General features: G+C 32.8%; 6 protein-coding genes across 6 annotated transcripts; 2 read left to right on the forward strand and 4 right to left on the reverse strand.

Annotated features, from left to right (window-relative positions):
- Nucleotides 1-9,221: 9,221 nt before the first annotated feature.
- CABS01_11764 (uncharacterized protein) lies at nucleotides 9,222-10,372 on the reverse strand (the record flags this gene model as incomplete). The annotated part of the gene is made up of 5 exons (XM_060545118.1): nucleotides 9,222-9,410; nucleotides 9,473-9,576; nucleotides 9,697-9,978; nucleotides 10,053-10,122; nucleotides 10,289-10,372. The coding sequence occupies 5 exons, from the start codon at nucleotides 10,370-10,372 to the stop codon at nucleotides 9,222-9,224; spliced, it is 729 nt and encodes a 242-aa protein (XP_060397235.1).
- Nucleotides 10,373-12,726: 2,354 nt separating this feature from the next.
- CABS01_11765 (uncharacterized protein) lies at nucleotides 12,727-17,265 on the reverse strand (the record flags this gene model as incomplete). Its single annotated transcript, XM_060545119.1, has 12 exons — nucleotides 12,727-13,063; nucleotides 13,500-13,829; nucleotides 13,931-14,201; nucleotides 14,380-14,443; nucleotides 14,503-14,592; nucleotides 15,126-15,214; nucleotides 15,716-15,931; nucleotides 16,017-16,062; nucleotides 16,291-16,389; nucleotides 16,484-16,581; nucleotides 16,876-17,046; nucleotides 17,127-17,265. 12 exons carry the CDS (start codon nucleotides 17,263-17,265, stop codon nucleotides 12,727-12,729), a joined length of 1,950 nt encoding a protein of 649 aa, XP_060397236.1.
- An 18,711-nt stretch (nucleotides 17,266-35,976) lies between these two features.
- Nucleotides 35,977-36,388, reverse strand: CABS01_11766 (uncharacterized protein; the record flags this gene model as incomplete). Its single annotated transcript, XM_060545120.1, has 2 exons — nucleotides 35,977-36,241; nucleotides 36,285-36,388. The coding sequence occupies 2 exons, from the start codon at nucleotides 36,386-36,388 to the stop codon at nucleotides 35,977-35,979; spliced, it is 369 nt and encodes a 122-aa protein (XP_060397237.1).
- An 8,330-nt stretch (nucleotides 36,389-44,718) lies between these two features.
- CABS01_11767 (KH domain-containing protein) lies at nucleotides 44,719-46,648 on the forward strand (the record flags this gene model as incomplete). Its single annotated transcript, XM_060545121.1, has 7 exons — nucleotides 44,719-44,729; nucleotides 44,897-45,077; nucleotides 45,301-45,581; nucleotides 45,663-45,799; nucleotides 45,918-46,028; nucleotides 46,244-46,326; nucleotides 46,412-46,648. 7 exons carry the CDS (start codon nucleotides 44,719-44,721, stop codon nucleotides 46,646-46,648), a joined length of 1,041 nt encoding a protein of 346 aa, XP_060397238.1.
- Nucleotides 46,649-47,077: 429 nt separating this feature from the next.
- CABS01_11768 (barren protein) lies at nucleotides 47,078-66,288 on the reverse strand (the record flags this gene model as incomplete). The annotated part of the gene is made up of 3 exons (XM_060545122.1): nucleotides 47,078-47,169; nucleotides 56,808-56,814; nucleotides 65,821-66,288. The coding sequence occupies 3 exons, from the start codon at nucleotides 66,286-66,288 to the stop codon at nucleotides 47,078-47,080; spliced, it is 567 nt and encodes a 188-aa protein (XP_060397239.1).
- A 34,008-nt stretch (nucleotides 66,289-100,296) lies between these two features.
- Nucleotides 100,297-100,446, forward strand: CABS01_11769 (uncharacterized protein; the record flags this gene model as incomplete). The annotated part of the gene is made up of 1 exon (XM_060545123.1): nucleotides 100,297-100,446. A coding segment is annotated over one exon (150 nt), but the record flags the coding sequence as incomplete, so codon positions are not given.
- Nucleotides 100,447-111,156: the final 10,710 nt, after the last annotated feature.

Consider the following 111,156-nt stretch of genomic DNA (forward strand, 5'->3'; position numbering starts at 1 on the left):
TATCGTTTTTTATGAATAACCGAGCCGGGTTACTTAATTTTAAATAGTTAAGAAGGTCGTAGCGGTATAATAGGCCTTATTAACTTAAAAAGGTACTAGTATAAAGAGGTAAGCGCTTTATATAAAACTAGTTATAAAAAACCTTATTAATAATACGTAATTAATACTAGATTTAATTAAGTACTTAGAAAGAGATTATTAATAAAAGATTCTTTATTATAAGTATATTATTATAACTTACTTTAATATAATATTTTTATTTACTTACTTCTTTTTTAAATTGTACTTCTTTTATATAGACTATTTTAATAATAATAAGTTAAAGACCGTAAAAGTTAGAGAGCTAATTATATTATAAAAAAAAACTCGAGGTAGGTTAGAACGCTACTATATTAACCTAATTAACTAAAGACTTAACGTAAAAAGGAAAAAAATAAAATAATAAATAGAAGCTAGCGAGCTAGCCCTTTAGGCCTAGCGGTCTAGCTCGTTATATAACTACTAAGGGCTTAGCTTCGTAGCCTAAGGCTAAGCTACGGGGCCTATAGGGGCCCTAATACTTATTATTATAATATTACCCCCCCCTCTATACTAAAGGGCGCTATCCGTAGTACTAAAAAATAAACCTCCTAATTACCCCTTATTTAGTAAATCTATAGTTATAATTACTACTATTATATTATTATTATCCCTTAATAATAATAAATTACTAACTATAGTAGCTTTTATTTATATATTTAAGTTCCGTAGTAAACTTTTAGTAATTAGGTATTAATAATAGAACGTTTATAATATTATTAATATATACCTAAAGCTCTTTACGTCGTACTACGTTAGATCTATATTATATCTTTTTTAGTTTACTTAATACTAAAGCTTTCTCCTATATAAGTATAACTTAACTATTTTAAAAACCTCGTACTCTAACTCGCTATTATTATTAATAATTAATAATAATAGCTCTTAGTTCTACCTAAGTAATAAGTCGTTAGCGGCCTTTTTTAGCTTATTTAAATAAAAGACCGGGTATATTTAGCTACTTATTAATAATTTTATAACCTATATACCCCCCTATTTAGTACTAACGATAGGCTATAAGCCGGCTTATAGTTATTATAGTTTATTTACGTTAGTAAACTTTTAATACGAGGTATTAATAAAAACCTAGTCTCTTATCTTTAGGTTATTTAAGTACTAATAATAGTTAGTATACTTTTTATATTGTACTTAAGTAACCTTTATATTACCCCTAGCGATTTCCTAAGCCTCGTATATTCTCTAAACTATATATTACGTATTAATACGGTTTAGTTTTTTTTTTATAAAACTAAATTAGTAAGTTCGCTTAGATTAGTAAAAAAAAAGTCGTAGCTAGCAACCGAATTTTACTTCGTATAATAATAATCCTATAATTTTATTAAACTAAGTAATATAAATAAAATCGACTATAAGTAATATATTACTCTAGTTATCTTAGTATTAGTTAACTAGTAATCTTAATTACTATAAGATATATTAGTTTAGTACCTCTATTTAGCTATTTATTTATAAGTAATTCGCTATTAATAATTATAGCTTAATTTTATAAATTTTATAAAGCTCCCCCTAGAAATCGGAAATAAATTAGGGGCCTCGGTTTAATATAATAGTTTTTAATAAGCCGAAGATAGGTAGTACTTACTTATAGAATATTTAGCTTATATCTTTTATTATAATAGTCTTATAATAAGGAATAGATATTACCTTTTTATTTAAGTAGTTTATTATTACTTACATATTATTAAATCCTTTTTAATTAGTAAGAATAGTTATAAAGTTAATAAAAATGTACTATTATAAGTAGTTAGGTACTAGTAGCGGTCTTAGCTCCCCTAGGGGTTTATTACGCAGCTTTTATAATTAATAATAAATATAATAGTTTTAAACGTATTAATAAGTATTTATTATTAAGCCCGGTTAGTAATACTATTATTTAATTATTTTTATAACCTTATTATACCCTAAATAGGCGAGGAGTTTTTATTTATAAACTTTATAAATAACTATAGTATAGAAGTTCTCTTTTTTAGGTACTATAAGTTTTTTATTTATTATTAATAATCCGTTATTTTAAATAAACTAATACTTACGTCCTTTAGTTACTAGTACTTATATAAGCGCGAGAAACGCTATAATAAGGTCCTTATTAAGTTTTAGAATTTTTTTTATTAATAAGTACCCCTAGAGCTCGTTTTTTAATAAAAATAAGCTAATTATAAGCTATAATTAGCTAATAGTAGTATTTAATAATACCCGTAGCTTTATTATAATATTAAAAAATAGTAGTCTTAGTAATAAGAGGACTTATATCCTATTAGCCTTTTTTAATACTTACTAAGTACGGATATTTTCTATTTTTTATAAAAGGGTATTAGTTAGTACGTTTTCCTTCCCTAAGTAGTAATAGATTTAAAAATTAAAATCTACTAGTATACTAACTTAGTGGGCTTATTATAAGTTAAATAAGCGCTTAGTTATAAAATATAGTAATAGTTAATAGTTTATAATAATATCGAACTTATATTTATAATTTATAAGCTTTGCGCGCTATTTTTTTAAGTATAATATTATTATTAATATTTTTTTATTATAAATAGCGTAATTAAGCTCTACGCCGCTTATTATTTTTAAATAAAAAGTTATTAAGTACTATAACTTATTATCTTCTTATTATTATAATAGCGCCCTAGCGTATACTAAGTTAGAAACGTTTATTTTTAACTATATTAATAACTCTAGCTTAAAATAGTAAAGTATAAGTACTAATATTAGTACTAGTTTTATAACTTTAAAAGCCGTCTTATAATCGGTATTAAAGTTAAAAAGAACTCCTTTATTTATTAGCTTTGTAAAGGGCCTAGCTAAGTAGCTATAATTTTTTATAAACTTCTTATAAAAGTTATAAAACCTAAAAAAAGACTAAATACCCTTAAGTAATATAAATAGTTTTTAGTTTTTAATTATAAAAACTTTCTCTTTATTTAGCTATATATTTTTTATTAAAACTACGAAGCTTACGTATTTTATAAAAGTAATACTAAATTCGTACTTTTTAATATCCGCTTATAAGCCTATTTTTTATAAGCGGTTTAGTATTTTAGTAACGTATTCTTAGTACTAGAGGGGGTTATTAAAAAAGATTAGGATATTATTTATATATATTATATAAAAATTATCTAAGTATTTTATTAACATTTTATTTATATATTATCAATACGTAATAGGCCTATTATAAAGCTTAAAAAGTACTACCTTATACTTATATACCCCGTAATAAGTTTTAAACGTTATTAAATCCTTAGAAGCTAGGTCGAGTTAAATATAGTAAAAGGCCTATTTAATATTTAACTTAGTAAATACTTTTATTTTACTTAGCTATATAAGGGTCTTATTAATAAATAATAATAAGTAGCGGTTTTTTTTTATAACCTTATTAAGCTTATAAAAGTTAATATAAAAGCGCAAGCTACTATTATACTTTTTTATAAATAGCGTTAGTAATATAAAAAGAGTATTATTTAGTTTAATAAATCCTTTTTATAAGTATTTTAATAAATAAGCCCTTATAGCCTCTAGCTTAGGTACTAACTACTTATATAGAGGGTAACAAATTAGCTTCTTTTTATTACCCTTTAAGAGCTCGATCTTATAGTTATATAGCTTATAAAGCGTTAATATATTATTAATAGCCTTATTAAAAACGTTAATCTAGGGCCGTAAATACTCTAATAAGTTCGTTATTATAAAGTTATAAATAACCTAGTTATTATTATATAAGGGGTCTATTTCCTCCTTTTTATCCTTTATAATATAGTTAAGTTTATAGAGTAATATAGAGCCTATTTTAATATTATTCTACCTTAGGTTTTTTTTAAAAGTAGGAGCGCTAATAAAAGTAATATTTATTTATATTATTACTAAATATAGTTTTTATTACTTAGCCCATTTTATAGGGGTAATATTAATATTATTAAGGGCGCGTTCTATTTTTTTTATATTTTTAGCTTTATTTAATTATTATATTTAACGAGCTATTATTTTTAATAAGTATAGTAATATTCTAATTAGTATACCCTTTACCCGCTATTACTAAAGCTTTTAATTATAGCGGGTTATATTTATTTTAAATAGGTCTTGTTAATAGTTAGCGTTAATTTAGTATTATATATTAATAACTTCTAGGGTATATAGGTCCTCGATATCCCTAATAATAATAAAAGGCGTCTCTTATAATAATAGGTCCTTAGGCTATATTAAATACTAATAATAAATATTAGAGTTTATTTTATAATATTTAAACTACTTTTACCCTAAGATTAGGTCGTAACGGCCTATATTAAGCTAAAAAAGGGGTATTTTTAAAAAAACCTATTAATTAATATATAAGTTAGCGGTTTATATTACGCTAGTATTATTTAATTACTTTTTATTAAATTTAGTAATAGGGATTAGGTATTATAATTTATAAAATAGGGCTATATAGAACTATTATAATAAAGGGGTTATATAGTTATTTATAAATCCGTACTTATTAGCTCCCGTATTAAGTAAGGTTTTTAAGTAAATTTTATATTTATTAAATACTAATATAAGCTCTATTTTAAGGGGCTAGCCCCTTATAAAATTTTATAAATTTATTAAATTAATTACTAATTTTTTCTCCTTTTTATACGTATCCTCTAGCTAAGAATTTATTTTTACTAAGGGTTTTAGTTTTTTAAACCCGACTCTATTTTAATAGGGCCCTTAGTAATATTAATAGCGGCTATAGTAGTTTTTAGCTTTTTAAAGTAGTTTTTAGAGATATATTTAGTATTATTATAAATAAAGTAAGTATTACTATTTTTAAGCTTTTAATATAAGGCTTTAGGGATCGTTTTATAGGTAGAGGTATAACTTCGGTCTTATTTAGTACTTTTAATATTTTTATTATTTTTATTATTTTTATTACTTTTATTTAAAGTTTAGCGAGTCTAATTAAAAGCTTTAACTAGGTAGTCTTTTATAAAAAGGGGCTATATTATATTAATTAGCTAAGTAACGTACTTAGTATATTTCTAAAAAATAGCTATATTATTTAAGTATTTTAATATAGCCTAGTTATGAAAATATATAAATAGCTTATGATAAAAACGGCGCTTTTATTAAAACTTTAAAAACTTATTAATACGCGCGAGCTTAGTAAATATAAAGCGCTTTTAATAAATATTTTTAAGTATAATTATAAGTACGTTTAGTTTATAACTAGCGTTATTTATAGTAATTAGGCTAGTATAAGCTAATTTAAGCTCGTAAAGTAGCTACTTAGCTATAATAATCTCGTTAGAGGTTAATATTAAGTATATAAACTCCGTAGTACTACTTCTAATTTTATTAATAATATATTTTAAGTAGTACTTATTTATATTATAATTAGTATTTTTTAAATATTTTATAATATATTAAAGCTAGTAATTAAACTTAAAGTTAGTATTATTATTTATAAAAATAGGTATATTAAGTATTTTTTAAAAATTATAAATAACGGGATAGGACGAGGCTAAAGTAGTCTCGTAGTTACCTTACGTTTTTAAATATACTAGCCGTTATTTTAGCGCGCTAAGAGTAATAATATTTTAAATAAAGCTAGCTTAAGAGCCGTTCTTTAATTACTTTAGCTTTTTAGTTATAGCTATATTATTAATATAAGCTTAAGTAAGGGCTTTTTTTATAATACGGAGCTTTATAATAATAATATATATAAAGTCGAGGTTTTTATAAGTTATTATATATAAGTACTTAGTATTATTACTTAGCTAGTTAATAATAAAAGCTAGGACCTACTTTAATTAGTACTAAGTAATATATATTTTTAATTATTATTCGATTTATTTAAGTAAGGTTTTTTTATTATTTTTAAAATATAGTTTTTAAATAAGGTCGAGGTTAATATATTACTTAGTATTTTTTTTAAAAAAGATATTATTATAAATATAAATAGGTAAAGTAAGCTAGTTAGTTATATTATTAAAGTACGTTAAGTAATTAGCCTAAGTAATAGAGGGTAAGAAGCGCTTTATTAACTAGTTAAATAGTACGACTTTAAGGTTAATAACTAAAAACTTAGTACCTTTATTAGGGCTTATAATACTCTATTAGGATTCGTAAAAGTAGTAGTTTTACTAAAAGCCGTTAGTATAAAAAAAACCTAGCCTCTTTAGCTATATTTTCTAATTATTATATTTAATAAAGGGGGTATATATTTAAAAAATATTAATTACGCTACTTATATACGATTAATTTAGTTAGCTATTACTTAGCTCTTTTATATACTTTTTAATAAGGGTAGCTAGTTAGTATAATAAGTAGTTAATTAATTAAAATATTATCGTTCTATTTCTAAAAAATAGTTAATTAAGTAACGTTAAGTAATATTATAAAAAGAAACTTAAAGTAAGTTAGAACGTTATTATATTAACTTAATTAACTAAAGACTTAATATAAAAAAGGAAGAAATAGAATAATAAGTAAAAGTTAGCGAGCTAGCCCTTTAAGCCTAGCGGTTTAGCTCGTTACGTAATTATTAGGGGCTTAGCCTCGTAGCCTAAAGCTAAGCTACGGGGCCTATAGGGGCCCTAATGCCCACTATTATAATAATTATATAAATATAACTTTAATTCGTAATAAGTAAACTCTATATATAACGTAACTTTAAAACCGTAATTCTATAAATAACTAATATAATAAGTATAAAATTACTTATAAAAAGGTAAGTAAATAGCCTTGAGGTACGAGACTATTCGTAGCTACGTAAAATTAAAAATTTTATAAAATATAGCCTAATAGTAGTTAAAATCTTCTTTAGTCCTAGTATAAACGTATGCGTACTAAGTTTTAAAAATTCTATTAGGTGTTTATTTATATAAATTTAATAATAAAATTAGTATAATTAAGAGCCGTAGAGGTAATAAAATTAATAAATTAATTAAGGGTAAATAATTATTATTAACGGGCTACGTTAATTAAAGTAATTTATAAGTTAAAAATTAACTTAACGGGCTAGTTATAAGATTCTTATTTTTTATAATCTCTACTTAGTTAATTAACTCTTAAAAATTTACTAAATTTACGTTAGTAAAATTAAGCTAATTAGAGCTCTTTAATTACTCTAGTACCCTATTTTAAAAAGTAATTTTAATACTAAGTAATAGATTTTTTAATACTAATACGCAAAGTTAGAAAGTAGCCTCGTAAGAATTCTAAGTAGCTACGGATTCCTCCTTATATATACTATCCTACTTCTACTTAATATTTAATACTATATTTTTAAAAATATACTAGAGGTAGATTTATTATAGTATATTTAAAAATACCGCCCTTACTACTTTTTTTAATATATTATTAAAATCCGTAATAATTACTTTTAGTTACGGAATTTCTCTTTTTTTATATACTAATTTTAACTAGCTTAGTACCTATTTAAAAGTTTTCGTATTTTTACTTAATATAAAGTAAAAGGCTACGTTAAATATAATATAAATAAAAGTCGTATTATTAACTTAAAAAAGTAGTATATTAAAGCGGTTAACCTACTCTCTTAATAAGTCTTAATAATTTCTAACTATATAATTACTAACCTTATAAATATTATCTATTATAAATAATTTAGGGTTCCTTTTTTATATCTTAAGGTACTATATATACGTCTAAAATATATTATTAATCCTACCCGTTATAGGGCTACGGTAAATTATTAAAAATACTATATTATTATTATTATTAAGCGATTATAAAAAGATCTATATTAAAAAGAGCGGGCCGTACTTATCCCGCTATAGCTTTTATTAAGTATTCTTAACGTTATGCTATTTAATAAGTATACTTATAGAATCGTAGATTTAAATAGTAATATAAGTAGAGGTAAGTCTTTTAATTATTAATAATAACTTTACTATAACCCTAACCGTCTTTTTACTAAGCTCTTATTAACTTAGCTTATAAAAAACCTAGCTCGATAAATATAATTCCGTTATTAATAATTTATAATTATACTTATTATATATTATACTTACCCTATACTTATCCTATAGATTAAAGTATTAATATATATAAGCCCTCTATAAGTAGCCCGTTTTTAATATTATCGTTTACTACTACTTAATTATTAATTATTATAATTAATTACTATACTTATATATAAAATTTAAGTAAAATAAGGAGCTATTTTATTACTTCCTTAACTTTAGCTTATTTACTCTATAACCGAGGTCTTATTAATATAGCTAAACCCTTATAAAAAGGTTATTAATTAAATTATTTATTAAATTTATTAGAAAAAGCTTAAGGAAAATATTAAAAAATAGGAATTAAGTAATTAAATTAATATAAAAATATCCTAATATAGTTAATAAAAAAGTACTATAATAATTATATAATCGTATTACCTAGGCTAATATATAGGTAACTTAGCCGCTAGAATTAGCTAGAGCTACTTAGTATAGCTACTACCTAATTCTACTTACTATTTCCCCGAGCGGGCCTAGTATGGGTGCGGGATAGCCTTCGTGTGGGTGCGGAATAGCCGTACTCGCTGTTGATACGGAGAGCAGTCCATACATCGAATATTTGAGCCTCCCTGCTATTTGGTCGGAAAGGGTGGTCGTTGGTCGACGCCTGTTGTACGATGTCAACGAGCAGGCTTTGGCTGAAGGCCTGCCAACCGTACAACTGGCAACCTCTGCCTTGACATTCGGTAACAGATGCCCCTCCTACCTAGCCACAATCCGCTTTGTCATCTTCCAAAACTGCGACGCGTAGACTAAAGACCGCGCCAGGTGGAGTCGCGTTGTGACGCGAAGATGCATCTTGTACCTGCGTACTGTGTCAAGTTACCCAGATGTACCGGTCGAGTAACTTCGCACCCGGCCACCACGAAATTGACAGCTATGCTGCTCTTCATCATTGACCCCTGCAATGCCATCGGCCACAACTTCGACAGCTCCGTGTCTCCACGGCCTTGTGGCACTTCCCTGATCAGCGTGCCTTGTCCACCATTCTCGGACTGGCATGCACGCGTTGAGCAACGGATGGCGACCTCGTTTCCACCTCGTTCGAGAGAGAACCACTAGATACAGCTTCTTTGGATAACCCTCCCTACTCCCGCCATAACACTATGTGTTTGCGCTGCAACACGCACACCACGGTCAATCGACCCACGTTACTCTCATTCCGTTGCATGGCCTAACATCACCAGAAGCCGTACTTCGGCTGCCCACCAGGGTCCGTCCTGACCGGGGGCTCAGGTCAATTGGCCACAGATGCTGCGTCTCAGCCTCGCGTTTAACTGTGCTGTTCTCTCCTCGACAGGCGGCTTCGGGCGAAGGGGATATGTACTGTTGTGGACATGAAACATCAGCTCATGGCTGCCCTGCAATACCATTAGGCGGCGTCACACCTCCTTCGTAGCCGTGCAATTCTCGACCTTGATTTGGTATTGTGAAGTCTTCATCGACTCGACTTTGGGGACCTCGGGAGACCCAAGAGATGATATCTCATCAACTGCGGAATGGCGTCAGTACATACGTTCTCCAGCTTTCTCCATTTCTGCTCTTACATGAACCTTTTGATTGAAGGAAATAAGGGAAATAGGGTCGGTCCAAGTACGTACAGTGTACTGACGCCATTCCGCAATTGATGGGACCGGCATAACGTTGTGCATGCCAGCGTCTTCACTCATGCCACATCCATCCACGGCCGTAGATGCTGTGAAGGCTGAGGAAACCTTGCATACGATACCATCTCTAGCCGCATGCCTGGCCGAGTATGGTTTGGAGAGGCTCCTCGGTGCTAGACAGTATGAGGTCATTGAGTGACGAAGTACCCCGATGAGACGTTTGCTCTGGTCTCGGACGTTGGCGTCCATGATTGAGTCCTTGCATCGATTGAAGCTGAGGTTGAGGCCTGTCACACCGTCACGAGGATGGCGTGTCGTCCTGCCGTCTCGGGGCACCGTTCCTTCCGGGCAACCGAATTACTAATCATGCCCACTCGAACGTCAGCGATGTTTCCCATGTTAGCCACCTGCCTCTGATATTCATAGTCTCCCTGTCATGAGTTCCACAACTCTGTTGGCTTGTCTAGTAACACTCCATGCTAGAGCCTTGTATGCTCGATGGATCTTGGCTACAGCCATGTGGAGGATGAAGTGTTGTTCGAGGTCGTAAGCAAGACATGTCAACGTGCAACACGTCTTTCACTGATATGCGCTGACCACCTCGATGCCGATAGTTGTGACAGGGGGCCAGCGGGATGGCGGCCACTGGGCGGTTTCGTCTGGGCGACTGGCGAATCTCATGCGTCGGGAGTGGGTGATAGTGGCGCCAATCCGGCGGCGTTCGCGCCTCTGCTACTAGTGGGGGGTTGTCTCTGACTCCTATCGGTTGAGGCTCACGGCGACGGATTAGCCTAGGAGAGTCCACTGAGGCGCAAGTCGAAGACATCCATCGTAATGCTGTCCGGTGCCCTTTTGACTTCACCAGGCTTGAGTCCTGGCGTTGCTGGAGGGCGCAATCTGTGACGTCTGTCATCTTCGGGATTGTGTTCTGAATGCTGAAACTCGCGTTAGCCGACGTCTTGGGAAATGAGGGAATGACTGACTGGCGACTCGAGGCATTTTTGCATGTGAAGAGTACCTTCCTACCCCTACAGAGTCAAAGTGCATGTCCTGAAGATGACCGTTTCTGATCTCAGGCCACTGACCTTTTGCTCGTTCTGCCGCGGATGCCTTGCTTGACTTTGCAAGGCAGCATGCCTCCGAAGCTCATTGCGCTGCATCCCGATTAGAATTCGAAGATTGAACCCCACGAATGCAGAACAGGGGTAATTTATAACGGATTCGTCACCAATAAAGCTTTTGCCGGCCCACAACAAGATGAGGAAGATGTCCAGTAGCTCTGCGCTTGATCACTAGGATGCTGCCAATCGTCCCTACGTCAAAACTTCTGCGCTGCTGCATACCTCACTCGTCAGCTCCTCCTTGGATTTTGTCGACGATCCTCGTTCGATTTCCGAAGGTCTCCGCCACGCACATATTGCCGTGAATGAAGATCGTGGTGCATTAGGGGAAGACACCTGCATCGATGACGTCGTGGTAGTCTCCGTTTACCGTGTTCTAAACCACCCTCTGTGACAAGAGGCAGATATGGACAGCTACCTTCGTATGCGGTATTGAGCGAGCCGACGAATTCGTCATGTCGGTTAACAGCACCGTTCCCAGTCGCTTCGGGTTCTGTGCCCCTATGGACATCTGAGCTCGGATGTGTTAGCCCGTTGAATCTGAGATTTGATAACTTTGATCACACCAAAGGTTCAGATAGCTTCCAATGCCAGGTTTTGACGGCTTGGTCTCTGGAAGCAGATGCAAGAAAGCTCCCATCCTTGGAAAATACCATTGAGGTTACACGTTCACAGTGGCCCCTGATCATACGTTTGTTTAGATCAGAGTCAAGTCCAAAAGATGTCTACTGCTATGAACGTCGCTAGCTGCAAGATGGGAGCTGTCGCACGCGACTGCGATGGTGTCCGCTGTCTCGACGAGCTGATCTGCTACTTGACCAGTACAATCACCTACAAGAACAATGCGCGTCTAGCCTTCGGTTCGAGTGATAGATGTAAGTTGACGGCCATGATCTGAGACTGCGACTAGCCTGACCGAAAGCTGATTGATGATCTTGATGCAGTCCCCTGTAGCCCCCTGTCAGAGCTCTCGTTCTGAGAGGATGAAAAAGGAAGGCAACCGTATCTTAAGGAAAAAACATGGGTAGATGGAGCTGCTATTGTCTTTAGCTTTACGAAGGCAGGAACCGCTCACAGTGTTCTATAACTCAATAACGCTCGCTATCGAGAATGACGCCAATGTGCTGCTGTCATATGAAAAGCAGACGAAAGAGGATTGCCACGAGTACAGACTTTTTGAACGCACCTGCCGGTTCTAGTATCCCGCAGCTCAGCATTACCCTGAAGCTGATGCGAGTGTGGCTCCATCGATGAAAAAAGCCGTGGAGCAGACCGGATCGCCGGTGCTGAGCATTCTTGGACAAGAGTCTGTCGCAATGTCCCATAGCTTTACTATGCAATCAGAGGATGCGGAAGTCAGTACAGTCATATCAGAGGAGAGATGCACTGGATTGACGCGGTCCTGATGTTCTTCGAGGGTTCGTAAACGTGGACACCAGGTGTCTGGTACTATAGATGTCAAGGACCATCTTGGCTCATTAGCCATAGCATGTTGCCTCGCGGGACTGCTGACTACCAATGCCGAGATGTAGGCTGACATGGGATCAACCTTGGTGAGGTCCAGGAGTAAGGCATAAATCTGATTGCGTCTCGGTCTGTTGGACCTTGCGACCCGACGGGCTTTCCGAGGTCTGTGAGAAATTAGTGCAAGCACGCAGCGACGATGCCTTATCCACTGACATCAAAGATTTGGAGTATCGATAACATCAAAGGCACCCCTTGAGACGTCCTTCACAGCAGGCCCAAGTCTCCAAGCCAATGGAGAAAGTCTCACCTGATCAATGCATGGAATTGTTCGAAATGCAGCTGTCGAAATTATCGCCAGTAACATGATCAACCCAGTGTACAAATACACAACGGATCTGTACTTACGCTTGTTTTAATGGCACATCGTAACTGAAAACTGCCAGCGGATCAGGATGCGAAACGCGGATATGTTTGGCGGACCCCAGGTCCATCGAGGCGATACTCGGGCCGCAGCGTCCTTGATATGGTTAGTTCAAGCTTCAACAGAACCAAATTCTTGTAATGCTCGATTCCTGATGGCATAGACTTGTCTGGTCGCCCGAATAAGAACTCCTTAACCGATTGGTGTATGAAGTCACTAGCACCTCCGCTTATGTTCGTGACCCTAGTGACGACGGCGACCTGCTCTTCTATAGATCTGATAAGGGTTTGGGCTAGTATCTCGTCTTGGACCGGGTTCTCATTCGGGTTCGGTGACTCGGGCGCTAGGCTTTGCGGATCGGAGCTGTGTCGGGGCGGCAGTGATAACGTCGCCTTCGCCAAATTCCGCTTTAGCGATTATACGTAGACCGCCGGGGGTTCTCGGGGGAGCGGCGGTCATGGGGAGAGAATTCTTGAGGGAGAGGCGTTGGAGCTCAGAGGGGAGGAGGGAGAGGCATCGTTGGAGGAAGTGTGGTCGGAGGAGGTGTGGTCGGAGGAGGGAGGTGTGGTCGGAGGAGGTATGGTCGGCGGAGGTATGGTCGGCGGAGGTATCGTCGGCGGAATCGGGCTTGATGAGGGGTTTGTTTCAACGCCGAATGAGGCATGGGTTCAGGAGGGATATGAAAAAGGGATCGCATGGTCCAAAAGTTATCGCGACTTTCTGGCATAGTCGACGATGGTCAGCCAGCTCGGCCGAATCAAGCGGGCGAGAGGTAACAAACACGGCCGCCAAAACTGACCTTCCATAATCTGCATCCAAACATTCACGGATGTTGGTCAAAATTCCTTCATAATGAGCCCAGAGCGAATTGTGGTTGTGCAGGGCCTTTCTGCGTGTGTCTTCTGTGAAAGCGAGTCGGCTGATGACAAACTGAAGCAACCTAGAGGAATGTGTTTTTTGTGTAAGAGGCGAAATGACCGTGACACTGAGCTCAAGGCTGTAGCCTCTCAGGACCCTTAACTTGTCTTCTTCGTGGTTGATGTAGACGTTTGCAGCCGCCGAATCAACCTCCTGGTTTGGTAGTTCAGAGACAAGACACTTATATCCTCTCTGGCGGCGGCGGCGAAACCTATGTCAATTCTAAACTCAGGACAAACTAGAACAATGACTTTGACGTGCATTCCCAGAACGAGAAGAAAGCTGGTGAGCTGCCCCAGACCTGAGGCTTACTGACCAGTGGCTTCGATGAGTAGCATAGTGCTGTACGGGCATTCATGGTTGACAGCATATACAATCATCCTGCCTAGAGCATCGCAGCTGCTGACGTGTTGAAAGAACGTCTTCCCAGCCCCTGAGTACTCGTGACTGTTGCGAAGAAGTTGAAGAAAAGATGACTCCTGGTTGAGAATCATGAGAAGAAGGCCACAGAGAACGGAAGTTACGTTATTCAGTCGGTCGTCGGTTGCCTGGTAGAAAGAGTAGAAGATCGAGTCGCTTCGACCTTTGAATCCGTCAGTCGAGCCACATAGCAGAATCGCCTTCCCTCTACCGGAGGCGTCTTTGATCTACAGCAGACACTCTCTGTTGCCAAATGAGGGAAGTCATCAGGGTCGAGTGTCTTGCGCCAGGAGCTTGGGAGTTCGCCGCCCTTGGTACGCTGAATGCGTATCTTGTCGTACAGTGGGCCGGTGACTCGTAGTTCAGCCAGGAATCGTAAGTCTTGAGAGGAGCGGCTATGGACGCCTGTTCAGTTTGTTAGCAGTCATCCTCGTGAAGTCTGATGAATCCCTACTAAGATTTACATCTTCAGTGACGTGCAAGTCCCCGAAAACTGAGTGTCGAACGCCGGTGCCACAGAACTCTGATGGTTGATCAGCCCGTGCCAAATGTGACTGTCGTATAGAAGTGTTAGTGGGCAGACCGAGAGATCACTGACCGCTCCATCCTTTTCCCCTTCTCACCTTGAGTCGCGGGAGTAAATTTCTGAACCGCGCTGCGTCGTTCACACCCTCGTTGCGCAAACTCATCGCAACATGGCCTTCTCGCTACTCGATCCTACGGCTCAAATGGTAGCAATGAATCAATGAACCGGACAAAAGTCGCATTCGCTCAGTCCTCCCGACCAAGAGGTTCCCCAACAGGATTCTGACGCAGACTCACCGCGAGCTAGCCTGACTGTACGAAGCTCATGGTGAGACCGTTGTCATCTACTGGAAACCCGTGATTCCTGCGTTTGGTGTAAAGGTGGAAGGGCCGTTTGCAACTGGATAGACCAGCCGCAAGAGCTGAACGATAGACTTGAGAACCACCTATGTCAGGCAGCTCTCTCGCAGCCATGGCTTCAGCATCGCCCATTCAGTCTCTACGAGCGCCATCGTCTTTAATTGTCGGACTCCTATTCTGTGAGGTAGATGTGAAAACATACCTCGATAGGGGCTGAGAGCCCCGGTATTCTCCACGTTGACAGGAGCGCGGCGAGCACGCGGCGACCACCTTCCGAATTCCATTTCCTGCCTACTACTGGCAGTGTCAAATTTGTGGACAGAAAAGAGGTGAATTAGGCTTACATCGTGGCTTCGAACGGCCGTCAAATCTCCATCCATACTGCCAAAGGTCAATTACTATTCCGGTGTGATTGTCGTACTAAGACTCGAAAATCCCATCGACCTCAATATCTCCTAATCCTCCAACTTGTATATTTTTATCGCCCGAACTCCTCGGAAATCGATCGATCTAGCGTAAATGAGAAGGAGCTTTCATTCGGTCTGACTGTGGCCTAACAACGTGCGTTTCTCCCCAAGCCGAAGCCCGAGAGGCGTATCCAATCTACTGCGAACGAATGTCAGTATATGAGCCTGCAATTGCGATGAGGGGAGGTAGCAGATCACGTACTATTCATCACTTATCCGTCTTGTCCCCGTCTTCATCCCGGCCGATGTACCCAATTAAACAGTTTCCGTGTCGCAGAAAACTGGGAGTGTATGTACTGAAGTTGACTCGCAGTCGATGGGATACGTTGGCTGGGCGACTTGTTGCTTGTAGTATGCTGCTGCTTCAACCACGCGTGGGTGTCTTGGCTTCTGCCCGTTGGAGCGGCAGAACGAGGTAAGCTGCCGTCGAACTGGCTGGAGGAAGAGGAAGTGCCGTCGATGTGGCTGGAGGGGAAGGAATTACCGTCGACATGGCTGGAGGAAGAGACTGCCGTCGACGTGGCTGGAGGTAGTGAGAGTGCTGTTGACGTGGTTAGAAGAGAGTGTTGAAGTGAACAGCAGAAAACGTGATCAGGTGATTGCAAACGGCCCTTCCACCTACTTACATTTGACGAAGGAATCGTGGACTCTACCCAATAACTTTCTCCTTTCCTATATAGATATATGTAGCTCAACACGAGAAGCTGAGCTTCGAACCGGCCGAAAGGATTGCCCTGTAACTTCCTCCTTCTATATATATATAGCTAAATATGAGATACTGAGCTTCGTATCGACCGAAAGGATTGCACTGTTCCTTCCTCCTCCCTTATATATACGTAGCTCAATACGGTGTATTGAGCTTCGTATCGGCCGAAAGGCTTGCTCTGCTGGCATGTATACCAACAGAGAGAGCTTGCCGTCGAGTTGGCTACAGGAGGTGCCGTTGAAGTGGCTGATGGGGGAGCTGAGTGGAGGAAGTAGGAGTGCCGTCGACGTGGGCTAGAGGAAATGGAAGTGCCGTCGATGTGGCTAGAGAAAGTGGAGCTACTGTTGAATCAGTCAGAGGTGGAATTGAAATAACAGTATCACTAACGTAGCTAGAGGAAGTTGAAGTGCCATTGACTGTGTCGTTGACGTGGTTAGAGGTAGAATTGACATGGCCACCGACGTAGCCGGAGAGAGTGGAAGTGCCTGGAAACAAGCGTTAGCCATCCTGGCGAAAATACTGGCACTTGTCTGCTTGTCGAGGCGCCAGGCAGACGGGGGGACATCGAGGATCTGAGCTGATCGCAAGTACGCGGAAAACGGAAGATGCCCGCAATGGGCAAGAGTCTTTGTTCAATTCGTATAGATGCTCTGGAAGAGATCTTTACTAATGGAAGTTTGAGATTCAGGCGAATGTTGGATCTGGGAGGTGTAAGGAGGATAAGAACCTTCCGCCACGAGCTCGGGGGAGGAATCGAGGTAAGGTAGGCAACCTGAGACGCCCCGTCCCAGCGGCCAGCGGTCGGGTGGTCGAGAGCTTGTAGAAGGAGCTCTTTCCGTAAAGAGATTTGGAAGAAAGGGGTGGAAGGTTGCGGAAGTGACTCCTCCGCGTGAGGTCAACTTCTGGCGGAAGGAGGTGCACGTGATGAAACGCACTCTCGAAGCTTCCGTCTGGTTTCCGCAGTTAAGAGGAAAGTAGCACAGAGTCGGTCGTGTTCCTGCCAGTGATCTCTCCCCAAATGTTGACGCACCTTCCTCTTCTGTTGAGTCCCCTTCTGCCTGACCTGCGACGGAACCTGCCACTACACGAGGTAGGCGTATTCCAAGCACTGATAAATAAGGTAGGAGGCAGAGCATCCTTGCAGTCGGTACGAAGCCCAATAACCGCATATTGGACTGCGTTTTGGTATGTTTGTGACGTGCGTCCCAACAGTAGGTGTGTGGATGCGAGTTGGGAGGTGCAGATGGTGCTGTCCCTCATGATGAGGCACCCAGTCCGCTCCCATGATCAACGGTTTGCGTCTCTCCATTTATCTCTCAACAGGTCTGGTAGGTCTCAGCCATCGCGTTGCGAGAGGTACCGTTAATCAACATGTGATCATCCCGCAACAAGTTCGACATGCCTTGCTTCGAGATAGACGGGAGGTGACACATTTGAGCGGATACTGAGACTAGCTCACAGTGGAAACCGTCCAAACGCTGAAAATTTACATTAGCCTAAGAGTCGCAAGGAATAATTTCGATTCCAAAACTCAGGATGCCAGCTTCACACAAATTTGGCAACGATTCGCCTGCAAACTGCGGGAGCCTCAGGTATGACCTCACTGGAGCCTTCTATGACCGAGGGTGTAGTTTAAAACCCTAGCGACTATCACCTGAAGGAGGGAGATGTATGGATCATGGAAGATAAGAGAGGATTCCTATGGCTTTTTGAGGCGTATGAATCATACCACAGGGAGGTTGTCGTCATGCTGGCACTAGTGGTGGTATGTTTCAATGGCTGCAAATGCCAGGAAAAATGGCGCGCCGATCAATATTCAGCTCACACTGGCTACGTAGACTTGTATATGAAGCACCAAGTCTAAAAACTCGATCGAACGGTATTGGAATTCTGACTTTGCGGGACGGGGGGGGGGGGGGGGGGTATAAGAGGGGAACGCATTTGTCGATCCAGTCATATTGCTTCCCAAGTGGCTTGCACTTGCGGTAGCGTTGTCTGGTGGCTCCATTCCCGATGTGTTTTTATTAGTATCCCTATTATAAAGTAGTTAGTTCGAACTATAGTTAATAAAGAGATTAATTAAACTATATAAATATTTACGTAATAAGTATAAAAAGGGGGTTCTAACTATAAGTTAAGCTAGTTATAATAATCGTAAATAGGGCCTCTAATTAGCCCTTATATAGTTAGCTATTTATCGTAGTTAAATTAAATTTCTAATTTAATACTAACTTTCTCTTTTTTTTATTAATTTAATTATTATAATTAAAAATATAATTTAACCTTAGGCCTGTTTATTAAGTTATTTCCTTTTCTCCTTTTTTTTTATTCTTTTTATATAACTTATTTTTTTATTTATATATTAACTTTTTTATTATTTACGAATTATTCTAATTTTCTATTAAATATTATTTTTATAAAAGCGTTAATAAGGTTATTATTATTATTAATCTAACGGATTTTAAATATTTCGTACTTTTTATACGATTACTTAAGGGTTATAATATTAATTATAAGCTTCTTTTCCTTTATTATCCTTAATTTAACGAGGTATTTATATAGTAAGTAGGAATTAATATAAATAATTATTAAGATAAGTAAAAAACTAAGTTAATTAGTAATCTTTTTTAGTATTATTAAAATTATATAAGAAAAGTTAACGCCGTTAACTATATTATAGACTTTTAATACTAATATACTTTTTATTAAGTTATTTACTTATTTTTAATTAATAAATAGTAAATTATATTATTATATATAGTAAATTCGCTCTTATTTATACTCTTATTAACTAGGATAATAATATACCCTAATTATAAAATAAGGTTATTATTATTTATAAATAACTTATTAATAAAAATATAGAGCTTATTAATTATAAAGTTAATTAGGTAGTAAACGAGGCTTTAATTAAGATTCGTTTATTATTATTTAAGCTACTTATTAAGTATTTTAATATCTTATTTAGTTAGATTTATAACCTATACTACCTTAGCGTAGTTAAAAATTACTTTAGGCTAATAAATATTTATAATATATACCTTTTATATAAGCTTAGCTTTATATTACTTCTTAATATTAGTTATATTTAAATTAACGAGGTTAATCTTTTTATCCTATCCCTTTTATTAAAAAATAATAGTTTCTTTTTTAATAATAAGAATCCTATTATTAAATACTAAGGGAGTATTTATTATAAGAACCTCTTTTAGTTTTATTATAAAGCCCGCTTTTTAGAGCTTCTTATTTTTTTTTATAAAGTTAATATTAAATAAACCTAATATATTATTAGTTTATATTCTAACGATTTTAAATTAATTACTTTTATATTTAAAAATTAGTAAGTACGGGTCGTACGTAAATATAATTATTAATATTTAATTAATATAAAAATCGTAATCCCCTTAACGAAGTAATCCGCCGGGGCCGTACTATATATTACGTATTAAGGAAAACTAAATATATTACGCTCTATACTTAATTACTAATTAAAATAGCTCCTGACCTTCCCCCGTAGTCCTTTAAGTTTTAATTATTTAGAGAGCGAGCTATACTTATTTTAATATATATAAAACTTTTTAATATTAGCTCATATAAGTAACTAGATTTTATATTATATACTTCTTTTTATTAAGAGTTAAGGGGCCCCTTATATATTTTTTTATATTTATAATATAACCTATATTAAAGTAACTTCTAGCTCCGTAGAGTATAATTTTTAAATTAGTATTAATATATTAAATTTTAATATCCGTATTAACTTAGCTATTTATAATATTTATATTATTACTTAGCTAAATTCCGTATTATTAAAAAGTATTTTACTAATCCTTAGGCGTATTTATATTAGTTATAATAGCTATAGTATCGAGCTAGCTAAGGGTACTTAGCTCGAGAGGGGTAGACTTATTAATAAGCATTTTTAGCTTATTAATTACTAATTATATACTAAGAGGTTCTTGTTAAAATAGTAGTTTATATAGTAGTTTTTTTTCCGGCTTTATAAGTATAAAAAATCGACCTTAACGGGATTACGCTTTTAAAATAAATTATATAATATAATATACTTTTTAATTATATAATATATATATTATATCCTAAATATATACTTAACGTAATATAGTAATTTCGATATAAAAACTGCTATTTAATTCGGGATAAGTAAGTTATTATAGCGGCGCTAGTTAGAAAGGTTAATAGTAAAGGTCGGCCGTAATAATTAGCTATAATAGTCGGCTACTATAATTAGCTATAATAATTAAAAGCGGCCCTTAATTATAAAGGTTTTAAACTTTAATAATAACATAGAGGTTTCTAAAAAAAAGGCTAAATAGGTTAATATTTACTACTTTTTAGAGCTCGTAAAGATTCTTTTTATCCTTATCGTTTTTAATATTATTTAAAACTACTCTCTATTTAAACTAAATAAATTTACTAAACGAATTTACTAAATAAATCTACTAAATAAACTTATTAATATATAAACTATTACTTTAATAAGAACTTATTTTACTCTTAGTATATAGTTAGTAATTAGTAGGCTAGAACTCTAAAAATACCCGTTAATAAGTCTGCCCCTCTCGGGCTAGGCGCCCTTAGCTAGCTTAACGTTATAGCTATTATAGTTAATATAAGTATATTTAAAAAGTAGTAAAGTACTTTTTAATAATACGGAATTTAGTTAGGTAATATTATAAGTACTATAAATAGCTAGGCTAATATAAATATTAAGATTTAGTATATTAATACTAATTTAGTTATAATAATTATAATAAATAAGCTAGAGGTATATAAAGTTAGGGTAATAAACTAGCGCCTTAAATAGTTCTTATAGAACCCCCTAAGTAATAATAATACTTATATAAAAAAATAGATTATATTAAACCTAGCTATTTATATAGGCTAATATTAAGAGGTCTTATATATATTAAAATAAGTAAAGCTCGCCCTATAAGCGGGTAGTAAAAAGTTAGGAGCTATTTTAATTAATAATTAAGTATAGAGCGTAATATACTTAGTTTTCTTTAATATATAATATATAGTACGGCCCTAGTAGATTGCTCCGTTAGGGGGAAAGTAGTAGTTTATATATTAATAAGTTTATTTAGTAAATTTATTTAGTAAATTTATTTAATTTAAATAGAGCTTTAGGCAATATTAAAAATAATAAAAATAAAAAGAATTTTTACAAGCTCTAGTATAAGTAGTAAATATTAGTTTATTTAGCCCTTTTTTAAAAAACCTCTATGTTATTATTAAAATTTAGAACTTCTATAGTTAAGGGCTACCTCTAACTATTATAGCTAACTATTATAACTAACTATTATAACTAACCTCTATTATTAACCTTTTTAATTAGTACTATTATAAAGTAGCTTACTTATCCTAAATTATATAGCGGTTTTTATATTAAAATTATTATATTATATTAAGCGCGTACTTAGGGTATATTATACGTATTATATAGTTAAAAAGTATACTATATTATATAATTTCTTTTAAAAGCGTAATCCCGTTAAGGTCGATCTTTTGCGCTTATAAAGCTAGAAAAAAAACTATTATATAAAAATCGTAATAAATAATTTATTAATAAGTGCCCGATTTTATAAGCTTATATAATAGCTTAAGTACTTTAATAATCGTACTTTCTAAGTACTTATTAACTATTTCCTTTAGTAAATAGGCTAGGATTTTTTTTATAAGCCCTATAGCTAATTAGGTATAGGCCTAAGTAATATTATAACTCTAAATCTCGTATCCTTTTTTCTATAATAATATTATTAATACTATTATTAACTATTAGTTATAATACTATATAATAAATAATTATATAAGTAGCGTTATTTTTTTAACGTTGCCGTACCCTTAAATTATATACTTAAACTTCTTATATAGCTAAGGTATTCTTTTCTTTTTAATTTTATAAACTATTTACAATTTAAATATATAGAGGTTTATATACTTCTTTAAATTATAGAGGATAAATTAATAGACCCCTCGATTATTAAAAGTATTTACTTTAATAAGATGTAATCTCTTATATAACTTTTTAATAGTTATAGTTATACTTTTTTTACGTAGTTTAATTACTAACTTAAAATTAGCTTTTTTTTATTATATAAAAAGTATTAATTACCTCGTTATTAATAATAAATTATTATATTAGGGCTTATTATTATAGTTTTTTATAACGTTTTATTAATAATATTAGTACCTTTTTAATAATTTCCTTTTCCTCGTTATTTATTAATATTATTATAATAATTTCGTTAAGAATAATTTCCTATACTTTTATTCCGGGTTATATAGTTTCCCTTAGCTTATTCTTTTTTATAAGTTAGAAATTACCTTACTAAGATTTATATAATATAATCTAATTACCGTAATTAATACCTCGAGGGGCTACTTATAATTCTTTATAATTACGTAAAAGCGCTCGTTAATAAAAATTAATTTATATAGCCTAGCTTATTATTAAGTAATTTTATATTATATTCGTATATTTAAATTTAGTAATATATTTAAATTAACCTTTATATTAGGCTTATTATATATAATAAGTACTTTATTAACTTACTTTTTTACGTTTACTTTACGTAATATTTATATTACTTTTTTAATTACTCGGGCTTATTAATTTATATTTAGTAATAATAGCGAGGCTAAGGTTATTCTTAAATATATTTTAAATATTAATAGCGTTAATATAAGCCCGTTAGGCCCTATAATATCGTTATAGTATTTAAGTACTATTTAAAAATATTCGTTATTAATAAAATCCGGATTTTTCTTTTTAATAATTCTAAACGCCCTTTTTAACTATTAATATACCCTTTTTACTTTTTTAATACTATAATACGCTTTAATAAATATAACTTTTAGTTATATACTATAAGTCGTCGTATTTTTTTTAAATTTTACTAACTTAAAACTAATATTAGCGTCGGTTTTAATATTATTTAGTAGTCCTTACTATATATTAATTTATTCTCTTTATAAAGCTATTTATACTATTTTTATTTATAAATCCTAAAGGAATTATCTTATTTAAAAAGATATAGTTATATCGATTATATATAAAACTAGTTAACTATTTAAATAAAAAATATTAACGACGATTTCTTAATTAAAATTAAGCTTATTACGTAATTTAAATTTAAATCTGCATAAGCTTTACGTATTTATTTAGTATTAATAATATACTTTTATTAACTACTTTAGCGCCCCTATTTTAATATTATTATTACTTAATTACTTTAAGAAGTTATATAGTTTTATAACTAATAAGTACCTAAATCTTTAGTATAGTTATTTAAGCTCACTTTTTATTAAGTAATTAATTAACTTTGTATTATTAATAAGCCTTATAAACGTATATCCTTATTATTATTTAACTATTTCGAAGTAATTATTACTAAAGATTCTATTTTTCGTATTATTAAATATAATACTTAGTTAATTTATATTTTTTAGATATAAGAGAAATAGGGTATTAATAAGTAAAATATAAAAAGTTATCGTTCTAAAGTACGTCTCTATTTTTATTTTACTTAAGGTAATAATTTCCTTATCTAAATTAAAACTAATTTTTATAATACCTATTATTAACGTATTAAGTATTATTAGCGCGATTTTTTATAATACTTAGAATTACTTTTTTCTTTTTATTAACTATTATAATACCCTAGTATTTAAAATAATCCTATAGAAATTATCTAAGCCGTACTTTTTATTTATATAAAATACTTATATAAACTTAGTATTTAAGTAATTTAAGTAATATAAATAAGACCCCTCTAACTACCCCTAGATTTACTTAGTATTTTTTCTTTTTTTTTAAATATTAAAAAGGTAGTATCTTTTTTTTAAATATTAAAAAAATAGGCTTTAGCCTTATTAAATTCGCTCTTTTAACTATTTTTATATCCGTTATCTAAGGGACCTTCCCTTACTATTTATAAATAAAAGCCTACTTATTAAGAGCTTTTATTATTTTTTATTTATTTAGCTTCGTATATTTTTTAAAAATTAATAAGGCAAAAAAAGAGTAGTTAACCTCGTCGATTTTATTATAATTTAATTTATTAGTATAGGGGGTAAGACTTTTTTTATTTTCCGAATTTCTTATAGAAAATAAATACTTTAGGCCGTTATTTTAACTATTTTTACTAAGTTCTATACCCCCGGATTTACCTTTATATATAATAAAGAATTAGCTAAACTAACGAGGGCTAGTTTTATTATTTATTACCCTTAACTTTTTATATTATTTATATAATTTAGTACGCTCTTTTTTAGAGTAATTATTTAACTAATATCTATTTATTTTATAAATATAATATTACTTTTTTTATTACTTTATTCTCGAGTTAAATCTTTACTTATTTAATAAATCTAGGCCTCTTTATTAATAATTATTATATCTAGCCTCTTTTCTTTTCTTATTATATATTTAATTAACTTAATATTATTAATAAGGGCTATTATATACTTAGAAATAAGTTTAGTACGGTATTTTTACTTTAATATTAAAGCTAAATCTTAGTTTTAAATAAAGCGTTTTATAGTTTTTAAGTACTTAATATAAGGTTATTTTTATTTTTAATACGCGCTAGATTATAATATAAAAATATCTAACTTTTTATTTATTAATTTAGCTAGGTTTTTGTTAGCTTATTAATTCGATTAATAAGCGTTTTAAGGATTTTTATTTATAATTTACTTTTTATTATTTTAGTTATAAATATAAAGAAAATCGCTTATAGCTTAAATAAGAGCTCTAGGTTTTTATTATAAGTCTTAAAGCGGCTTTAAATTACGTTAATAATACTAAGAAAATCGTTTTAATCGAAATTACGTACTACTTTATAATAATAATTAGAGGCTTTATTTACGAATATAATATTAATTACTAAATAATATTAGTATTCCCTAATTTTAACTTTTTTATAATAATTATAAAATATTATTAGGGTTTTTTATAAGACCTTATACTTCCCCTTAAAATATAATTTCTTTTTTAAAAAGATCTTTTTAAAGTTTATAAATTACCTCGTATTTATTACTATATTTTTAAGATTTATATATAATCCTTACGTCGCTACGTATTATTAGTAATTTTAAGTCGTTTATTTTTTTTATTAGCTAATTAGTACCGAATTTCGTATTAATAATAATAACGAACTATAAATCGAAATAAATAGAATCGTCGATTATTATACTTTTAGTACTATATTTTACTTCTATATATCTTTTTATAATAATAGATTATTATTAGTAATTATAAAAAGGAAATCTATATTATTTACCCTTTTTTTAAATTTATTAAAACGATTATATACCCTATTAACTTATATTTAGTTCTATAATACGAATTCCTCTTCTATAATTATCGTTATTAATATTTTATATAGTTTTTATAATTATAATTACGCTAATAATACCCTTTACTTATAAAAGAATTTATTAACTACTTTTATAATTTTTAAACTTATACTTATAAACTATTTATTTAGTTAGTAACTAAGGTCGTTTACGATTTTATAAAATAGAAGTTATTTTTATAACCCCTTTTTTTAATAAACCTTAGTTAAATAAATTAAATTATATTAATTTACTTACTATTAAGCTAATTTATAATTTTATATATTTACGTCCCTTAATAATCCGGGTTAATATTTACTTATTTATAAGGGATTAGGATTCTATTTTAAATTAAGTTTTATCCTCTTTTTTTTTACCTTAACTTATTAAAGGTTATACTCTAACTTATACTTATATTAATAATTATTAATATATTTAATTTTAATAAGGATATATTTAATCTACGTATTAGCTATAATAAATCCGTACTTTTCTTACTTAATAAATTTATTAAAGTTTAAGAAATTCCCGCTTCTTTTTATTATCTTATTATTACTTTTATTTTTACTATTTTTAGTAATTACTATTACTTTTTTTAATTATTAACTATTGTATTTATTAAGATCCCCTTTTTTATTTAGTATAAAAAAATAAGTTTTAATAGTTCCGTTTCTCAATAATAATAATAATAAACGTTTATATTATTATAAAACAATATAATAATTAATCTCGAGATTTTTATTAATTACTAATTTTTACTATTTCGTATATTTCTAACTTCTTAAGCCTCGTACTCTTTATAATTTCTAAATAGCTTCCTTTTTTAACTTTTTTTTTTTAAAATAGTATTTTATAAAAATAATTAAATACAAATACTAAGTAGCTCGTAAAAGAGCTAAATAGGTTATTAAGTACGGTTAGTAAAGTTAAGCCCTCTTTTTTATAAAATCGCAGGTTTTAAAAACTTATTCAAAATATTATTTATTATTTATACTTAGTAAGGGTAAATACTTTAGAAATTTCTTTTTTATAACTTCTTAATACCCTATTTTATATCTTTTTAAGTAATTTCTTTTATAACTTAATTATAATTAAGTAATTATTACTTATTAATAATCCCTTTTATTATTTAGTTAATTTTTTAAAATTAATAATTATATACTAGGAGCTTAATATAAAAAAGAACTTTTTAATAGCTTTTTAAAAGATTTTTTTTTCTCTTTAGAGCCGTATTTTCTTAGCCTTTTTTTAAGCTAATTATAACTTTAATAAGAGGTTATAAAACTACTTTAAAATAGCTACTTTTGTTTTAAGTTAATTTCTAAGATTCGTAATATTCTTAACTTAATACTATTAAAATTTCTAAATCCCCCTTTTTTTTATTAAACCGTCTTTTGTATTATATTTTTAAATAATACTCGGGGGGTAGTTAAGGGGGCTATAAAGAGATTATTTAAATTATAAGTTTTAAAGTTATATTTATAAAATCTTTGTAATATTAAGCTTTTTTATATACTATAAATCTCTTAGTTTTATAACTCTTATACGGGTTTTTATTATATTTATTAAAAATATTTATATTTAAAGATCCTTTTTTTTAATTACGTAGTACTTTTTTATATTATATTATTAAGTTTATTTATTATACTAATTAATTAAGTAAATAATTACTATATAGTAGTTTTTTTTCTAGCTTTATAAATATAAAAGATCGACTTTAACGGGGTTACGCTTTTAAAAAAAATTATATAATATAATAAGAATTAATATACCGGCGTCACAAATTAATATATTAGCGTTGCTCTTATACCGGCGTCGCTATTCTACTTTTTAATTAGTTTAAAAAAATAGTACCTCCCTATAAAGGCAGTAAGGGTAATTATATTAATATAGCTATTCCTACTATTCTCTCTAACCTAAGCTCTAGTTTAAGATTTCTAAAAATAAGAATACTACTATAACTTACGTACTCGTTTAGAACTATTATATTACCTATTTAAGATTTATAAATTTTAAATTAGTTAGTAATATAAGCTTTTATAAATTTTAAATAAGTAAGGCTTTTTTTTACTATATACTTAAAATATATAAAAAGTAAATTATAGTAACGTCCGCCTAACTACCTTTTTTAACGTAGTTATAATAATTTATTATTACTATAAACTACTTCTTATTAGCTCTATTTTTTCTAAATACTAAGCTATATTAGCTATTTATTTATATAATTCCCTATTATCCTCCCCTTACTAAGAACGCTAAATTAGCTCCTTATTTATTACTAAGATAAGCTTAATATCTAGCTTTAACTTAGCTAACTTATCTTTTTTATAAGCCTAGCTAGCGTCGACTTATTCTTATTCCTAAATAAGTAGCCTCGCTTTTTATTACTTATACCTTAACTATTATAAGTAATATAAGCTTAACTAACTAACTAGCTTTTTTTAAATAAAGTTAGTTATAATAAAATAGGCTATACTATATTCTTTAGCTTATTATAAAAGGATATAGTAATCTTAGGGTTAAGGATTTAGTAATATAAATCTAAAAAAAACGTTTTTTAAAAACGTTACTAAGAGTATACCTCTTACTTATTAAAAATAGTTAAATTTAATATTTTAAAATAGATCTTATAATAGTATAGGATACTTAGCTTAATTAAAATAGTATAATTTAAATTATAAAATCCGAGGGGGTTTAAAAATAGCCTCTTACTAAATAGTATTACCTTTTTTATAAACTAGCTTTATATCCTAATTAAAGTAAGATATTTTAAAGAAAATATTATTTAAAGTTTATTTAAGTACTTAAAATAAGTACCTATATACTCCCGGCTTATAAATACCTTATTTTCTATATAAGCTTAGTAAAAGCGTAGCTCCTAATTGCTAATTATATCTTATATAACGTCGATAAGCTAATATAAATAACTAAGACTATTTAAAAAATAACCCTTAATATTATTATTACTTAACTTAGTACTAAAAGTAATGCGAGTATTAAAGTTCTAGTATTTTTAAATAAAATAACGGGCTTATTATACTCTTAAAAATAGGTATATTACGTAGAAGTACTAGAGGATTAGGCGTTAGTTATTAAACTTTTTATAAAACTTAGTTTAAGCTTTTTTAAAAATATACTTAGTCTTAGTAAAAATAATAAGCTTTTATATTATAAAGACCCTATAATACATATAAAAGGGGGGCTTATTAATAAGCGTATTAATATAAGCCTTATTTTTATTACTTAGCATAACTATTACTTATATTAATAACTAATAACCCTCGTTATTAAACCTATTACTATTATTACTATAGCTACGGTCCTTAACTTATTTTTACTTAGCCCTAAGCATAACGTTAGAGTTAATATAGTAGATATAGAGTTATTACTAAACGTCCGGGAACTACTCGTTTAGTATAGCCTTTATTTATTTATTATAGTTTATAATAATAATAATAAGGTAACGGATTAAGTATTAGTTTATAAATTAGTAAATACTTACTAAGAAAAACTAAAAACCCTCTAGTCTCTTATTATTAATAAAACTGAACACGGTATTATAAATAGATTTAAAATAGGTCTACTTAGTAACCTAAAAAAGAGGGAGCTTAAAGCGATTAGTATTATAAGTATTATTAAAATTAATTACCTTAGGGAATCGCTTTTATATTTAAAAATAATAAGGAAAGGTCTAAATAAGGTTAATAAAGTAGTTTAGCTCGTTATCTACCTATTTTACTATATATAAAATATCTCGCTTATTAAATAACTTAATTAATACTATAATTAGCGAATATTTAACTAATTTCTTTTAGTTTATACGAGCCCTAACGTTATAAATATCTTACTAAGTAAATAAGGACTCTAAAAACTACTCTTAGATAATAATACGCATATCGCGAGCCCGAATCCTAACTCGTTAGCTTATAATTTTAATAATATCCTTAACTACCTTAATAAGCTTATAATATAAAAAGTACGTAAAGGCTTTAAAGCTAGGGCTATAATTATACTAATTATACTAAGGGTTTAAATAATAACGTAATAGCTACTTATCCTCTTTTTAAGCCTCGGTAATAACTTACTATTTATAACTATATTTATAAAACTTATATTATTAAATACTAATACCTTATATAAGCCTAAGCTCGTTAAAACGATTATATTAAAAAGTATATTAAATAATTCGGCCTCGAGCTTTATACTTATTCCGCTTTATAATACTAAATTTACTAGCTCTTATAAAGTTATTAACTTAGTTAAAAAAGGTATTATAAATTTATTCTAAATTATTAAGAATTAGTAAGTTTAAGATTTTAGTTATAAAAAAAGAGGAGGATCGGTTACTTAGAGTATAATAAGAGGCTATAATTTAAAAAAATATTTCGCTTTAAGTAAAAAATAGCTATAAAAATAAATAAGGGAATAAGTTAACTTAAGGACCCTATATTTATTACTATTAATAGATATATTCTTATTATTAAAATAATACCGTTATTAACTATTAATTAATCTTAATGACCTATTTAATAAGCTAAAAAGTATTACTAAACTACTTTATTATAAAATAAGAAGGTTACTAAGACTATTTACTAAAAAAAGAGGGGTTATACTCTAAAAAAAGTTATAAAAGGGTAGTCCGCTAGGTTTTCGTTATTCCCTTAGAGAAATAATAAATAAAATATAATATAAGCTCTATACTAAGGTAATCGTTTATAAAAAGTCGTATATTTTATAATATACTAACTAAGAGCTTAGTAATAAAGTCGTATTACCCTTTAAAATTACTAACTTTATAAAATTAACTAATACTAGGGCGGCTACTTTTTAAAAAGGGAGATAATAGTAGTTAGCTAAATAATAATAAGAAGTTATAATTAATTAATAATCGCTCTTATAAAGAGAAAAGTCTCTTAGTAAGGATATTACTTTAAAATTAGCCCTAGGGAACGTCTCTAACTCTAATTATAAAAGCTATTATAAATAAATACTATAAATTAGATTTCGAGGCTTAATAATATAACCTAAGTATAAAGGGAGTAAAGGAATAAAGGCTTAGGATACTTTATAAGTATTTAGTAAAATTTAACTATACTAATAATTTTTTTTTAAACTAATTAAAAAGTAGAATAGCGACGCCGGTATAAAAGCAACGCCGGTATATTAATTTACGACGTTAGTATATTAATTCCTAATATAATATACTTTTTAATTATATAATATACGTAATATATCCTAAATACGCGCTTAACGTAATATAATAATTTTAATATAAAAACCGCTATTTAATTCGGGATAAGTAAGCTACTTTTTTTAGCTATTTATTAATAATAAGCTAAGTAATATACTTACGTAGCGGCGCTAGTTAAAAAGGTTAATAATAGAGGTCGGCCGTAATAATTAGCTATAATAATTAGTTATAATAATTGAAAACGGCCCTTAACTATAAAAGTTCTAAACTTTAATAGCGACGTAGAGGTTTTTAAAAAAAGGGCTAAATAAGCTAATATTTACTACTTTTTAAAGCTTATAAAATTTTTTTTATCCTTATCGCTTTTAATATTACTTAAAGCTACTCTCTATTTAAATTAAATAAATTTACTAAATAAATTTACTAAATAAATTTACTAAATAAATTTACTAAATAAATCTATTAAATAAATTTATTAAATAAATTTATTAATATATAAATTATTACCTTAATAAGAACTTATTCTATTCTTAATATATAATTAGTAATTAATAGGCTAAAAATACTTATTAATAAGTTTATCCCTCTTAAACTAAGCGCCCTCTTTAGTTAGCTCGATATTATAACTATTATAATTAATATAAATATATCTAAGAATTAATAAAGTATTTTTTAATAATATAGAATTTAGCTAAGTAATAGTACGAACGCTATAAATAGCCGGGTTAATATAAATATTAAAATTTAGTATATTAATATTAATTTAATTATAATAATTATAATAAATAAGCTAGAGGTATATAGGGTTAGGGTAATAAGCTAGTACTTTAAATAGCTCTTATAGGACTTCTTAAGTAATAATAATACTTATATAAAAAAATAAATTATATTAAACCTAGCTATTTATATAGGCTAATACTAAGAGGTTTTATATATATTAAAATAGGTAAAGCTTATTTTATAAATAAGTAGTAAAAAGTTAAGAGCTATTAATAAAAAGGAAATAATAATTAAGTTAGTTAACTATTTTAGTTAGTAGTTAAGTATAGAGTATATTATACTTAGTTTTCTTTAATACGTAATATACGGTACGGCCCCGGCGGATTGTTCTATCGGGGGGAAATAATTACTATATAAGTATTATTTTTTTTTTACTAATTTAACTAATTAATTTTTAATTACGGGCTAGTTATAAAAAAGTTATTTAATAAAAAAGCTATTTAAAATAATAATAAAAGGCTAGTTACTTAAATAGTTTTATTAATTAACGTAATTTAATATAGTAAACGTCGACCTTTTATAAGTAATAAAAGGCTATAATTACTTAATTCTATATAATATTCGAAAATTACCTTTTTTTTTTATTTATTTTTATAAAGTTAATTAATACGAATTTCCTATCCTATATAGTATTAAAAAAATTATCTTTTTTATATAATAAAATACCTTATTAATTTATAATAATAGAATTTAATTACTAATTAGTATTAGTATCCTTATTATAAAATAATTAGCCCCCTAACGGAGCAATCCGCCAGGGCCGTACCGTATATTACGTATTAAGGAAAACTAGGTATATTGCGCTCTATACTTAATTACTAATTAAAATAGTAGTTAACTAACTTAACTATTATCTTCTTTTTATTAATAGCTCCCGACCTTCCCCCGCTTTTAGTTATCTAGAGGGTAAGTTATATTTACTCTAATATATATAAGACCTCTTAATACTAGCCCGCGTAAGTAGCTAAATCCTATATTATATACTCCTTCTTATTAAGGGTTAAGGGGCCCTTTATATATTCCTTTACGTTTATAATATAACTTATATTAAAGGGATTTCTAACTCCGTAAAGTATAATTTCTAAGCTAGCGTCGATATATTAGATTTTAATATTTATATTAGCCCGGCTATTTATAGCGTTCGTACTATTACTTAGTTAGATTCCGTATTATTAAAAAGTACTTTGCTACTTCTTAAGTATACTTACGTTAACTATAATAGTTATAATATTAAACTAGCCGAGGGCGCTTAGTTTAAAAGGGGCAGACTTATTAACAAGCATTTTTAAAAAGTTCTAGCTTACTAATTACTAACTATATACTAAAAATAAAGTAGGTTCTTATTAAAATAATAGTTTATATATTAATGAGTTTATTTAGTAAATTTATTTAGTAAATTTATTTAGTTTAAATAGAGCTTTAGGTAATATTAAAAACGATAAAAATAAAAAGAATCTTTACGAGCTCTAAAGAGTAATAAATATTAGCCTATTTAGCCCTTTTTTTAAAAACCTCTACGTCGTTATTAAAATTTAGAACCTCTATAGTTAAAGAAGGCTACTTCTGACTATTATAGCTAACTATTATAACTAACTATTATGGCTAACTTTTATTATTAACCTTTTTAGCTAGCGCCGCTACGTAAAGAGTAGCTTACTTATCCTAAATTATATAGTAGTTTTCGTATTAAAATTACTATATTACGTTAAGTACGTACTTAGGGCACATTACGCATATTATATAATTAAAAAATATACCGTATTATATAATTTCCCTTAAAAGCGTAATCCCGTTAAAGTCGATCTTTTGCGCTTATAAAGCTAAAAAAAAACCACTATATAAAATAGTTAGTTCGAACCGTAATTAATAAAAAAATTAATTAAACTATATAAATATTTACGTAATAAGTATAAAAAGGAAGTTCTAATTATAAGTTAGGCTAGCTATAATAATCGTAAATAGGGCCCTTAATTAGCCCCTATACAGTCGGCCGTCTACCGCAGTCGAATTAAACTTCCAATCCAACAGTTTTCCTACATTCTAACTAAACAAAACACCTTCGCCAGCGGCTTTATACCCCAACAATTCGAGAGAACGAGTGCCAGAAGATATTCTCGTATAAGATAAGTTAAGTTGAAAACCAGACCATAGCAAAGTGCCCGGGAGGGTCTAGACTCATCCTTATCTATCGGCAAGGACGCCTGTGAGTGTTTTAGGTCTGAGGCAACGTAAAGTAGAAGGTACGTTTTCACAAGGATATGTGGGAGTCAACGATATCTTACTAAAGATAGCCAGAGCGGAAGGCACATCAGCGTGCGGCCGGAAACATAACGACAAGTACAATAAACGCAAACGTTAGGAATATCAGACAAAGCGACACCGTGCAGATCCTGCTCCAATCCTCCCGTGAAGTTGAGACTTTCTCCCAACCTGAGTATTGTACGTACCTGCTGGTCTAGCAGTGGTAAGAAGATTCTTACTATTCGGCGACGAAGATGCCCACTGCCAGCATCGCGACAAACGTTGCCAGATACCAGAAAAGGCGGGGGGGGGGGGGGAGTGGAGTGGGCATCCGTGGACCACTTCATCAGCCGGCAGTGAACATGCTCGAAGGATCATGCCCTCGAGGTTAGAAGAAGATTTTGAGAGACCTGCCCGGCGTGAATCTCTTACATGTCTGTGGGGCCTGTCACCATAAGGTAAGGTAAGGTAGGTACGAAGTGAGCAACGCCGGCGACTGTGCGGACCACAAGCAAGGGAAGGCACGAGCAAAGTCTAAGGGCAGGCAACCCCTATCGCAGCTACCCCACCAGTCAGTGCTTACGCATGCCCAGGTCGCGCATTCCCATCCCTCCCATTGCCGAGAAAACCGTGCCTGCCACTCCTGTAGAAGGCAAAAACTACCTAACCCAGACATGACGTGATACATACATCACGCGGAACGATGTAGCTGCCTAAGGTGACATGAGGACGGAGCAGATTATTCGTGTTGGGTTGGGTTACCAAGATAAAAGGCAAAAAGGGCGCATTGGGTAGGTGGAGCATGGTGGGTAGGCAGATGGTTTGAGCCCATGCAGATGGGCCCTTACACCCGCTTACACCTACACAGAAATTGCGGGCTCTGCCCACCAACTTCCTCCTCCCACTGCGCGCAATAGACCAGTACAGAATTATTGAATTCGTCACGATCAAAAATGTTGCCCTGTCGACGGGTATATCAATAGTGTGGCACAGGGCGGATGTGCTCGGGCCCGATCAGCCCAGTATGTGCCAATCGGGCTCCAGCGCAACTCGCCAGACCTCACCCTTACAATCAGCCTCCCGCGCCTTCTCACAGCAATTTTTCCTATCCGGGAAGTAACTCATGTCTCTACCCAATGAGAGCCCGCCGCCACAACCTTAAAGCACTTAAGGTACGCCCCGCTGCGCCTGCCCACAAAAGCAAGTAGTGCCCACGGGCCACCGAGAACACTTACCAGCCGTATCCAGCCGTACCGGGGGAACGTCGGATGAACCTGCCCTGTGCTGGTGACTGGAAGACTGGACGTTGCAAAAATACCCAATGTCTCGGGAGAATTTCCGTGTGAGGCCGAGCGGGCAGTCGCCAGGAACGGTGGATCTGGAAGGCGGTCAGAGCCATACAAACGGGCCCTCCACTTACAAACTACCTCCAGAGGAGTCATGGGCTTCGCCCACTTCCATTCCTCCTCCTTCCACCTCCACACGTAGCAATGAACACCACTTCATTGACTCTTCGTCTCAACCGTACTGTTGCCCTACTGACGTGTATTCAACACTTCGCTGCCCGGCCTGGAGAAGCTGTCCAGAGCCGGGTTCTGTGAGATTGGAAGTCCAGTTCAACTACCAGTCAAGGGCAGCACAGAGGCCGATTCGACCCTCGACTAAACCCTAATTGCCCCTCCCACCTGCGGTTGGAATCCATATCCCTTTCCCATCGCCACGCAGAATCAATTGATAGACAGCAATTGATCCTTCATCCCACAGAACCGGACGGTTCAAACCAATAGGTTCAAGAGGCGCGGATAATGCCTTGCCTCGGACGCTATGTAATGCAATACGTAGCTTGCCAGAGCCCGTGCGTGATTGTTATCCTGAGACATGAATGTGGTATGGAGTCATTTTGATCGGCCCTGGTAGCGGCGTCTCGTGAATATGCCCCTTCATGAAGCTTCAGCATGGCCCGCTAACTGGCGGATATCGTCTCAGAGCGAGCTGTTTGGCCTTCTCTATCTGTGATATGGATATCTGCCCCGGAATGAAGTAAAAGCTTGAATGTCTCCTGACATTCATGCTACGCTACGCGATGGGGAGGGCATCCAATCACGCTGGTATGGAATATCCGTATCTGCGCCGCATTTGAGAAGAGCTTTGACCATGGCTTTAAGTGCAACACCTCATGCTGGGTAGAGGGGTCAGAACAGCCATAGCGAAAGAGGGTATCACGGTCAGTTGGTTGAATAAAAACGCTGGCTCCGTTGCCAGCAAGCCACTTGAACTCACTATCTTGGCCCACGAAAGCTGCATGTCAATTCTCGTTGGCATCGCGGCGTTCTAGATCGGCTTCTAGGCCCGCGACATCGCCAGGCTCGTCGTTCGCCGCCGCCACTCCCACAGCACTACCAGCGACTACGAGGCTAGCCACCACGTTATCGGCGCGGACGTCGGAGCGCAGCGTGCCGTCGGGAACGCCTGCCACTGAGAAAGCTTCGACGGCGCTGACGATGTTGTGTCGGGTAGCGCCCAGCTTGACGATGTCCTCGGTGAACTTCGTTAGCAGCGACTCGGCCACGCTATTCGGCCGCGAGCTATGACCACTTCTTTAAGATGGCCTACGCCGCGCCGCCGAACAACGGCGTGATGATGCTGCACACGATCATAAAGCCCAGCGAGAAGGATTTCGCCGGGCGCGGCCGGCCGTTGATGATGAGCAGGATCATCCGGGGGAGTGGCCCCGCCTCTTGGTGCTCTCCATCCACCCGGCCGGGGTGCGCACGCCGAATAAGGCAATCGCATTACCGGTTCCGTCCATGCTTGTCCCTTTGCTAAGAGGTAGTCTCATTGCCGCGTCTTGGCGATATTTTGCTGCTTCTTCGAGGACCTCGGCTCTGTTATCGCCTGCGTCAAGAGAAAAGCTTTCTGTTGGTGTACACGTTAGCAGGGCAAACCTTCCAACCGGTCCGAAGATCAATTATCATAATGTCAAACTGCGTATGTGTAAGGAAGATGGAGGTTGGTGAGCAGAGTCCATGATTCCTCCGTAGGGTGTAAGTTGGTGGAAGGGCCGTTTGCACCAGCCCGACAACCTTATGAAACCCCTTTCTCTGTCATCAAAACTCCAATACTGGTATAGTGTCTACACTGTGGGCAGAAAAGGCAGCGGATTCGGGTGAACTCGTGGCTTCGCATGGTCATCGAATTCAGAAGTGGGATCCCCTTCCTTGTACCCTATAACTGAAGCTTCCGAATGCCCCTCTTCTATTCTGATAGCATTCTTGGGTCGTTGCCGTGCATGAGAAATTTAAAGTCCCCCACTCCTTACTTCAAACATGTATATTCATGTATATTGACCCTGGATAAGGAAACGATCTCTTTTTCGGTCAGACTGCGCCCCGAATACGTGCGTGTCTCTCTAAGCCGGAGCCCAAGAGGCGTATACGTTCGCTGGGAGACTTGCTGCGTGTGCGTGCTGCTTTTTCAACCACGCATACTTGCCATTGAGTCGGCCAGAGGAGGTGTCGTCGAAGTGGCTGACGATGGAGTTGACTGGAGGAAGTGGAAGTGCCCGGAAACCCGCGTTCGCCGTACTGATAGAGAACTCTCCCACTTTTTTGTTCATCATGGCACTTGCTGTGCTCGCCGTACTCGTCGTTCTGTCTGACGAGAACTGGAGCCACAAAGACAGAGACAAGTTGATGATCCGGGCTGCCCGCAAGTACGCAGCAAACGGAAGATGCCCGCAGTGGGTAGAACCTTCGTTCAACCCGTAAGATTGCCTAGAAGAGATGGTGCAGTCGAAGGTTCTGCTGTTGGATCTTGGCAGTGGTGTATAAGGGCGAGAGCCTTTCGCTATGAGCTCAGGCGGACAAAATCGAAATAGGCGTTCTGAGACGCCCTGATTCAGCTGCCAGCGACCTGAGCCAGCGATCTGGCGGCGGATGCTTGTCGAGAAAGCTCTTTCCGCGGATAATTGTGGCAGATATAAGCTTGTCGAACTGACTCTTTCACGGCCAGGTCGACGCCCGGCAGAGCGAAGTCGGTATGGGCGTGTTGGAATGCCTTCTCTCAGCGGACAGTGGCCTGGCGGACCGCGGGCTTTTTAGAAGGAGCTATTTCCGCAGGGAATAAGTCTGACTGGAAAAGAGCTTGTTGTAGTGACTCTCCCTCAGCGGACTTCTTGCGGAAGAAATCGAGCGTAGTTGAGGCTGGAGGAATTGTCAAAGTGATCCTTTCGCAGTAGATCTCTAGCGGAAGGAGGTTGTACGGCGTACTGAGCTGCCGTCTTCTCAGCGGCTAGCGGTCTGACGGGCTGAGAGATTGTTGGAGGAGCTCTTTCCGCAGCAAATAAATTGCGCTTCCACTCTCCGCAAGTTTCTGATGATATGTCTGAGATCATGGCGCGCAGCGATGATAGATATCGTCTACTGAGTCACTAAGCTCTCACCAATGAAGAAATTTGCAATACTATTGCTCATCTTTCTGGGAGCTGAGGGTTCAGGGTCTCCAATATGCTGAGGGTTCTGGTTTGAATCTGCTCCCATTGCAAGAAGTCGTCTGATGATCTTTGCTTGGAAGTTTTGGACGGCAAGCAGAAGAGGCGTCGATTCAGTGGAATCTTTGATGCTGATATAGTCGAAATTGCTCTTGAAACAGCTAGGTCTGGCCTCTTTTCTGGTTGTTCGATCTCTGTGACGGTCCTGATAGCATAAGTCAGGTTTCCGGGGGAAAAGCACAACCTGTTCAATCAATGTTGTCATAAGCGGTTCATGACCGGTGATGTCTGCCGAGTGGATAGGCCAACGAACAAGGTTGTCTCTATCTGGGTCAACGAGGTTCAAGTAGTCTGAAGTTATGAACAGGTTGGCGAGTTTTATGTGGTCATTTTCAACAATTCAATGGATCAAATGGGACATACATAGTGTTTTGTGTGAATCCGAGGCGCCGGAAACGATCATCTCATAGGGGAAAGTCTTCGTGCGGTCTGTTGTCCATAAGCGTACGACGGAGGGTGGAAGCTCCCAGAGGCCAGCTGCCGTTAGAGTCGAAAGGGCGATTTACTGAAATCTTCCTCCTCAACGGGACGTGTACTCCCTGATTAATAATGTATCAGGACTGCTGCTTTGTTGCTTGTGCCCTTAAAATTCCTTGTCAACCTCATTCCGGGAGGGTTCTGACATTTCTCAAGGACACATGGTCCAAGACATGCTTCAGCCGTGTCCTTCAGCCAACGCAGCGGGAAACGGTTGGCCATACTTTTCTTCCCCCTTATGGTCGGAAGCCGTGTTGGCAACGGATAAGGCAGCTAAGAAGGTTTCCATATTTGTTGTCTATAAGAACACACAACAAGGCAATGTCTTCTGGATATTCGCACAAGTGAAATCTCTCAGAGATAAGTACCCAGTTGGTGATTGACAAGTCGTCAACAAGCCACGATGAGAAATCTGCTTTTTTGCCTTATCAGAATGGTGAAGGTCGTATCTGGCTGCATATTTGATGAGAAGGCACGTCTCCGACATAGCTGAAAACCTGGCGATGCCCCTCCCCTTGATGTCGCGCAGCCTTCTTCAAGGTTTCCGTGGCTCAGAGCCTGAAAATCCCCTCTTTCGTCGGAATGGATATGTTGAAGACCCATTTTGTCTCTTTTCTTTTGTTTCAAGGCTTGTATCACACATAATCGCGAATGAATTGGACGCAGAGGTTCGCGGATTCAGTGAGTTTGGAGAGTCCCTTTGGGAAGCCGCTCACCCGGCGGCCTATGGATTTCGTCGTAACTTTCCCTGCACTCTTTAGAATTGAATCTGAAGCGTCTTCTTGTATCCCAGAGAGCAAGGCAAAATGGAATTCCTGTGGGCTGAGAGACCGCTCCACAAAGAGGATATGTTGACAACATAGGAGAAACTCGTCCAAATCTTCATCTTCTGTTGCAAAATGTCTGTGAAGCGCTCAATGTCTATGGAGAGCACACTGATACTTGCGGATATTTCTTACAATCTCTGCTCGAGTCTCTCGCCTGCCACGAGCGAACTCTCTGTTCAGAATTTGACTACAAGTATCATCCACATGAAGATGCCACTGTCATTCTGGAGGATCTCATTCTGGATTCATTCGGCGGCCGTATCGTATTCATTCGGCGCAACAACTGCTTCTGCATTGTAGGATTACGGGCTGTTTCATCTTCGTCTACTGGTAGGTGATCTTCGACGTAGCGCTGAAGACTCTGTCTATGGCCAAGCGGATTTCAGAGCGCAAGCTTCAGCCCGTGCTCGTCACTATTATGAGGATTGTGGCGGATTGAGAGACAAGCCTTGAGACATATCCATTCATGTGAACCACTTGATGAAGTGTCCTGAGGTATGTTGCCGGTTTTCGGAATTCTACCTCATCACATATGACAAGTACATCGATACAGCAAGTAAGCTACAAATTACCCAATACCACTGCGACTTCTCGGAAGAGCTCCTGGAGCGTGGTAATAGAGGGTACATATTCTGCTTGAGTGAGATGAGGCTTAGATCGACGAGAACGACTTCTATGGTTAAGAACCGTCCAAAGAGTTAAGAAAAGAACCAATATAAACCAGGTGTATGCTTTTCTAGTTCATCTCCTCAGGCACTAAAGAAGAACGACGTGATAGCAGCATGGTCATTGGAATTTCTCATCCTATCGTTAAACAAGAAACTCATCATCGTTGGAATCCCATACCAAGGCTCGCCACTGATCTACAGAAACCTACGATGCTATTGCAATCTTGGCGGGTTGAGCCATTTTTGACACAAATGGTGTGTTGTTAAGAAGCTATATGCATGTCTCTTGATGATCTTTACCAATAGTTTCACGGCAATTATTGCTTTGATCAAATCAGAGGAGCTGTAGCAAAGAATCTCTATGAGTCTGAAACCGTTCTCTCACTACAAACTTATTAGTCTTGCTCAAAACCACAGATTTCGGTATGAATACCCGCTGGAACTGGGATAGATGTGTTGTTATGTCGACTCGGTATCGGGAAAAGGATAAGCTTCTTGTATAGGAAGTCGCAGTCGCTACAGCGTACCTTTACCGTTTCTCATTTTCATACGAGTCTGAGTAGTGAGTCTGAGTAGTAATAATATGTCTCTCGGATGGTGATGTAAGAGAAAGCGTCTCTGAAACCAATGCCCTCCAACACAAAGCCCAAAAAACCATGCTCCGTTGCCAGTTGGTCTCAAACCCGCCCGGACTGAATTACATGAATGCCCGACGCGAGAGCCGCGAGAGTGAATCTGCGGGTCTATCGTGGCTCGTAACTCTCGATATAACTGCTCTGATGAGCTGCACTTACTGCAGTCAGACTTGCAGCTGGGGGGTCATATGTGGCTGAAGACAGCCGATCGTCACTATCGTCACCTCGAATCAAGGAGCCGTACTCTTTCCGTTTCAGGCCTTGAAACCTCTTCAACGTATCACCGAGTATCCAAGGCACCAGGCTAGAAGATCTTCCATGACCCGTTTTCAGCTTGGAAAAGGCGTTGCGGAGGATTTGTAGCGGCAATCGTCTAGCTCCCGTTGAACGGAACTTTCACAAGCTTCTGTTTTTCCGATGTCGTGCTGAACAACATGGATAGCAATCATAACATCGGCGAGACTGATTCCAGTGTTGCCAGGACCGCCGCCACCGCTACTGACCATAACATCAGATTGGCTTCAATGAATTGGGTTCCAGAAATGGAGGAAACTCGGGAGATCCCGCTCGCAACTATCTGTCTCAACCTAGGTGTGTCTCGCAGCTGGAAGTCTTCCGCATTTGAAAGAAAACATAAAGCAATGTTCAATATTTGGCTAGAGCATCTTGCGAGGTTTCGGTAGGAAATGTATCATGCGCTCTCAGATGGAAGCGCGTAACCTGATACAGGGTAGAGTCAAGTTTGGAGGTTACTTGAAACATCTTGGACACCTCAAAACGAGCATGGGGTATGATTTGGATTAGAGGAAGCTGAGCGGTTATACTTCGGCTCTCACATTATTTTGCAATAAGAGTTAGTTGTAGGGAACTCACAGTTCTAGTCCATATTCCACCGGATTCATTGAGGCTTCATGTTCTGATGACAGCTTTCTTTTTATCTTTCTCTTCCAGCTCTGTCCTGAAGAGTTGCGTGTTCTCCAGACTTGACATTGACAGAATTGGTGAACATGGAGCAATAGACTTCATTCAAAGAGCGCTGCAGAGACCCACAGCAAAGCTCAGCTTTTCAACTTGAACCTATGATGAGATACATCAATGTAGATTAAAGGCTATTCTCTCAAGCATCTTATGCTTATGTTGCGCATTCGACTCATTCTTGCATGACCTCACACGTCATCGTTTCTGACCAATTGATGAAATAGTAGCAAAGGATCCAGATATCCAATAGTTTAAGTAATGAAGACATGGATATATCCTGCGGAAATGCTATTTGTCTTGCTCACGGCTGAGAGAGATAACGAACGAGTAGATCGGGCTTCCCGTAGCTCTTGAAACTAGAATAACCTGCTAGTACCGTCTTCTGGTGCTTCCACGGACCACAGCCGTGCGTACCAAGTAACATACAATACCTATAGACGAATGCTTCAATTCATCGACAGCGCTTTCGTGAGCACCAACACCCTAGCCACTGCATCAGAATACCGCGGCTTCTAGATGATGCTCACATCGAGGCTATGATCGCGGCGTAGGCAATTACCATGAGTGAGCCATGAAAAATGATGTAAGTTCTGAGAGGGAGTGTGTCGCTGGGAAAACCGGGATGTTGCTTCTGGAAGTAGCTTGGCTGGAAATGATCGTCCCTAAGACCATAAAGACGCGGGACATCGAAGATGGGACGTATATTCATCAATTGTCATGATATAGAAAGAGGCTGAGTATCAGTATCTCCACCGCAGGGCAGTTGGTTTGAATCCCCGTGGGTGACGAAGGGTCAACTGCTGTCTATTGGTAGAAAAGGGAGTATTTTGACTTTTAAACCCGGCTTCTGAACTCTTGGGTAGCAGCAATTGAAGCTGGTTAGGGCAAGTCGCAGTGAAGGCATACCTCTTTTGTCCGCGGTAAGGTGCCTCTATGGTCCTTTTTGCCTCGTACACCTACGCGTCTTCATAACCGCGGGAATCTTCTAGTAGCCTTCTCCCTTCTTAAACAGTTACTACTAACGGCGTATTCAACTAGTAATACTCGGGGGCCAGCGGAGAGTTTTCGTAGATGGGAAGATTCGATTGAAATCTCGAGTTGGAGTCGCCGACAATAAGGTGAGAGGTACCATTCACCTCAGCAGTGGAGCAGAAGGATTCACAGATGACCGATACCAAGATTGAGGGCAGCAAAGTTGGCTGGAACTGCTGGCAAAGTTGACGGCTCTGCCAACGTACAGGAGCGGTAACAGCAGCACGAGAAACCTCGTCGCCTCATAAAGCCTCGTCCTCAGCAAGCAAGCTCCCTCGAGACCGCAGAAGATCGCGAGTATGATGACTGCTATGACTTGTACTAGGAGGATCCGCCGGCCAAGGACGACAAAGCGGTTGAGGAGGACTTTATCATCACGAGAACCCTTTCTTCTCCCAAACTTAGTGCTCACGTTGGAGTCTCGAGCCGAAGATCAATTCCTAGTCCGCGTCGACATCAGGCCCGTTCAAGTCAAACTTGGCCCACGCGTCAGTCAGGAAGTCCGAAATCATGAATAGGGTCCTGCGCTGGATCTGTTTCGGCTTGAGATTAGTCCAAGTTGGGAGGCCGAACATGAGCTACATCGCAATCGTGTCGCATTCCCAGAAAAATTGATTGTTGCTCCCTCGCGGGCGTACTTCGCGGGGCGCGTAAACGGATTCGATTGTCGCTCGGGCCAGACGCGGTCGGTGTAATAGAGGGATCTTAAGTCGCTTTCTCGCCGCTGGAGGTTTGGAGAAGTAGGAGTGGAAATTCCTCCGCTCGTCGTCGGGCTCTCGAGGCTAGTGGCCGGTAGACCGTTGAATTGTCCACAAAAGCTCAATGATAGGCTCAAATCCGCCAAATACAACGCGCAGTCTCACTCATTGCTCCACAGGCACCTGGAAATCAAAGGCCGCCAACCATTAGCTTCAGTCTAGCAGAAACAAGCAGGAAGAACACCTGGGCGCTGATCAAGGTCAGAATCCTCGAAAGCTTCATAGGAAGCCCAACAAAACAATCCCATCTTTGCCATACGATTATAATGGCTGCTCAAGATCATTCAGAGACGGGGTGAATGAAGTAGAACGAGGCATCTGGTAGGGCTGGATTACTGACGCTCCTTTGCTGCGGATTTCACTAAGGAATGTGCTATAGCGTGGTGGCGACGGCCATTGATATGCCTGCCCAAGAGGCTTGCAGTATTCGCGAAAGTTGGTTTCTGCATCATACGGCTGAGAATAGGGGCCCAGAACTTGACTCCGCACCAAGATCTCCTACTATGAGATATGGTGATTAAGAAGACCAGGCCATTGACGCTGCTGGAAATGCATTGATAGACTATTTGACTAGCTACCGGCAGTAACGAGGCCAGCCGGCTGTCTTGGTCGACCTGGTGGGGTCTGAAGCCTCAAGGTCCGCGACATCTCTGCACCTAGTATTAGTAATTGCACTTCCATTCCATGTAAGACAGCCCAAGTTGGAGATGGGGGGATCAAGACCCCATCTAGACTCGATGAGGGAGTATCCCATGGTCCTGAATCGGGTAACTCGTCGTCTAACTCGGCATCCATGAACAGGTTGTTCTGCTTGACCTCGATTTTCTCTTCAGCGGCCAGAGTAGACGTCTCGGACTCCGCTGTTAGGAAACGAGTAATCCGAATCCGAGTTCCTGAAGGGTTATTCGGCCAGACAAGCTTGAATAGGTGAGGCGACGGCAGTCAACGGGCTCGCCTCAGTGTACTCCTTCTCTTGCTCAGCCGGGTCGACCCAGTTGTAGTAAAGATATCACGGTAGACGGGCTTGAACCCCAGGTTACCTGCCAGCTTTCCTCCTTCAACTTTAAGTGAACGAAATCCATTCCCCAAGTGAGAAACGTGACCAAAGTCCTATGGTGGACAAATGGTGCCCTGGTATTGCCATTTGCCACAATTCTCCAGCGTATTAGTCCTGAATGAAGCAACACAGAGTAATCCGCGGGCGACGGCGGCCAGGGTCGCGGTTCACTGGTTAACTCGAGAAAATACAAGAAATGATGGTTGAAGTCATCATCGTTTTGTGATATAGAACAAGCAAACAGCTCAGCAAGCCCAGCCCAGCCCAGAAGAGCCGGCCCGGCTAAGTATAGCGAAATCGGCTCTCTCGACCAGTTGAAGCTCGATAATGGTGAGACCAGTCTTGGCCCTGACGGAGAGCTCGCGGCTCACACCGACGAGGAGTACGCCAGCATTCAGAGTAGCCTCCGAGCCCGATCGCCTGGGGTAGTCAAAACAAACCGGGAGACGAAGTAAAGCTCGAAGTCAAAGAGTGGTTGGGACGCGAGAACATCGTGAGGTTTTGGAATATTGACGGTAAACAAGAAGATTCGGAAGGTGGTCGGGCCGTTACTTGCAACGGTCTTTCCACCTACCTACGTACACCCAACGGAGGAATCGTAGGCTCTGCCCACTAAAATCCCCCTTTGACAACTTCTTGGCCCGCTAGACTGACCGCCAGATCGCTAGCCACTGCGAGGTGGCGTTCCGATACGTCCCTACCAACCCTCTTCCACCAAAGGTCGACTTCGAACCTCGCCTCGGAAGGATCATTTCGACAGACCTTCCTCCAGCGTCAATTACGCTTGGTTTCTTCCGCCCACTTGCTGCGGAAGAAATCCACCTTCGCCACCTCCTTCCACCAGAAGTCAACCCCGCCGCAGAAGGGTCACTTCAACAAGCTCTTTCTCTACTAGAGTTGTTCCACAAGGAAAGGCGCGAGCTCTTTCGGTAGGTCCTTCAGCCGGTTAGACCGCTAGCCGTTAGGAAAGGGCATTCCGACACGCCAACTTCCACTCCCTTCCGCCAAAGCCTTGCAGATGAAGGATCTTTCTATTGGATTCTCGGCAGTCTGCAGGAAAGATGGATCTGGAAGGCGGCTTGGGCCATACAAACGGCCCTTCCACCTACACCACACCTGCGGAGGAATCACAGATTCTCGCAAATTCGTCCTCCTTCCACCTTCATACGCAGCCGCAAACACCACTTGATTGATCCTTCGTGCCAACTATACGGTTGCCCTGCTGACGTGTATACAAACACTTACCTTCCTACACCACCCCGGAGACCTTGAGGCCGGCGACCCCACCTCCGACTCGGACGACGAGCGTGAGCCCCTTCTTGGCCTCAGCAACAGCGAGATCATGGCCTATGGCGATCAGCAGGGCGTCGCCACTTGTGATTGAAGTTGTACTATTGCCGGCCAGAGCAGCATTCAGAACCGTATGTGGTCCAGATCTCATCTAGAGCACCGTACTAGTTAAGCAAAGTTCCTACCTAGTACGGGCATCTTCCGTTTACTACGTACTTACGGTTAGCCTAGATTATCGATTTTTCCCATCTAGACGGCGGACGCGAGTTGCCGGGCACTGCTACTTGCTTACTTCCTCCAGCCACTTCGACGGCTCTTCAGCACTTCCTCCGGGAAATAACACCCACCCCCAGCCAGTTCGACGGCAAGGGCAAAGGCAAGAGAGTCATTCGCCTGGCTTAAATAGCAGCACACTACAGGCGTAAAGTCGTTCAGCGCATCCTGCATCTTCGCAAGCTTCATATGCTAGTGGCACTGGGCCTACTCTAGCTTCTGCATTTCCATCTCGAAGCGACGCCTCTACTCGCACAGTCTCGCGCTCCCCCGCTCCCAAACGACAATGCAGCAGGTCCAATTTGGCTTCGCGTCGCCGCCAGCACTGCATGCTGTTGTCAGGTCTGATCTCGACCCTGAAAATGCGGCGACCGGACTCTTCGGAAAGGGCGGGCGATGCGCGTTGCCAGTTGTCTGGTACAAAGGGCATTAAAACCAGGAGGACACATATGTGCTACTGTCCGTACTCAGAGGCATTTCAAAGAGTTCCTCTGGCTCAGGGCGAACAAGCTCATGCCCTTGACATGTGGCGGCAGCGAGAGAAAGCCCGGAAACAAGAGACGAGTAACCACACACGAGCAATAAGCAGCGAGAGGTCACAGAAAGACGTAGTAGGAAGGAAGAAACAAGGATTAACAAACCTTCATCCCATCAATTGCCAGATGGCGATATCTACGGTTTCCAATCCTATTTTCCTCATATCTGTCTACGAATAGGTCAGAAATAAAGAGAAACTTCGAGACAGACTGGGATTGAATGTACTGACGCCTTCTAGCAGCGCCGATGCCTCGACGCGTAGAACAGGATTCCGCCACACCTTTCTCCTCCGTTTTTTTTGCCTTCTCTCCTTGCGTTGAAAGTCTTATTCCCCTCCAACAATCTCGGCCGCCCAACTGTTGTGGATGTTCAGCTCCGTGAGCTCGGGCGTCTTCTCGATGACGAGACCCTTCTCGTCTAAGGGACGCAGCAGTTGGTGAGAGCTACCCCGACCGACAACACCGAATTCCGAAGCCCCCCCCCCCCCCCCCCCCCCCCCGAAACCCGCCACACCAAAACCCACACCAAACGGAAACACCCAACCCCAACCCCCCCACCCCCCCACCCCCACCCCCCCCCTCCCCCCCCCCCCCCCACACCCCCACCACCCCCCCCCCCCAGTCCCTCACGGAAAACCGACAACAGAAATCACCAAGATGGCTGAACCATCAATCACAAACTTCCTCATCCGCTCCCTCCTACCCCCCGATGCCGCCGACTTTATCCACAAAAGCACCCTCTATCCGTGCTCGACCGTTCAATAGATAGAAAGCCACGCCCTGTCCGCCGCTTCTCGCGGCTTCGACATGCTGTACCCGTACCTCACGCTCGCCGTCGACGCAGAGCCCCAGTCAGAAACGTGGAGGCACAGAGCTGACAAATGTAGTGGGTTTACAAGACCTCGGAAGAGCTCCGGGGGGTGGCACTTCTCAGGGAAGGCAGCGGGGATTGACGAGATTGTGGTAGAACGTGCGGATAAACAAGGACAATGAAGGAAGTCAGTGTGTCCTTCAGGCCATGATGAGTTTACACAATCAGAGCTTCCCAGATGAAATTCAAGTCTCTTGTATCGGCGCAGTTCTCAAAGACGACGTATTCTTAACCGACGCCTCGTGGTCCAGGATGGGCTTGACAGTCTCAGGGCTGGTGCATCCTCACGAGGAATGCGTGCATTCAGCTTAGATTCGCAGATAGACCCCCCCCTCCCCCTCAACAACATGCAACGAGTGAAAAGAGAAGTCGCTCAAGTGTTGTTTAAGATAATAGGCATCACCCAAGCAAATTGCATCTTGTATGGGGGCGATGGGCGTGGTGCAGCGCGTCGCGTGTCCACACAGAGCAAAGCGTGGCAAAATCCGGGCAGCTTTCGAGAAGCGGAAGGAAGAAGGGGAAACCCCCCCCATGGCCCTCAACATGGAGCACCGCTGAGTACAGCAGTCACAAGCTTTCGAATCCGCCTGCCTGCCTTTGTGCATCGTGCACGCCCGCACCAGCGCACGAATTCCTCCTCAGAACACCATTTTTTCCTGCCAAAAATGCACGTTCTCCCCTGGACTTCTCGAATAGAAAAGGTACCATTCCGATTAATAAGATTTTTGCTCAAGTGTCGTATTGCTCAAGAGACTGTTGCAGGCGTAAAAGGTATTCGATAAGGAGGGAGTTGGAAGGGCAGACGCACCCTCCTCCCTTCCTTCTGTTAAGGTACCTTATCAAAGGGTTCCTGCCCTCGTGCCTGCCGCCCAAGCGGAGGCCGCCACAACAGGCCACACCGCCCAGCCACAGCTGATTTCTACTGCTGCAATCCGGTGGCTTCGTGCCAGTGGAGAGCGTTTCAGCGCCTCCCTCCACCGAGGCCCTCGATGTGAAGGTTCCCCTTTCCATAAAGGCGGATGCCTTCGATCAAGAGCTCTTCTCTCGCTCAGGTTCTATCGCTGCTCTCAGAGCCGGTGTCGTCGTCATCTTTTACTGCTGTGACGGGCGAGGCCTGAAGCTTTGGCTAGGTACCTTAAGTAACCAAATCTACCTTCAGGTTCCTAGATAGTGCAAGGTTCGTCCCCTTCCTAATAGCCAGTTTCCGCTCGCAACCTAACGTGTCTTGCTTCGAATATACCTGTTGTGAGGACCAATCATAAAGAGCAGAGCGAAAAGGGAATTCGGGATGAAGGTCATCCCTCTTCGCTCATCTCAATTTAACTTGAATGCTCTCGTACAAGGAGAGACTCAATCGGAGGCGCGTTATCTGCAGACCATTATGTTCCCAGGCAGACTAAGAAGATGGGCACCAACCACCCACCCACAATGTCTAATATTCTACAGTTATAGCAGTACCTAGCACTGTGTGCCAGGCATACTATACATTTAGAGAAACCAAGCATCCATCAGCACCACTTTCTAGGTTCGAAATTCCTCTTCGTAGCCGGCGCCTCGTGACCCGCGCGCGGAGGTGGCTGTGGTGGCTTGGTCAGCCCATTAGGTGTCTGCTTGAAGTGCCGTGGTCAAATGGGGTGTCCCTGATCGATATCTGGGTGGCCCGCGTGGTTGTCTGCGAGAAAGTAACGTGCAACTATTGCGACTCTCAACGTTAACGAGAGCCGCGCAGGACCATCGCTCGATTGAGGCAGGTCCATGGACACCACTTTTGGAACTCCATCGATCGTAGCGCAGTTTGTCATATTCGGCTTCTTCCCTGAGATGGGTGCAGTGCAAATGCCGTCATGTGCGGGAGATGTCCGGTACGCCCCACAAGTAGCTGACTGCCCGCTGACCTGACCACGGCGGGGACAGAGAAATTCACCTGTCTTTCGAGCATCGAGCCTGGGAAAGCCGTCCAATTCTTCCTGGCCCCCGCATGCTGACATAAGGTGCCCGACCCCTTGCTGACCTAACGTGTGTGGACATACCCGCTTTCGGGTCTGGCATGACTAAGCATTCCCTTTGGCGTGAAGGTCCACTATACCTACGTGACTGCAGTCACGGTGTTTGGGGCGACAGTTGACAAGATGATAAATGGGGATTTGAACAATCATGTGACCATGCCTTGATCATACACTCTGGCGTTACCTCAATTGGACATCAAGTTTCTCATGAAGTTAATGATGACGCATGTAGAATGTGCACGTAAGAAGCCGTGGCGTGTGCTAAGAAGAGGCTATAAGGAAAGCTTTTGCATTCTGGCATCCATACGACCGTACAGAGCACGTGAATTACTCAAGGCAGTTCGAAAGAGTGTGTGGCCATATTCACATCATCAGGCCTTGTTTCGCATCTCTCCTCATTCTCGGGTCTTTCCTCCAGGTACCTTAAGATACTTTATCGTTCAGCTTATCACTTATCGATATCGAAAGAAAGTTGTGGGAGGTGCCCCGTCCGCACGGTCCGATTGAACACCCCCTCAATCCCCATTCTTTTCTTATCGATAAACGACCGATAAGACCCAGGGACGATTGCGAACTAAGACGAGCCCGGCTACCTTATTTTGACTGCGTGCCACTTTGTTGTTCAGGCGCATCTGGATTACCCGACGCCCAGAGACTGCGTGATTAGCACGACTACCCAGGCGAGCAGATTTCAAGGTGCGATAATCCTAGGATAATGCCTACCCTTCTGCGCCTTCCTGGGACTTGGGAGGTGTTACGTAACAGGGATAGTAATCGCACCTTACGAAGTGCCCATCACGTGCTAAATCACGTATCTATCTTAAATATTATATATATAAACCTTTTTTTTTTATCTATTTCTATTTTAATAATTAAGCTATTTTTATTATACTCCGTATACTTATTACTACGTATTATAACTCGTAATAATTATAAACCTAGCTCTTAATTAAGACCCTATATTATAATAACGTACTTATTAATACGATTTTTACGATTTTTTTTAAAATAACTAACTTACTTATACTTATTTTAGCTTAAGCTAAATTAACTAGCTATAATAATTAAATTAAATAGTTTAATATACTTTATATTATAAATAAGAGCGTCGGGGTTTAGAAGTACGTTAATTTAAACGCTCTAGACTTTAATATATTCCTTAACCACTTTATAATACTTACTTCGCTCTTTAAATTTAGATAATTAGTTATAACTCGTAATAAAAAAGAACTATAAGCTTACTAAGCTTATTATAAAGCGTTTAAAAACGACTAAAAAAACTAAGAAATCCTTTATTAATAGTTTCTAAATATAACTCTTAATACGAACCTTTTAACTTCTTTAAGTATAAGTAACTTATAGGACTAAGCTAGGTTTCTTTTTATAAAACTAGCTATATTACTTACTTTATATAAATAAATCTATTTTTATACTATACTTATAAAGAGGATCTATATATTTAAAAATATTTAAAAATAATAAGAGCTTAATGCTAAATATAAGTAACTTATAGCTTATAAACGTAATATTATTAATATATATATTAAAGTCTTTGCTTAGTAATTAGTAAAATTAGTTAATATTATATTATATAAATACGTATTTTAAAAAGCTATTAAGAACGGTACTAAGTTTAGTATATAATAAATCGTTAAATATTTAAAATAAGAATTTACGCCCCCCGAATTAGTAATAAAAAATATAGTTCGAGAGGAATATTAATAAGTTTTTAATAAAGCGAGGACCGGAATTAACTTTTAATATTAATATAAAGAGTAATAGTTTACTTATTTCCGAGCTAAGACGTACGATATTTTAGAAATTAATAAAAAAATCGTTATACTTAACTTCTTAGTTATAGTTAAGTCTAGACTTAACCCTATATAGGGCTAACGTATATATAAAACCTTTAGTAAATTAATAACTTTCGGAACGTATATAAGGACCCTCGAAGAGATTACGTATATATTTAGCTTAGTAACTTAAGACGTATATATTAAACGATTTTTAAATTAAAAAGGGGCTTATTTTACTTTTACTAAACGCTCTAACTTAGTTAATAATATAAATAATAAGAGTAACGTTATATACTTTTATAATTATATATACCCGTAGCGCCCTATAGTATACTAAAAATTAAAATAGGTATTTATAAGCTAAAACGCTAGTAAGTTATTAATACGAATATTAAGGAGCTATATAAAAGAAGTTTTTACTATTATTAAATTAAATAAATAAAAATTACTTTACGGTAAGCTTAAGAAAGCTAGTTAGTTAAGGAATAATAGTATTCTTAAGAAACCTAGGTTTTTAAAAAGATCCTCTAACTAACTTATAATAAACTTATTAATAAACTAGGACGAGGGCTACGTAATTACTATATTTATAAAAAATTAGGACTTAAAAATAAACGTAATCTTTAGTACCCCTATAGGTAGTACTTATCCCCTTTTTTAGAATATAATAATAAATAGCTATAGAATAATATATTTAGTTAATAATAAGAGCCTATTTAAACCCGAGAGTTACGTATTATTAAGTAATAATAACTACGTTAAATTAGGAATTATTATATTACTTATTACTATACGTAGTACTCGTATTATAAAAAGCGTTTTAAATAGACTTAAAGAAAAGGGAACTTATAATTTAAAGCTCTAAAACGTTACTTATATCGAGGGATTTTATATTAATATAGTTTTAAAGACTTTACTAAATAGAAGCGCACTTTAATACTACGGTTTAAATTATACTTTATAATAAGGAACGTTTTATAAAAATATTATTAAAAAGTAGCTTATTTAAAAGAATAATCTAATCTTCTTCGAATATAAGCTCTTTTAATCCTATCCTTTTTTTATAAACTTTAAGTATATCCTATAAAGCCTAGTTAATATTATATTACTAATTAGCTATAGAAAATTCTATTACTTATATTAACGTACTTATAAAAGGTTTAATAGCGCGCTCTTTTAATACTTTAAAACAGGTTATTTAGGACTTAATACTTTTTATTAATTATTATATAAGACTCGAAATATGCGTATTAAACCTTTATTATAAGTTAAGTATAAAGTATATATATTATCTAAAGCTAAGATAATAATTTTAAAGAGGTTACCCTCGAGAAAAGCTTTATAACTATAGTACTATATATACTAAGATCTTTTTTATTTTAAACTATTTTTAAATAAATAATAATATATATTTATAGCTTTTAATAAATATAATAGGTAGCTTAGGGGGTTCTTTTTAAGGACTAAAATAGAAAAGGAAGTGTTTTTTATATTATAGAGCCTCGAAATAGCGATTTATTATTAAAAAGAACTTTAATTTATTTTTTTAAAAGTAATAATAAGACCGCCCTCTTAATTATAAACGTTAAATACGTATATAAGACGTAGTATAGCGAGCTAAGAATTAGAATAAAACTTTTATTTCTATATACGAAGGAACCTATAGATAATATTAAAAGAGTAGGTTAATTTATAATTATTAAAGCTCGTAAAATGCGCCTTTTTACGAACCTTTTTACGAATTTATAGAACGAAATAGTACTAATAATAATTTTTATTTATAATATTACCCTATAGGAGGCTAATAAAGGAGATTTGCTTATTATAATAAAAATTAATTAGTAAAAGCGGTATTAATATTAGTAATAAACGGGTTACTAAGTACGGGATTTTAAACTAGTTACCCCGTATTTCGGTGGTTTTTATATATATAGCTATTAAGTATACCCTCTTTATAAGGATCGTAAGAGGGGTATATATTAAAAAGAGTTTAAAATACTTCCCCGTGGGTATATAAGATATTTAGTTAAATATATATTAAAAATATATAACTTATATAAGGTTTAAGTACTTATACTTAAATAAGTATTTATTATAAAGAATATTAGGTTTAATAAAGAAGTTTTTTATAATCTTATATATAAAGAGTAAGCTATTATAAGTAAATAAGTAAATTTAGTAATTTAAAAAATATAAGAACTCTTTAATACTAATAATAAGCTAGTTTGAGTACTTAGGGAAGTAGATCTAGACTTTAGAAATACTAGTATTTAAAATAACTTTATAATTAAAGATAGTATTATTATTAGATTTTTAATTATTTAGGACGCTAAGTAACTAATAAACGTACTCTAGGGTATAGTTAATAAGGCTAAAGAGGCTAATATAGTCTTATTATTATTATTAACTTTTAAAATAACCCCCTTATACGAGCTTAGGGGTAGGGGTAAAAAAGGGGATATAATAACTAAGTTATAAATAGCTTTACATAGTTTATAATCCTTTTTACGAGCGCTTATATATATTACGGAAGTTCTTAAGCTTTTAATTTTTAATAGCTCTTAATAAAACGTTAAAATACGTAGTAAACGAGGTACTAATTATAAAAAAGTAGTTCTTAATATTAAAGTCGACGTTAATAAGGAACCCTTATAATAAACCTCTATTATTATATAAAAATAGAGCTTATAAAAACTACCTTATTAAGTACTAAGTAAAGCTCTATTAGGTCCTAGATACTTAAACCGGGCCCGTAGACCTCTATAACGCTTTAATAATAATATTTTTATAACGCTCTTATATTTAAATATAAAAAATAGTGATTATTATAACCGTCTCTAGCCCCCCGATAGAGTAATCCGCCGGGGCCGTATTATATATTACGTATTAAAGAAAACTAAGTATATTGCGCTCTATACCTAATTACTAATTAAAACTCCCGACTTTCCCCCGTAATCCTCTAAGTTCTAGCTATTTAGAGGGCGAGCTATACTTATTCTAACATATATAAAACCTCTTAGTACTAGCCTATATAAATAGCTAGATCTTATATTATATACTCTTTTTTATTAAGGGTTAGGGGGCCCCTTATATATTCCTTTACGTTTATAATATAGCCTATATCGGAGGGATTTCTAGCTCTATAGAGTATAATTTCTAAACTAACGTTAATATATTAAATCTTAACGTTTATATTAACCCGGCTATTTATAGTATTTATACTATTACTTAGCTGAATTCCGTATTACTAAAAAGTACTTTACTATTTTTTAAATATATTTATATTAGTTATAATAACTATAGCGTCGAACTAGCTAAGGGCGCCTAGCTTAAAAAAAATAAACTTATTAACGGGTATTTTTAGAGAGTTCTAGCTTATTAATTACTAATTATATACTAAGAAAGTAGGTTCTTATTAAGGTAGTAGTTTATATATTAATAAGTTTATTTAGTAAATTTATTTAGTAAATTTATTTAGTTTAAATAGAATAGCTTTAGGTAATATTAAAAGCGATAAGAATAAAAAAAATCTTTACGAGCTCTAAAAAGTAGTAAATATTAGCCTATTTAGCCCTTTTTTTAAAAACCTCTACGTTACTATTAAAGTTTAGAACCTCTATAGTTAAGGGCCGCTTTTAACTATTATAACTAACTATTATAGCTAATTATTATAGCCGACCTCTACTATTAACCTTTCTAACTAGCGCTACCGCAGGGTAGCTTATTTATCCCGAATTATATAGTAGTTTTCGTATTAAAATTATTATATTATATTAAGCGTATACTTAAAGTACATTGTACATATTATATAATTAAAAAATATACTATATTATATAATTTCCTTTAAAAGCGTAATCCCGTTAAGGTCGATCTTTTATACTTATAAAGCTAGAAAAAAACCACTACATAACCGTTTCTAAGACTACTTTTTTTTTACTTTTATACTTAATTAATAAAAAGCTATAAAAAAAAGTAATATAAGATATATAATATTTTATTAAATAATAAAAAGAGTAGTTTATAGGACCTATTTAGAGCGCTCTAAAGGAGTTTAGAAACTACGACTTACTAAAGTTAACTTTTAGAGCTTACTAAAGAAGTTTAATAATATTAAATATCTCCTACTATAATTATAAAAACTACTTAAGGATACTATAAATATAAAAATAAAAAAGTTAAGGGATATTAGTATATAAAAAGAGGTCGATTATAATCCTAAATAAGAAATCCTACTTTTATTAAAATAAGTATATACTTATAAATACGACGTTAATAACGAGGTTAGCGAGGTAAAGGTACGTATATATATAAGGGGGAATATATAACTACTTAACTTTTTATAAAATACGTACGCTTCGACGCTTATTATAAAAGCTTTTAGGCTTATAATAGTAATAACTACTTAATTCGACCTTAAAGTAGACTAGTATAATATTATTAACGCATTTCTTAATGCGCCTTTTAAAAATAAAAAGCTAATAATTATTAAACTTTTAGAGAGATATAAGGTTACTAATAAAGTAAGTAAGCTCTAACGCACTCTATATAGCCTCTAAAACTTACTAATTCTCTAGTTCTAAACTTTTACCTCTATACTTCGTAATATAAATATAATATATAGCTACGAAGAGATTTATATTTACTAAACCGTAAATAAGAAAGTAATACTAATATTTTACGTTAACGACTTTATTATTTTATATTATTAAGATAACTAAAAAGCGGCTTAGAGGATCGTTAATAATATAAAAAAATATATTAACTTTAAAAAGAATAAACCGATTAATTACTTTCTTAGAGTACGGATTTTATAAAACCGTACTACTCGTAAGGTTTATTTTATTTATAATATATATATTAAGCGAGTTACTAAGCGCTTCGACTTTATAAATTTATTATATTTAACTACCCCTCTTTTTTAAAAAGAGTTTAAACTAAACGAGGGGTAAGTAATAAAAAAGGAAATAAAGAGCTACTAAGAGAAGGTCGGGAGTATACTTTATATAACTATTATAATTAAACTAAATGTCGCTTTTACTTATTTATAATTATCACAGTTCTTAACTAACCTAAGCGCAACTTATATTAAAATAATTAACTACTATATCTAATATCTTTATATAACGAAATATCTTATACTTTACTATAGTAGCGTACTAAGTACGTAATTATTATTTTTAACTAAAAATACTAGTTTTATAAATAACGAGGTAATACGACGATTACTTTAAAAATATATAATATTCCTTTTTAGTAGCCTAATTTAATAAAAATTAGTATACTAAGTAATAGTTACGACGTTAATTACTAAAGCTAAGCTTTTTTACCTTAAGAAAATTATAAAAAAGACTATAGCTCTAAAACGCTTTTTTAAAAATATTACCCTTAACCTAAGAAAAGTATAGTTAATTAATTATAATAATTAGTAAACGATTTAACTCGTCGTAGGGGAAAGAGAAAGAATAACTATTTAACTTTATTATATTAATATATAAAATATATAGCTAAGATAAGAGCACGCTAGAGGTAGCTTCGAAGTTATTTATATATTAATAAAAGATATATTAATAAATAAACTTATTAAAAACCTTTTACGAGCTAAGTTTAAATATTTTTATATACTTCTTAACCTTTACGATGCGTAAGAAGCTATTATAAATAGTTAAAATAGTTAAAAATAATTAATTTAGGCTATACTTAGAAAAACTTAATACCTAAAAATAAATAATAAATAGAACTTAAAGTGCGGCCCGGAGGCTTAAAATAAATAAAATAAAAACCTTTTATAGCTTAAAAGCCTAAACTCTTAAAATAACCTTACCCCGTAGGGTATACGTATATAAAAATAAGACCTAGGTTTATATTTATTATTTAAATTCTTAGTTTATAAAGTATATAATTACTAGGAGTATAGCGTTACTAAAGAGGAGGGTTAGTATACGTACTAAAAAACGTATTTTATATATTTTAAAATTTATAAAACTAGGAGTAACGGGGGTAGTAGGGGGTATAGGAACTAAAATAACCGTTAGGTTAATAACTTAGGGTATAAAAATAAGTAGTATAATAAGAAGTTAGTTATAAATAATTACAATAAGTATAAAAAAAGACTAGGGGCGCGGGTTAAAGAAGTTTTTTATATAAAAACTAATATAGTTTTTATATATCTTTTAGTTATTTTATATTTAATAAACGATATTACAGAGCTTAGTAATATTTTATTAAAATTATAATTAAAAGTACATTTTTTAATAATAAAAAAAGATAATATACTTATAAAAGAGGGAGCGCTATTTATAATAACCTTAATAAGAGCCTAGGCTATTAGCTATAAAATAACTAAAATATTAATATACCCTTTAGCTAAACGGCCGTTAAAATAGCGCGTATATTAGCTATTACTTTTTATAAAATAACGATTACTATTTTTAAAGTTAGTAAACTAGAGGGCTATTTTAAAATAGGGTAAGTACTAAATTTCCCGTTCTTTAAGAACTTCTTTTTTAAGCTTCTTAGGGACTAAGTATATATTAAATAGGCCTAGAATAGTAAAAAAAACTATACTTATTATAGGGGGTACTTTTATTTCTTAGCGTTCTTTTTTATTTCTTATTATTTTTTTAAAAAGAGCTAGCCTTATATTTTTTAAATTTTAAAATAATATTAAATATAAACTCCTAAGATAATTAATATATAATATACCCTTTTTAAAGGGCTTATTATCTAAACTAGTTTTATTTTTATTTTTAAACTCCGAGGGGGAGATAAGTAAAAGCTTATTAGAGCTCTTATTATTATTATTTATTTTATTATTGCCCTTATTATAGTTATTAAAAAGAGCTTTAAACTTAATAAAGTTCTTAGCGTTTTAATTAGTAGCTTTAATATCTCCTTAGCTAAAAAGGGAGAGCTTAGTAACTAAGCTTTAATAAGTAAATAAAAAGTTATAGGGGGGGGAAATAACTTAAAGGGGCTCGTTAGTATTATTACCTATCTAAACTTTTAATAAACTATATAATACGTATATAAGAAGTATTATAAAAATTATACGAAATTTATTATTATTTCTAAATATATTAAATATTTATATTTAGAATAAAATTAATAAACGATTTAATAATATAAGCGTATATACGTAATAAACGGGGGTATTTATAATAATTACGAAAAGTTAAAAAAAAAAAAAAATAATAGCTAAGTAACGCTATAAGAATTTAAATATATATAAAGTAGCTAAGTAGCCTCGCCCTTAGTAATTTATATATTAAAAGTAATATAATACGCACTATTTTAAGTTAAGATTCTATTTATTTTAAATAAAAAGATATATTTATAATAAACGTAGTTTAAAAAACGTATATCCCTTATACTTATTTTTCTTTTATTTATATTTAACTAAATTAGGCCTTTATAAAAGTATTTAGAGATTCTATTTTAGGTATAATAGCTCCTTAGTAATAGTAATTAGGGGGTATATTACGTAATAAGGATAGTAATCGTACTTTACAAAGTACCCGTTACGTACTAAATTACGTATTTTTTTTAGATATTATATATGTAGACCTTTTCCTTTTGTTTATTTTTATTTTAATAGTTAAGCTACTTTTATTATACTCCGTATGCCTATTACTGCGTGCTATAACTCGTGACAGGAGGGAACTAAGAGGGAGCGATGTGCTGATTATAGGATTAGGGGTTGCCGAAATGCTGATAATTAAAGGTTTTAGAATTGATGCCGAACTCAGCTCACAATTCCGAGGATTGGAAGTGAGGAGCGGGGTTCTAGTCTAGCGATCCTAGGATTCAGGACGGGAGCAGTCTTGCCTTCGTAGGATTTCTCATCGCCTGTTGGTATCCCTATCACAGGGTCATTGATTCGTCCGGCTTTGTGGGTGCGCTGCCGTATGTGCGCTGCCCTTGACGCGCAGTCAGATTGGACTTCAAAGCCGACATCGCCTCAACATTGAGCGAGCCGCACCTATACGGAACTGATGACAAGAATGTGCGGCACTCCAGGGCATGCACAACCTACTGCGAATATCAGGGACAACGCAAACGTTCACAGAACTTGCTATAGAGCAACTACTTTGAGTTTACTTGCCGAGGCATGCGATGTACCGCATACACTACTTACTGTGGTGGAACGGAGGACCGTCACGCAGCACTGGGCTGGGCGCTTTCAGGACCCCTTTGAATGCAGCACGATAACAATACAACCCATCATGACTTGGTCCCACCCTCTCCTTGGCCCTCCATATGCCATAACCATCGATTAACACAAAGGAAACCTCGGTTGCCGCCAAAGCAACATACGATTCGCCATATTCGCTCATCAGACGCCACCAGAACCTGGCTGTCCCCTTTGAGGTTATCAGCAGGATGGGAGTGAGCAAAGACGATATCTGTTGGTATACACAGCAAGGCAACCGTATAGTTGGCACGGAGGGTCAATAAAGTGGTGTCAGCTGCTGCGTATGGAGGTGGAAGGACGAGGAATTCTTTCCCGTCGGTCGACTAAACGGAAGTAATCTCTCGCTTGATGGAACGCGCTTTCTAAGTTTCCGTCCAGCTCCTGTAGTCGAGAGTAGGCAGCACAAAGTCGGCAGTGATCCTGCCAGTGAGTCTCGGTCACCTAAAGTAAGTCAATAGGCAGAAGAGCCGGCTGCCCGTTCAAGACTGTCTCCTGTGTGACTTGTTGCCCTTGCTGATCTGAGATAACGGAATTCGACTACCGATCAGTGTTGGTGTGTACTGCGCACTTCAATACACGATTATTGAGTTCGTCCCGGCCGAAATGCGTGTCTGCCCTGCTAACGTGTATTACCAACACTGATCAGTGGTTGAAGTCCACCACAGATCAGCAAGGGCCCACGGTCTACAGAAGAGACAGTTACGAACGGGCAGCCAGCTCTTTCTCCCATTAACTTAGGTGACTTAGGTCCACTGGCAGGATCACGATCGACTTTGTGCTAAAACCAACTCTCGACTGCGGAAGCTTGATGGAAGCTTCGAGAGGAGCTCCATCACGCAGACCTCCTTCCGCCAGAAAACCACCGCGGAAAGGTTACTTCACTTCTGCAAGCCCTCAGCCTGCTAGAGCGCTAGCCACCATAGAAAAGCTCCCTTCAATAACTCCTCAGGCCGCCAGACCGACCGCCAGACCGCTGGTCGCTGAGCACTGAGAAGACGGCAGTTCATTACGCCGTACGACCTCCCGCCGCCAAAGATTCACCGCGGTAGAGTCACTTCGACAAGCCTTCTAGCATCGACTGCGCTCGATTCCTTACGCCGGTCGTCGACCTCGCCGCAGAAGAGTCACTTCAACAAGTTCTTTTCCTGCCAAACCTGTTCCCTGCCGCAAGAGCCCCGCCGACAAGTCACCCAGCACACTATACAGCTGATTCAGGCCACTGAACGCTGAGGATTCTTCCCAACCCGCCTACTTCCACCTCCTTCCGCCAGAAGCTCTCTGCGGAATGATCCCGCCGTCCTACACCACCGCCGAGACCCAACAGCCAACAATCGCCCGGATCTCCAGCTTCCAACAGACCAGATCTCTTCAAGGTATCCACGGGTTCAACGAAGGCTCTATTCGCTGTGAGTGTCTTCTGTTTGCTGTGTACTTGCGGTCAGCCCGCATGCTCAATTTCCCCTTCCTTTGTGGCTTCTCTCGACAAACGGAACAAGTACGACAACTGCGGCAAATACCTCGACAAACAAGGAAGTCCCAGAATATCCGTCAGTACGGCAAACGGTCACTTCCACTAGCCCACTTCCCCCCGCCACGTCGACGGCACTTCCACTTCCTCCGGCTAGTTCGACGGTGAGCTCCTCCTTTAGCCAATTCGACGGCACCTCTTCCAGCCAACCCGACGGCAAACACGCGTATTTGGGACAACAGCATACTACAAGCAGCAAGTCGCCTAGCGAACACATACGTCTCTTGGGCTTCGGCTTGGAGAGAAACGCACGTGCGCGGGGCATAGTCAGACCGGCAGGAAGTTCTTTCTGACTACGCTGGATTCGACGATTTCTAGCGGGCCTGGACGCGTCTTGTCACGAAGACTTTGGGCATTGGAATCATACGAGTTGATGGATCAGGATACAAATTTGGGGAGGACCAGGACAACAGTGTTTGGGAAACTTGGTACGGCAATTACAGCAGAAGCTATGCTAAATATCTGGTAGTTGACTTTCAGCATTTCTGAGCAAAGATTTCATCACTGTATTCGACGGCCGTATGAAGCCATGAATCTCTCGCTCAAATCCGCTGCCTTTTCTGCCAACAATTTGGACACTGCTTATGTGGAATATTGAAGGATTTGCAAGGCGATCGGATCGTTATAAGCGGCCCTTCCACACCCATTTACAACCAATGGAGGATTCGTGGGCTATGCCCATTAACTTCCTCCTTCCATATGCGCAGTTCAATGCACACTTATTGAGCTTCGTCCTAGCTGAAAGGCCTGCCTATACTGATGGTGTGTATTAAAAACAGTATCAAGAACGAGTGGAATTCTTCCTTCGTTACCTACATTTCCGACGGGCTGGTCTCACGTCAAGGTTTGCCTTGGTTCGAGACAACAAACATCCATCTCGACGTTTATCTCGCGGCGAAGACCCTGATCCAGAGCCAGAGCTCAACGAAATTATTAGCAGCGATTTTTAGGAACACGCCATACATTGCAATGCTGATCTCACTCAGACCAAAGTTAAGTGAGAACAGCGAATGGAATGTTGGATGGCTCGGATTCGATCCTTAGCAGAAACCACCGATCACTAGGCGCAATCTTCCTTTACTTTTTGCCGCGAGGACACTCCCAGAAAAAGACGCGCTCGCTTTCTTACGGTCACTCATTCAAGACGGCGTTCTAGAACAATCTCCTCTTCAGGCTCTTGATGATTGTGGGAACACTATTCTTGATACTGCTGCCAAAGCCTCCAAGCCTAGTTGTGTGGCGTGGCGCCTTCAACAACCAATTATGGCAGCATTTCAGGGAGCTCATGATTACGCAGGATATACGCCACTGGAAGCGCTAGAGGCGCAGCTTGAGATGAGCCGAGCTCAGAAGCTTTGTGGGCTTAGTCGCATGCGACTGATGGGAGATGAGTTCAGTGGCTTTGTCAAAGGTTCAACCACATGCCTTTCTCTGCTTCAGGGTATTGAGGCGCCGCCCCAAGAGCAACGCGCGAGGGTCATTTCTGGCTGCACGTGTAACATATGCCTCGATGGTTTCTTGAGCCCGCGCATGGTAATGAAAATCAGTGAATAGGCCTCGATGCAGCACGTTTTCTTGACCAGTTCCACTGCTCCCGGCCGAAAGGGCTGTTTCAGACGATGAAAGGACTTCCTCACACATTTCTCGAAACATTACGCTCACAGATTAGAGACTCAAAAGGTCCTTCAAACAGCCGTTGTCTTGATCATGGGCGCTGTGGCGGACTGTCTATCCTTGAGCTATATTAAGGAGGTATGGTCGATGCTGTTGACAGTGCCATTTTGATACTGCGAGGCTGTCATTGAAATGGGTGAGGGTGTGTTAGGCCAGGATCCGGAAGAACACCAAAATCACCTCTCAAAGTGCTAAAACGATTTGGGCTTCGAGCGTGTGGTTCGACATTGTGTCGAAGAAGTCATTCAAGAAGACACATTCAAACAGAGCCTGCCGTGAGTACTGCCTACTCATTTCAAAACCAATGGCATGCTTAACCAACCGTGTGTTTCACAGGGTGCAAATACGACGGGCCACAGAGTCTCACCAGTCGCTCAAGGGCAAGATCTTGGGCAAAGCAATGTGAATGATTAGGTTGCATGAGTGGTTGCTTCAACTTCCCCAACTTGTGTAACAGAAACTGGTCCACGTTCTCAAATCCGCAGACAAGAGTACGGTGTTGCTGGAGAAAGAGAAAATGCCCCTCATCAGGGTTTTTAGCGCCATACGTCGGGAAGAGTGTATCAATCTTGAGACAGTCAGATGACAATGGTGTTAGCTTTATCATTCACAGATTGACACGAATTAAAAAAGAGAATCCATACTTTCTAGTTTAGTTCAGTACCATATGCTCTCCACGGCATCCGCCAGTTTGTATTTTTCCTCAGTTTGCCACATAAGCAACGCAGAACAGTCTGCCATCAGACCTTCGCTATCTGTGGCGAGTGGCAGGTCGAAAACAACCATGGTAAACCGCACTGCTATTCCACTCTACTTCCTCGCCTCTCGAACCCAATCTGTTCTTCTTTCTCATGATACTCTGCAATATCAACACAAAAAATCCATGGGAGTCTTCCATTCGCAGGATTGAACATCGACGTTGATTCCGAGCTGCTGTACCAACCATTCAACGACAGCAAAGTTACCACCAGACGACTCATTGCAAGATGTAATGCTACATACCCCGCTCCTTTGGATGAACAATGAGTACTTAGCTGGGAACTTTCGGTTCTCTGAAGTGCTTAATAGTTGTATGGAATACTTCGGGACTCTTGAGTTGCTTCTCGGTTAGTACGTGGGCAGCGAATCGGAGGGCCGCCAAACCGACATCGTCTTCGTGGCTAATGGTCGTAAGTAAGGGATCCTCATTCCCAGAGAGAGAACAAGAATGAAGGAGATCTGGGACTCAATGTCTTGGAAGCTGTTGAAGAAAGGAATAAGGTTTCAGGGGAAGGTGTTTCCACCTCTCCGCTGGGCCAGGTTGGTACTTTGAGTTTCCCAAACTTGCGTCACAACTTGAGAGCGGCCCTGAATTTCAGAAAATATTAGAAGAAAGTGTGAACCTGTCGGAGAAAGCATCATGCCTGGCCTCTGAACCACTTGAAGAGCGCTAATAATGAAATACAAAACATTCGTTTTTGGTAAGAGTTTTCGAACGACTGGTACGTTACGGCTGACATCTGCGTCCATATTGTCTCGACGGTGAATCAAAAAGAGACTGACCTGTGGCCCTCAAAGACTTAATAGACACAGAGAGCCGACCCAAGTTCTTGACCTGGACCTAAGGTCTCGATCTTGGTAGTCTCACAAATAATGTAAGGTGGCAGTGCTGTTAGATGTGCAGTCATTCGGGATTGGGTGACTGCAAGTGTTGAACCGGAAGCATCAAATCCACACCGGACTCAGAGAGGAATCTCACGCATGAAGATGCCGCGAGTTGACTCTGCCGTCCGTGGAGGATATCCTCACGGATTCGGCTGGCTGGATCACAATCCATGGCTCGGAAGAATGCCTAGTAGCCCTGTATGTGAAAGCTGACGCACTCGGCAATGAAGCATCTGCAAGAATATAAACTGAGGTTGCCAATGATCGTTTTGAGCAGGTAAATTGAATGGAAATGTGGCTGCCTAGGTGATTTGTGAGTCTCCAAACTGTGGCTCAGCTCCATGAGCTAGAAGGGCTTGCAAAGCGCAGTGATTTCCGGCTGCTACCGCTCAGACTAGAGACGAATTGGTCGAATAAGCTATGGAAAGGTTTCTTGTGAGTGATCCCTGGCTCGCAGATGTTGTCAATGTGGAGGCCGTGTTGGAGCAAAGTTGACCCAATTCTGGGCACATCACCGTCTTGAAAAGCTGCGAGGAAGTGAAGAAAAGTAACTCCATGCGGTGTTGTGAGAGCAGCCTTCGCTCCAAGAGCAAGTAAATTTTCTCGTATAGACGTATGTTCTCCTCAAAACGACATCATCAGACAGGTTTCTCTGAATAAACTTTGGCATTTGTACCAGTCTGAAGGCAATTATTCTGGAATGTCAAGAAGGAGATCAATATTCCTGGTAATAGCTGATTTGTGAAGCTTGTTGAAGATAGTATCAGTTAGGCAATCTGCCACACCTGGCGGAAATTGATGAGAAGAGTTTGATTGAGCAAAGCGAAGATAGCGCCGGTGTTCTGCCTGCTTTGGAAGCAGGCACAGCCACTCCATCTCCTCATCCCGGAATACCGCAAGACTTCTTCTAAGGAATTCGCTGAGACGTCCGACAGAAGCTTGAGCCTCCATAAGTCCATGCCAGACTGCAAATGTCAAATATAAATAGCTCTAGAGCAACGTCGAACCGTTTCTAGGCGGGGTCGTTCGCGTTAAACACAACACCAGCATACTAGTATGCCGCATCCACTGGGCTCGTCACTGAATTTCAAACGTCCGTAGCATTTTTCAGTGACTTCTTTTCCAAGGTTTCTCTCGCAGGGCAAAGCAAAAGTCTCAAGTGGAGAACGAATCTAAGATAGCTCTGTAGAAGTTTTGTACTAGGGGCATATTATGTAACAATCTCCATCGACCATGTACCTTGAACAACGTCTTTTGCGAGGATATCATCTTCAAATCCATGAGCTGCCGAATTTTCATTTCAAAACCACGCAGAGTTGAAACTTTCTTGGAATTCGCACCAGGCAGAACAGTGCTTACGAAATTTCCACATGCCGCACCATCCTTCTTGTCAAGTCTCCAATATTTCTTCGGGCCACAGCACGACGGATTTGAGGTGTTTGTAGAGTGTTCGATAACGCCAAAGGTTCTGAGAACGATTTTATACAAAGTCACGGCCTTCTCTAGACCGAACTTTGTTTCTTTCAGACAACCCTTTGGCTGATGATAGCAGTGAGCAAGAATGCCGGCCTCAAACTCGCTTCTACTGATGGTGGAAGGAATCGTTTGCCCCGTAAACCTTCGCAACTTTGTCTTCCTCATAGTTTTGGGAGAAGCGATCTTAGCCAACAGGTCTGATTGGTTGTCACGTTGGGATAGTGTATGCAAATGCTGCCGTTGTATAAATCTGAGTTCTGTTGCTCGCGTCTTGATAGAATCGGGCGGATGACTAGCATTGGCGACCAACAACTCGTTGAAGATAAAGCAAGTATCAGTAACTGACTCCATGGTCGGCAAACCCAGAGCTTCCGACCCAATAAGAGTCTGTCACCCAATCGTTGCTCTCCGCTTGGACATCGCCACTGGTTGGAAGATGATGGTGATGAGCTATGGTCCAGGAGGCTAGGTTATCTGCTTCCTTGAGAGATTGCAGGTTTGACGCGAAGATAGCTTTCATGCTGTCAACAGTATGACTACTAGCTAGGAGAAATACCAGCGTAATACCAACAGAGAACAGGTCAGTCTGAACCAAACCAATTCATCCCATCCTGAGAGACTGGGCTGCACATTCTGGCCAGCCACAGGAAAAAGTCTCAGAGGGGGGAGACATGAAAACTTACTTCGCTTCGCCGCATTGTGGATCCAAAGTCAGTGAGATTGGCTATATATCCTTTACCTGATGATATCTTGAAGAGGAAGCCTCATCAAAACTCCAAGAAACATACCGGTGGTATGTAGCGTGTGAAGTCTCGAAGTTATATCCAAGAAAGGTCTGAGCCGCTCGCTCAGCGTCAAGAACTGTACACAACAAGATATCGCAAGGTTTCCGATTTAAGTGTCCTCCGGAAACAAAATAGGTCATGGTTTATGTTGGTATTCACGTCAGCAAGGCAAGCCTTTCGACCGGTACGAGGCTTAATAATCGTGATATTAAACGGCGCATGTATAAAAAGAGGAAGTCAGTGGACAGAGCCCACGATTCCTCCGTTGGGTGTAAGTAAGTAAAAGGGCCGTTTGCACCGGCCCAACCACCTTCTGAATCCCCTCTTCTGCCCTCGATATTACAACAGTTCAGAACTTCCTGATGATAGCGTCTGTGTCCGAACGCCCTAACAATGTTGTCATGTCTCGCTGGTGGCTGGGTCTGCAGAATTTGATGCTAAATTGCTGAATACAGGAGAAGCTTGAAGGCTTGAAAGAACCTGCTATTTGACTCGATACGAGATGCTTTGATAGACAGTGATCGCTGGAAGAGGCGGAGCTCGTCTAAGTCAACAGACTCATCCAGATCAGAGACAATCTGGCCAGCCAAGAACTTGCGCGAGACGAATGTGATGGAGAAGGGTGTGACTCCGAGAAGCTTTGTGGCCGAAGCATGTTCTACGGACCGAAGTGGATCGAGAGAAACACGAAGACATTCCCTGTCGTGCCTTGCTTGACGTTGGGTTGTCGTACTGCGTGGACGAAAGACAATAAGTTAAATGCATCCGCTCGAGTTGGGAAGACTGCACCTTTGCCTTCCGTTCTGTGGCTATAACCAAAACATTCCGAGTCCATTTGCCGAGTGATCATCCGCCTGTTGGAGAGAGGATGGACTGGGCGGATTCAGGCGTAAAAGGAGGAAGACAACCTCGCAAGGCACCCCACGGTGATAAAGGCGACTTGGGGTAGAAGGTTCGCTTGTAAGGGGGAGAAAGTGGCGTTGAAAGGCTTCGCAAGGCATTCAACGGTATCTAGTGTAGGTAATTGCAGGCGAAGCGGTCCAACGAGTCAAAAGATTTGCGGCTACGGGCGGATCAGCGTTGCACTCACTATGTCAAGGTGCAGTCAGCTCCCGAACAATGAAAAGACCCGAAATACTGCTTCAAATAAAGGGGGAGCAAGCCAAGATCTTGGAACGGTGTTAGGAAAAAGCCAACACCGTATTGCTCACATCCTGCATGGTTCAGTTCTCGACATTGTGTGCCGCTCAAAAAAAGCGCGATAACATCTTGCAGCGCCAATTGCGCTGGAGTTTCCCCACACGCTCGCCGTGGAAGAATTTCACCTTATCCACCTCTTTCAGCTATGAGTCGACCTCGCTATGAAAGGGTCACTTCGACAAACTTCTTTTCTGCCAGAATTACCTGCAGAAAGAGTATCCTCTGACACACCCTTTAGCGTTCCAATTCACCAAACGACCTCCTTCCGCCTGAAAACGAGCTCTCCGCAAAGTGTCATTTTGACAAGCCCTTTTCTTTTTCCTTTCCAGAATTGTTCCATGCGGAAATAGCTCCTTCGGCGAGTCTCTTGGTCCGTCAGACCAATGGTTGCTGAGAGAGAGCGTCCCGTTGCAAAACGCCTGCTTCGACTTCTTCCGCCCAAGCTCGCTGCGGAAGGGTTTCCCCCTTCTACACCACCGCCGAGATCCAACAGTCGCCCGTATCCTCAACTGCCTCGTCTTTTCCAGGGCAACACTCCGGTCTCAACGAAGTCCCTGCCCAACGCGCGTACCTTCTGCTTGCCGAGAAATTATGGGCAGCCTAGGCTCCTCGTTTTCCCGTTTTTATAGCCCCTCGCCAAACGGCAAGTATGGAAAGTGGCTACACAAAGAGAAACGTATCAGTATTTACCATCACTTGAACCCACAAACTTCATCTAGCCCCTTCAATGGCAAGGTCAGCAGTCATAAGCACTTCCGTCAAACCACTTTCATCTACCGCAGCCACCTCGACGACTCACCAATACTTCCTCCAATCAAACCTGCAGTCAAACCCACCTCCAGTTAGTTCGACGGCACCTCAGCTTCTCCTTAGCCAATCCGACGGCACTTCCTCTGGCCAATGCAACGGCGATACCTCCTTCAGCCACCTCGACGGCAATGGCAAGGGCAAGAATAAGGTCATCATATGGGTAGTTGGGATAGCTGGATACTACAGGCGGCAAGTCGCCTAGCGAACGTATGCGCCTCTCGGGCTTCGGCTTGGAGAGACAGTCCTTCCACATTTCATGATATTTGGGTGGGTGAGTATAGGAGGTATACGGGGGAGACCAGGGTGTAGAGGAACAAGTATTGGTGAGAAGCGACAGATCTCATGGGGAAGATGTTCCCACGAGCAAACTGCCGCTGCGTCAACGACACTTAGAAACTGGGATACATGGTATACGGTTTGGGAACCTCCCTCCGAGTCGACACCATCCAGAAGCCATGGTCATCCCAGTTTCCGACCAGCCACTGGGGCCACCCGGACGGTGCTCCAAGGTGTATGAGATTCTTTTTTCTTTTTTCTTTTTTCTTTTGGCGTGATTATTTTAGATTTTGGGCGTTTTTGTCGGCGACGTCGGTGATTGAGGACCACGGATTATCCAAGCAGGCAATATTGGTAGGTACCCGTAATATCTTCGTCGAGAAGGCCATTCCCAACTTGCGATCAATTGTGGGCGAGGCTTATGCAGGTGCCGTCTGGTCTGCCTTGATGCTTTATCAGATAGTTTTGCGAAGCTGTCACTCCATCAGGCATTCTCAAGAAATGTTGCAAGTCAATTGGACATTTGTTCAATTTGAGAGATTCGGGCACAACGTGACAAGTCATGTTGAAGCATTGCATAGCGGTTCAAAATAGGTAGTGAGGAGGATGCTGGCTCGTTCATCCCCCAATGCTAATTTGAGAACAGTGTCCTAACGTCTGTTCAGGTGTCAAACCAATGCAGTTCGCCTTGCTCACCTGTAGGACAAACGGGCCAAGCTTCAAGCAGCCATATCGGGGTGAGTTCGCGGGTGAGGCGACAGCACTACAACGACGAAGTGATGCGCCACGAGGACCTACGCAGCCGGGTATTGTTTCTTCGCAACAAGAACGAGTTCGCCCTGGTAGTAATTCATGATCGTGAACTTGGTGCGCCTATCGTTGAGACCGACTGGCATTAGTAGACTTGATTGAAATCGGCGGTTTCCAGGATGGGATCCGTATGGACAATGAGAAAACAACTTCATGCAGCCCAGGGCAAGATCCGTCGAACCAGTGTTTCCCATATAGCTAATCTTGACGAGATCATGGGAATCTGGCACGACAGTTGAACCACTCAAGCTCAACGTCTGGGCAGGATAGTGGCGACGCGAGAAGCTAAAGAGATTCTCAACCAGCTTTATAAGAAGATCCAGGTCGTGATGTGTTCCTGAAGAACCCATTCCATACCTTGCGTCGAGTAAGGGGTTGGTGTTCCCGGATTGCCTTAACGTCTAACATCCCCACGTCCTGTCCCAGCGGCCCGTCCCAGCGGCTCAGCGGCCCAACGTCTAACGGTCCAACAGTCTCCATCACGTGGGCCACGAAGGGCGCAAAGACAGTGGGCAGTACGAAGCCCATTCATGGAAATTATGTGTGTGTTTGTCCTACCAAGTGCCCCAGGACGTCAAGGTTGCAAAGGTCGTCTTGCTAAAGGGAGCTTTTCTGAGGCGGTTAGAGGCCTGGCGGTCGGTCTGGCTGCTGGAGGTGGAGGCTTGTCGAAATGTCCTTTACACGGTGTGTTTCAGGCGGAAAGAGGTCGTACGGCGTGCTGACCTGCTGTCTTCTTAGTGGCCAGCGGTCTGGTGGCTGAGGACTTGTCGACGGAGCTCTTTCCACGAGTAATTCTGACAGGAAAAGGGATGGTGCATCGGTCCTTCCGCGGTGGGCTTTGGTGGAAGGAGGTCTGTGTAATGAAATGCACTATTCCGTAATGGGTACATGGAAGGAGGAGGTTGGCGGGCAGAGCACACCATCCCTGCTTGCGTACAATAGAAGGCGGAAAGTGCAGCGGCTCGACCACCTTCCGAGTTCCCTTTTCTAACGTCACTAGGTACCTTTTCAACACGACCTCTGGCCTTGCCTTGAACCGATTGCAACTCACCCGCACTTGAATGTAGTGTGGAGCGAGGTCTCGAAAGCTTCGGTTTGGAATACCGTCGGACATTTGTTATGACCATCTCCGGACTTTTTGAGACGAATGCGGATTACCTGGCACTGTTGACTCCCAGACTCTAATCACTGATCAGTTTTAGACTGATGACCACACGCCCAGGAACATCCATCAAGTTGATAAACATTACCAATTTGGGCCCTTGCCTTCCCGAGGCATTGTCTGAATCTACGCCGCCCATCTTACCATTCTAAACCAGCATGCACTAACTGTCATCCAGGGGAAGTAACATTCACCATTAGGGTGCTCGTGTACCAACTACGGAATCACCACAAATCACTACCACTGAATACCTCGATTAGTGTCGCTTCTTCAATCCAGCCCCTAGCTTCTCAAGAGTAGGCATTCTCAAGCGATGCCAAGTCTTTCAAGGTCTGACCTGGGACAACAGATTCGCCCGTCCAGTAGCCGCTTGGCCAGTCTTCAGCATTCACGAGCTCCTCCTCCGCTCAAACCAACCAGATTTCAGAACCCCTAACACTGGTCATATCCCGCTGCAAAGTGAGCGTTGGGTTATAGAAGTCGAATTCTACACTTCTGGCCGCCATCATCCAGGGCCGCCGACAGCTCTCCCCCCGTGCGCAGAATATCAATACGGACAAACTGACCTCTTGTCCCTCATCAGCTTCACTGGTACGACCCCAATGGCCCTGTGATAAGAACACCAACAGAACAAAATTATCGTGCACCACCTTCTTTCGCTGCACCGTCAAGAGGCTCACGAAGCTGCTTTCCAAGAACCCCCCCCCCCCCCCCCAAACCCCACCGTCTGCACAATAATCGGCTATGTTGCACCCCGGGAACTCAGAATCGCTAGTGGAGACGGGTCTTTGGGGTCGTGAGAATACTGGCAGCTCTTCAGAACCAAACTCTCACTTCTACGTGGATGTAGACAAAAGGAAAGCCACAGTGAGGACCCACCGGTGGGTGTTGAAATATTGACGGATTCGAAAGGTAAAAGGGCCGTTGTAAACAGTCCTTTCACCCAACTATCTTATGCCAAACGGAGGATTCGTGGGTTCTGCCCAACAACTTCCTCCTTTCATATACATATGCACTTCAAAACCAGATTATTGAGCTTCGTACCGGCTGAAAGACTTGTCCTGCTGACATTGATATCTACAAAGAGCTTTCGAAACATTATGAAGATAGGTGGGAGCGACTCCTTCGAACTTGCACAAAGTCTGGACAGCCTTCGACCCCTGTTCTGCCACCGCCAGACGAAAAGCCACATGGTAGAGCCCAACTCGTCCAAGATGAGGGGTTCATAAAGAAGCGTCGCCAAGACGCGAACTCGAAGTCACCTCTAATGCGCAACTTTATGCTGGGCCCAGCATACATGTGTCAGTTTCATACTCGTTTTTAGAAGCCCACGCCCCAAGACTCACTCAGGTGGACGAGACACATTGAGTTGCAGCCTAATCATCGCACATCAGGTGTAGGGAATAGCCTATCCAAACAAACTTCTTGGGCCTCATTTCTTTCTCGGTTCCTTTTCTGCAAGGCTGCTATCATGGACCGGATGGAATCCAGCTTCTATCACAAGTGGACGGCATCCCTCCAGAGAATCATGACTCCCATCCATAAGCTGACCTTGAAAACTCCTCAGTATACCGCGGAGGCTAGACAGCTTCACTGGAATGTTTGGGGTTAGGAGAGAAGTTCAAGCGATAGATTGGTTGGGCTGTTGAAAGTTGATAGAGGGGTCACTGGTGGCTTCTGCGGTGCCTTTGACTCCCAGTCGAATTAGGCCTTCAATCCGACAGCTTGAGCTGGCTGAACTGGCCCAGATATTGTCGGTATAATCGCTATCGTCTCAGGCGGAGCCGGAGCTGGCTGCCGGATGTTCCCCTCTGCTCTCAAGTTGTAGCCTTTGAGGACATGTTTCGAGTTTTGGAAATCCACATTAGACTCCCTGTTAACTCCAACTGTCTTCGAGTGCACCTCCTCCCAAAGCTTATGAACGGGCTGTTGGGTAACGCCGCTAGAAAATCTAGATCCGTGGTCTCCTCGCTAGGAATGATTGCGAACGCGACGTGAAGGGTCTCTCTCTCAAGGAGATCAAATGCCGCTCCGACCTAGCTGAATACCTTTATGGTCATGTCCTTGGCCTGGTGTCTGGACTGTATCCACCGATGAAGAATGGAGATGAGCAATCTAACCCGCCCGTCAAATCTTTGTGTATCCGCTAAAAAGACGTGTCGAATTTTCGGCGTACGTGCAGAGTAACAGAGGAAGGATACGTATAATTGAGGTCAGAGAAAAATGCTATTAGTCTGCCGAGCCGCCAGAGTTACGGTGTATTCAGGGATGCCACGGTTACTAAACTACCCTTCATCAACGAGGCTCCCGAAATCCGAACGCATGAGGCCCAAAATAGCTTGGAAGTTATTCTATGTGATCAGCGTCGAGAGCGCCAATGACTCTAGGTATCTTTGGGGGAATAAGAAGCATTCGGCAGTTGCTATTGCATTGAATAAGATGACCAGCAAAGTCTAGTGATCAGTGCATTCGTCGATTCCGTCAATAAAGATGTACACGGGACGCGCTTGAACTAGCAGGGTCAAGGCGTTAAGAACATCTTAGGACGATGTTTCCAGCTGGAGTGTCGTCTTGTAAAGCGCTCGTTAGTTGTGTGGCAACTGCGCGAAGACAGATTGGCGATTCGCAGCTGTTCATGATATTCGACGTTCGGTTGAAGTGGTAGAAGGCTGTGATTGGCAACTTGACGTTTTCATCGTCACGCAAAGGAGCTCTCTCCTGCAAGCCCTCGATAATAGTACTTGAAAGATAGGTTTTTTCATATCTTGGCTTCGCTCCAAGCGTTCAATCAGCATCCCGGTCCGATCTGTTATTTGTGGAATAAAAGAAGCTCACCTTACCTTGAACTAGGTATCTGTATGTTCGGCACTTGCTGACTATCTGCACCCAAACTTCCATCATCAAATAGAGCATCTGACTAGAGTATGGTTCGACCGAGGCTCAAGAACCACTCCTCAGACATTCCTTGTCTCCTTCTGTTTGCGTTATCATAGATGATGCGGAGACCTGATGCGTTCATCCGTTCCTTAAGGCAGAAGACTGCCGCTCTACGATGAGATCCTGCTGACACAGAGCCTCTCGCAATTAATTAAAAATTTCAGAGATATTCAACCTTTGGACTTTGCCAGCAACTCATCTGCTGCATGGGCAGATATAGCATCTACGTTCGTAAAGGAATGAGAGCAATACGCCTGGAAGGCGCAAGGATAGTCCCTGGGCCTCGGTCTTACAAGAAGCATCATCTTGCCATCATGCAGTGCCATTTCCTGCCGTAAAGTTGCCTCGTGCCTTTTCATTTGATTAAGAAGATGTTAAGAAGATGTCAAACTCTATCTTAGCAGGGTGAACAAAGCGAGCGATCAATAAATGCCACCCGCTCTTTCCACCAAGCTATGGTGAGCGTCACAGAGAATTTGCATCTCATCATCAGTCTCGACCCCGGAGTTGTTCAGATGCTACACCACTTGATGGCCCCGAGAGCATTTTGTGAAATCAATGACAGAAATCATTGGTTTCTGCGCAGACCAGAGGCAGGCTCTTGGCAAGATGCCTGGTTAGAAAATCTCTTGGTCGGCATACCTGTGTTTGTTCATGGTACTGAGATAGGACAGCCGAGATCTGCTGGAATATATTCGCCTGTCTTCCAGAGAATCCAGCATAGTTGCACTCCAGCTTCAGGTTATGTTTAGCTTGGGATCAAGGATAGTAGGATGAGTCAAGAGCTTGATACCCTGCAGACCAAGAGAACGCACCTCCAAAACCACCCAGCCTACCCAAAATTTGCCTGCACAAAAGCTCCCGCAACGTCAGAGTACGATTCGATTGAAGCTTCTCCAGAAAGGCCGCAACTTCCCGCCAGCTTTCTTCAAACCTTCCGCTTTTGGCCCCGTATAAATACTTGAAACGCAGTAAGGGGACTCAAGAAAAGTTCCGTCAGCATCAGAGGCATTCAATCTGTCCCTCCTACCCACCTGATCGTGTTGAAATTCTTGTTATTAACTGCATATGCGACGAGGCTAGTGCTTCTGTCAGGACAGCAGTCGAGAGGTTGCCTGAATTATTCCTTGAGAAGGGCAGTGACATGATGGAGGGCTACTTCATGCAAGTCGCATCTTCAGACTCCTAAGCATTGTCTTTGTATTCTCCACATTTCTTTTTGGGAGGTATAATGGGTTCATGGCTAACACGACTAATTGCCTTGGTAAAGTCGAAAGGCCTTTCTACGAGGGTGAGTTACTAGACTGATTGCACTGTGGATTGCCAACAATCTATCTCGCTTGCTTCTTACGCCCAGTCTAGAAGAGAAGCCTCTTTACATGCTGTGGAATACTTCCAATACAGGCCGAACTCTAAACACTTTAAAATATCGACCAGTACTTCACCATCAGCGTGAAAATAACAATATTTCGCCTGTGTTCTTAAATCTTAATCAGGACGCAATAGATAAGAATTTTGAGAGAGATTAAGGAAGCTGGCTAATAACCTTTTATTACTCTAGCTACATAACTAAGAATTAGATTATTAAGCCTCGCCAATTAGGCCTCGTTAGTTAAAGAATAACTTAGGGAGTATAAAGAGGGGGAGTAAGTAATAAAAGAGTAGCTTAGGTATATATAAAATATTAATAATATACTTTAAAAAAAGGGTAAATTTTAATAATTTATTTTTTAAACCTTAATAATAATTAGCTTTTATAAACTTTTTTTTTATATTATATATTTATTAATAATTTAAAATTTTTATTTATAAAAAGGACTAAGTTAAAAACTTAAAATATTAATAAAAATAAAATATAATAAAAGAGCGTAATTAGTATTATAATAATAAAAAAAGAATAACTTTTTTTTATTAAACTTTTTAAAATTGCTTTTTTTTTTATAACTAATATAAAAATAAAATATAATAAGATAAATAATATAATAATAATAAAAAAGGACCGTATTACTAAGAATATTAATAAACTTTAAATAAAATAATAAACCTCTTACCCTTATTTACTAATACCTAAACTAAATAATAAGTAATAAGTTAATAAAATTATAAAAATAAGAATAATAATTAAAAAAAAAATCCTTATTATAACGTATAAAGAGTATTTATATAAAAAATAAGTAACCCCCCGATAGAGTAATCTGCCGGGGCCGTATTATATATTACGTATTAAGGAAAACTAGGTATATTGCGCTCTATACTTAATTACTAATTAAAATAGCTCCCGACTTTTTACTACCCGTTTAGAAAGCGAGCTATACTTATTTTAATATATATAAGACCTCTTAGTATTAGCTTATATAAGTAGCTAGATTTTATATTATATACTCTTTTTTATTAAAGGTTAAAGGACCCCTTATATATTCTTTTATATTTATAATATAGCCTATATTAAAGGGACTTTTAGCTTTATAAAGTATAATTTTTAAGTTAATATTAATATATTAAATTTTAATATCCGTATTAGCCCGGTTATTTACGGCGTTTATATTATTATTTAGTTAAATTTTATATTATTAAAAAGTACTACGCTACTTTTTAAGTATATTTACGTTAGCTACGATAGCTAGGGCGTCGAGGGGGCCTAATTTATTAAGCCCTAGAGGGGGGGACTTATTAAGGGGTATTTTTAGCCCGCTAGTTACTAATTATATATTAAAAGGTTTTTAACGAAGTAGTAGTTTATATATTAATAGGTTTATTTAGTAAATTTATTTAGTAAATTTATTTAATTTAAATAGAGAGTAGCTTTGGGCGATATTAAAAATAATTAAGATAAAAAGAATTTTTATAAGCTCTAAGTAGTAAATATTAGCTTATTTAGCCCTTTTTTTAAAAACCTCTACGTCGTTATTAAAGTTTAGAACCTCTATAGTTAAGGGCCGCTCTTAATTATTATAACTAACTATTATAGCTAATTATTATAGCTAACCTCTATTATTAACCTTTTTAACTAGCGCTATTACTAAAAAAAGTAGCTTACTTATCTTAAATTATATAATAGTTTTCGTATTAAAATTATTATATTATATTAAGCGCGTACTTAGGGTATATTATATATATTATATAGTTAAAAAGTATACCGTATTATATAATTTTTTTTAAAAACGTAATCCCGTTAAGGTCGATCTTTTGCGCTTATAAAGCTAGAAAAAAACTATTATATAAAAAACGAGTAAATTTAAAACGCTTATAGAGCTCTTTAAATAACTTAGCCCCTATACTAAAGGCTATAGTTTTAATTATAATAACTTTAAATATTAATTTTAATATAAACGAGAATATAAACCCCTAGATTAAGAATAGTTTAATAAGTAAAGCCGTATTTAAAGTACTACTTAAGTAATAATAAAATAATAAATTCGTACTACCTAAGCCCCTATTTATCAGCTCTTTTTTAATTTAACTAAATATTATAAATAGAACGTTTATATTTAGACCGCTATTCCTCCTTAACTTATTATACGTTAATAAATTAATACGAGATTTATAAAGCTTTTTTTTTAATTATTATTATTACTTCGACCTATAAGCTTAATAAATAAAAATAAATTATAATAAAATAATATATATAATTAGCTACTTAAGTAATAATATAAAAACTTTTTAAATATACTATATTTTTAACTACTAAAGGACCCCCGGGTTTATAATAAATTAAGTTATATAAAAAGAACTAAAAACTTTTTTATAAAATAACTTATTTAATCTCGCTAATTAAAAAATAGTAATAAATATATAACTAAATAGCCCCCCAACGGAGTAATCTGCTAGGGCCGTACTATATATTACGTATTAAGGAAAACTAAGTATATTGCGCGCTATACCTAATTACTAATTAAAACTCCTAACTTTCCCTTATATAATTTTAACTATTTAGAGAGCGAGCTATATTTATTTTAATATATATAAAACTTCTTAGTACTAGCCTACGTAAATAACTAAATCTCGTATTATATACTCTTTTTTATTAAGGGTTAGGGGGCCCTTTATATATTCCTTTATATTTATAATATAACTTATATTAAAAGGATTTTTAGTTTTATAAAATATAATTTTTAAATTAGTATTAATATATTAAAAATTAATATCCGTATTAGCCTAGTTATTTATAGTATTTATATTATTATTTAGCTAGATTCCGTATTATTAAAAAGTACTACGCTACTTTTTAAGTATATTTATATTAATTATAATAACTAGGGCGTTAAGGGGGCCTAAGAATTTATCGAGCCCTAGAAGGAGGGACTTATTAAAGGGCATTTTTAAAAAGTCCTAGCCCGCTAGTTACTAACTATATACTAAAGAAATAAGTTCTTAATAAATAGTAATTTATATATTAATAAGTTTATTTAATAAGTTCGTTTAATAAGTTATTTTGTAAATTTATTTAGTTTAAATAAAAAGTAGCTTTAGATAATATTAAAAATAATAAAAATAAAAAGAATTTTTATAAGCTCTAAATAGCTAAATATTAGCCCTTTTAGCCCTTTTTTTTAAAAACCTTTACGTTATTATTAAAATTTAAAACCTCTATAGTTAAGGAAGGCCGCTTTTAACCTTTATAACCGACCTCTACTATTAACTTTTTTAGCTAGTACTACTACGTAAGTATATTACTTAGCCTATTATTAAGAGTAGCTTACCTATCCCGAATTATATAGTAGTTTTTATATTAAAATTATTATATTACGTTAAGCGCGTACTTAGGGTATATTATACATATTATATAATTAAAAAATATATCGTATTATATAATTTCCTTTAAAAGCGTAATCCCGTTAAGGTCGATTTTTTATACCTATAAAGCTAAAAGAAAACCACTATATATAACTAAATAGTATTTTATAAAACTAAAAAAAGAAATTAATAAGTTCGTTAGTTATATTAATAAGTTTAAAATAAAATTAAAATATATTTTAATAAAAAAATAAAAAGTTTTTATATTAATAAATAAGTTACGGCTTAAACTAAGCCTCGTAATAATATTATAAATAAAACTTCTATAAACTTATTTATAATTAATATTATTAATGAAATATATTAAATAATCCTTATTATTAATAAGGAGCTTATAAACGCCCCCTAAGTAATATTTTAATATAAATTTAAACGAGTTAATAAAAAAATACTAGGGCGCTAATAAGTTAAATACGTAAAAAATACGCCGTAACTTATTTAATAAAGATACTACGTATTATAATTATAAAAAGATTAGTTATATTATAAGGGATTATTTATAACTATAAGAGTAATATTAATAATATTATAATTATAATAAAACTAAGTATTTTATTAATAATTACCCGAGCGTTATATATTATAAATATAATTAAAAGGGGTATAAAGCTATTAATTATTAATTAAACCTCGCTCTAGCTAAGTAGTATAAACCGATAACGAGCTTAAATACTATTTTAATAAAAAGAATAGCTAGTAATTAATAAGAGTAGTACTTAAATATCCTAACTTATATATACCTAAACTACGTATAAAAAAAACTAAGCGCCCTTATTAATTTAAGAATAAAAAAAAACGTAGTTAGTATCGGGCTACTTAATAACTTTAACGCTAATTTATAAATTTACTTATTACTATAGTTAATAAATATTAAAAATAAATAAATAAAAACGTTAAAAAGCTATTACTTATAGCTTCGAATTATTAATAATAACTATATAACAAAAATATAATTATATTACTTCGTAATAACTAATATTATAATACCTATGCTTATTCTTAGTTTCCCCTAGTTAAAAAATATTAACTTATTAATTAATTAAAAATAAAAACAATAATAATATCTAATTTATACATAATATATCTACTTAAATACCCTAAAAAAGAGGCTACTAAACGACTTAGTTTTAATAATACTTACGTATATTATAATTAACTTAGTTATAAATAGTAACGTAATATTAGCGAGTATAACTAAGAACTAAAAACTATATTACTAAGATTTTAATAACTTATTTTTTTAAAAAAAACTATTTTATTACTAAATAGAGTATTATACGACTACTATATTAAACTAAACGACGCGGCGCTTATTTTTTAAAAACCTATTTATTTATTATTAAATTATAAGCTTAAAATTCTATATAACTATTTAATAAAAATAAAGGCTAGGAGCTAAATACGCCCCTTTATAAGCTTAGTAAGAGTACTTATTTTTTTTATACTTAAAAAAAAAAGAGAGTTATAACTTTATATTAATTATAAAGTAATTAATAAGATTATATAAAAAAATAGAACGCCGCTATTACTAATTAAAAAATACTAAATAAACTATTTAATACTTCTATTTTTATAAAACTAAACTTTAAAAACGTATATTATTATATATATATGTATAACTAAGGGTAATAAATAAAAAATAGCTTTTCGTACTAAATACGAGCAATTTAAATACTTAATTATACCTTTCGGACTAACTAACGTACCTATAACTTTCTAAATACATATTAATAACGTTCTAAGTAGCCTAATTAATACCGTTTATATTATATACTTAAATAATATCTTAATATATAATAATAACTACGTAGCGTATAAAGAGTATATACGTAGCGTATTATAAGAACTATAATAATAAAACTTATATTTAAATAGTAATAAATATAAGTTCTATATATTGTATATAAGATTTTTAAAATATATTATATTTAATAAAAGTATAAAAATAAAACCTACGCGTACTAAAACTATAATAAATTAACTATTTTTAAAGAGCGTTAAAAATATATAAACGTTCCTTAAATTTATAGAATTCTATTATAAATTTATTAGTAACTATATTAAAATAACAGTACTTCTAATAAACCTATTAAAAAAAGTAAAACTAGGATAATTAAAACTATTAATACTAACTATAAAATTGTTTAAAAACTATTAGTAGTATTTACTAACGTATTAATATTATAATATTTTAACCCTACCCTACTTATATAATTATAAATAAACGCTTTAGCTTAAGTTATTAACTTAGTAATTACGTAATTATTTAAAAATAATTAGTACTTAATTATTTATAAATTAAGGAAATTAATAAATATAGAGAGCTATTACGGTATAAAAAACGTAGAGTTACTAATTATTATAAACGTATTAAAAAACTAATAATACTACTTCGCTTATAGCTAAGATTAAGTCGTAGTATTTATAAATTATTTTAATTTATAATTCCTAAATATAAAAAAAAACTAAATAAAAAATAACTATACTAACTAAATAAACTCATAGCGTTTAATATTAAAATTAAGTCTAAACTAAATATAAAAAACTTAGTAAATAAATTATTATAAAAACTTAATTATAATAAAAGTAATAACGATAATAAAATAAAGGAACTATTATTAAAAATAAAAAAAAACCTCTATAATATTAAAAATATATAAAAGCCTTTTAAAATTATGATAATAAAATATATAAAAACAAGCTATAAAAATAGCTCCTAAATAAAAAGTATAATAAATACTTTAAAAATAAAATTAGTAATAATATAAAAAAGTAAATAAAAGAAGTTAAGAACTTTAGTTTAAAGAAACTCCGAGGAGTATTTTAAGAAGCGTAATAGGGCTATAAGTTTAAAATATTAAAGTTATAATATAGTATTTAAAGAGCTACTTAAGCTTATTATTAAAATTATAAATTATAAGCTACTTATTTTATAAAACTCCGATATAATAAGAGTATTTAAAATAGTATTTAATAAAAAGGGGTTATTAATAATAAGTTAACTACGGGCTACTTAATAAAAAAACGCTTTTATAAAAAATAAATAGTAAACTAAAAAAAGCTAACGGCCTTGCTTAGTTAAAAAATAATAATAATAGAGCTAAGTATATAATTTAAAAAAACTATTATATTATAATAGTTATACTTACGTATTACTATATAAGGGGCTAAAAAAAAAGTTATTAAAATATATTATAATATACTTATAGTAAAATATTATAATATAAAACGGATAATAATATTACTAAAACGCTACTATTATTAAAATAAAATAAATAAGAATATAAAAAATTATATTAATACTTATATAGTATATTAATAAATAAAGCCTTATTATTATAAGCTGTATAGCTTATTATACCCCCTATTTACTTTAGTTAGGTTATAATAAAAAATATTATTAAACTTTATTATAGGCTTATTTATATTAATTATACTAATTAAGAGGCGCCCTTATAACGTAATATTTATTATAATAAACTAATTTATAAAATATAATATTTATATTATTATAAAAACGACCCTTATAGCTTAGGAATTCGTAAACCTCTTATTTATAAAAATCTTAATTAAGTTTAAAATATTTAAAAAGATCGTTTTTAATAAGGGGTCGTTATTTATAAATAAGTTTTAAACTTATTTTTATTACTTCTTAATAATAAAGAGGTATTTTAATACTACGTTTTATTTATAAACGGATAGTTAAATAGAATAGTAAAACTAATACTTAGAGTAATATTTTTATTATTTCTATATTTAAAACTAATTAGATTAAGTATAACGTCTTTATTTAGCTAAGTTTATATATAATAACGCTTAGTACTTAGTAATTTATAAAGCGTTTATTAAGGCCCTATTTAGGTTCTTATTTATATACCTTATATTAAGCTTAATAAAAACTTAAAATAATATATAAAATATTTTAATTAAGGAGTATACGGCCTAATTATAAACTAATTAAAAAACTCTATAATCCCTTATATAAAAAGTATATAAAATATATAAGTAATAAGCTAATAAAGCTAGAATAAATATATTATATAAAATAAGTACCCCCCGACGGAGCAATTCGCTAGGGCCGTACTATATATTATATATTAGGGAAAACTAAGTATATTACGCTCTATACTTAATTATTAATTAAAATAGTTAACTAACTTAACCGTTATTTTCTTTTTATTAATAGCTCTTAACTTTCTACTGCCCGCTTATAGGGCGAGCTTTACTTACTCTAATATATATAAGACCTCTTAATACTAATCCGCATAAATAGCTAGGTTTAATATAATTTATTTTTTTATATAAATATTATCGTTACTTAGGGAGTCTTATAAAAGCTATTTAAAATACTAACTTATTACCTTAATTTTATATACCTCCGGCCCGTTTATTATAATTATTATAACTAAGCTGGTATTAATATACTAAATCTTAATATCTATACTAGCCCGGCTATTTATAATACTTATAATATTACTTAGCTAAATTCTATATTACTAAAAAGTACTTTACTACTTCTTAAGCGTACTTACGTTAATTATAATAGTTATAGCGTTAAGCTAACTAAAGGCGCTTAGTTTAAGAGGGGTAAACTTATTAACGGGCATTTTTAGCTTATTAATTACTAACTATATACTAAGAGTAGAGTAGGTTCTTATTAAAGTAGTATTTTAACTAGCTAACTTCTTAACTAGTTATTTAACTAACTATTTAAGTAGTAGTTTATATATTAATAGGTATTACGACTTAATACGTATAGTAAGGCTAGGGTCCCGCCCCACGGGACCTATAGCAGCTACTATACTATATATATATGAGTACGAACTTAGGGCGACTCCTCTTAGAATAAAAAAACTATAAATAAGTTACGTAACTACGATTATATAATAAAATAAGGAACGGACGCCCGTAAATAAATAGGACGGACGATTATAAATAAATAGGACGGACGACCGTTTAATAAATAGTTAGATAATAGTAAATAAGAACGTTATAAAAGATATATTTAGGGACGAGACTTATATATAATATAAACTTAAGTTAAGCTTAAGAATAGACTTCTATAGCTTCTTTAGTAATTAACTTAGTATTAGATCTTATAATTACTTTTAGCTATTTTTATTAAAAACCCCTTTTAACGAGCTTACGATTAATTACTAAAGCCTTATTTACTTTATAACTTATAAATATAGCTTTAAAAAAGCTATTTATAATTACGATACTATTTATTTAGTACTCGTAGCCTTAACTTTTATTAATATACTTATTATAACTAGCTAGTTATAATACTTTAATTACTCTTATTTAGTAAGTTAACTTTATAAGACTTACTAAGTAGTAAAACGAACGACGATGTTTTCTAAGACCTTAAGTACCCCTTTATTTAATTCTAAGCGACTTATTAACTTAGTTAGCGAGCTAACTAAGGTCGAGGATAACGAAATACTTAATATTACTTATAACTCTAATAATAATATAGTTCTTAAAAAAGTAAATTACGAAAAAATACGACGTACCGTTAAGAAAAGTAATAAGCAGAATAAAGAACTCGCGGAGCTCTTTAATAATAACTCTACTTAAATAGCTATAACTTTAGTTAAAAATAACGAAAATATTACCGCTTTTTAAAATATAGTTAACGAAGCTATAACTAACTTAGGAATTAAGAAAAGAAAAGTAGACGACTTAGAATAAGAAGTTAGAACCCTCCGAGCCGCTATTAATATTATTAAAACTCTTACGAATAAACGAGAAAAACTTAAGTTTAATATACTTACTACTTTTAATAGAACTACTAAACGCTTTAAAGGATTCCTAATTTAGATTAGAACTTATTAAACGTTCTACGTTACTAACTTCTATAATAAAACTAAATAAGTTATTTACGTAATAACTTTTTTTAGAGGACGGGCCTTAAAGTAGTTCGAACCCTTTTAAAAAGAATTCCTTAGTAATAATAGTTATTTACTATACTATAAAAAAGAAATTACGAATATTTTTAGTAATATAGTAGGATTCTAGAGCGCCCTCGAATCCCTATTCTAGGACCTTAATAAAAAGTAATAAGCCGAAAGAGACTTAGCTAACTTTTAATAAATTAAGTCTACTTTATACTACGCTACTAAGTTTAAAAAACTTATAGTACGACTCGATTTTACTAAAGAAACCCGTATTTTTTTGTTTTACTAAGGACTAAAAAATAAAATTAAGGACGAACTTAGTAAGATAGAAATACTAATAGAATTCTTACGGTACGTCGAGCTCGTTATTAAAATTAATATTTAATTATACGAACGACGTAAGGAAAAAGGAGAGGTACGACGCCCTTAAGCTAATTCTAATAAAAAATACTAAAATTATAGTAAACTACTAAGTAATTATTAAAATAACTTAAGAAATTAGTAATAATAAAGTACGTTTTATAAATAATATAGAGGACCTATAGACTTTAGTATTATTAAATACGAAGAACTATAACGAAAGAAGGATTTTAAATACTATAACTATAATAAACTAGGATATATAGCTAGAGATTACTGATAACCTAAGTATATTTAATACTAACCTATTTTAAAAAAATAAACTAATATTATTAATAAGGAAATTCTTTATAAATAACTCTTATAGACGGCTTACTACGACAATAACTATTTTACTTACTAAGATAGTAAAAAATAAATAGGATAGTACCCTAAGTAACTTAAAAATATAGGACGATCCGGGTACGATACTATACTATTTATTAGAACCCTAGCGGTAGTAATAAAAAGAGAAGAAATACCTACTTACCGACCCTACACTTTTAAAAAAAATAATATCGAATATATTATTATACTTTTTTAGATTTATAAAAATATAGAAGAGAAGGCTAAAATAGACCTTATTATAAAAAATATACTTTACTTTTTTAAAAAACGGATTAAGTAAAGACTCCTAGCTAGTATAAGGGAATAACTCTTTAAGTTTAAAAAAAGAGGACCCGATATAATAGAAATTATAAGTAGTCTCGTTTATATAGCACGACGAAACTACGTAAACTAAAAATAACTTATTAAGTTTAGGAAGGAACTCGATTTAAACGAAATCCTAACTAAATCTATTTATATAATACAAAAGGTAGATAGTAATAGAAAATTTATTTATAAGGTTAAAGAATAGCTCGAAGAACTCTTATATAAAAATAAGATTAAAGTAATTAAAAGACCGACTCTTAACTTCGGAATTATAAAAAAAAGAAAAATTAACTTTAAACTTAGAAAAGAAAAAGATATTAAAATAAGAACTAGTTCTTTTTATTTTAATAAAGTAGAATTACTTTATAATTTAGATAAGCCTTATAACGTTGCTTAATAACGTACTTAAATAAAAATCGATTATAAAATACTACCTAGCGTTAATAATACTAGCTTTAAAAAGGACGATAACGAACTATAGTATAAATATATTTATTTATTTAAAAATAACTAAACTATTTAGTTTTATAAAACTAAAGAACGTAAAAAGGTTATAATAACCCCCTATATAAATAAGGACTACTCTCTACTTAACCCCAAAAATCCCTTTTATAAGGAATTATTTTAAGTAAAGTACCTAGATAATAAATATTTTCGGTACTTTATGTATAAATAAAATAGCCGTTTCTATTTATAAAGACGCAATAGTAAACTTATTAAGGATATTTACGTAGAAAACTAACTACTTAGTTAGACGTTACTAAACTTCGATAATAACAATAAGGTAATATTTAGCCCAGACCCTAGCCTTTTTATAAAGTACTTTAATAGCGAGTATATAGAATAGGAAGACTATAAATATAATTAATACTAAATTTATTACGTTAAAAAGACTAAGGTATAGAGGGAACACTAAGAGAGATATAAATAAAAGAACCGTCCGAAAAAGTAAATAATAAAAAACTAAAAAAGCTAATTACAAAAGAACGACGAAAGGCAAAAATAAAGGAAAAGTTCTTATTTATAACTAAATAACATAATAACGCATATTTATAAGTTAATTTTGATATTTATAAATAAGGACTAAACGTTATTATTAATAGCAGCGCGTAAGAAACTTATATTTTACTAAGAATAATAAATAAACTTAACTTATTATAAATATAAAAGGATAATTTATATTAACTATAAACGGTAGAAAGAGAACGAGTTAATTATAATTATAGATATATTAATTAAGAGACCGTATATTTTTTAATATATATTAATAACTAATAAGAATAACTATAATACGATATTACGGAGATCGGAAATATCGATATTATCCTAGGAATCTCGTAGTTACGAAAGTATAACTTACGGATAGATTAGGCTACTAACTAGGTCCTCTAAGAAAATCTAGTTACTAAACGATTTAAAAAGAAATAGGGTTTAAACGGATTTTTAATAACTTTTAAAAAACGAGAATAAATACGATATATAGTTTTTATTAAAACGGTAAAAAGCTCTAGGAAGTTCGTAATTAGTACTAACGATCGAGGATCGTAACGACTTTAAACTATACTCGAGGAGTACTAAATATATACGAAACTATTTATAAAACTTAAAAAAATAGGATTATTAGAATATAGTAGCTAGGATATAGAGATCGAGTTTAAAAAAAGAGCGCAACCTAGGTTTTATCTAATATACTTAATAAATTAAAAAGAATAAGAGTATTTTAACGAATATATTAACAAGAAACTTAAAAAAGGATATATTTGATTATTAAATTCTCCCGTAGGATTCCCCTTATTTTTTATACTAAAAAAGGGCGGAAAGTTAAGACCTATTATTAACTATAAAAGACTTAACAAAATTACGAAGAAGAACTACTATTTCTTACTATTTATTACCGAGCTTAAAGACTTATTTTACGGAGCTAACTAATTTACTACTATAAATCTTAAAAAAGTATTTAACTAGATTCGAATTAAGGAAAGAGATAAATAAAAAACGGTATTTTAAACTTATAAAGGACTCTTTAAGTACCTTGTTATACCCTTCGGACTTATTAATACTTTAATAACTTTTTAAATAATAATTAACTACGTACTCTAGGAGTACGTTAATATTTTTATTATTATTTATATTAATAATATCCTTATTTTCTTTCCTAACCTCGAAATATATAAAAAGCATATTTATATAGTATTTTAAAAGCTCTAAGATACTAAGCTATATACTAAACCCTCTAAGTACGAGTTCTATATATAGAAAGTAGATTTCTTAAAATATATTATTATACTAAGATAAATCTATATATAAATATTAAAAGTAGAAGTAGTTAGGGACTAGCCTATACTATAAAACGTTAAGGACATATAAGGATTTTTAAAATTCGTTAATTTCTATTAACGATTTTTTAAAAACTATATTAGCATAGTTAAACCTCTTAATAACCTAATATAAAAGGATACCCTATTCGTTTAGGATCCTAAATATAAAGAAGTATTCGTTAAAATTAAAAATATAGTCGCCTCCGAACTAGTTATTATAATTCTAAACCCTTAAAAACTTTTTAAAATTAAAACCGACGCCTTAAACTTTATTATAAGAGCGGTTCTAGGATAACGAGATAAATAAAGAAAGCTTTACTTATATTACTTCTTCTCTAAAGCATTTTACGGAGTAAAATTAAATTAGTAAATTTATAATAAGGAATTAATAGTAATTATCGAAGCGTTTTAAGAATAGAGATTATAGTTATCTAGAACTAAGTACGAAGTTATAGTTTATATAAACTATAAGAACTTTATAAACTTTATAATAAATAAGAATTTAAATAAACGATAAGTTAGATAGAGCGAATTCTTATTTAAATATAATTTTTAAATTATTTATTAAAAGGGTTTAGAAAATAGTAAAGTAAATACTCTTAGTAAAAGACTTAATTACGAAGTTGCGGTCCCTAAAAAAACTTAAGTTATTTTTAAATAAAAGAAAGATAGAAGCCTTATACTAATTACGAAACTTTTTATAATAGTTAAAAAGATTAATATTAGCCCGATTAGAAAAATAATCCCTAAGCTTATTATAAAAATTTATAGTATACTGGTATACGGTTACTAAGGAGTTATTAAAACGTAAAAACGGATTTATTAATACTATAATAAATCTATTATATACGTTAAAATTATAGAAGTAATTAAGGACTATATAACTTATAAAAAAAGTAAAAATAGCCCGTATAAGCTTTATAACAAGCTATAATTACTATAATTACTAATAGAAGTATAATATTTAGTTATATAGGACTTTATTATTAAATTACTAAAGTCTAGAGAACTATTTACTAAAGTATAGTATAATAGTATTTTAGTTATAGTTGACTAACTTATTAAGTTTGCACATTTTATTCCCTATAAGGAATTAAGTACTATAGAAGACTTAGTATATATATTTATTAAGGTTATACTTTTGAACTACGGTTTATTAAAAGAAATTATCTCTGATAGAGATAAGCTATTTATTTTAAAGTTTTGGAAATTTCTAATTTCGTAACTTAGTATAGACTATAAACTATTAATATTATTTTATTTATAAACCGATAGATAGATAGAAAGGATTAACTAGATCCTCGAAATATACTTTCGTTATTATATAAACTACGACTAGGATAATTAGGTAGTACTTTTACTAATAGCCTAATTCGTATATAATAATATAGTTAGCAAAAGTACAAAAGAATCCCCGTTTTATCTTAATTACGGATTCTAATTAATAGTATATAGAGAAGTACGATAAGGACTATAAGCTATAAAAGTTATAATAGACGTAAATAAGCTTAAAAAGATCTATAAGTAAGCTTTATTAAACCTCGAGTTTATATAATAGTATATAAAAAAGAATGTAAATAAATTAAGGATTAGAGAACTATCCTTAGAAGAGGGGGATAGTACCTATTTCTTTTATTATAATATTAAAACGAAACGACTAAGTAATAAATTAGATTATAAAAAACTTAGACCTTTCGAAATTATTAAAAAAGTCTTACTAATTAATTACGAATTAAGACTACTAAATACGATACGATACTATCCCGTTTTTTATATTTTACTACTCGAGCTTATATTAAAAGGTTTATATATAGAAAATTATATTATTATTAAACCGAACTAACTAAAATACGAAGTTAAAAGAATTATTAACTATAGAGTTAAGAACGAAATATAAGAATTCCTTATTAAATAGAAAAATTACGGATATAAAGAAAATATATAGGAACTTATTACGAACTTTTAGAACTCCTAATAGCTTCTTAAAAAGTATTAAAATTAAAATTAAATCTAGAACTCCTAGTTATTATAGTATCTTAATTAATAATTCTAAAAGTACCGTTAGCTTATACTTTATAAGCTATTAAGGAAGTATTTTTAAAATCTTTAAAGAATTCCTTTAATATAATTCGACTCTTTTTAAATACTATTTACTTCTAAGAACGAAGACGCTTTAACTTAGATAATAACTTATTTAACTTAGCCTAGGCTTATTAATAAGTTTTAGCTTTTTTTTATAACTCCGTAGCTCTTTTTTAAAACTGCAACTCTTTTACTTCTTTTTTATAATTAAAACGATTAAACTCCGTTACTAATTAACTAACTATGCCTAGTTAGCTAAGACTTAATAAATAGAAACGTAATATTTACGAGTATAGATAGTATCGGCGGACGCATTATATAAAATACCTAAATAATAGTATATTCTATAGACCTCGGAATTAGAAAGAACTAAATAACGGACCCCTCGTAAGCGATAATTTAAATAAAGTATTATTTTTATACTTTTATTAGAGAAATAAATAATATATAATAATTTACGATAAGACGTAGCTATTAGAAATTTCGATTTTTTAATTCGACCTAATATCGTATTAGTATATTTTAAAAAAATACTTAACGATTCCCTAACCTAAGAATAAACGACCTATTTATAGGCCTAGAGGACTAGACTTTTAAAAGGAGAAGCTAATATTACGACCTAATACGTATAGTAAGGCTAGGGTCCTACCCTACGGGACTTATAACGGCTACTATACTATATATATAAGAATACGAACTTAGGGTAACTCCTTTTAAAATAAAAAAACTATAAATAAGTTACGTAACTATAATTATATAATAAAATAAAGAACGGATACCCGTAAATAAGTAGGACGAATAATTATAAATAAGTAGAACGGACGACTATTTAATAAATAATTAGATAATAATAAATAAGAACGTTATAAAAGATATATTTAGGGACGAGACTTATATATAATATAAACTTAAGCTAGGCTTAAAGATAGACTTTTATAGTTTTTTTAGTAATTAACTTAGTATTAGATCTTATAATCGCTTTTAGCTATTTTTATTAAGAACCCCTTTTAACGAGCTTATAATTAATTACTAAAGCCTTACTTACTTTACGACTTATAGATATAGCTTTAAGAAAGCTATTTATAATTATAATACTATTTACTTAGTACTCGTAGCCTTAACCTTTACTAATATACTTACTATAACTAGCTAGCCGTAATAATAAGTTTATTTAGTAAATTTATTTAGTAAATTTGTTTAGTAAATTTGTTTAGTAAATTTGTTTAGTAGATTTATTTAGTAAATTTGTTTAGTAAATTTATTTAATAAATTTATTTAGTTTAAATAGAGAGTAGCTTTAAGTAATATTAAAAACAATAAGGATAAAAAGAATCTTTACGAGCTCTAAGTAATAAATATTAGCCTATTTAACCCTTTCTTTAAAAACCTCTACGTCGCTATTAAAGTTTAGAACCTCTATAATTAAGGGCCGCTTCTAACTATTATAGCTAACTATAGTAACCGATTATTATAGTTAATTATTACGGCCGACCTCTATTATCGACCTCTCTAGCTAGTATTATTATAAAGTAGCTTACCTATCCTAAATTAAATAGTAGTTTTCGTATCGAAATTATTATATTACGTTAAGTACGTACTTAGGATATATTATGCGTATTATATAGTTAAAAAGTATATTATATTATATAATTTTTTTTAAAAGCGTAATCCCGTTAAGGTCGATCTTTTATACTTATAAAGTTAGAAAAAAATAAAACTACTATATATAAAATAAGTAACTAAGTATTATTATTAAAAAAAATTAAAAAATAGCGTTCTAACTAAAAATTAGCTAATAAATATTTAAACTTATTTAAAATTAGATTAATAGTTAAAATAATAGGGGTCGTTTACTAATTAAACGTATTAACGTAATATAAAATATATAATATATTTTATATATCCCTATTTAAACTATATTAATATTATAAAAAAGCCCTTTAGAAGCCCTTACTTATTAAGGATATAAATAGGGAGCTACTTTATAAAATAAAAAATATTATATAATATAGAGGGCTAAAAAAGAGGTAATAATACTTAATTTAATAAAAAGGATATAATAATAATAAAAATATATAAAAACTAACTAAGTATATTAAAAACGTAGTATTAATTAGTATATATAAAAAACGAGTTTTAATTAAATAGCGCGCCTTAGCTTTTAAAAAGCCTAATAATATAACGAACTAATTATTAATAATAAAAAAAAAGGGGCTATATAGTTATAATTAAGTAGTATAAACGCGCTAATTACGAACTATTTTTTTTAATTTTTATAATATATAAAAAAACCGCCCTTATTTATAAAAAAACCGCCCTTATATATAAAAGGGCCGCCCTAATTATTATCCTAGGGATTATTATAAAAAAGATAATCTCCTTATTATTAATAAATTTATAAATAATTAGTTATAAATACGGAATATAAATAAAGTAACTATATACTAACTAAAATATTATTAAAGCGGCGTACTTCGTTATAAATAGTATAAAATAGTATAATTATAATATTATTATAAAATAAAAACGTAATATAAAAAGAGCTAATAAGTACTTTATTATTATTATTATTAATAACGAGGGTTAAACGGGCCTCCTTATTAGCGTACTTAAATACCCTCTATATATTATTAATAATAATTTAATAAGTTTACTAAAGCTATAAAATAATATTAATAACCTAAGTAATAATAATAATAGAGCGATAATAGAGTAATAAACTTTTAAATTATAAATATTATTATTTAAAACGAGTATAATACTTTAAAAAGTTCGTACTATAGATTTTATAAACTTAAGGACTTAAAACGTTATTAATATAATATTTAAAAAAAAGTAATAAAATAGTAATAATACTAAGTACTTACTATATCTTTATAAAAATATTTTTATATAATATACTCTATATAACGTATACTAGATCCTAAAAAAATATTAAATAAAAGAGTAAATTAGGGGCTATAAATTACTAACTTAACTAATTATAATATTTAGTTTTTAAATTAAGTATTTTATATATAATATAAATAAAGTAGGAGAGCGGGTATACTTAGCTAATCTTAATCTTCTTAGTATTTGCTTTTTTTTTTTTTAACAAGAGTTTATAATAATTAATATAAGTAATATATAAATAATAATATATATATAAAATTAGAGTAAGTAAAAGGGATATTAAGCTTTTTAAATAGACCGCTACTACCGCTACTACTAAGTATATTTATAATATTAATAACTATTGTATTATTAATCATAATAATATTATAATTAAAAGTTATATTTATATTAAAATAAATTAATAATAACTACGGAACGACTTTAAAAAAAACTTATTTAAGTATAAGAAATATATAAAAATAAGGATTTAAAAAATATTTATTAGCTATAATATTAACGTAATAAAAGAGTAGTATAAATATTAATAAAAATAAAAAACTATATATAAAAAAATAATTATAAAAAAAAATTTAGAATTATAATAGCTTAAAAAGGGGTTAATATATTACGACTTAATACGTATAACTAAGACTAGGGCCCGCCCCGTAGGCTTATAATAGCTATAATATACTATATATATAAGAATATAAGAATATAAAATAACTTTTATAAAACGGAAAAACTATAAATAAGCTATATATAAATAAAAAATAGTAATTATATAACAAAATAATTATTATAATTACTCTAAATCAGCGCTTATTAATATTTACTAAGCGATTACTTAATAAATAAAAATAATTATTAATAAAGATATATTTATAAGCGGATTTATATATAGTATAAACTTAAGTCGGGCTCTAGAATAGACTTCTATAGCTTTTTTAATAATTAACTTAGTATTAAATTTTATAATCGCTTTTAATTATTTTTACTAAAAACCCCTTTTAATAAAATTATAATTAATTACTAAAGCCTTATTTATTTTATAATTTATAAATATAGTTTTAAAAAAGCTATTTATAACTACGATACTACTTACTTAGTATTTATAATCTTAATTTTTATTAATATACTTATTATAACTAGTTAGCTATAATATTTTAATTATTTTTATTTAGTAAGTTAACTTTATAAGACTTATTAAGTAGTAAAACGAACGACGATATTTTTTAAGACTTTAAGTACCCTTTTATTTAACTCTAAGCGACTTATTAATTTAATTAGTAAGCTAGTTAAAGTTAAGGATAATAAAATACTTAATATTATTTATAACTCTAATAATAATATAGTTTTTAAAAAAGTAGACTATAAGAAAACGTAACGTATTATTAAAAAAAGTAATAAATAGAATAAAAAACTTACGGAGCTCTTTAATAATAACTCTATTTAAATAGCTATAACTCTAACTAAGAATAAGAAAAATATTACTACTTTTTAAAATATAATTAATAAAGTTATAACTAATTTAGGGATTAAAAAAAGAGAAATAGATAATTTAAAATAAGAGGTTAGAACCCTCTAAGCCGTTATTAATATTATTAAAACCCCTATAGATAAATAAAAAAAACTTAAACTTAATATACTTATTATTTTTAACGGAACTATTAAACGTTTTAAAGGATTCTTAATTTAAATTAGAACTTACTAAACGTTCTATATTATTAACTTTTATAATAAAATTAAATAAGTTATTTATATAATAACTTTTTTTAAAAAACGAGCTTTAAAATAATTTAAACTTTTTTAAAAAAAATTCCTTAGTAATAATAACTATTTACCTTATTATAAAGAAGAAATTACGAATATTTTTAATAGTATAATAGGATTTTAAAGTGCTCTCGAATCCCTATTTTAGGACCTTAATAAAAAATAATAAGTTAAGAGAGACCTAGCTAATTTTTAATAAACTAAGTTTATTTTATATAGTAGTTTTTTTCCGGCTTTATAAGTATAAAAGATCGACCTTAACGGGATTACGCTTTTAAAAGAAATTATATAATATAGTATACTTTTTAACTATATAATATACGCAATATACCCTAAGTACGCGCTTAATATAATATAGTAATTTTAATATAAAAACTACTATATAATTCGGGATAAGTAAGCTACCCTTTTTATTATATAGTAGTACTAACTAAAAAGGTTAATAGTAAAGGTCGGCCATAATAATTAGCTATAATAGTCGGCCGTAATAATTAGAGGCGGCCCTTAATTATAAAGGTTCTAAACTTTAATAATAACGTAGAGGTTTTTAAAAAAAGGGCTAAATAAGCTAATATCTACTACTCAGAGCTCGTAAAAATTCTTTTTATTTTTATTATTTTTAATATTACTTAAAGCTCTATTTAAACTAAATAAATTTACTAAATAAATCTACTAAATAAACCTATTAATATATAAACTACTACTTAAATAGCTAGTTAGATAACTAATTAAGAAGTTAGCTAGTTAAAATACTACCTCGACGAGAACCTACTTTACTCTTAGTATATAGTTAGTAATTAGTAAGCTAGAACTCTAAAAATACCCGTTAATAAGTTTACCCTTCTTAAGCTAGGCGCCCTCGGCTAGCTCGACGCTATAGCTATTATAACTAATATAAATACGCTTAAAAAGTAATAAAGTACCTTTTAGTAATACGGAATTTAGCTAAGTAATAGTACGAATATTATAAATAGCTAGGTTAATATAGACGTTAAGATTTAATATATCGATATTAGTTTAAAAATTATACTTTACGGAGCTAAAAATCCTTTTAATACGGGCTATATTATAAATATAAAAGAATATATAAGGGGCCCCCTAACTTTTAATAAGAAGGAGTATATAATATAAGATCTAGCTATTTATATAAGTTAGTACTAAGAGGTCTTATATATATTAAAGTAAGTATAGCTCGCCCTCTAAATAGGCGGGGGAAAGTTAGGAACTATTAATAAAAAAAAGATAACGGTTAAGTCGGTTAACTATTTTAATTAGTAATTAAGTATAGAGCGTAATATACTTAGTTTTTCTTAATACGTAATATATAGTACGGCCCTAGCAAATTACTCCGTCGGGGGGCTAAGTTTATTTTATACTATATTACTAAGTTTAAAAAACTTATAATATAACTCGATTTTACTAAAGAAACCCGTATTTTTTTATTTTATTAAGGACTAAAGGATAAAATTAAGGATAAATTTAGTAAGATAAAAATATTAATAAAATTCTTATAGTACGTTGAGCTTATTATTAAAATCGATACTTAATTATATAAACGACGTAAAAAAAAAGGAGAAGTACGACGCTCTTAAACTAACTTTAATAAAAAATATTAAAATTATAATAAACCGCTAAGTAACTATTAGAATAACTTAAGAAATTAATAATAATAAAATACGTTTTATAAATAATATAGAGGACTTATAAACCTTAGTATTACTAAATATAAAGAACTTTAATAAAAAAAGGATTTTAAATACTATAATTATAATAAACTAGGATATATAATTAGAGATTATTACTAACCTAAGTATATTTAATATTAACCTATTTTAGAAAAACGAGCTAATATTATAAATAAAGAAGTCCCCTATAAGTAATTTTTATAAATAGCTTATTATAATAATAACTATTTTATTTATTAAAATAATAAAAAATAAATAGGATAGTATTTAAAGTAACTTAAGAATATAGGATAATCTAAATACGATATTATACTATTTATTAAGACCTTAGTAATAATAATTAAAGAAGAGAAAATACTTATTTATTAACCTTATATACTTAAAAAAAATAATATTAAGTATATTATTATACTTTTTTAAATTTACGAGAATATAAAAAAAAAAGCTAAAATAGACCCCGTTATAAGAGATATGTTTTATTTTTTTAAAGAACGAATTAAATAAAGACTCTTAGTTAGTATAAAGGAGTAACTCTTTAAGTTTAAAAAAAGAGGACTTAATATAAAAAAAAAATTTAAATAGCCTTATTTATATAATATAATAAAACTATATAAATTAAAAATAATTTACTAAGTTTAAAAAAGAACTTAATTTAGATTAAATCCTAATTAAGTCTATTTATATAATATAATAAGTAAATATTAATAAGAAATTTATTTATAAAGTTAAAGAATAGCTTAAAAAACTCTTATATAAGGATAAGATCGAAGTAATTAAGAGACTAACTTTTAATTTTAAAATTATAAAAAAAAATAATTAATTTTAATTTTAAAAAAGAAAAAGATATTAAAATAAGAACTAGTTTTTTTTATTTTAATAAAATAAAATTATTTTATAATTTAAACGAACTTTATAACGTTACTTAATAACGTACTTAAATAGAGATTAATTATAAAGCGTTACTTAGTATTAATAATATTAATTTAAAAAGTATAATAACGAACTATAGTATAAATATATTTATTTATTTAAAAATAACTAAATTATTTAGTTTTATAAAACTAAAGAACGTAAGAAAGTCGTAATAACCCCTTATATAAATAAAAACTACTTTTTATTTAACCCCGAAGATCCCTTTTATAAGGAATTATTTTAGGTAGAATATTTAGATAATAAATACTTCTAGTACCTCGTATATAAATAAAATAGCCGTTTTTATTTACGAAAACGTAATAATAAACTTATTAAAGATATTTATATAGAAGATTAATTACTTAGTTAGATATTACTAAGCTTTAATAATAATAATAAAGTAATATTTAGCTTAGATCTTAGCTTTTTTATAAAGTATTTTAATAATAAATATATAGAATAAGAAGATTATAAATATAATTAATACTAAATTTATTATATTAAAAAAGCTAAGGTATAGAGAGAATATTAAGAAAGATATAAATAAAAGAACTACTTAAAAAAGTAAAAAATAAAAAACTAAGAAAACTAATTATAAAGAAACGACGAGAGGTAAAAATAAAAAAAAAGTTCTTATATATAACTAAATAACGTAATAATATATACTTATAAATTAATTTTAATATTTACGAACGAGGACTAAACGCTATTATTAATAGTAATATATAAAAAATATATATTTTATTAAAAATAGTAAATAAACTTAACTTAATATAAATATAAAAAGATAACTTATATTAATTATAAATAGTAAAAAGAGAACGAGTTAATTATAACTATAAATATATTAATCGGGAGACTATATACTTCTTAATATATATTAATAATTAATAAAAATAACTATAATATAATGTTATAAAAATAGAAAATATTGACGTTATTTTAAGAATCTCGTAGTTATAAAAGTATAACTTATAAATAAATTAAACTACTAGCTAGGTCCTTTAAAAAAATCTAATTACTAAACGACTTAAAAAAAAAAGGGTTTAAATAAATTTTTAATAATTCCTAAAGAACGAGAATAAATATAATATATAGTTTTTATTAAAATAGTAAAAAGCTCTAAGAAGTTCGTATATAATATTAATAATTAAAAATCGTAACGACTTTAAATTATATTTAAAAAGTACTAAATATATATAAAACTATTTATAAAACCTAAAGAAATAGGATTATTAAAATATAGTAATTAGGATATAAAAATCGAACTTAAAAAAGGAGTATAACCTAGGTTCTATTTAATATACTTAATAAATTAAAAAGAATAAGAATATTTTAATAAATATATTAATAAAAAGCTTAAAAAAAGATATATTTAACTATTAAATTCTCTTATAAGATTCCTTTTATTCTTTATACTAAAAAAGGGTAGGAAATTAAAACCTATTATTAATTATAAGAGACTTAACGAAATTATAAAAAAAAATTACTATCCCTTATTACTTATTACTAAGTTTAGAGATTTATTTTATAAAACTAACTAGTTTATTACTATAGATTTTAAAAAAGTATTTAACTAGATTCGAATTAAAAAAAGAGATAAATGAAAAATAGTATTCTAAACTTATAAAAGACTCTTTAAGTACCTTATTATACCCTTTAGACTTATTAATACTTTAATAACTTTTTAAATAATAGTTAACTACGTACTTTAAGAATATATCGATATTTTTATTATTATTTATATTAATAATATCCTTATCTTCTCCCCTAACTTTAAAATATATAAAAAATATATTTATATAATATTTTAAAAGCTTTAAAATACTAAGCTATATACTAAACTTTTTAAATATAAGTTTTATATATAAAAAGTAAATTCTTTAGGATATATTATTATACTAAGATAAATCTATATATAAGTATTAAAAATAAAAGTAGTTAAGAACTAGTTTATATTATAAAACGTTAAGGACGTATAAGGATTCTTAGGATTTATTAATTTCTATTAACAATTCTTTAAAAACTATATTAATATAATTAGACCTCTTAATAATTTAATATAAAAAAATAATTTATTTATTTAGGATCTTAAATATAAAGAAGTATTTATTAAAATTAAAAATATAATCGTCTCCGAACTAGTTATTATAATTCCGAACCCCCGAAAACTTTTTAAAATTAAGACCGATACTTTAAATTTTATTATAAGAGCGGTTTTAAAATAACGAAATAAATAAAAAAAGTTTTATTTATATTATTTCTATTCTAAAGTATTTTACGAAATAGAATTAAATTAGTAAATCTATAATAAAAAACTAATAGTAATTATTAAAGTATTTTAAGAATAAAGACTATAGCTATCCGGAACTAAGTACGAAGTTACGGTTTATACGGACTATAAGAATTTTATAAACTTTATAACAAATAAAAATTTAAATAAATAATAAGTTAAATAAAGCGAATTTCTATTTAAATATAACTTCTAAATTATTTATTAAAAAAGTTTAGAAAATAGTAAAGTAAACGCTCTTAATAAAAGACCTAATTACGAAGTCATAATCTCTAAAAAAATATAAGTTATTTTTAAATAAGAAAAAAAATAGTAGCTTTATACTAATTATAAAGCTTTTTATAATAACTAAGAAGATTAATACTAGCCTAATTAAAGAAATAACTCCTAAACTTATTATAGAAATTTATAATATATTAATATACGGTTATTAAGGAATTATTAAAACGTAAAAATAGATTTATTAATATTATAATAAATCCGCTATACGTACTAAAATTATAAAAATAATTAAGAACTACGTAATCTATAAAAAAAGTAAGAATAGCTTATATAAGCCCTATAATAAGTTATAATTACTATAACTACTAATAAAAATATAGTAATTAATTATATAGGATTTTATTATTAAATTACTAAAGTTTAGAGAACTATTTATTAAAATATAGTATAATAGTATTTTAGTTATAATTAATTAGCTTACTAAATTTATATACTTTATTTTGTATAAAGAATTAAATATTATAAAAGACTTAGTATATATATTTATTAAGACTATATTCTCGAACTACGGTTTATTAAAAAAAATTATTCTAAATAGAAATAAGTTATTTACTTTAAAGTTTTAAAAATCCCTAATTTCGTAACTTAGTATAAATTATAAATTATTAATATCGTTTTATTTATAAACTAATAAATAGATAGAAAAAATTAACTAAGTTTTTAAAATATACTTTTATTATTATATAAATTATAACTAAGATAATTAAGTAGTACTTTTATTAATAACCTAGTTCGTATATAATAATATAATTAGTAAAAATATAAGAGAATCCCCGTTTTATTTTAATTACGGATTTTAATTAATAATATATAGAGAAATACGATAAGGACTATAAGTTATAAAAGCTATAATAAACGTAAATAAACTTAAAAAAATTTATAAATAAGCTTTATTAAACTTCGAGTTTATATAATAATATATAAAAAAGAACGTAAATAGATTAAGGATTAAAAGACTATTTTTAAAAAAAGGGGATAGTACTTATCTCTTTTATTATAATATTAAAACGAAATAACTAAGTAATAAGTTAGACTATAAAAAACTTAAACTTTTTAAAATTATTAAAAAAGTTTTATTAGTTAATTATAAATTAAGATTATTAAATACGATATAATATTATCCCGTTTTTTTATATTTTATTATTTAAACTTATATTAAGAGGTTTACATATAGAAGATTATATTATTATTAAACTAAACTAATTAGAATATAAAGTTAAACGAATTAATAATTATAAAATAAAAGATAATAAAAAGGAATACTTTATTAAATAAAAAAACTATATATATAAAAAAATAATATAAGAACTTATTACGAACCTCTAGAATTCTTAGGAATTCTTTTTAAAATACTAAAATTAAAATTAAAATTAAAATTCCTAGCTATTATAATATCCTAGTTAATTACCCTAAAAGTATTACTAAATTATACCTCCCGCGTAATAGCGGATTTATTCTCGTTCATAATATTAAGAAAATTAGGAATTACCTTCCCCTTTTTAAAAACTATTTTTTTTTAAAGATAATTTAATTTTAATAAAAACTAATCTATTTTAACCTATACGTAACGTAAAGCTTTTACCCGTTTTTTTAAAAAAAAGCTTTTTTACCTCCTCTTTACGTTCTAGTTTATTAGCTTTAAATAAAAAACGATTTATTACGAGTATAATTAATATAAAAAAATATTAATAAAAAAAAGAAAAACTTATAATTATATATAGTATTAATAATCGCGTCGTAAGAATAACTACGATATATATACTTATAATACTTTAATTTACTTTTATAAGAAATTAGGCTATAAGTACTTAACTAGTAAGGCTATAATATAAGTATAAATATATTATATAACTAAAGCTTATAGAGTCCTTTATAAAGGCTTTACTTCTTAAAAAGTTCTTTTATAATACGAACCGTATACTAGTTATTAAGTTATTAACGTCTTATTACCGGCCGTATTCTAAATTTATTATAATTACTCCTCCCTTACGTAACTTTAGTCCCTAAAGTTATTACGTAATATCTTTTTTTAATATTAATAATAAAACTATTAACGTCGTTATTTATAATAGATTCCGTAAGGCGTTAATAATATCCTTTTTTATTTAAAAATAAAGTATTATTCCTATCTCCTTATTTAACAAATACTTTATTATTATTATTTAGTAATAGCGCGCTAACTAGTTATTAAGTTAGTAATATATATTTATAATAAAGTATTTTAATTATTATAATATATAAGAGCCCGCTTAGCCTTATAATTATTATTATTACTAAGCTATTAAGTATAATAAAGGATTTTTTTCTTATTACTAATTGCGTATTTATTTTTTCTTTTCCCTTTTTATTTAGCGACTATTTTACGAATTCTTTTTTATATAACTACACTTTTCTTTTTATAATATTTTAATTCCGTATCGTTTCTTAATTACGACTCTTTTATTATATTATTACTAAGTATTTATTAAAATATTTACTATTTTACGTATTTAGAATATACTTAATATAGAGTATAATTTTAAAAAGGGCTTCCGTAGTCTCCGTAGTAGTACTCTTTATATATACTACTTAGCTAGTATATATTATAATATTAACGAGCTCGTTTATATTACTAGCGCTTACGTTACTAAGTATATTATTTATTAAATTAATAAGAAGAAGTATTTTATTATAAGTCGTCGAGTCCTCGCTAATCCGTTACCGAAATATTAGCTAATAATATTTTTTAAGTTTTTAAAAAGTTATATAGCGCCGCTTAGTTTATTTAAAATACTTTTATAAAGTTCTATAATATTAAGGAATAAAGTAGCCTTAATTTTTATAAGCGCGGCTACGTTTTTTATACTTTTAGCTATATTATTAATACGTAAAAAAAAGTCGCTATTTATATTACTAACTTATTAGTAGGTAGTAAAATAAAAAAGGTCTACTTTAAATAGGCTACTTTTTAAGAACTTATTACTAACTATAAGTATTTAAACTTATTAATCTTAATTATAGTAAGTCGTTAGCGATCGTTTAGTAAATTTTCTTTTTACTAACTTAGATTTCTCTTTTTAAGCTAGTATTTTTAATATTAATAATAAAACTAAAATTATTTTTTATCTTAGTTATTTCTAGCTAGCTTATTTTTATAATAATAGCCATATAACCGCTTTATAAAATAACCTTAACGCTCTAACTTAGTACTATAAAAAGATTTTTAAAGGCGTTATTATTATATATATTTAAGAATTTCTTACTTTTCCTACTTTTTATAAACGTATTACGAAGTTTTTAGTAAATAAGGTACTTATTTATATTATTATTATATATAGTATTATCCCTATTTCTTATAATCCTAAGACTTAAACTATTATTAAAAAATATACTCTTATTACTAACTATATTCTTATTAATAATAACGAATAGGACGATTTTAAGTTTAAATTTAATAAGCCCTAGTGCGAGGATATTAAATTTAAAAAGCTTAGTAATAACTTAGAGAATTTTTTTTTTTAGCGTTATAATAAGCGCCGCTATTTTAATATTAACGACTTATTAACTTTTATTTATAACGCTTTTTTTAATATAAATAAGGGTACCCTAGCCCTTAGTTATATTATTTTAGATCTTAATAAGGCTAGTATTACGCTCCTCCTACTCTAAATAAAAGCTTTATAATAGCTTAACGAGGCTATTATTTATATTAAAATTAAAACTATAGGTCATAATAAATAGTTCGATATTAATATATTCTTTACGAATATTAATATTACTAAGGTCCCTTAGCTTAATTAGGATTACGAGAGTATCGCTTTAAATAATATCCCCCTTCCCTAACTTATTAATAATAATAATAATATTACGCCCCCTATTTTACTTCTTATTCCCGTTATATTTCTTATTATAACTCTCGTTATACTTCTTATTATAGCTCTTATTATACTTCTTATTATAGTTCCTATTATATTTCTTATTATAGCCTCTAATAGTAACTAAGTAGCGAACGTTTTATAAACTACTATTATTAATATATATAATATTTTATATAACTTCGACCGCTTTTTTCTTATTTATTATAATATTAATAAAGTTAATAACCTTATTCTAAGTAATTAGCTAAGTATATATATAAAGCCTTTTTACTTCTCGTTTACTAAGCGGACTATTATTATTAATTATTAAGTTTTAAAAGTATATACTAGAGCTACTATTATTATTATTAATATTACGTAGGTTACTCCCCTTATATAGCTAGATTTTATCGATCTCTTAGTAACGTATTACCGAGGGTTATAATATTATATTTTTTTTTAAAAAATTGCGCTAAGCTAGATAAAAAAGGTTTTATAAAGTATTATTAATTAACTTATTTTTAGTAACCTTTTGCTACGAATTTAACGTTTATTATCTTATTTTATATATACCCTTTTTTTATAATATTTAAATTTTTTAATTATTTCTATTACCTTTTTAAAATATTTAATAGGCTCTTACGTATTATACTTAGTAAACTACCTAGCTTATTTAACGAGATATTATAAGTTTTCTCCCTTATTTTATATCGTAACGATTTTTTTGACTTTTTAAATGTCTTATTTATTTTTTAATTTTAAAAGATTCGTTATTTAGTTACTAATTATTTAGTAATTTCCCTATAGCTTAAGCTAAGAAATTAGGAAAATATTATATATTTTCTAATACTATTTTAGTAAATATACTTAGTAAGCCTATTTTTTTACTTTTTTAGTTATTACTATTTTAATATATTTTAGTATTAGTTTATTGTTTTTAAATTATATATTCTTTATTAATAAGCCGACGACCTCTCTATAATTAAACTCTTTTAAAATATATTTTTTATTATAATAAGCTACTTAGCTTTTAAAAACTTATGCTTATGCTCGCGTAGCCTAGGCCCTAATCTCCCTAATTTTTTAAACCCTTTTTTAAACTTTTTAAACTATAGCTTTATAATTAAGTATATATTTAATATATTTAAAGTAATAGCTATATAATACTATATACGGGGATATTTTTATAATAAAGTATTAGCTATTATTATATATAAACTCGGCCTTTTTTAGCTATATTACTTACTTATTTAGTAAGCCCTCGGTATAGATCCTTAAATACTTTTTTAATATTTAATAAATCCGCTCTATTTAGCTATCCGTTTATAAGTAATATATAATAAATAGTTAATAACGTATCGCCTATTCTTTAATAAACTTTTCTTAAAATATGCTTATAAAAAGCTTATCTCTATCTATAATAATACTTTCTAATATACCGAACTTATATTTAACTTCTTAATATAGGATACTTACTATTTATACTACGTTAAGTATTTTAATAATAAGTAGGAACTTCGCGAACTTTATTATATAATAAATAATAACTAAGATATTATTATACTTTACGCTATTATTACGAGCGCTTAGTAATAGCCTTATAATAAAGTCTATAAATATTTCTTAAAATAAATATAAAAATAGTAATAATAACTATAGCTACCCGTACGGCTTATATCTTAGGGTTATAATTTTTAAATAATACTTATAGTTTTTAACGTATTTTTAAATATTTTATTAAATATCTTTTTAATAGAACTTTTTTTAAATTAGATCGAGAGTTTTTATAGTTCTTATATAACTTATTTTATAATTATTATAATATTAATAAAAGATCTCTATTTAAAAAGACTTTATTTAAAAAATAACGAGTCTTTTTTTAAAAAATAGTATACCCTATTTATTAAGTAAATATATTCTTAGCTTATTAACTATAGTATAAACTCTTATTAATTATAATATATAAAACTCGTTTTTAATTTATAATTTTTTAATAAGCTCTTTAGTTTTTAATAAGAAATAAGAAGCGAATACCGTTTTGCCCTTTATAAGCTCTTTTATAATAGGACGTAAAATATACTATTTTAGTATAATAACCTTAGTTCTATTTAACTCTTTTTTATTTTTATAAAACCGTTAACGAGCGTTTATTAATAACTTTTTTACTTTTTTACTTTAAGTCGTTATAATAATAACTATTACTATTTTATTAGTATACCTTATAATATATTATTAATATAGGGGAGAGGGTTCCCCATCCCTAGAGTTAGTTAATATCTAGTTAGGATTATAAAAGGAGGCCTTAATTATTTAAACGTATACTTTAATAGTATTATTTTATCTTTTTAAACTAATTATTTTTTATTAAACGTTAGGTAGTAGTTTATTAATAAGATATAGTTTTTAAGTTAGTATAAGGAAGACGTTTTTATAAAGTACTTCCCCCTTTATATAGTCTAGCTTCTTAAATAGACTATTTATTAGGTTCGTTTTTTTAAATTAGTATTTTAAATTAAAGTTAAATATTAATAGTTTATATACCTACTTCGCGAGCCTTTTTTAAAAGTCCTATGTTAATATACTAATTACTCCCTTAAGTACTTAGTAGTTTATTAAAATTATAAACTTTCATAAAAAGCCCTAGAAATAGTAAGCTTAGTATTCTAGCTTTTTTACTATAATAAGTAGTTCTTATTAGCTTATAGCCTATTATTACTCCGTATCCGAGAGTTTTTATAATTAATAAATAACGGGTTGCTATTCTTTATTAACTTATTATAATAAAATTATTATAATAGCTTTAACTAAAGCGTCGGTTTTTACTTATATAATACGTTATAAATTCTAATATATAAATATAGTTATTAAAATAAAAGCGAATTTTAGCTAATTAAACGCCTCGTTTATTTTTTTAGTTTATTAAAAATCCTTTATTTACCCCTTTTCTATTTTTAATAATATTATTATTAGTATAATAATACCTAAGTATTTAGTAATAAACTTCTAATAAAAGTTATAAAACCCTAGGAATACTTAAATATCCTTAATAAACTCTAGCGCTTTTTAATTAGTAATCGTTTATACTCATAATAAGTTAATTTTAATTCTTTTTAATATAATAATATAACTTAAGAACTCGACCCTTTTTTAATAAAACGAGTACTTTAATAGTTTAGTAAAAAGCCTGTATAATTATAAATATTAGAGGACCTTTTTAATATCCTCTATATACTACTCCTTTATTATTAAGTAAATTATTAAATCGTTTATATATACTATATAATAAATATTTAATAAATTAGCGAGCGCTTAGTAAATATATACTTAGAACGTTATAAGTACGTTTATTAGCCTAAAAGGTATAATAATATACTCAAAATAACTATATCGGCTCTAGAACGCTATTTTTTATTAATCTTTTTTTTTAATTTAGATATAGTAATAAGTATCCTTAATATCTATTTTTAAGATCTATTTTGCTTTATAAAGCCTATTTAGGAGCTCGTTAATAAGTAGTAGTAAGTATCGATTTTTTATAATTACCTTATTTAGCTTATAATAGTCTATATAAAAGTATAACGTACTATCCTTTTTTAGTATAAAGAGGATCGGTACCCTAGCTTTACTAACTAAAGGTATAATACGACTATTTACTAAGTTCTTAATAATATATGCGCAAAGCTTATTAAATTATTTCTTACTTAATAAATAAATAGGACTATATAATAATTTAATACTTAGAACTAAATTGATTAAGTATTTTACCCCGCTATATAGCTACGGTCCCTTTATTAACTACTTATTAAATATCTCTATTTCTAATTAAAGTTTTAGTAATAGACCCCCTTATAATTTAGTTTCCGTTACCTCTATAATACTTCTTATAATAATAATATATAATACGTACGCCCTCTCGTAATTTTTAATAATATTACGAATTATTACCTTTAGTTCGGTAACTAAAATAGGCTTGTATAACTATATATTCGTTACTATATTAATATAAATACCCTCTTAGCCTATTAATAATTATAATAATAAAAAGTTTACTATTTTTTTATTTTTATTAACTACGGTAAATAGTCGCTAAATCTTCTTTAGTTATTTATAATAATTAATAAAAAAGAGCGTTAATTAATAAGCTTTTCCCTAGCTTACGGCTTTATTCTAAAAGTTCTTTAATAAGGGAGCTATAGTAATAGCCGGGGTTAACCCTAAGTAAGTTACGAGCTTAGTATTAATAATATTTATTTCGAAGTATATATTTATGTTAACTTTTATTAGCTTTTTAGTAATATTTTATAGAATTATTACCTTACTTTTTATAATTATTCTTATTAATACTCTCTTAATACTTAGTATAAGCGTATTAAGTATATTACTTACGCTTACTTATTTTTTAACGAATTAACTTCTATAACTCTTAGCTTAGTAATAACTTATTAAATAATTACTAACATTAGTTTTAATCGGGGGTACGTCGGCTTATTATTACCCTTACTTCTTAACTTATTTTTTTAATACTTACTAAATATATAGCTTATTTTATTATACATAAAGTACTTAATATTATTATTATAACGTTTTTATAATAGCTTAGCGCGAGTACTCTTATTATATAGCTTTTATAATATTATTTTTAATAAGTCCTTAGAACCTAGCCCCTTAGAACTCTCTTTACTTTTTTTTTTATAAAAAGGGGATATTTAACGTAGTTATTTTAATAATAAATATAGCTTCTTTTTACTATCTTTTTATAACTAGTCGCTACCCTTTTATTAATTTAATAACTATAATTTATTAACTTCGTAAGCTATATTACGTACTCTCTTAATTAAGACTTTATAATAAATTAGATCGTCCTATAACTAAGATAATAATTTAAAAAAGAACTAATATACTTTTATTTTTAAATTCTTTATATCTTTTATATTTAGGTTATAATAAATCGCTAACTACTTAGCGAGGAACTAAGTAGGGGTCTAGCCTTTTTTTAGCCTTTTTATCCTTAACTTTTTATAATATTCCCGTTTCTAAGTCTCGGGGTTTACGTATTATTAATAAATAAATACTAAAAAGTCGCCCTAAAAGAGGGAATTTTAAAGGCTTTTTTTATAATTACGCTATTACGTTTATAGTAATAGGAATATCTTAAATAGGGCCTATTTAATATACTATTTTATAATACTTTTTACGCAAAGCTTATTACTTATTTCTATAATAATAATCTAGTTTACTACCTAGGTACTCGTAGACTCTTTTCTAATTAGTTTATAATTATAAAAAAGAGGTTTTTTATATTTTTATTAACTTAAATACGTCGCTAGCCGCTTAGTAAGTTATTAAACGAGCTCTTTATATTAACGCCGTTCTTAGTTTTAATCTTTAATTATTATTTTTATTATTTTATAAAAATAGGTTATTATTAAGCTTATAAAGTTTATTAAACTAGCTATTTTAGTACTATTTACGCTTTTATATACGCCTTAACCTCGTGCGTTTAGTAATTAGTTATTAATAAATACCTTATTTATAATAAATAGGGTCCTCGGGGTATTAATAAAGTAACTAGCTTATAAAAGTAATCTACCCCGATTATTTTTTTTATTTAGCTTTTTTACAAATGCTAGTATTTAAATAAGACTCGCCCTATAATAAGCTCGTTCCCCTAAATAAAATAGGGTTAAATAGTTAATTTTAAATAGTTATAACTCGTTAATACTAATAGCTCTTTATTAATAATTAAGTATCGTTTTATTAACGTTCCGTTCGTTTTTATAATTTATTATTACTTATATTAGTTATTTTATAAAAATAAAAGCTTTAAAATTATAAAAGATTAGGCTATAAGTACTTAACTAGCGAGGCTATAATATAAGTATAAGTATATTATAAAACTAAAGCTTATAAAGTCTTTTATAAGGGCTTTACTTTTTAAAAAGTTCTTTTATAATACGAATTATATACTAGTTACTAAGTTACTAGCGTCCTATTACTAACCGCATCCCAAATCTATTATAACTTTTTAGTATTTTATATTTTTATTTTAACGAATAATAAAATAAATAAAATATTATAATTTTAAATCCTCGCTCTTTAATTTTAAAAGTAAGTTTTAGTTAACGATATATTAAAGATCTAGCGGATATTTTAGTATTTTTAGAAAAATTACTTAACAAGCCCTAACTTAAGCTATAACGACTTATTTATAGGTCTATAAAGATAAGACTTTTAAAAAAAAGACCTAATATTATAACTTAATACGTATAACTAAAACTAAGGCCCGCTCTATAAGCTTATAGTAGCTACGATATACTATATATATAAAAATATAGGAATATAAAATAACTTTTATAAAATAAAAGAACTATAAATAAGTTATATATAAATAAGAAGTAGTAATTATATAATAAAATAATTACTATAATTATTTTAAATAAGTACTTATTAATATTTACTAAGTAATTACTTAATAAATAAAAGTAATTATTAATAAAGAATATATTTATAAATAGATTTATATATGGTATAAACTTAAGCTAAGCTCTAAAATAGACTTCTATAGCTTTTTTAATAATTAACTTAGTATTAAATCTTATAATTATTTTTAGTTATTTTTATTAAAAACCCCCTTTAATAAGACTACGATTAATTACTAAAGCCTTACTTATTTTACGATTTATAAATATAGTTTTAAAAAAGCTATTTACGACTACGATACTACTTACTTAGTATTCGTAACCTTAATTTTTATTAATATACTTACTACGACTAGCTAGTTATAATATAATATTAATAAATAAAAATAAAGTAATAACTACTTAGGTATTAATAATTATAAGGACGGTTTATAAATAAGAATAACTTAAATATAAAATTATAAAGCTATTATTTAAAATAAGGGGTCTATACTCGGGCTAACGGGTACTACTTATACTTACCCTTATATAATATATTTAAAAACTTTTTAAATAACAAATTAATATAATATATATAAACTATAAATAAGCTTTAAAATAAAGCCTAAGGGAGAGAGTACTTTATTAAACTTCGCTAATTAAGCTTTATTAATTAAAAAATAGCTTAAGGAGTATAAAAAAGGGGACTAAGTAATAAAAAAGTAGCTTAGGTATTAATAGAGCGCTAATAATATACTTTAAAAAAAAAGCAAATTTTAATAATTTATTTTTTAAACCCTAATAATAGTTAGCCCCTATGAGCTTCTTCCCTACGTTATATACCTATTAATATAGATTATTATTAACACAAGTAATTCTGGCCCCTTATATAGACCACAAGGACAGCGACCACATCAGATCAGAAAAGTCCAGGAACAAAACCCGCGAGATCATCGCTGATATCGGTTTTGCTATGCACGTCTAGACAAATACTCTGGATCTCGCATTATGACATAGTCAATCAGAGCCCATGTTGGACTAT

Source organism: Colletotrichum abscissum (genome assembly GCF_030869225.1).
Source record: "Colletotrichum abscissum strain IMI 504890 chromosome Unknown Scaffold_33.1, whole genome shotgun sequence".
NCBI classification, from domain to species: Eukaryota; Fungi; Ascomycota; class Sordariomycetes; order Glomerellales; family Glomerellaceae; genus Colletotrichum; species Colletotrichum abscissum.